The sequence below is a fragment of the Gossypium hirsutum genome, chromosome A12 (assembly GCF_007990345.1).
Source record: "Gossypium hirsutum isolate 1008001.06 chromosome A12, Gossypium_hirsutum_v2.1, whole genome shotgun sequence".
Taxonomy (NCBI): Eukaryota; Viridiplantae; Streptophyta; class Magnoliopsida; order Malvales; family Malvaceae; genus Gossypium; species Gossypium hirsutum.
The window spans coordinates 104410291-104529604 of record NC_053435.1 but is presented as its reverse complement, the minus strand read 5'-3'; the positions used below and the strand labels follow the sequence as shown (position 1 = coordinate 104529604).

Here is a 119314-nt window from a genome sequence, read left to right as displayed (position 1 = left end):
AGTGTTGAATCGCTCCTGAAGTTTAAGTCCATTTTTCCATCCCCATATTATTTATTTAGCAAACTATTCACTTAAACCAAGCCATTCAAATACTTTCTACCTTTGTTTCTTTTAGCTTAACCTAGCTCATCCAAATAGACACTTTTGAACCGCATTCCATTAACATTCAGCCTTCTAAGCCATTTTAAACAGATCGATAATTTGTGAACGACCCTTTTCGTAGACGATCAAGCAAACTACGTGAACTCGACTCAATCACCCTAGCTGGATCACATCATTTGGTATCAGAGCTTGTAAAACGAGAAGCGCCGACTTCGTATCAAGTTCGAAATAGGTTCGTAAAAAAATCAAAATTAAAAAAAAAATTGAATTCAAGTTTTCATATTGTAATGAGCAAGTATTAGTAAAGTGAAAAAAAATATTATGAAATTAAAAAAAAAAGAAAAAAAATGAAGTATTGAAAATCTTGTTATATTCTTTCATTTGAATCCTGATCATCTAGTTGTTGTCCTACTATCAAATTACCCCCCCAACGCCACACTTAACCTAAAATTTTCTTTGTTCAGCTACCCTACACTCATTACATTACAACCCTTGTAAACCCTTTGAAACCGACCCCCTAAGCAGTAAATAAGCCAAAGAGACGAAATATGAAACCATGAGAGGGAGTTTGAATGGTAAAAGGCGCGAGTGAGTGAGAACATTTGAGAGGAGAAAAAGCCTTAAAACGAGTGCAAACACGAGCGCGAGTGAGCGTCTAGAATGAATACAGACAAGTAGTAGTTTATCATTATGGATTTTTTTTAAATAATTATTAAATAATTATACAAACTATATATAATTATTAAAAATTATTTAAAAATTATTAATAATTATAAGAATTAATAAAATAGGATTCATCAACTTGATTAACTAAGAATATCAAGTCGAATAAGAAGATATATATATATATATATATGTGTGTGTGTGTGTGTGTGTGTGTGTGTGTGTGTGTGTGTGTGTGTGTGTGTGTGTGTGCATATGAATATATTTGAATTCTTTAAACATGTTATATGTGCAAAAATATAATTTTTATATTTTTTAAAATAATTATTATTTATAATTATTAATGATTTTTAAATACATTTATATATTTTTATAATTATTTAAGAAACCACTCTAGAATGAATGAAGATAAATGGTTACCTAAGTTCATTCGTGCCTAGACAACCATTTGTTGAAGATCATTCTAGATGTTATTTTTGATAATTTCAGTGACTAATTTCATCATTTTTTTTGAATAGAGGAGGTGTAATGACCAGAAATTTACAGGTATCAGAAATCGAGTTTCTGGCTTACTATTTCAGAAAATTGGGTTCGTGAATATTTACTAAAAATATTTACGAATGTTAGTTGAGTGATTAATTGGATTTTGGCTAGGTGAATTAGCTTGAATTAAAGTTAATTTGGTGTAAAGACTAGATTGAATATAGTGTAAAAGTTTAATTACAAACTAAAGAAAAGTGAAGGGACTAAATTAACAAATAACCCATAAAAGAGCATAGTGCCAAATGTATGGAAAATAATATTCCATGTGTATGTATAATATACATATATTATATACCTAGTATTTAAGAATTTAATATAATAATATATTAATATAATATAATATAATAAAAGAAATAAATAAACAAAATAAGAACAGTGAAAGAAACGAAAAAGAGAGGAAGAAAGAAGGAAAGAAAGAAAAAGAAAAGGGAAATTTAGGTTTTGAAGTCTCAAGCTTAATTTGGTAAGGCAATTAAGTCCCTTTCTTTATAATTTTGATGTTTTTGGAGTCCTAAGGACAAATAGTACATGATGTAAGTGGAAATTTTGAAAGTTAGATGATTTTTAGACATGGGTTATGTTGAACAAATTGTTGAATTAGGGATTTAATTGAATAAATTTCAATTTAGAATTAATTAAGGAAGCTATGAGTTTTGTGTTTGAGGGACTAAATTGAAATAAACTTGAAATTAGGGTTTTACCATGGATATCTAATGTTTAAGGTGAATATGATAGGAAATTGAATAGTAATGAAGTATGAATTGAGTGATAAAAGTAAAAGTGTTAATTAGAATTAAATTGAAAATTGAGGTTTGAATTGAATAGAAATTTAATTATTTATTGTGAATTTTTATTGTATTAATAGTATAAATTGTTTAATTTCTGTAGCTAACGTAGTACCGGAGACATCGACAAAGAAAGGAAAAGAGAAAGTTGACGGGGAGTAATCCGAAAAAAATTACGGTTTGTATTTCTATAAACCAAACTTAATAATTATTTTTGCATTCATTATATATATGGTAAGTGGTATAGAGGTAAGTATTGTTATTATTGTATTGAATTGATTTGAGTTGTGAATATCTAAACTAAAATGTATATTGACTGTTATCTGAAAATTTAAGTGAAATGAATACCCTATTAACAGTGTCGGGCTAGGTTGGATATAATTGGCATGCCATAGGATTGGAAGTGTATAGGGATACTTCGACCTTGAGTCGATGAGGCACTAATAGTGTCATACTATTACTTCGACTTTGTGTTGATGAGGCACTTCGTGTGTCGTACTGTTTCTATTACTTTTGTTTAATCCGATGAGGTACTATATACCATACTGCTACTGTTTACTTCGGCAAAGCCGATGAGGCACAATGTGTCGTACTGGTGTGTTGGTTGGATCCGTGTATCCGCCAAAGTCCGAATTATGTTAATAGGGGTAAATTTACTGTACTGAACAACTGAATGACTGTGTTACTCTACTGAAAATTATACTGTTATTGATTGACATATTATTGAACTGAATGTTTCGTTGAGAAAGAACTTTGAATATAAGTAATGATATTAGATTTAAAGTTAATAGCTTAAATGCATTTTGTGTTAATATTTGTTTTAAGTGTTAGTTTATAGAAATACCACTGAGTGAATACTCAGCATACGGTTTGTTTCCGAGCGCAGGTTAGGTACGAAAGCGACTAACAACTCAGCATCCAAGCCAAGCTTGAACTCAAATACTCGGTGACGTATTTTATTTTGAAAAATGGAATGTACCTAGGTTGTCTTTTGGAAGTCATTTTGAATGTGAATGTTAATAGTGTAAGAATGATAATAGTTAATCCATGAATGCAAAGTTTATGTTTATAATATGGTCATTTATATAGTTTAATTTGAAACGATTCAATTAGTACCAAAGTACATTGTCTGGAAGTTTTATGTTAAACACTTACTAATATACTCGAGTTAGACCGTAACATTAATGATTTTAATGTGAAATGGATGTATTTATTCATGTTTTGGATTAAGTGAAAGATTGAATTTTAAGTTGCTTGTTATTAAAGTTTGCAGGGTTGGTAAAATTGGACTATAAGGTTCATTTTGAGTCCACACGGCCTGGCACACGGGCGTGTGATTAGACCGTGTGAGACACACGGCCCTTACACGGGCATGTGAGTAGACCGTGTGTCCCCTGCATCTAAAATTTGACAAACAGAATGCTCAGGTATGGCCAGCACGGGCAGAGACACGGGCGTGCGTCTCAGCTGTGTGAAGCACACAGCCACAGTACACGGGCATATGCCTGGCCGTGTGAAAACTGCACTAGATTCGAATTGAAACTAAATCCACAGGGGCTAAGCATACGGGCGTGTGTCTTGGCCATGTAAAACTATTTTGTTCATGAGCAACAAGTCAGAGAAGTACACGGGTAGAGGACATGGGCGTGTCCTAGCCGTGTGAGTCACACGGGGTGACAACATGTGTAATACCCCGAAAATTTCTATAGTAAGATATTATCCTTGATATAGAAAAACAAGGAAATAAGTGACAAAAAGGGAAGTTTTGAGTTATGACAACGTTGGGAAGTAAATTATGATATCTTGATTCAAGAAAGGACTAAATTGTAAAAGTGTAAAAAGCTTTGTTGCCTAAGAGTAAATACTCAAAACTTGAGGGGTTAAAGTGTAAATATAAAAAATTTGAAGGGCCAATAGTAAATATTTTAAGGGTGGAATGAACTAGAAACTAAGAAAAATAGATGAATTAGGACCAAATTGAATAGGTGAAGAATTATGAGGGACTAAATTGTAATTTTACCAAATTAAAAGATGACTTAAGGATGGAATTTTAAAAGATAATAAAGGGCAAAATGGTCAATTGGAAGAGAGAGAAATCTAGAAAGTAATGATGATGTTGATGATATTTTATAATTATTTAATTAAGATAAATATTATTTTAATATTTTAATGAGATATTTTATTATTAATTTATTTAATATATAAGGAAGGAAAGATGAAGAATTTCTATCATCTTTCCATCCATGCAATTCATGTTAGAAGAAAAGAGAAGAAAGAAAGTTTTATTTTCTTTACAATTTGGTCCTTCCACTAAAAATCCACCATTTTCACTTAAAAATCAAAAGAATTTCCATAACTATTAAGAGAGAAAGATGACAAGGAGACTATGAGGAGCAAGTATATCAAATTAGATTCAAGAAATAGAAGCTGGAGGAGAGAGAAAATCAAGTTAAAGTTTGAAATCAATGAGACAAGGTAAGAACATCAAGATTTCAATATATTTTTAAGTTTAATACTATTGAAAAAGCATGAAAATGATGTTAATGTAGAGTTTTCTTATATAAGGTTTTATGTTCTTGATATGTTAGTGAAGAGAAAGTAATGAGAAATAGTGTAGAGAAAGAAAATAAGGGTGTTATAAACATGGTAAATAAATATCTTGCACTAAAACAGTTTTGGACAGCAGTAGTAGGCTAAATTTGAAAAATCACATAAATTGTGGAAATCGAATTAGAGGATGAAAAAAATATGGCATTAAAGCTTATTGAATCTAGTTTCTTATAGAAGAAATGGTTAAAACAATGGAATTATGAATTATGAGATATAATAAATTTTGTGAGATAAGGTTAGAATGATTTCGGGTTCCCTTGTTCTGACTTTGGAAAATCATCAAAAATTGGAGAAAAATAATTATTAACTTAAATTTATATGTTTAAAATCCTTAATGAGTATATTTGCAAGATAAAAAATCGGGAACATCATCCGAATCTCGTATGAGGAGAAAATTAATTCTTAGTGAATAAGGGTTGGAACTGTCAAACAGCAGAATAATGGTAAATTTAAAGAATAAACTGTACTTATTGGCTAAATCAAAAATTCTGAAAAATTTATGGTAAGAATATATGTGATCCTAGTTTCAAAGAAAATTATAGGATCATAATTTGGAGTTCTGTATCTTAAGATAAAAATAATTTAGTGACTATGACACGGATGGATAGCTTTGAATATACATATAAGTAAATAGTGAAATTATAGATAATGTTACTTATAAGCATGTTATATACATTAAGGATGTGGAATGGAGAGGAGGAGGAGGAAAATATATATAAATATTCAGCTAGTATGGTTAATTTGCATGTTTTAGCTCAAGGACTAAATTGAATAAAAGTAAAACTTTAGAGGGTAATTTTGTAAAAATGTCAAAAATGACCTAATTGAAGGGAATGAATTGTTTTATTGTCTAAATTAATAAATTGAAAAAAATTATTAATTTAAGATCGGGTGAAAATAGAGAAAATGGTAAATTACCAAAATACCCCTAAATCTTGGTATTTTTGCATTTTAGTCAGGTAGGTTCGTGTAACTTGAATGAGCATGTAAATATGTCAATTTAAATAATGTATTGTGTTTTATATGATGTTTGAATTGAATGTATGAAATGTATGGATGTTGAAATGAAAGAAATAACACATGTTCTGAAACTACTTGAAAGGGATAAAATCTATTTAAATATTGGGTTCTGGATGGATATAGGTGATTTCCCAAATGAAAGAGTTCCTGCATGTGTTGCAGAAATAGATAAACTGGACGGTTAATCTGAAAAAAGCCTTCTTAAGAATATAAAGTGGATAGGATTCATTCTTGATTCACTATAATACCTCAAAGTGGATAGGATTTGTTCCTGATTCATTATGGTAATTTGAAGTGAATAAAATTTATTCCTGATTCACTATGGTAACTTAAGGCGAAGGATTTGACCTGAAAAGGGTAATCCTGATTCGCTACGGTTACATGATATATGATTCATTATGGTAACATAAGGTGGATAGGATTTGACCTGAAAAGGGTAATCCTGATTCGCTACGGTTACACGATACATGAATCCTTATGATAACTTAAGGTGGGTAGGATTTGACCTGAAAAGGTAATCCTAATTCACTACAGTTACATGAGATGTGACTCGAGAGAGTGCTTGATGATTAAACGTCCTAAGGGTTATTTTTGAATATGAATTGATGGAATATGGAAATGTATGCTTTGAGTGTACTGTTGAAAAATCCATCGAAACTCCAATGATTCAACGGATAGAATATTTGATATGATACGAGAATTATAATATGAAAATGATGTTACATGAAACATGAAAATGAGTACTAAATGATATAAATTAATTGAAATTATTCTAAAAATTTCAGTAATGCCTCGTATCCTATCCAGTCTCGGGTACGGGTATAGGGTGTTACAACACGGGCGTGTCATAGAGATACACGGGACTGTGGTACTGTTCATTAAAGAAAATTTTATAAGCTTCTGTTTAGATCTCAATTGATTTCTAATATCTTCATTGGGCCCCGAATGTTCGTTTAAGAGTCAATAAGATAAATTACTGAACTTTATAATGATAAATTTTATATGATTTATGATATAAACTGTAGTGACCGGTAATGTTCCATAATCCTATTCCGATGTCGGAAAAGGGTTAGGGGGTGTTACAGTAGGTAAAATACAACCCGACTCTTAATACAAGGACCTTCATGGTACTTTTACTTATTCATACACATCTTTTAATTCCAGATCAATTATATATATAAATAAATCATTATTTAACAGCACATACGAATGAATTTTTTAACAGATGGGTCAATTCGTACATTTTTTTCTAACATACGAGTACTGATTTACCTATTTTTGAGTAGAGGGTAAAATGTAATCCATCTCTTAACACGACGACATGCATGATACTTTTTACCTTCACTTGAGCTTAGGATGAGTTTACATATCTCTCCTATTCTCTTTTAAGGGTGAGCAAAATGAATTAACATAATTGAATCAAAGAAACTGAAATAATTCAATTTAAATGATGAACTTTAGATATCCATCTAAATCGAATAACTCAATTAAACATCATATTCAAATACCTAAGATAAACTAACCCAAAAAATAAAATATTCAAATATAAATTTACACAACCTAATTAAATTACTCAATAAATTATCCAAGTATAAAATTAAATACTCGAATATAAAATAACTTAATCCAATTAAATTGTTTAATTAATTATCCAAATATAAAATTAAATACTCAAATATAGAAAAACTCAATCCAATTTATCATTTTTTTCCTAAACATAAAATGAAATATCCAAATATAAAATAACCTATGCAAATTAAATTAGCGGACTCAAATATAAACATGTTCGAAAAAAAAAACATTTCATTGCTTAAATGGCTTGCAATGATATTTTTTATTTTATAAATAAATGAATCTTAACCCCCAAATAAATTTATTTGACTATTAATATATAAAATTTAAATCGATAAAATTGATCGAATGCGCAAGACTCGTGCTATAATTATATTATTTGTTTATCTTTTATCAAAGGATAAAATAATATTTAGTCATTGAATTTGATCATTTTTCTTAATTTGATCCTTGAAAATTTTGTCCATTTAATTTTAGAATTTGACATCTTTCTTCAATTTAATATTTGAAGTAGGATTTTATTAAGATATAATGATATGTCACTTTAAGATTTTATCATGTCATCACATAAAAATTTGATTTTTTGAAAAATAAGGGATTAAATTGAAAAAAAACGTTAGATTTTAATATTAACGTGAAAAAAACTTTGAAGGGGCAAAGTAAAAAAAAAAAAAGTTACCAAATTGTTGCTTTATCCCTTTACCGAGCCAACCTAAAAAAAATAAAGGCACCTGGACACCTAGTTGTCCTTTGTCACTTGTTGTCAGCTGCACCGAACTATAAATTGACTACAATATCCCTACTCTCTTCAGCGTGGCAGGATTTTATTGGTTGGATGACAGACACAAAAAGGTCAGACCAACATAAATCAGTCGAATTTTACTTAACATAAGTAAAATATAAAACAAAACTATAATTAGACCCTCTAATGGTTGCTGAACATGCGCCACATGTTTGCAATTATGTTAAAATTGGCAGGTTTAGGAAGTTAAAAGAAAATGTTAATTTTCATAAGACGACAAAACAAAAGGTACAACACAATTGAAAAAAAACAAACAACTGGTACGAAACAAATAATAATATTTCTTACCAAAATAAATAATAATTTGATCGATGAGTAATTAAAAAAATTATCTAACAAATATATTTATAAAAAAATATATAACAAAATAAATGAGATTTTATTTAAAATGAAAATGATAAATTATTAAATATTATGATATTTTAAGTTTAAATTTTATTATATACATTTTTTAATAAAAATCCCCTAAAAAGTAATAAATTTTAATTTATAAAGTGAGGTATTTTCTTATTAGTATCCAATTAACCACGAGCTAACTCAGTGGAATGCTTTAAAATAAGAATAAATGCTGAGCTGAGAGCCGGTGACACAACGGTTCAGTCAAATGGTATCAGGAGACAAGCACGTGTGCGTCACGTGGACCTCAACACTCTTCACAAAAAAAAAAAGGGAAAGAAAACAGTAATAGTACAAGGAGAAAATTCCCTAAAAAATTAAGACACCAACTCCCGCAACACTCTTAACGGTCATATTTCACCGACAACACTCCAACGGTCACAAAGACTATTATTCGCCATGGTATTTTTTCTGCTTTGAAATGAATCCCACAAGAAGAAACCCCAAAAAGAAGGAAAAGAAAAAAGAAAAGGGAAAAGCAATGATGGAGACGTGAAGGTGAAAGAGGTAAGTATTTTTACTAGTAAAGTGTGTGTGTGTAGTATAGTATACTACTAGACTATAGTAGTAGCTGTAGTAGAAACAAAGAGTTAAAATGAACAACATGAAGCAAGAACAATAGTAAAAAGGTTTTAAAAAAAGCTCTAGTTGGTTTTCTTGGGTTATGAGCTCCGAGTGATATATGTTTTTCAGTTTTGTTTTCATGCATGTTTAATATGATTTCAAAGCTGGGTTTTTTGAGTTTCAGTTTCAGTTAGCATGGAGTTGTTGTTGTTGTTGTTGCAAACCACAAAAGCTGAGATGGGTGTCAAAGTTTTTCAGGATCTCAAGTCCAGGTTTGAGAATTTATGCATTTTTGTTGTATGCTTTTTACATTGTTGATTGTAGCTGAGTTTTCTGTGGGAATCCGATGATTGTTTTGTGGTAAATGTTTTAGTGTAGTTCTTTAACAAATCTTTGATTCTTTCTGGGGGTGGGAAAATTCTTTTATATTAATTCTTTGTTGCATATAGTAACACATTTCTGTATCTTCTTTATATCGGATTCCTTATTTTTATTTCTTTTGGTTTGTTGAAAAATCACACACTCACTTAGAATTTGTCTCTCTCTAGATTTAGTTTGTCCAAAGTATACATGCAAAGTTTCTTATGAACACATAGGAATTTTATACATAACTCATACATTCCACATAGCTTGAAAACTTATAGAAACAAAAGAGAGATAGGGAAAGAAAATAGAGAAAACAAACTGGGGGTGGGTGAATTGAAATTGAACTGAAAAAGAAAGAAAGTAGGAGGGTTGTAGAGAAATGTTGGCTGGTTGTTCTAGTTCTACATTGGTGTCACCAAGGCATAGATTGAGGAGTGAAGCGTCAGCACAGTTTCAAGCTTGCCATTTCCCGACTTCAATGAGCACACAAAGATTGGACCTGCCATGTAGTTTTTCTCGCAAGGACACTTCAAGGTCGCAGCCTATTAGGCCTGTTGGCCTTTCTGTGGAGAAACCAACTGAATCCAAGACCAGCGGTTGTTCTCTCAAGCAGAATATCAGGCTGCCGCCATTGACTACTACTGCGCATGAAGGGCGGAGAGAGATCAAGGATGAGTTTTGGGAGAAAGGTAAATGTTTGAAGAGGTTTGCTGCTGAGGGTTTCATTGATGAGTCAGTCATTGACAGGAGGGCAAAGAGGAAAAAAGGTAGCTGTCATAATGAGATCTCTGGTGATGTTCATGAAGGCGGTGGTGATAATTTGAGTTTGGGCCAACTTGGTGCTGGTGAGTTTTGGTTTCAACCAAGTTTCGCAGGCCATAATGCTCCTCAACTTCCTTTCTCTCTCACTGCTTCAGGGGATGAAGAAAGGGTGTGTTTTGTGCCTGGTGAAGTGATTTCACCGCCTTTGCCATTGTCTAACAATCCTTGGACCGAGTCAGTAATAACCGAAATCACTGACGTCGGGGAAAAGGATGTCGAGACAATCCATAGGCCAGGAAAGGAAGCTTCAGGATCGAGTACTTCTTCGGAGAGTCATAGTTTGGGACTTCGGTTAAACGAGCAAGCCACAGAACATGAAGTGGGCAATGGTTCAGGGAATCCTTACCCACATGAGGGTAATGGTGTGGGGGTTTATAGGGAGGAGGAGATCAACCATAGGGAGCAACAGGGGTTTGAGCTTATTCACTTACTTACAGCTTGTGTTGAAGCAATTGGATCAAAGAACATTGCTGCCATCAATCATTATATAGCTAAGTTGGGGGATCTAGCATCTCCAAGAGGCAGTGCCATAAGCCGTCTAACTGCTTACTATACTGAAGCTTTGACTCTTCGAGTCACAAGGCTTTGGCCTCACATTTTTCATATCACAACCCCTCGTGAGCTTGATCGGGTTGATGATGATAATGGTACTGCATTGAGGCTCTTGAATCAGGTAAGCCCGATTCCAAAATTCTTTCACTTCACATCAAACGAGATATTGTTGAGAGCCTTCGAAGGGAAAGACAGGGTTCACATCATAGATTTCGACATCAAGCAAGGGCTTCAATGGCCTAGTTTGTTCCAGAGTTTAGCTTCAAGGGCTAATCCACCAAGCCATGTTAGAGTCACCGGAATCGGTGAGTCGAAGCAAGAACTAAATGAAACGGGAGACAGGCTCTCGGGATTTGCCGAGGCATTGAATTTGCCTTTCGAGTTCCATCCAGTTGTGGACAGGTTAGAAGATGTGAGGTTGTGGATGCTCCATGTAAAGGAGAAAGAGACAGTAGCTGTGAATTGTGTGTTTCAACTGCACAAGACACTTTATGATGGAAATGGAGGCGCTCTCAGGGACTTGTTGGGACTTATTCGTAGCACGAACCCTGCAGTGGTTGTCATGGCAGAACAAGAAGCTGAACATAATGTTCTCAGCTTAGAAGCAAGGGTGACCAATTCATTGAGGTACTACTCTGCCATATTTGATTCCATCGATTCAAGCCTTCCCATGGAGAGTCCAGTTAGGATGAAAGTAGAGGAGATGTTTGCAAGGGAAATACGGAACATAATTGCTTGCGAAGGAAGCGATAGGTTCGAAAGGCACGAGAGTTTCGAAAAGTGGAGGAAGCTGATGGAGCAAGGAAGGTTCAGATGCATAGGGATTAGTGAGAGAGAATTGCTCCAGAGCCAAATGCTGTTGAAGATGTACACTTGTGAGAATTACAGTGTGAAAAAGCAAGGGGAAGATTGTGGGGCGCTTACTTTAAGTTGGTTAGATCAGCCACTTTATTCAGTCTCAGCTTGGACACCTATTGATGTTGCAGGCAGCTCATCCTCATTTCCTCAGCCAAAATGATTGTTTTTTCAGATTACTATTTTGATTCCATTACATACAAAAAAGGGTACACAGGCATTCTTTGTAGGTAAAGAAATCTGTCATTATTCTTTCATTCTTTTGTTGCATACAGTAAATTCATACCGATTCATTTGTTTTCAGCACAGATTCTTTTTAGATCAGTCTGTAGTATCGGAGTCAATTAATTTGCTGTTTTATTATTTGATTCTTTATGCATCATAAAATTCTTTTTAGCAGTTTTTTCTATTCATTTGTTGTAATATTTATCAGAAGTATTGTATGAAAAGAAATTATCAGAACTATCAACAATTTATATTTATGTAGCTGGAAATTTGTTTTCAGATTTCAATTGATTTCTCTTCATTCTTGCATTCCCTTTCATTTTTCTCGATTTTCAGTATATAGACTTATTAAAATAAAGTGACCATATTAATTTTTTATTAAAAAATAAATAATAAATAATATTAATTATACTTAAATAAAAGAGCTTAAAAACAAATTTTGGTTCTAATTACATTTAATAAAAGAATTAAACACAGAATATGAAAAAAAAAGGTAATTAAACAAAAAAATAGAATTAAATCTTTCCCATTTCAAAGCTTGAATCTTTCTCCACGAAATACTTACTCCAACGAGGATGATTTTTCCAAACGATGGTCATTTCTTCAATGGGTACTCCTTTAGTCTCAGGCAAAAACTTATAAATAAAAATGCTCATCCCAACCACACATACTGCGAAGAAGATAAAAAGCCCAAACTTTAAATTGCAAAGCATGGTGGTAAAGACTTGAGCAATGCAAAATGTGAATATCATGTTGACGGCCACTGTTATACTCTGAGCAGCTGATCGAATTTCAAGCGGAAATATCTCGCTAGGAACTAACCAACCCAATGGACCCCATGACCACGCAAACCCCGCTATGTATACGCACATTGCTATCACCACTAGCATCGAAAACCATAGTGGAAGTTCACCTGGATTCCCACTGGTTCCAAATTTAGAAGCAATTGAAACGGTAATCACAAGCTGACAGAGCAACATTTGAAGACCACCTTCGAGGAAAAGGGTTCGCCTCCCGTACTTATCGACAGTGGCAATGGAAACAAGTGTTGCACAAAAATTGACAATGCTAGTAATTAATGCGGACATGAGAGAAGCGTTGTTACCAAATCCCATGCTCTTGAACAAGACAGGAGCGTAAAACACGAACACGTTCATGCCGGTTAATTGCTGAAATAAAGGAATTAAAATAGCAAAAATGAGCTGAGGCCTGTACTTCCTGGTTAAAATCTCTTTCCATGGATTTTGAACCAACCTGGCTGCCTCACTGGCTTTAGCCAAATCATTGAACTCTTCCTCCACATTGTCAATACCACGGATCTTTTGGAGTTGAACTTTAGCCTCTTTGAACTTGTCGCGTTCGAGCAATGAGTTGGTTGAGTCAGTGAGGAAAAAACAACCCAAGAAAAAGACCAAACCAGGGACAACGGCTCCACCCAAACTCAACCGCCAACCCCACCCACCTTCGATCTTAGCAGTGAAGTAATTCAACAAATTGGCAACTAAAATACCAATGATGATTGATAATTGAAACATTATGTTCAAAGCCCCTCGATACTTAAAAGGAGCTATCTCAGATAAGTAGATCGGAACAGACTGCAAAAAAAAAAAAAAATATTGAATGCTTGAATTACCATACAACTGCAACTTATAGTGCTATAACTATGGTAAGCACGTACCTGATTAGCAAATCCAATGCCAAAACCAAGCAATACCCGACCTATAATAAGCATGAGTACGTTTTCAGCGAAGCCATTGATAACAGCACCAATGGCGAAAAATAAACCACCGAACATCATCGTCATCCTCCTACCAAGACCTCGGGTTATCCGAGAGGCTGTCATGGATGAAAGAAGAGCAGCCAAATATAAGGAAGATGTAAACAACGTTAGTGTTTGGCTATCAAACTTGCAGTATTGATCATCAGATGGTTTAACGGATATTTCTTTCCTGTAAACTTTTGGAAAGAATTTTTCTAAAAAAAAATCCATTGATGTAACACCACCTACAAATTTACACAAATTTTGCTTTGTTAAAAATTAATACTCCGAGCCATCTTTAATACTAAGAAGAAAAAGAAATTGAAAAACTCATTTTACCTGAAATACCAAGATCATAACCAAAGATCAAACCACCTGAAGCAGCAACAATGCAGGTGAACAAGACTTTGGAAGTAAATTTTCCTGGATAACTTTTCCCCGAAGTTACACCTCCTCCACCAGCCATAATCTCTAATTGAGAAGGCTAAATCAAAGGAAATCTCAAACTACAAAAAATTTTTAAATGTTGATTCTAAAACTTATATAATGTACACTAACCCACCCTAGTTCAACATTTGTTCTGAGTTTATAGTTGAAGAATAACTCTATTATAAATATATTTTTTAAGAATTGCAATTAAAATTTAATTTAACTTCCTCTACACAGATTACAATATATATATATGGATGTTAGATAAATCATTATATAATTATTTAACATATTAAAAAAGAGTTGATAAAAACTTAAAAAGAAAGAATAGTTAATTATTTCAAATTTAATTATCCTCCAATATCTTAAATATATTTGAAAAAATATATAAGTTAAAAAATTAAAATCAAATTAAAAAGTTAATTTTTTGTTTAATATCTCAAATTTATTTGAAATATTTATAAAAAAATATAAATTAAAATAAGATTATTGGTTAAAGGAATTTGATAGTTATAAATATTTGGATCGTAATAATCGATAAAAGACTTATATATGCATAAAATATAAAAAGAATATGATAAATAGGTAAAACACAAATATACTGTGCTTCAACGATTAATGCATGAATGGTTCCTTCTTTTCAAAAAATATTTTCATGTATTTTAATTTAATTTTAAATTAATTATTTTCATGTGCTTTAACGTTAAAAAAATATATGTACCAATTGTATAATTTAACCTAAATTTTTTATTTTAAATGCTGATTTAACGTTGTCACGTCAGTTTAATTACTCATATACCGTTAACGATAATTAATGCTCAATGATTAAAATGTTACAACACGATAACGTAAGTAGCTAAAACGTAACATTTTAAACATAAGTGACTAAAATGTAACATAAGACAAACAAAAATGACTATTTTAACAATTTACCCTATCAACTGCTATATTTAGTTTACCTTGAAAAACTATTTGGGAGATATTTTCTATTTCTAACTTTAGAAAATATTTTTTGTTTTTTAATTTTTTTTAAACTAAAAAAAATCTATATCTATAATATATATACCTATAGTTTCTTTTTTTTTTACTTAATTCACAAATTCACTCTTGAAGTATAGTCATTTTCTCACTTTGATACTTTTTTTTTTGTCCCAATTTAACATCTAAACTGTCATTCCATTATATACTTTGGTCTTATTTTTTAACACCATTAAAAAAATAGGTGGCTAATAAAAACATGGCACATGGCATTTTAATTAAATATATATATCTTTATCATATATTTATATATCAATTTTAAAAAAATTATAAAAATAAAAATAATATATATAAAAATCAAAAAATATATAATAAAAAAGTATAAAAAATAAAAATTTATTAATTCCATATAAAAAATAAAAATTCATTAATTCCATAAAACAATTAAATTTTTTTAACCCAAAAAATCTAAGAAAATTTTTTTGGTGTTCATCTTGTTCTTCATGAAAGAAAAGAGAATAATTAAGTTCTCTTGTATTTTTGTTCGCAATACTCTAAATAAAAATAAACTCAAAATTGTTTACAATCTACTTTAATTAAAATTTGGTTTAATTACATTTATTTTACTTAATTTAAAATTCAAATCATTTTTCTTTTAAAGTTTTAAATCAAAAATCAAACTAAACCCAAAAAATTTTTGAATTTTGAATGTCAATGGCCACTTTCGACCACCATGGCCGCTACTCACCAATAATCATTTAAGTCCAAATTTTATCATTCTTTTATTTTCTCTCCCCTATTTTCATTTTCAACATTTATTTTCAAAAGAACACTAGATTTTTGTAGGTCTACAAATAAATATTGAAATTTAAACACCAAATTTAAGTATTTTTCACCGTCAAATTCTCTTTACATTTTAGTATATTGTTCCACTCTTTATAAGCTTCTCTCACTCTTTATAAGTACGAAATTGGACATTTTATGAAAATACATATATCAAATAATACAGAAATTAATAGTTCATGTACCAAATTGGACTTTTTCAAAGTACAAGTACCATATTAGAATTTTATAAAAATACAGGTACTAAATATGACATTATCCCAAAAGTAATTTAAGTAATTTTTTAATGAAAATATAAAAAGCCACTATTTGGCATTCTCTATTTGGTTGGATTTTTTTTTAACGTCAAATTAACTTTTTTGAGTTTAACTAGAAACTAGAGGTGTGCATGGGTGGCCCTGCCCGAAGGCTCGCCCGAAATGTGGGAGGTTTTGGGCAAAAATATAGGTCCGAAAAATAGGCTTGGGGAAAAAAATAAGGCCCGTTTAAAAACAGGTCGGGCTTCGGGTAAGACATTTTTGGCCAGGGCCCGGCCTGGCCCGGCCCGAATTCACTAAATGAAAAAAAATCTATTTTTTTAGTATTATTTTTTAATTATTTTCTCCCTATTTTGCTACTATTTTACTATTATGTTGCTACTATTTTGTTGTTATTGTTTGGATATTATATAAAACTTATTTTATTGTTAATTTTATTATTATTTTAAAGACATTTACTAATTTTTTTATTATTTTAGAGACATTTGGTTGTTAAATTGCATCTATTTTAGTGTTATTTAAGTATATATATTTTTTAAAATTTATTTTCAATTTGTTGAGAAATATTTATTTTGATGTTTTTAGTATTTTTGATGGTTTATATATATTTTAAAATTATATAAAAAAAATATAAAAATTACTATGGGCGGGCTGGCTTAGGCTCGGGTTTTAATATTTTTATTAGGGCCGGGCTTGGGCAAAAATTTAGGCCCATTTTTTAGGCCGGGCTTGGGCCTAACAAACTGGCCTAAATTTTTAGTTAGGCCTGGCCCGGTCCATGCACACCTCTACTAGAAACCACAATAGAGGGTGTGACAATGTTTTTAAGCATAACGCCATTTTATTAAATAAATTTTAAACGAAAATGTTTTTAAGCACTTATATTCCTTAATAAAATATTTTCTTCCACCCACGTTGTGGATGTGACAAAATATAGTATATACCATATTTAAGCACATTGTTGAGTAGGTGTCATCTTTGATCGGGTCACCAACTCAGTTATGAAATTATAAAAATACCATTTATTTTAAATTATAATTAATATTATTATGATGTCACTTTATCTTTTCATATTTTTATATCATCTTTAAATAAAACAATTACAAAATTAATAATCACGTGTTCAACAGTAATAAAATACAAGTTCGTTACCACTTACACATATATTTATTATTAAATAAATTTAAAAATTATTTTTAGCATATAAATTTTTCTTTCGCCTACATCGTGACTCGTAAATATAACAAAATCTAGTGTTTATTAAATGAAAACAAAAATCTAATATCAAAAATGAAGATAACAAAACATGTTTGGAACTTATTTTATCATAAAAACATAAGAATTAAATTAAAAAAAATTCCTCTATTTATATAGATTTGAACCAAGATTAGAAAAAAATGGTTGAAAAAATAACATTTTTATTGAAAAAATTACATTACCTTTAATTTTTTTTTTAAAAGTAGAAACAAATAACATTAAGCGAAAACAATGAAATCACACAACTCTACTTAGAAAATCACCATCTGATTGTAAAATCTCTTGAACTGAAATTGGGGGATCCTCGAAAAGCTTCAACCCAAACTGATTATCATAAGTACATTTTGTCATTCGATCAGCAGTCATATTCTGAGATCTAGGAATGTGACGGATTATTGTCTTCCAATTCCTCTTAAGGTAAACATTGATCAAACATAATTCAGTTAGGTTACTACTAGCAGCACTACCTGTGAGAACAGACTCTACAAGTAGTGCATTGTTGCGTTCTATCTCTAATTGTCTATAACCTTTCTCCCATGCAATACGTAAACCTTCAAGAATCGCTCCAGCTTCTATGCGAAATACCGTTTCCTTGCTGACTTTCAAGGAGTACCTGCATAACCAATGACCATCTACATCCCTAAAAAGACCTCCAATTGAGGTGTTATCATCGTTCATTGACACTGCACCATTCGAATTCATCTTAATCCATCCATGATCCGGAGGAGACCAACATGTCGCCAATGTCGTAGCAAACGGTTGAATTCCTTGTGAACTCTGCAATAAATAACTCCTTGCCCAAGTAATACCTGTAACCACAAGATCCTGAACACAAGTGTTACTACTAGCAAAAACATAAGAATTGTGATTCTTCCGTAGCAACCACAAATAATAGGAAAAAAAAGAATGCCATTCAAAGTCTTCTTCCTGCCACATTCATGGTATTTCTCAAATTCCACAAGAGATCAATTATTATGTGACACCAAAAAAAAGTTCCCTAAATAGAAACCAGTATAATAGAAAGCCAAATAGATTTTATCAAAAAGTTTAATTATGTTTTATACTTAATTTTAATTAATATACCGAATAGATTTTATAACTTAAATTCAATACTTAATGTTTTTTTATATTTTACTTTCCAACACTTAATTTTTTTAGGACTTTATTTTTTTAATTTATCAAACAACCCTTAAGACATTTTATTTAAAGGGATAAGGAAAAAATTAGCCTTGAACTTGGTGGACCAAAATTAGGAAAAATTATCAAGTTCTAGAAATAATGTGGACAAAAACAATTGAAATTAAAAATGTATTTGATAAGAGTAAATATAAGTACGAAATATAATTGCGTCGTTTGATAAGAGTAAATATTAATTGTTTTAAAGAAATATTTGTTTTTTAATTTTAAACCTATTAATATAAGTTTATATATTATTTTGGATAGTTTTAGTTGAAAGTCAAATATAATAATTTAAATATTTTCTAAGTTAAGTGATAAGTGACTATCTAATTACTTATCTGATTCAATATTTTCTTTTTTGAAAATTTTATATTAAATAAAAAATAAAAATCACTATCAAACACATAATAAATATTAAAAATATAAAAAAAATTAAATTTATTATCCAACACATTTAAAATATAAAATTTTTCATTTTCAATTATTCATCAATCACACCCCAAATTTAAAAAAAAATCAAATTTATATATTAAATCCCCTATTTACTGTACTGGCCCATAACATAAAAATGTATTATTGTAGGCCCACATTATTAGCATTTTGGTGTTATTTTCTCATGTGATTTTCTCTTCTTCTTTTTTAACAAAAAAACCCAATATTTAAGTTGTAAGTTAAACCTTTTGAAATTTGACATTTTTTTAAGAATTTAATAAAATAGAAACATTTAAACTAAATATTTGATCTTCATTTAACAAGAGTCATCTTTGGTTATCATTAAATGACTTTTTTGATGGCCAAGGGTAAATTAAATTCCATATTTCGGTGTAAGTGTAGATTTATTAAATAAAGTGACCATATTAATTTTTTTATTTATTAAAAAGACCGAGTAATAAATTATATTAATGAACACAAAAAAAAAAAACAATTAGAATTGAAAAAAAATAAAACTATAAAAAAACCTTAAAATAGAGTTTAATTCTAATTCTAATTAATACTATAAAGGAGATTAAAAAACAAATTTTGATGCTAATTACATTAAATAAAAAAATTAAACACTGAATTAAATCTTTCCCATTTCACAACTTTGATCTTTCTCGACGAAATACTTACTCCAACGAGGATGATTCTTCCAAACAATGGTCATTTCTTCAATAGGTACTCCTTTCGTCTCAGGCAACAACTTAAAAATAAAAATGCTCATCCCAATCACACATACTGCGAAGAAGATAAAAAGCCCAAACTTTAAATTGCAAAGCATGGTGGTAAAGACTTGAGCAATGCAAAATGTGAATATCATGTTGACGGCCACTGTTATACTCTGAGCAGCTGATCGAATTTCAAGCGGAAATATATCGCTAGGAACTAGCCAACCCAATGGACCCCATGACCACGCAAACCCCGCTATGTATACGCACATTGCTATCACCACTAGCATCGAAAACCATAGTGGAAGTTCACCTGGGTTCCCACTGGTTCCAAATTTAGAAGCAATTGAAACGGTCATCACAAACTGACAGAGCAACATTTGAAGACCACCTTCGAGGAAAAGCGTTCGCCTCCCGAACTTATCGACAGTGGCAATGGAAACAAGTGTTGCAAAAAAATTAACAATGCTAGTGATTAATGCGGACATGAGGGAAGCGTTGTTACCAAATCCCATGCTCTTGAACAAGACAGAAGCGTAAAACACGAACACGTTCATGCCGGTTAATTGCTGAAATAAAGGAATTAACACAGCAAAAATGAGTTGAGGCCTGTACTTCCAGGTTAAAATCTCTCTCCATGGGTTTTGAACCAACTTGGCTGCCTCACTGGCTTTAGCCAAATCATTGAACTCTTCCTCCACATTATCAATACCACGGATCTTTTGGAGTTGAACTTTAGCCTCTTCAAACTTGTCGCGTTCAAGCAATGAATTGGGTGAGTCAGCGAGGAAAAAACATCCAAAGAAAAAGACCAAACCAGGGACAACGGCTCCACCCAAGCTCAACCGCCAACCCCACCCACCTTCGATCTTAGCAGTGAAGTAATTCAACAAATTGGCAATTAAAATACCAATGGTGATTGATAATTGAAACATTATGTTCATATCCCCTCGGTACTTAAAGGGAGCTATCTCAGATAAATAGATCGGAACAGACTGCAAAAAAAAAAAAAATCATTATTGAATGCTTGGATTACCATGCAACTGCAATTTATAGTGCTAAACTATAGTGAGAACGCACCTGATTAGCAAATCCAATGCCGAAGCCAAGCAATACCCGACCTATAATAAGCATGAGAACGTTTTCGGCGAAACCATTGATAACAGCACCAATGGCGAAAAATAAACCACCGAACATCATCGTCATCCTCCTACCAAGACCTCGGGTTATCCGAGAGGCTGTCATGGATGAGAGAAGAGCAGCCAAATATAAGGAAGATGTAAACAACGTTAGTGTTTGACTATCAAACTTGCAATATTGATCATCAGATGGTTTAACAGATATTTCTTTCCTGTAAACTTTTGGAAAGAATTTTTCTAAAAAAGAATCCATTGATGTAACACCACCTGCAAATTTACATAAATTTTACTTTTGTTAAAAATTGATTTCCAAGCCATCTTTAATAATAAGAAGAAAAAGAAATTGAAAAACTCATTTTACCTGAAATACCAAGATCATAACCAAAGATTAAACCACCTGAAGCAGCAACAATACAGGTGACAAAAACTTTCAAAGTAAATTTTCCTGGATAATTTTTCACGGAACCAGAAGTTACACCTTCTCCACCAGCCACTCTCTAATTCACAAGGCTATATCAAAAAAAATCACAAACTAATTTTTTTTTTAAATGTTAATTCTAAAGCTTCCTTTATATAATGTACACTTTTTGCTGAGTTTAAATAATGGTTGAAGAATAACTCTATTATAAATATATTTTTTAAGAATTGCAATTAAAATTTAATTTAACTTCCTAATTAAAATATATATATATAATAAGGATATTAAATAAATCATTATCTAATTAATTAATATATTAAAAAAACAGTGGATAAGAAAGAAAGAATAGTTCGGGGGCTAATTAAAATTTCGGACTGTGTTTTAGAATAAGAATTTTATTAAAATACATTAGTAGCCACTATTTATGTTTTTCTTTTTCGAATTATGAAAAATTATAAAATAGTATTCAAGTATTTAATTTTGTCTTTTTTGATCATCTAATTATCTTATATTTTTTATTGTTTTTTGTTTTACGTTAGCTAGCCGGTGATAAAAAATGACAAAATTTAATAATTGGATGATAATTTTATAACTCTTCATAGTTGATTAATAAAAAAAGAAAATTAAATAGTTAAGTTACTATTTTGAAACTTTTTATAATTTTATGATAAAAAAAATCATAATCAAGTGGCCTCTACCGTAATTTACCTAAATTTTATTAGTGGTAGCTTCAAATATATATTTTAATGGATAATGTGACAGTCATAGCTAAGCTGTTTCCAATAAAACTATTTAATTGAATTTAAGGGTATATACATACTTTTTAAGGAGAAATTATCTCCACACTATAGATTTTAGGATATATTTAAAGAATGAAAACGTGATAATTCTCTTCAGAAAATGTGATAATTTATTAATTTAATTTTTGAATTTAAAAAACATATTGGAAAAAGATTAGTATAACAATGATTCAAGTTAGCCATATATGCTAATTAACTATCTCTATTAATAATTTATTTAAAGAAGAAAAAACATAAAGTATGGCTATGATGATGACTACAACTAAGGTTCTCTCTATCAAGTAGATTAGAGAGGGATGAACACCAACTTAATATCGAGATAATCTATCTTTTTAAAGGTACAAAAATCAACAAAAGAGGTTTTATATAGGTTCATCTGAATGGGTTCATAAAAACCTCAAGTCCAACTTCTTTTTTCCTAAAGGAGTAAAAGATAGTGGTATAAAGTTAAAATGTAAGATTGAGTATTAACTTAATTGATATGAATATTATTATTAATGTAAAAAGACGTAAGTTTAAATATACTGTATCTGAACAATAAAAAGTGGGCTGCTTATTTTTTTTTTTCTTGGTACAGGGATCAACCATGTCTGTACCTGGAAGACAAAGACACTCTGTAGTCTGTGGACTGTCTGTAGTCATATATAAAAAATAGAACTGCATGGAAGCAGACCTTGCTGGCCGAATTTCATCCAAGGGAATTAATGTGTATGAGGGAATCTATCTATCAATACATGTCCTTCCCTTTTTGGGCTGATATATCAAACATGAAATGGGACCTCACTTTTTGTGGAGGAATTTATTTTATTTCGTCTGATACTAAGATTTTTGTCACAAGCTTCAATTTGACAACATATAATTTTTAACCAAATCCAAATATTTCATTAAATGCTAGCTCTTAGGTAAACAGATCAATCAATAAGCAGCCATGTCAGTAGTCTTTTCCATTGATTAATGAAATATCGGATTACAAGTTGTGGTTGGCAAGTCGAAAACTCAATAACCCATTCAATATCTTTCTCCCTTCCTTAGTTTCTCACCAATTTCACCATAACCAACAACTTGGATACAGGATTTTTCAATGTCACATGTAGTTGTTAACAACAACTGGATGCTTAATTCTTTTGATTTATATAATCTTTTTTAAGAGATGGGTTTATTTTTCCTTAATTTGCATTCTCTTAAGTTTTTAACCTATTTTGAATAGGTTTCTCTCTATAATACCGCATGATTATTTTAATTTGTAGACCATATGAGAAATTGCAATTGGTCCAAAAATTTTAAAACCCTTTGGTTACTTCTGCTTTTCAAATTGGAAGATCTATAAGTAGGTACATGTCGGTCAATGAAATTACAAGTACCATAATTTTTGCCAACTTGTTTTCCACTCATCTATTGCGGTTTTTTTTCATAAATAATATAAAAAAATTAATTAAGAACATAGAACCAAATGAAGATAATTTATATAATAATAGGTTGTTATAAACAGTAAAATTAGGTCATGCCATATTGTTAAGCAATATCGATCCCAACAATACATTAATCATCAATAAATTAACAGTATGAGGTGACTCAATTTTACTATTATAAACATATCATTCTCGTAAATAAATAAAAAAACCCATCTACTCCATTACCTTAGACAGTTTACTGACTTTTTTTTTTGGGCGGTAAAGAAAAGAGGTCAGCCAGGCAGTTCACTGACTTCAAGGTAATTACTAACTCAAACCAGGGTTTATCCAATTTCCACATATTGCTATAGTTTACATTGGCAATCAGTCTCAATCTTTCAATTCCTAAAACTCTGTAATCCCAGAGATTTTGAGCTTGAAATCGAAATTTCACCAAATTGGATTGTGGCCTACAAATAAAACAACTAAGTATTTAGGCGTGTGTACTGTGAGTGTGCAGCAAAACGGGGCCAATAAAAGGGGATAGTTCTGGTAAGCAGTTTGCTAATGGGGCATTATCCCGTATGTAGAGAACAGCTATATATTAGGTTTGGGACTAAACAAGGCGTGTGGTTTGGTGTCATCCGTCAAAGACTAGATTAATTAGAGCCTCTTCTTCTTAACGATCAGTTTTGCCACTTCAGGCTCGGACAAGACTAAAACCCTAAAAAAAATCCCCCATTGAAACTCAACTGGCATTGCCGGGTACCACTATTTGCCCCGCGAAGTACCCATGTTTTCGCCTTTTTTTGTTTTTTCTTTAAAGAGCAATGGTGAGACCAGCACTTGAAACAAATCAGCTTTCCATTTTAAATACCATATATATATATAATACTATAAACCTCTAAATAAGATTGCCTTCGTTTTAAAGTCTTTATCATATTTTCACCTTCCTTTGGGTTAATTATATATGATGACTGACCCTAATAATCCCACCGATGACCATCGTTCTCAGCCGCCCATACCATCATCCTTCGACCACCCAAACATCCAAGTCCCACATCCCTTGCTCACTCACACCTGCGAGGACCCGCCTCCCACGTGTGCCAAACTACCTCCTGCTGGCAAATCTCCTATGGCCTCCTCCTCCTCCCCCGGGAAACACCCAATGTATCGTGGAATCCGGTACCGGAGCGGCAAGTGGGTCTCTGAAATCCGTGAACCGCGCAAAACCACGCGTATATGGCTAGGTACGTATCCCACCCCAGAAATGGCTGCAGCTGCCTATGATGTGGCTGCCCTAGCCCTAAAAGGCAGTGAGGCTGTTTTTAACTTCCCGGCCTCTGTTGCTTCTTATCGGCTTCCTGTTTCTACATCATCGGCGGATATACGGAAAGCGGCCTCAGCTGCTGCTTCACTTAAAAAGGATGAAATGAAAAGTGGGATTAATATTGGAACAGATGAGTATCATCAGGCCAAAGATCGAGAAGAAATGAGCAAAGAAGAATATGTGGACGAGGATGCCCTTTTAGACCTGCCTAATTTGCTGGTTGACATGGCGCAGGGAATGCTGGTGTCGCCACCGAGGATACGCTCGACGCCATCCGATGAGTCGCCGGAGAATTCCGATGGAGAAAGCTTGTGGAGCTATTAATTGATCCATATTTTTTGGATTTTTTAAATTCAATAAATTAGGAACTTGAGTTTGACGAAATGAAGTAAGTAGGGCATGGCTGCAGGCATTTGATGCAGCTTTGAGCATAAAACTTGTCTTCCTCTGAAAAAAAAAACTGTTAATTAAAGGACCCCCCCCCCAAAAAAAAAACAAGAAAAAAGGATTTATTCATGAATGTGTGATAGAGTGATTTGCAACACGTAAAATACTTTGGGATTTAAGCCGTTGGTTAGGGTTCCCATATTTCTTTGCTTTCAAGAGCTTTTTGTGATAGATATAGATAAAATGATGTAATATTGGGTTGTTTGTTTCTTTTTCTCTTTGTTTTTGAGATGTTCTCACACTTTCTTACTTATATATATATATAATCAATTTTTTTTCTATCTTTCATACTAATTTTTTAGTATTTATTGATTACATTACATCTTGATTAAATTCAAACTAAAACATTTTACGACTCAACTTAATACCCAATACCCAAGTTATCATACAACTATGCACGTATTAGTTGAATACGCGTGCTAGCTGCCATAAGTTTTCAAATCCAACGATGAAACATTTTAAAGAAAAGAAGAGAGGAAGGAGATGATGTTTCTTTAATCATGTTAGCCACTAGGTATATTGCATAAATTTTGCAACCTTCTTGAATTCGAGAAATTATGAGTCGAATAATCAAGAGAGGGGGGAGGGGTCCTCTTTCTACTGTGTAAATGTCAATATATATATATACACGCACGTGACATAGAGAAATAATTCCATCAAAATTGTAACAAATGAAGAATACAAACTAAAATAAACAGAATTGATGCATTCTGTTAATGTATGATAGTATAAACGAATAATTAATGAATGGCATGATTTTTCATTATTCGATCTATTGTATAGTATATAACTAATTTGTATTTCCATGCAATTTGATTGTTTATATTAAATTTATAATAATTTTATAATAATATTTTTTGTTTAATTTTATAAATGGATTTCTTCCAAAAAAACTTATTAATAAAATTAAACAGATCACAAAATATTTTAAAAATATTTAACTAATTTACAATCCGTTATATTAATGTTATTTAATTTAAAAAATATTTAATATTAAAATAATACAAAAATTCATCATGATTTGAATATTAATATTAATATTTTATAATTTAAATAATATTATTAATTTATACATATTGTTAAATTAATTTGTTTTAATGTTACAATTGTTAATATTCGATTTGTTTTAATTTTATATTTATTTTTACTCTACTTTAATCAACGAATGTAATTAACTTTTATTATATTTGAAAAAAATAAATTTAATTTGATAAATGTTATTAATATATTTTTTTAAAATTATATTTTAAGCTTAACAATTTAATATTTATTAATTTTAATATTATAACATTAAAAGTTAATTCAATTACGTAAAATCTTAAAATAAAGAGATAATTTATTTAAAATAAACTCTATATTTAACATATAAAAAAATTATAAACAAAAAGCATAGAATAACTTTAAAAAAATTAAAAAACAATAACTAGAAGAATAATTTATTCAAATTGTAAATAAGTGTTTCAAATATAAGTGTCGTCTGTCTAAAAAAATGTAACGAAAATGATAATTATTTCCTTTTTTGTAACCTCGTATTATTGTATCAAATATATACTCACAAACAATAAACTAAACCGGCCATGTGATTATTTTGCAAACCAATAAATGAAACCTTAAAAACTATGTCTTGGAAATTCATATTGATAAAATAACTAAGTGTGAACATCTAATTTACTTTTTGATAATTAAGCGGAAGATTCGAAGTGTTGGAATTTGAATCCAAACTCTTATCTCTTATTTTTATTTTAATCTATTCTCTTTCAATCCTACTTTTTGACTTAAGATTATTTATAATTATGTAAGGATGAAAGCACTAAGGAAATAGGTTTTCCTTAATTTATAAAGAAATTAGTGTAAACATTTCATTGAGACGATTATCCATTCTTAATTGGAGAGAGTTGTATTACTTTGTTAACTCCTTTCATAAACTATGTATGATATGACTTCTCTTTCTCAAAGCATGCATCTTTTTATTTTCCTTTTAAGTTTTAAAAACATCAAAGATTCATCACAATCCTTAACAATTAATGTCTTCGTAAATATAATTTAACAAAAACTTTAATTGGCAAAATTTTTGAGCTAGGATTGCTTCTTTTCTTTTCTTTTTTTTTGTAATACAAGTATTTTCTATGATTTGAGATTATTTTTTTCAGATTAAATGTAATTTTAATTTAATTCTTGATGTAATACCTTAACTAGAAATGCAATTCTTGTTGTCAAATATTAAGCGCACATTTTCAAAACATAATTAATATATGCAAGAATGGCAAGATGATTCTAGTCGTTTCGGTATCAATCCATCCCAATTGGGATGCTTATGATGGTGGAGGTCCAACTTGGTATATTAAATTACATTATATATTTATTACATGTATAGATTTAAGGCCTATCTATTAGTACTAATTTGTTGAGGAGAAAACTTTATTGGAAGATGCTTTTGAAGTATTGTTTATCAGATAATTTATTAAATTTCTAATATTGATAGGTATTGTTCCCATGCTGAGATTTTATCTATATCTCTTAAGTTGATTGTTTGAGTCTCTTTGCAAATAGGTTATTTACATAACTAATGTTATGCACTATACTGACATATCTCTCATGAGTTTTGCTAAATATATCTTCATCAATCGAGGCGTTCCCCCATCGGGATTCTTTGTGAAAGAGAGAAATAAAACCCCAACATGAAGACAATACTGACCACTGTTGAAGATTTAATCGACTTCTCGATAGACAGTACTTCATTGATTTCTCTTGACCGAATAGACCCTAAACATAACTATATATGCTATTCATATAGGATATTATTATTTTGTTGTAACCTTTAAAGAGACTATATATATACACTAGATTTTGTCATATCCAAAAAAAAAATATTTATATAAGTGAGGTGATAATAAATTTATGTTTTAATATTATTGAACACATGTTCGATCGTTCGATTCATAATTATAATTTAAATAATGAATATTTTTATAGTTTCATAACTGAGTTGGTGACTTGATTAAGAGCAACACCAATTTAATAAAATATTTAAATATAAATATCAGATGTAATGCGTATTTAGGGATATTAATATTAATTTTTTAAAAATTTAAATTCAGAATGATGGTTGATGCTTTTTTTTTTTAACCCATCGACTACATATATATAGGTTAGGGCCTACAAGACTTTTTTCACCTTTTGAAGGGGGGACAAACATCTCATGGAATATCTAGTGGGGTCGTTTTTAATGGTATGTGGAAGCACTCGCAACAACGTCAAAATTGCATAATTTGTGATTTGCGATCCACATTCAGCAATCTTATTATGGTCTTTGGTTATCTTCCCATTTTGAGTGTTGGGATGAAAATATATCCAAAGTAACCCTTAAAGGAAAATATCGAAGTCGGCCGGGAAAAATCCATACACAGTAACCCCTTTACAACGGCTTTCGATATTATAGTTTTCTTTGTTGGTAACCTTCAAATCTAAATTAGTACAATCTGTGGGGGATATGATTATATCTACGGCCAAATCAGTATCCTGTAGCCCAAATTTATCTTTTTTTTTCGTTTCATTAATTTTCTTGAATCAACGAATTTTGACTATAAATGGCCGACATAGCCACCTTTCTTTGCTTTTCCCTCTCCCTTCACTTTCTCTCCTGGTTGGTAACGTGTCTTTCTCTCTATCTCTATGTTAAACCAGATTTTATTTTATTTTCTTGCATGATTTTTTTTTCTATTTGTTAAGAGGCATCAAGAAATATTGAATCAGACGTCAAAACAAAGCCTAACAAAAACAAAAACGAAATGAAATATTAGAGCCATATTGCATGTAATATAAGGTGATCAATGGCTGAAACAACTGCCGACCTCTCTACAATTTTTAAAGCTTTTTTCTTTTTCCTTGTGTTTTTCTCCCCTTTTGAGGCATGTTAAGTCATAACCATTTTAAATTAACCTGTACTGCTTTAATTATATCTTAGAAATTACTTCATGTCGACAGGGATGCTTTAAAACCCTTTTAATAATTGCCAAGAAAGCTGCACTTCTTGACTTCTTTCTTTACCTAATTAGATTTTAAAAGTTAATTAAACTCTCTCCTTTTTTTTTTTCCTCATGGAGAAATAGTTTGCACTTTATCATCATAATCATAAGCAATATTTAGTTTTAAGCAAGTTTCAAGGTCGGAAAGCTACTCAAATCTTCGTTCTATTGGCAAAGTTGAGACTTTGGAATAACTTTTTTTTCTAGGTTTGAATTCTGTGTAAATTTATTTTAATTTAAATCTTATTACATGTGAGGTTGTTCAAAGTTATTCTAATTTAGGTTATGTTAAATTTGTATTTTATAATACTTTATTCTATGTATAATGATTCAAATCTAGTATTTTTATAATTATCAATAAATATAATTTTACTTATATCTCTTTTTTAAAAAAAGTGAGATGTGAATTCCAAATATATATTTTAAAATTCATAATCAATATTCTTGCGAGAGGTTTTTATGGAGCAGAGACATATCATCATCCTGTATCTACATCTTTTTTCATGTTATTGACACATCATTTTGTTAATTGTTTTAACTTGAACCCTGAAACTCGAACCATGAATAAATTTTTTAACTTGAATCCCAGACATTGAATCTTAAACTTTAAACCTTGAACTATTAACCTTGAACCTTAGATTCTAGACCTCAAATCTTGAACTCTAAATCTTAAACCTTAAACCCTATACCCTAAACCCTTGATCTTAAAAGTTGGGTCCAGGGTACAAGGTTTCAGGTTAAAAAATTATCAAAATGACATGTCAATAACATGGAATACAAAAATGACATTAAATAATTGATAAAGAATACATGATGATATAACATCTCTGTTTCATACTATTCTTTCCCAATATTCTTATTATTGATAGTGAAGCTAGCCTCATTTATTCTTAGTTTTCCATTATATAAATTATTATTTTGTACAAAATTCAACTAGAATATAATTCTAAATGCAAATAAAACTATTAGAAGATTAGACACGACAGTCGACAGCATGAAATTAATATTATCTTAAAATAGTTGGACGGTTGTTTAAAAATAAATTATATCGGAATCAAATTAGCATAGATATGTTCCAGTACTCCAAAAAAAAAAGAAACATATGGATCTATGAAGAGGGGACAAGCATCCAATGTGGTTGACAAAATATAATTTTCTCCTTACTTTTAAGTAAGTTTTTTTATATAAAGAAATTCCTCCCTCCCTTGTTTTTTCTTCTTTATAGGTATAAAGAACTGAAATCTCTTGCTTGGTCTGATGGCCCCCCCTTGCAACATGCAATAGGATGGCCTAAAACTCACGATTAGTGGCCCAGAAAAGATGTGTCTCCCTGATGATCCCCAATCATTGTCCTTTTGGGTTTGTTTTTTTTTTGGGTTAGTTATTATGATTCTTTTTATTATTTAATTTTCTTCTTCTTTACCTTTAATAATTATATATTATCGTTCTTTTGAGTTGATTTCTTAACTTTATTTGATTATTGATTGTTACAGTAAAATGTTTTTGTCTGGAACAAGGATTTATATGTATTAAAATACGAAATCATGCCTACTTATATCAAACACTGCATAATAAAATGAGACACCTTGGCCTTAGTGAATGAAAATGAGGCTTCTAGCTTCAACCTCTTTTATATCTTTGCACCAGGATTGTACACTATCGATGGTATATGTCTGATTTGTGCAACAACCTTATCAAGCTCAAGCTCTAAACTTAGCTCTCTCTCTCTCTCTATATATGTATCATTATCTATATATATCTTACATAAATCACTCTTTAGCATGGTTTATTCTCTTGGGGAAACCCATGAACATGATCTTGTCCAATATTTATCCTACAAAACATTGGAGCACACTATTCATGCAGACTTGAAGAACATAAACCGAGTATAATTGTCTTAACACAATATCTAGTGCAGACGGCTAGTAAACTTGTAGTTAGAATTTAAACCTACCTTGAAATCAAACTCAACCCAATCATATTTGACCATAAACATTTAATGATTTATGCTGGAATTGATTTAAAATACAGTTAGCCCCATCGTCAACAGATATCCATTGTAACAACATTTTTTACTAAAATAGCCAAACTTTTAGTAGAACCGATTTTTTATATTTTATTTTAACTCTGTATAACAACTTTTCATTTATAACAACAACAAACATGGTTATGAAGTATATTCTTTGTTAAATTGGTTCTCTCTAACAATATATTTTCTAAAATTTTTAGTAAAATTATAGTCATTTCATATAAAGAAGCCTATTCGTTATAACTTATTAAATAATAGTAATCTTAATTAAAATATCATTTTAATAAAATTTTAAATTTCACATAAAATATATTAATTATGTTTTATTAGATAAAAATAATGTTCAATAAACTATTAATTTCCCTATAAAATATAATAGTTACAAATTTGAAACATCATATAAACTAATAATTTGATCGATTATTGAATTAATAATTCATGATAAATTAATTAATTTAATTTGACAACTCGTATTGATTAATTGAACTTATTAGATTTATTAACTTCATAATTAATCATGTGAAATAATGTAAAATAAAATATGCATAAAAGTAATAATGCATGCACCTACTGTATATATTTTAATTTTCTTTTTTTGATTCCTACTTTGTTTAGTTGATGAAAACTCACTATATGAAATCTATTATAAATTTATCACAATTATCTCTCTACAGCAACATATTGTTACAGACGTATAACAAACAAAATCTTGATAAGCAAATAAAATTGTTATAAACAAAGTTGATTAAAACCCACCCAAAATTTACTTAAACTCGAAATAATTAAATCCTAAAATTAATCTAAACTAATCAAATCTAAATTCATCCAATCCAAAAACCAACATGAGATTCAAATAGTAATATAAGTATAAATTAGGGTTAGCCCATCTCTCAAGTTTCGTGTTAGCAATAGTCACCATCAGCCCTCATCACCAATAGACAGGCTAAATAGTAAACAATACTTACACTTCCTAAATGAAGATATTAGACTTTGGACGTACATAGTTTAAGGAAAAAGATTGGGGTTGTTGAGCCCAGTAAAATTGAGTCCATTTTGCAACTTTGGACTTACAAATGTGGACTGTAATTTCTTAACGAGTTTGATTTTGATTCTAAAAGAAAAGGGGGTGTGCGGCTAATCGTCATACAACCACATTTAGTACGTCATGGAGAATGGCGTCACCCTTGTGTCCTTGTTCCTTACAGCATAGCTTTTTGTAGTATGGTTGTGTCGCACTTGCTGGGCCAAATCAGATGGCGATTTTGTCATGTGTGTTGCCTTTATTTGATTTGGACTGATAGGAGAGACTGTTCCTGTTTTGCACTAACTTCAGTGGAGAATGGAGATGCGTGTGTGTGGGTTCTATTGCTTCCCATCATTTCATTTTATCCTTTACAGATTATGGTTAATGGATGCACAATAACTAACATCAGCTTATGGCCTTCCATTGCTGGACCAAATATGAGACATCACAACGCTTGGCACCAATGGATTTATGACAGCCATCAATTAATGGAGCCGACTGGATATATATATTGTTTTTCTCTATTTTTGGGTTGATATTAGAATTTTTATTAGAATTTTACGTCTACATCAACCTATATTTATATTGCATATTTACCCAATTTAGGGGGGGAATCTATAAATATTAATAAAAAGAAGTTACGATGAGCTTTGTTGGTTTTTTTAATTAACATAATATAAAAATAATTAAATATGAATATGATATAAGATCTAGTTTAATTATAAAAATGAATTGTTTTCCACAGTAATATTGGGTGTCGTCAAGCTGTCAAGCGGCATCACTTTAAATTAAACCCAATTATATGTCAATTATTATGATGAAGAAAAAAAATTTAAGTGGTGTTACTTGACACATTAGTGGCACCGGTATGAATTTTTTAAAAATAATTATATTTTCAGCATTTAGAAATATAAAAAATATATAGTAAAAATTTATTTATTTTTTGTGGTGTCCTTGATACATTAACAACATCATCAGTTTGATTTTAAAAAATAGGAAAAAATTTTGGGTGACTTCAATGAGATTCTATTCCTCATAAAAAACAAGGAGGACGAATTAGAGGGGAAAGACAGATGAATGCTTTTAGGGAAGCACTTGAAGATTGTGAACTAAATGATTTTGGGTTTGTTGGTCAGTGGTACACTTGGGAAAGAGGTAGATTAGCTGGGAACAATATACGGGAAAGATTGGATAGAGGAGTAGCTAATCAAGAATGGTGGAATCTGTTTAATAATTACTCGGTTCAATATTTACAACATGGGTTATCGGATTATTGTCCAGTGATAGTTGATACGAGAGGGGATGAGAACACACGAACGTTGGATAGCCACAAGCAATTTCGATTTAATGTTGATTGGTTGCTGAGTGAAGAATTAGAAGAGCAAGTCAAGCAAGGGTGGCTGTCTAATGAAGAAGAAACGATGACGAAACTCACAGAACTGGGGACACGTTTAAGTAAATGGGCGAAGAAAGAAAAAGGGGCTAGAGAATACCGATCAAATGTCTTGAACAGTAGAATGATAAGTTTGAGTTCTAAAGAAATCAGTGATGAGGTCTTAGCAGAGATGACGGAGATTAGATTGAAAATGTATTTAGAAACTGATAGAGAGGAGCTTTTCTGGAAACAAAGGGCGAGAGTTGATTGGTTGCATATGGGGATAAGAATACGACTTTCTTTCATAGATGGGCTTCTTATCGGCAGAAAAATAATAGAATTAAAGGGCTTGAAAATGAAGCTGGCAGATGGGTGAATGAGGCTACTGAAATTTCTACTATAGCAACTGATTATTTTAAAAATATGTTTTCCAAAAGTGTAGTCAGTAGCAGTGATGATTTACTTTCAACAATACGTCCTTGTATTACAAAGGAATTCAACGAAAATTTACGGAAGGAATTTCAAGCAGCAGAATTCTAGAAGCATTGAAATCTATTGCCGCTCTTAAAGCTTCAGGGATTGATGGGTTCCCGACAATCTTTTTTCAAAAATATTGGAATATAGTGGGGGAAGAGATTAGGAGGTATTGTTTTCAGGTCTTGAATGGTCAACGGAATATGGAGGAGGTGAATCGGACAAGTATAGTATTGATCCCTAAGGTGATTACACCGAATAATATGAGTTAGTTTCGACCAATTAGTCTTTGCACAGTGATATACAAGATAATTTCAAAAGTGATTGTCAACAGATTTCGTCTTATTTTACATTATTGTATCGATGACAGTCAAGGGGTGTTTGTGCCGGGAAGGCAAATTACAGATAACATATTGGTGGCGTACGAGATTTTTCACTCATTTAAGAAACGAAGAGGGAGATCAAATAAAAGCTTCGCTTTAAAACTCGATATGAGTAAAGCTTACGACAGGGTGGAATGGTGTTTTGTGGAAAAAATGATGCACCGTATGGGCTTTTGTGAAGAATAGATAACGTTAATAATGAGGTGTATTACGAGTGTTAAGTATACGGTGGTGACTAATGGGAAAAATGGAAAAGAATTTCGACCGGCCAGAGTGTAACACCCCTATAACCCGTATCCGTCGCCGGAGTCGATTATGAAGAGTTACCAATCTAAAACACTACATTTGTACATTCACATTTACCTAAGTTCATTAGCAATTTTATGCATAGCCAAATACAATCATAGATCAAAATTCAGACTTATATAGACATTCAAAAGTTGCCATATTCATAGTGCTTATATACTACAACATCTCAAAATCTCATTCACTTAAGTCTATTCTATACATGCCATCCTAGCTCCAAAATATAATAGTACCAAAATGATAGATAATGTGACGAGTTACTGACGATCCCCTCCCGAGCAGGTGACTGGAGTCAACAATCTATAAAATAGAGAAACGTAACAAACGGAGTAAGCTTTCATAAGCTTAGTAAGTTTTAAGCAATGCAAACAAATAAACTCAATTATACTTCGATCATTCAATTTCTCAATAGGCCATTTTCTAGGTATAATGCCATTTGGCCGAATATACGCAGCACATAATGCACATTTAGCATTCTTATTTCAATTAATCTGAATTCATATAACATAAATAAATCAAATACTTTCACATACTTTCACACATTGACCGAATGTATCATGATCATAGATATAGTTATAACATTTATTCACATATGTATCACATTATACACTTATGATCAATTCAAATCAAACTCAAATAAAAGTACATAATACGTACCTGGCCAACTTAACGTATTGAATGTATTCATTTGTCGTTCTAACACGAGGTATCTTAGTCTTAGACTTTTATCAAATCACCGGTATATAGCCTGCTAGGTTTTAATCCCGAATTCATCCACCGGCATATTGCTTGCTAGGCTCAAAGCCCGATATCATTTCATCGGCATTATAGCCTGCTAGGCTCGAAGGCCCGAATAGTATCTCACCGGCATTATAGCCTGCTAAGCTCAAGGGTCCGATTAGTATCTCACCGGCATTATAGCCTATTAGGCTCAAAGGCCCGATTAGTATCATACGATATTCAAATCAACAAGTTTCATATAACACAATCACACCAAATTAGGTACTAGCATCATTCGAATATATCATCCTACATTTTATTCACTTTTATTTCATTTCATCATTCACACTTATCATTTGATAGTTTACACATAACATCTCACTCATATTCATCTAACACTTATCATTTGATCATAAAAGCATATCACATTATACTTCCATATTATATTTGCCATTCGGCCATATACATACATTACAAATAATATTAAATTCTCAAAATATGTCATGTCATTATTGAATATTACTTATGTTTAACAACTTAAAACTTACCTCGAATATTTTCGAACAGTCTCGGATCGGTTATTCAACTACTTTCTCTTTTCCCCTATCCAACCTTGGTTCTTTATACTCTTGAGCTAATTCAAACAAATTTAACTTATTAAAGTCTCATCATGCTAGCTTATGACCGAATATGACAAGAAATTAAATAGGTCATATAGCTACTTTTAGCTCAAATACAAAATGGTCATACACATTTTTAATCACATTAAGCAATTTAATACAATTAATTTAACATTTCTTCATGTACACCTTTATGACCGAATACACATATCAAATAAGTAACTTACCTTAACACATAACCCACATAGCCAAAGTACATATAACCCTAATGACAGAATATGTATATCACCAAAATTCCTATGACTTAACCTTTAACCTTCATAGCCGAATATTCATTATATACCTAGTTCACATACACAAACACAAAACTCATATGGCTTTTTATATTTTCATATACATATCTCAAACATATAGCCAAATAAATAGCTCATCAAATAGATATTTATTCATGTTCCCTTAACACATATTGATCAACTAGTCCATGCATTAACCTTTGGCACATTCAGTCATTAAAGCAATAACCTATTTAACATTCAAGCATTTTATACTAAAATTCCTCCCAAGGCCGAATTCATATACAACCTTTAATACTCATACAAAGTTTATATTTTAAATAATTTATACACACACCATTAACTTAATATCAATTAACTAAGCACTTTAACAATTTTCTTTAACTATACACACATTCGGCAATGACAAAGACAATTTAACAAACCTTAAATTCAACTTATAACAATATATACTCAATATTCAAAGCATTTAACATCACATCATCATAATTTTTACATCATGGCCGAATGATCCTTTTTAAACCATTTATCCTCACAAAGCATAAATTTCACCATTAAACTTACAAGCCAAGTTATCTAAATAAACCATCTATACATAAGTACCAAGCCTCAAACTTAATTTATAACTATCTAAATCATTTAAAACATCCAACACCAAATTTTCTTTGTATTTCATACTATAGCCGAATTCCAATTTCAAGCAATTGAGCCACACATAGTTCAAATTTCAAAATTTAAATTTATAAACTTACAATCACATAGATTTTAACATTATAGTCCATCAAACTTTCATTCATCAATTTCTATCATCAAATACAAAATTTTTGCAATTTCCTATCATGACCGAATGCACAATTAACCAACATTTAACAAATTAATTCATGGGTTTAAAGTAAAACCAAGAGAGGAACTCAAAAACATGAATTTTCAACCAAACTACCATGAACTTACCTTGAATTTATCTCCCCCCAAATGACCGAATATTCAAGAGCTTCACTTCTTCTTTTTAGTTTCTTTAGTTTCGGCTAAGTGATAAGAAAAAAAAAATAAAGCTCCACTTTGTTTTTATCACCACATTTTTATGTTATAAAATAACATATTATTTTATAACATAATTTAAGTTTATAATTTATTATTATTATTAAGCACATGATGTATTAACCAACCCCACTATCGTACACTTACATAAAGTGGTAAAATAGACATGCAAATCCTCTACTTTAGTCATTTACAAAATTAATCACTTGGACATTTAGCTACCACATTTTCAAAGTTTCTCAAACAAGTCCTTTTTAGCTAATTCCACATTCAAATGACAAAATTAAGACACAATACTTTCACACATGCACTTTCACATATAATAAGCATATAATATAACATGTAATTATTTTTGTGACTCGGTTTTGTGGTCACGAAACCACTTCCCGACTAGGGTCAAATTAGGGCTGTCACACAGAGGGTTGAGACAAGGTGATCCGCTCAGTCCGTATTTATTCCTTATTTGTGCTGAAGGTTTTTTACGGATATTGGACAAAGTGAAAAGGGAGGGAAAGATTTCAGGGGCCAGGATAGGAAGAAGAAATATTTCAATAACGTATCTATTTTTTGCTGATGATTGTATGCTGTTCGGAGAGGCATCGACTGATAGTGCTAGCCAAATGAAAGGTATAATCAATGAGTATGAAGTGATTTCAGGGCAAATGGTCAATTTTGACAAATCATTGATTTATTTTAGTGGAAATGTTGAATAGGAAGAACAGGAGCGAGTGGGTAATATTTTGGGAGTGAGAATTTCTAATAATCCGGAAAAGTATTTGAGGTTGCCTACAATGGTGGGCCAAAGGAAAAAAAAGGCATTCATTGAGATTAAAAATCGTTTTAACAAATTGATAAACAGTTGGAGTATTCGGGTTTTATCGGCTGGGGGGAAGGAAGTATTTCTCAAATCTGTTTTACAGGTTATTCCAATTTATGCGATGCAATGATTTAAATTACCAATTTCTTTTTGTCAATATCTTGAGAATATAATGTGTAAATTTTGGTGGTGTAATCCAAAAAAATAATAAAGGGATTCATTGGTGTAAGTGGAGCGATATGTGCGTCCCCAAAACGAAGGGAGGGTTGGGTTTTAAAAATTTATCAAAGTTTAATATGGCCTTGTTAGCAAAACAGGGATGGAAGATTATTATGCAACCTGATAGTTTGTTGGCACGAGTAATGAAAGCGAAGTATTTTCCAAAAGGGGATTTTATGAGTGCAAGAGTTGGTTCTTACCCTTCGTATACCTGGCGAAGCATTTGGGGAGCCAGACGCCTATTAGAAGATGGGATTGGCTGGAGAATCAGGAACGAGCGGAATGTCAATATATGGAATGATGTATGGTTGCCTGAAGTTGGAAATGGTAGAGTTTAATGTCAGCAAATTAATATAAGGTATACTATGGTGTCAGATTTAATAGATAGGGAGGCTGTTACCTGGAAACATGAGGAAATACGATCATTGTTTGGTGAGGACCAAATGCAGAGAATTATTGCAATCCCATTGGTGAACATCGAGCTTCAAGATGCATTGGTTTGGAGGGGGGATAATACAGGGATATATACAGCAAAGACAGGATACAAATGGAGAAATACAATAGAAACACCCAATATACAACAAAACTTTCTATCTAAGTTTTACAGGAGACTTTGGGATATGAAGGTACCAAGCAAGATACGTATACATTTATGGAGAGTGGCTAAGAAGTATATGTCGGTTCTGTTTAATTTGAAAATTAGTAGGTTGGTGAATAACACGATGTGCCGAGTATGTCACGAAGATGAGGAGACAATTAGCCATGTATACAGAGACTGCTCTTTCACTCGCCAAGTTCTTCGGGAGCTAGGATGTGGTAATTCTCCATGCAATACAGAAGCAAATTGGAATATATGGTTAGCGGTGGAATATGAAAACCTTGCGGAAGAGGAGTGCATAAAAAGAACTATATTCTTCTGGGATATTTGGTATAATAGAAACAAAGTGTATCATGAGGGTAGCAGGGCTAATGTGCATGACACAGTGGAATTCATTAATGCATATTATGCAGAAATCAAACACGTGAGTGATGTCACGAAGAGTAGAAATGAGATTAATAATAAAGCATGGCGGCCACCCAACGATAACAGAATAAAAGTTAATTTTGATGCAGCCTTCAAGCAGAATCAAAATAAATCAGTGTCAGGAATTATCGCGAGAAACAAAGAAGGCGAGGTCATGGCAGCGTGCACTTACCCAAGGAGAAATATAGTAGATCCGACCATTACGGAGGCTAGAGCGTGTTTACAGGCAGTCACCATGGCAGAGGACTTGGGTTTTCAAGAGGTTGAGGTAAAGGGGGACGCGTTGACAGTCATTAAGAAACTAACATTGAATTCAGAGGACAAATCAACTATCCGAGGTTACATCCAAGAAATAAAAAGGAAAGCTTGCATATTTAGAAGTATACAATTTAGCCACATACCGAGAGAAGCCAACAGAGTAGCGCATGAGTTAGGAAGAGAAGGATGGAGATTCGAAGATCCACAGTATTGGATGGAAGAGGTACCCAACACAGTGGAGGATCTGGTGAATAGGGACCGAAATCACAATAATGGTAGAAGAGATAATAATAACGAGTCCGGATCTGGAAATGATAGGGTGATTTGATGAGCTCGAATGTTTAGTGGAGGCTAGCGGTCGAAAAGTTATATGCTGAAGAGGATTCAGAGGAAGGGCCTAAGTAACAACTCATGCAGTAAAAACAATGGGTATACAGAAGGAGAGGAGTTTCTGGGTTTAGCATTTCATTTACTTTTTGCTTTAGTTTTAAAGATTTCTTTTCTTTTGATATTATTAAAACGTTCCATTTCTTTATTGCGATCATTTTCCCTAGGCGCCGAATAAGTAGCCCATTAGAATTAGACAGTTGTAATAGAAATTTATTGTTGCATAGGAGGTGTGCTAAAATCCCATCAATAAATAAAACAATTTGATTTTAAAAAAACGATGGTAAAAAGTCACGACTCAGAACTCACTAGAAAAAATAAACTTAGGAAATTAAAATGTTAAAAAAAAAGATTTAATTTGCCGCAACATTTGTAATAAATAATGATATTTTTCAATTGTTTTTTTTGTCATCGTTCTTTTTAAACCATATGTAACACCCCCTAACCCCAAACCGTCGTCGGAATGAGATTATGAGGCATTACCGGACATATCAGACAACTTACGAATAATTTACAATTAATATAACTTTCATAGTATAATATAATAATTAAGTCTCTATCTTGGACTCTCGAAGTTCAAACACGTATTAAAAGTAGAACGGGACTTGTTCGAGTATTCCAATTTTTTTATAAAAAATTTCGGCAGCATTTCTGCTTATTTTTACCTAAACCTCCTGCAAATTCAAACCAAAATCACCAACACCAATGTTTCACATTCATATAACTAATATTTATATCATTAACATAATTTTAACTTAATAACTATCATAGCATCATTCAAAATTTGATTATAAACTTCATTCATTTAACAACTTAATGTTCATGTATCAAAATATCATGTACTTTCCTTACCATTTCATTTAACCATCTAAATCTTATAATTCATCCTTCACTACTCAAAGTAATATACATATTCAAGTGATTAAACAACACCTATGTACATACCACCTTTACCCAAAAGAAAAATATACATCACCAAGTTTGTGTTGGAGTCGGGATTGTTCTGGATGCTGAGCCTGGACACTTGACTTCTACTAACCTGCGCACGGAAACAACCGTACGCTGAGTATGGATATACTCAGTGGTATTACTATAAATCAAGACTATTTAACATTAATAAATTACAAACATCAACCATAAATTTTATAATTATTTAAACTACTTTTATATATAATTATTTTACTTCATAAATCTTAAATTCATAATTCATTTTTCCCATACTAACTCAATTCATAATTTAGTTCATACATTCTTTCTCGTACTTTTCAATAGTGCTAAAACAAATAATCTCTTTTTCAAAATTTCATTTCAATTATTTACCCTATTAACAAAGCTCGGACTATGACAGATACTCGGATTTCCACCCAAACACACCAGAATGTCCAACCCAAACACACCCAGAATATTTTAAATCCTCCATAACACACCAGTAAGGCATTAAGTGCATCTTTGGATAAATCGAAGTATATAATAACAGAAACATCTTCTCGGCCGAACTACAATCTCCTCATCACATCACAAATCCAATGGCATACCATTTGTATCAAATCTAGTCCGACAAGTTAATAGGGTATTATTTTACTTTTTCTAATTTCAATTTCATTTACACAAAATTTTCAATAATCATTCAATTCAAATATCTATTATCTTAATCCATATACAAATTAATTTTCACACAAGTGTATACCATCAACACCATACAATTGTCACCATTTATTTATTTTTCAATCAATACACTTTTCAAATAATCATATACTTACCTCAAGTCTTACTTACCATACATAACAATTAAAATTTCAGCAATCAATAATAATTAAAATTTGAATTATAGTAATACACACCGTAATTCTCCCGTTTTAGTCCTCGATGACTTTCTCCTTTCCTTTCGATGCTGACGTTTCAGTTTTTTGTTGGCTACGAAAATAATAGTAATTTATATTATTATTTACAGCATTAATTATAATAAATAATTAAATTTCTAAACAATTCCTACCTTATTCCCAATTTAATCCTAACTAAACTTAATTATTTTCTTAATCCAATTCACTTTCTTTTTATATTCAAATTTTGTCTAAACTTATATTTAACTATAAAATTTCCAGCATATTTCCCTAATTTCGAAATTTCTTCAATTTAGTCCTTACAACATAAAACTTATAGCCTAGTTTACAATTTAATCCCTTAATCAATTCTAACTTAGAATTCATTCAATTAAATCCCTAATTCCATAATTTATCCAACATGAACCATATTTGGAAACATATGAACTCTTGAACTATCAACTTAATTTCATCAAAATCTTGTTTTAAAGCTTCTAAAACATCAAAATTAACTAAAAAAGACTTAATTGACTTACCAAATTAACTCCAAGCTTTAAATCCTTAGTTTTCTCTTTTATTTTTCTATCCATTTTTCTTTCTCTTTTTCTCCCCTGCTTCCCGTTTTCAATTCTGTTTCTATTCCCTTTTGTTTCTTTATTTCTCTTTTATATTTATTTGTTTTACTTATTTAATTAGCATATATTATAATATATTTATTTTAAATATCTATTTTAACATCATTTACATATTTTACAATTGTACACATATTTAATTCTACATTTGTACCAATAATTTTATTACATTTGTCATTATTTAATTTGTTTCTCAAACAAAAATCTCATAATTTAATAATTTAATTATTTAATTAACAAATATCTTTTTACTTAAATTATAAGTAATTAAGTATTTAGATTACAAATGTACCAATATAATTTTTACACATGTATATTTTTATTACCATACAATTATTTACTATTTAATTTATTTAATAATAATGCTAATAATAATAATCTAATATAAAACCATAATGTTAATTAATAATGTTAATCGAAATAGTGAACAATGGCAAAGATGACAAAAGGTGGCAACACAGAATACCACCCAAAAACCAATAGCAACCAAAAGATACAAGGAGAGCTTTTTTGGGATTTTTGGTAGCAAACTTTGTAACACCCCCTAACCCCAAACCGTCGCCGGGACGAGGTTATGAGGCATTACCGGACATATCAGACAACTTACGAATAATTTACAATTAATATAACTTTCATAGTATAATATAATAATTAAGTCCCTATCTTGGACTCTCGAAGTTCAAACACGTATTAAAAGTAGAACGGGACATCTTCGAGTATTTAAAAATTTTTTTTTATAAAAAAATTTCGGCCGCATTTCTGCTTATTTTTACCTAAACCTCCTGCAAATTCAAACCAAAATCACCAACACCAATGTTTCATATTCATATAACTAATATTTATATCATTAACATAATTTTAACTTAATAACTATCATAGCATCATTCAAAATTGATTATAAACTTCATTCATTTAACAACTTAATGTTCATGTATCAAAATATCATGTACTTTCCTTACCATTTCATTTAACCATCTAAATCTTATAATTCATCCTTCACTACTCAAAGTAATATACATATTCAAGTGACTAAACAACACTTATGTACATGCCACCTTTACCCAAAAGAAAAATATACATCACCAAGTTTGTGTTGGAGTCGGGATTGTTCTGGATGCTGAGCCGGGACACTTGACTTCTACTAACCTATGCACGGAAACAACCGTACGCTGAGTATAGATATACTCAGTGGTATTACTATAAATCAAGACTATTTAACATTAATAAATTACAAACATCAACCATAAATTTTATAATTATTTAAACTACTTTTATATATAATTATTTTACTTCATAAATCTTAAATTCATAATTCATTTTTCTCATATTAACTCAATTCATAATTTAATTCATACATTCTTTCTCGTACTTTTCAATAATGCTAAAACAAATAATCTCATTTTCAAAATTTCATTTCAATTATTTACCCTATTAACAAAGCTCGGACTATGACAGATACGCAGATTTCCCCCCAAACACACCAGAATGTTCAACCCAAACACACCCAGAATATTTTAAATCCTCCATAATACACCAGTAAGGTATTAAGTGCTTCTTCAGATAAATCGAAGTATATAATAACAGAAACATCTTCTCGGCCGAACTACAATCTCCTCATCACATCACAAATCCAATGGCATGCCATTTGTATCAAATCTAGTCCGACAAGTTAATAGGGTATTATTTTACTTTTTCTAATTTCAATTTAATTTACACAAAAATTTTCAATACTCATTCAATTCAAATATCTATTATCTTAATTCATATACAAATTAATTTTCACACAAGTGTATACCATCAACACCATACAATTGTCACCATTTATTTACTTTTCAATCAATACACTTTTCAAATAATCACATACTTACCTCAAGTCTTACTTACCATACATAATAATTAAAATTTCAGCAATCAATAATAATTAAAATTTGAGTTATAGTAATACACACCGTAATTCTCCCGTTTTAGTCCTCGATGACTTTCTCCTTTCCTTTCGATGCTGATGTTTCAGGTACTTTGTTGGCTACGAAAATAATAGTAATTTATATTATTATTTACAGCATTAATTATAATAAATAATTAAATTTCTAAACAATTCCTACCTTATTCTCAATTTAATCCGAACTAAACTTAATTATTTTCTTAATCCAATTCACTCTCTTTTTCTATTCAAATTTTGTCTAAACTTATATTTAACTATAAAATTTCCAGCATATTTCCCTAATTTCGAAATTTCTTCAATTTAGTCCCTTCAACATAAAACTTATAGCCTAGTTTACAATTTAATCCCTTAATCAATTCTAACTTAGAATTCATTCAATTAAATCCCTAATTCCATAATTTATCCAACATGAACCATATTTGGAAACATATAAACTCTTGAATTATCAACTTAATTTCATCAAAACTTGTTTTAAAGCTTCTAAAATATCAAAATTAAGAGAAAAGGACTTAATTAAGCTTACCAATTAAACTTGAAGCTTTAAAATCCCAATTTCCCTTTTTATTTTCTTTCCCTATTTTCGTTTTGTTCCCTGCTTCGTTTCTGTTTCTTTTGTTTTGTTTCTTTGTTTCCTTAATTCTTTTTATGCTTTATTATTTTATTAACATAATATAATATTAATATCATATATTAAAATATCTTTTACTTTAATATTAAGTAAATTAATAATTATATAACAAGTGTACATATTTATATTATTACAAATGTCATTATCTAATTTGCTTATCAAATAAAAATCTCATGATTTAATTAATACAATTAATAATTATAAAATATCTTTATACTTAAATTATAAGTAATTAAATATTTAAATTACAATTGTACCAATACAATTCCTACACGTGTATATTTTATTACCATACAATTGTCTTCTTTTTAATTTATTTAATAATAATGCTAATAATAAGAATCTAATATAAAACCATAATGTTAATTAATAATTATAATAATTTAATATAAAACCATAATAATAATATTATAATATATAAAACCTAAAAAAAATCTTTGATTTTATTTCACCAATATGCCGCCTCATTTGTAGTCAATGGCTTAATTGCCATTTTAATCCTTTTTTATTTTCTATTGCTTTATAATTAAACTTTTACCCTTTATTCAATTTAATCCTTTTTATTACTTACTCTAAATTAAGCTAAATTCACCTAATTAGATCCTAATTAGACACACCACTAGGCTCATAAATATTTTTAATAATTATTTTCAAACTTATTTCACTAAGACGGAGGCCCTATAACTCACTTTTCCTGTGCCCGTAAATTTCGGGTTATTACACCATATTAATGTCGTCTATGTGTCATGCTGTACCACAAAAAAATATTTTTTTTACCATGCATTTTTTGTATTAATGTATAAAATTGAAAAGATGATTATTTTAAAAAAGTAATATCGGTGCCACCAAAGTGTCTGGTGACATCACTTAAAAAAATATTTTTTTCTTCATTGTAATAATTGGCATATAATTAGGTTTGATTTAAGGCAGTGTTGTCTGACACATTAGTGAAAACCAAATGCACCATAGAAAAAAATTCATTTTTGTAATAAATATAAATTTTATACTATTTTCATAATTAATTATTATTTTTATTTAAAAAAAAACAGTGTTGTTAAAGTATCCACACATAGTTTTTTCTTGTTCCTTTTTACTTCATATGCCATCCAATAATTTAGACAACATATTAAGTTGGTAAATTCTAATATAAAATGCTAATAATTTTAATGAATTGAATTAAGATTTTAAATTTTTTTAATTTTTAAATATAAAAAAATAATTCTCAAGTTTTGTACAAATACAAGAATTGATTATATATATTAACCTAATTATAATATACAAAGGAAAAATTATAAATGACAGTAAACTTGAAAGTTAGGAAATGCTGATTTTATGTTCACCGTCAACCTTTTTTAATCTTCAATCTTATCGTGGTTTATAATTCTACTTAATTGCATCAAAATTAAATGTGCATGGACTGAAATGCTTAGAGAGATTAAATTGTGACTTGTGAGTGCATTGCAAGGACATATCAGAAAAGTTGGAAATTTTGTGGGATATTTTGGGCTAAAAGCCCCAATCAAGGACTTCATAACTTAAAAAGTAAGGTAGGGATTCAAGTTCACATTTCCTCTTTAAAGCCACGTGACCAACGTGGAACTTGAAGCGAAAAAGAGTTTTTTTTTTTTTGGGCGGAGGAAAAAGGTTTATTAATAGTATTTTTTTTATCATAAATGTTTATAATAATGAAATTATATTTGGTACATGTTTCGATGAAATTTTTAATAGGGTTGCCGTGAAGATAGAGTATAATAAAATATGAAGAAATTAATAAATATACAAAAGAATCGGGTTACGTGATAATTTTTTAATTCTGCATATAAAGAAAGTTAGAAAATTTTATTATTAATATATTAAATATTAACTTTAAATATGAGGATAATGTATTTCAGCACATTCGAACTTATATTCTCTTGTATTGGTAACAATGTCCATGCCAATTGAGGTATGACTCAATCGACAATTCCTATACTTTTTTAATTTAAATGATAACATCATTAAAATTATTTAATTAAATTCGTTGGCACGACATTTTAATAAAAAAAACTCATTTAATAGTTATGCAACAAAAATGATATTGTAATATATTTAAATTTAACAAAAATTTGATAATATTAAAATTTAGACTTACACTTTTTAATTTGAAAAATAAAAAAATTAAATTTCTAAAAATAAAAATTGAGAAACATAATTCAAAATGTGCAAAGTCTACACCAACACAGAGTATATTTTAAACTAATAATTATTATTACTATAAATAAACATAAAAGGAATAATAAACAAAAAAAATATTTTAATATAAAATATAAATGCAGTACCAAAATTTCTTTGAAATTTAATAACTTAAAAATGAAAAAAGAAACATTTTTTATGTACTAAAATTATTTTTCAGTTGCATTATTAAAAAAAAAAGTATCGATACAAGATGTTTATGCATGATGCGAGTGAACTTAAACATTTAAGATCTCAAAAAATTAATGATACATAATAGAAAAATAAAAATTAAATAAGCATGTTAAAATCAAGCTATATAATCAGGATAAGATTAAGAGAATGGAATAGTTTAAATGAATTGAATTTAAAATTTGTCTAATTACCTCTCACTGCCCCCTAATCCCACACCAAGAGAAAATGAAAAACGTGTCGAAGTGCAATTCCCATCAAAACACGTGCTAAACACCTTAGCTTACTGAGTTTATAAATTGTAATCTTAGCTGTAAAAGCCCAAAAAGGCCAAATCAAAAACAAAAACCAAGCCAATACCTGGAGCTTGGATTTGTAGATTAGACCTTTGTTTGTTGTTTTATCTCAGCTCCAATGTGGGACCTTTAGAACTTCATAGCTGGCACTCTTATAATATGCGCGTCCGTGTCTAAATCGCACTCTATCTGCCCCCACGCCCTTTCCCTCCTAAACTATATATACCTTTCTCCAACTCTCTTGCTGCTTGAAAAATCCAAATCCAAATCCAAAAGATTCAACTTCCAAAACCGAACCCAGACACCATAATCTCGAGACCGTTTTGAAAAAGTACTTTACTGCTCCTTTTGCTGCTTAAAAACCCAACACCCATAACTTGTTTTTTACTCAATTCAATGGATATTCCAAGTCAAACGTCTGACGTCCCCTTCTCCAAGTCTAATTCTATGCGTGCTGAAAGGGTGGAGCCATCTTCATCTTCTGAAGGGGGCATTGGTGGCCGGCGAGCTGTTCACTCTGACGAGGAAGTGCTTTTACTAGCGACCAACAGGCCTAAGAAACGAGCAGGGAGGAGAGTATTCAAGGAGACGCGGCATCCGGTTTTTAGAGGTGTTCGAAGGAGGAATAATGATAAATGGGTATGCGAATTGCGGGAGCCTAATAAAAAGACTCGTATTTGGCTTGGAACGTATCCCACCCCTGAAATGGCTGCCCGGGCACATGATGTAGCTGCATTAGCATTCAGAGGCAAGGCTGCTTGCCTTAACTTCGCTGACTCTGTTTGGAGGTTACCCGTGCCTGCTTCCAACGATGCCGCCGATATCAGGAGAGCCGCAGCTGAGGCAGCTGAAGCATTTAGGCCTCCAGTATTCCAGGAACTCTCCGGTAGCGACGTCAGGCAGGGAAGCTTTAAGGCTTCCGATTGTGAAGTTTCGAGCAGTGACGTCAAGTTGGAAAACAAGAAGAAAATGGCAGCCGAAGGTGAAGTTTCGACAGAGAAATTTCACTTCATGGATGAAGAAGAAATGTTCTACGTGCCTAAGTTGCTTGACAGCATGGCTGAAGCGCTTCTACTTTCACCACCAAGGAATCGCGATGAAGTTGACAGTGATATCGATGTGTCTTTATGGAGTTACTCAATCTGAAGTGTACAAACTACAAACTACTGCAAGTGTTTTTTTTTTTTTTCTTTTTGTAATATATGATCTTTTTGTGTAAGGTTTTAGGTAAAGATGTACAACTGGTATGGTATTGTTGAATTTGAAGAGGTCAGAGGGCATGTAAGATATACGACTCGACTACGAGTTCGTTCCCCTGTTTCCAACAAGTCAACAACTAATTATTAAAAACTTTCTTTTTGTCTTCTCTTAAATTATTAAGTCATCCAATCCAAAAGATTATCCTTCGGAACCGGAACAACAAACATGTATGGGCATCTCAATGATTATACATTTGAGTAGTAAACAAATCCTAAAATTCGAGTTTGTAGATAAAAAAATAATATTAGAAATTTTTTTTATTTACTATAAATTTAATTAAAATTTTATATAACTACCCAATACACAATAATTTCAATTTGTATATAGAAAAACATCGTACTTTTTAAGAAAACAAAAAGAAATTAATTTCTTTTCAGTAAAAGTATCATAGATGTTCATGTATTAAGAGTTAGATTACATTTTAACTTCTTCTACTAAAAAATAAGTAAATTAATCATTATACTTTAGCCAATAAAATTTTTATTTACTTCTATTATTAAAAACTAGCATAACTAATAAAATAACCATATAGTTACACATAGCACTGAAAATAGATTAAAATTTTATCGCATAAAAACTAATTAACTTATTTTTTAATAAAAAATAAAATACAATTTAACTCCTACTATTAATATTTCTATTAATATTTTTATTTCTTCCCCGTTAGAGCTTTTTTGGTTAACAATCCGGGTGTATCGATTTATCCAAACTTGAAACTTATAGACCGGAAGCGTGTGAGAAGCGTAAATGGTATCACATCACATGACTCCCATCCCATCGGTTTTTATTTTTTAGCCTCTTATTCTTATCAAGTGTTTTTCCCCCTTTTTTGATGAAATAAGAATATTAAGTCTTAATTAACCATTTTAATGCTCGGTATAATCCAATTAATTCACAAATGTTTTATAGTACTTGAAATGTTTTATAAAGTATGTCGTAATTTCGAAATATTGGAAGGAATCGTATATATAAAATATTACATCTTTTCTTTTAATGGTAGTTACATGGATAATTTGAACTAATCAGGTACAACTATAAAAAATTTATTTAAAATATTTTTATCACGACTATTGAAGTCAATTATTATTATTTATTTCTTAATATATTTATTCAAATCAGCTCAATAATTAATTTTTCGTATTTTATAAATTTATGAAGAGTAATATATTAATCACAATTTTTAAAATTATTATATACTTAAAATAATGATCAAATCTTCAATAACCGATTAAAATAAGAAATATTCTTACTATTTTACTCGACTCTCTTTTTTTTTTTTAAGTAGGAACAAAAAAAGCATATCTGAAAAAAAACTTGTTTATTGTTTCCAAATTGAGGATAGAAGTATATAATGAATATAGAATTATAGGATGGAATGGAATGACGTCGTAGTCGAAGGAAACAAAAGAGGAACAAGTTTCACTTCGACGTTGGGGCTTTTTTTGGTTAATACGCACTGACGTATATCCAAATTGAAAATGAAGAGACTGGAAGCGCGTGAGCAACGTAAATGGTATCACATCACCATCACTCCCAGCCCTAGTTACATGGATAAGTTTATTCAGGAACAGTTTTATTGAAGCCGTCAAAGGCCACTTTTTCAAATTAAAGTAGGAACAAACTAAGTACGGCCCGTGTCAAAACAATTTTAATTTTGCAAAGCAGGGGACGCCACATGTTTGTTAGCGTAGATGCGTGCGGAAGATTAGGCCCAATTGACCCTTTCATATAAGACACTGCGACGACAGGCCCAATTCAATTTGCATCGCAACTTCCCGTGAGTTGGGATTTGAAATTTTATTTGTTCAAGTGAAACTTTAAATTTGACAAATATTCTCACATCAGGACTTCAATTTTTTTATCTAATTTAATTATTGAAAATCTTAAAATTCAACCCTTAACATAGGAACAATGACTAAGTTTAGGACATATCTTGGACAAAAAAAAATTTTAGACCCCAATCTAAAAAAAATTGTCAAGTTCAGACTCCAAATAATGATTTAACCCTTAAATATATATTAATTTGACTTCACTAACTTGAATATATTTTATAGATAATACTTGTTTGTGTTTAACTAAAATAACTGAAATATATTATACAGAGTATTCTCATTTCTGTTTAGGAGTGACAAAAGAAAAACCCTCTAACTTGACAAATTTGAATCCATCTCGACTTTATAAGGGTGATTTTTTTTAGGTAAGCTACATTATTAGTCATTAAATTACGGGTAAGTTCTTATTTTGATCACTTAATTAAAAAAAAAGTTACAACTTGTAACAGCCCATTTTTAGTGAAATTAGAATAGTAGTTTTGAGACCACAGATCCGAGTCAGAAAAAAATTATTTTAAAATTATTGCATGGTCTGCATTATGATAGGAATGTTATATGAAAATTTTGATAAGAAAATTTTACCGATTTCATAATCAATTATAGAAAGGACCAAATTGCATAAAAATATAAAAGTTGAATTCAAGTAGCTAGAAGGATTAAATAGCTATGGAATTCAAAACTTGAGGTCCTTATATGGTAATTAGACCATTAAGAAAAATTAGTAGATATTTATGATGAATCATCCATGGAAAATTAGAAAAAGAAAATGACTAAATTGGAAAGTGGAGAAATTAATGGATGATAAATAAATTAAATAGATATATCATAATATTATTATCATCTTTTTCCCCAAAAATACATGGAAACCCTAGGAAAGAGAAAGCAAGCTTTCTTGGTTTAATTAAGTAAGTAATCTTGTCCCTTTTTTAGTAATTTTTATATTTCCGAGACCGGAATAGTTTAATCTATCTATTTTGGGGATTAATTTGTAAAGATATCAAAGTATAGAAATTTTTCCATAAATTTAAATGCTGAAATTTTGAAATTTATGGTAGAAAATGAAAGGTTGCTGATAGATAAACAACTTTTATAAAGTGAATTTTCATGAAATTATAATTTCGGGATTAAATTGCAAAAATGTAAAATTCATGAATTTTTTTTATTTTTATGAAATATATATGCTGTAAATATTATATGTAAAAATTAGTTAGGCTTGGAATAAGAATTAAATTGCATAAATTTCATTTTACGAGCCTAGGGACGAAATCGTCATTTATGAAAAGTATAGGGGCAAAATGATAATTTTTCCTAGGATGTGAATTAAATTAATTTGAGTATGAAATGGATTAAATTGACATTAAATTCATTTATATAGATCCAGAAAGACCTAATACTAAGTTGGATCGAGGAAAACAAAAAGTTTCAAATTAGTATATTCTCATATAGAACAAGTGTCGAGGTAAGTTCGTGTAACTAAATTGTGTACGTTTATATGATTGAATGAAATGTTGTATATGTGAATTGTATAATTTCCATGTATATGAAATTGATTAAATATCTGATAATGCCCGATAAATGTTAAGTCCCGTTTAAACAAATGAAAATCGATGGATACAAGTTTTCCGTAATGGTTGTTGTCTTGCATATGTTGCAGACATGCCATTGCTCGAAAGAGCATCCCGTATTAGCCCTCTCGAGTTTCCTATATAAGGTTTTTGAGAGCTTCCCGTTATAGCTCTTCAGAGCATCCCAATAAGTTGTGATCCTACATGTGTTGTGGACACATCTTAGCTCTTATGAGCATCCTGATTATAGGCTCTTCATGAGCTTCCCCTTAAATTGGCTCTTTGTGAGCTTCTCGACAGTGCTCACTTGAACTTCTCGATATATGGCTATCCGAAGCTTCCCCTTAAGTGGCTCTTATTGAGCTTCCTAATAGGCTATTCGTGAGCTTCCCGATATGGTTCTTTGTGAACTTCCTGATTATGGCTCTTATGAGTTTCCCGTTATATAGCCTAGATAAACTTCCCGATAGGCTCTTTATGAGTTTCCCAAAATGGCTCTATGTGAGCTTCCCGTTATAAGGCTCGAGAGTGTGCGTCCAGATTATGTGCTCGAAATAGTACCCTTGTATATAAATTGACGGATCAATGATAAGTACATCTTGTGTGTACTACTTGGGTATTCATTGATATTTCAATGATTCAATAGATAAAACTCTTGATATGAGAAAATATGAAAATTAAATGAATTATATCTTGAATATCCCTAAAATACCTGGAAATGGAAGTATGATGAGCTCATATCTGTTTTCTTGATAATCATATAAAATTTCATGGCTAACTTGTTTGGTGTGAGCATGTGTCTAGGCAATTGTCCATATAGTTTTGGGTGCATGTCTGTATGCTAACTTTAAATGAATATGATTGGTAAGTTAATTTCCTATTATACGAACTTACTAAGCATTTGAAATGCTTACACAGTTTTCTTTTCTTTGTTTTATAGTGCTTGGAAGCTCGTAAAGGTTGGAGTTGGTAGGAGCATCATCACACTATCTTTCAGCTCATTTTGGTATAAATAGTAAATTTATTTTGGTATAATGGCATGTATAAGGTAACTCGGCCAATGTTGACATGTGAATGGTGTTTGTAATCTAGCCATTGGAATGACTAGTAATGGTATGATTTGGTACATAATTATAAAGCTATAATATGTTTAACATATATGTGTGCATGGTATAGTTGAATTGAATTATGGTAAATTAGTTTTCACAAAAAAGTAAGTTTGGAAATACATAAATGTAGTGTTAATATATCATATATAACTGTTGCGTTTGGCTTGGATAAGTTGTATTGAATTGGTTGTTGAAAATGATTAAGTGTTGATGTAGGTGCAAGATAAAAAAGGGTGAGAAATAAGGCTTGGAAAATGGCTTATTTTGTTCACACAGGTAGATACACGGGTGTGTGTCTTGACCGTGTGTGACACATAGCCATGCTCACGGGCGTGTGGTTTGGCCGTGTGTCCCTTGTATCTTAAAAATTTAGAAACAGAATGCTCAGAATTTGTCATACGAGCAGAGACACAGGCGTGTGTCTCAGTCATGTGTGACACACGGCCTAGAACACGGGCGTGTATTTTGGTCGTGTGAAACCTGCACCTAATTTTCAAAAATTAAATTGACCACACAGCCCATCACACGGGCGTGTGGGTAGCTGTGTGACCTAAGTCAGAGAGTTACACGGGTAAGGACACGAGCTGGGACAGGTCAATGTGCCTCACATCGAATGCCCACTCGGCCCCCGAGACACGGGGATGTCATTGGCTGTGTGAACCACACGGCCGGGCCACACGGGCGTGTGTCCCCTACGCCTAAGAAAAATTTTAAGACTTCGCAAAAAATTTATGTGATCTCGGTTTAGTCCTAACTCAATTCTAATATGTATTTTGGGCATCGAGAACCCATATAAGGAACATTATGATTAATTATGATTGATTTTCAGAAATGAATATTAAATAGCATAATTTAATTGTAATTGAATTGTAAACTTCGGTAATACTCCGTAACCCTGTTCCGGCGATGGATACAGGTTAGGGGTATTACACAACTAGGTCACTAAATGTTTTGAAATTGTTTTTTTTACCCACATCATGAATATGCCATAAATCGGTAAAAGTACCATGGAAGCCTTTATACTAAGAGTCGGATCACATTTTGTGACAACCCTAATTTGGCCCTAGTCAGAAAGTGGTTTCAAGATCACAAAATCGAGTCACAAAAATAATTAGATGTTATATTCTATGTTTATTTCATGTGAAAGTGCATGTGTGAAAATTTCATGCTTTGATCTTGCCATTTGTGAGTGAAATTATGAAATAGAACTCATGTGAAAATTTTTGAAAATGCTATAGGCTAATTTGTAGTGGCCAAATAACTTATAGTATGAAATAGGTGGATTTGCATGTCAAATTTCCCACCTTAAAACATAGTGGCTGGCCATGATGGGCATGATAAGCATTTGTGCAATTTTTTTTATTGAAATTATGGCATAAGTATGGCACAAATAATATATGTTATTTTGTGTCATAAAATGTTAGTAATAAAATAACAAAAGGAAGTAAAGGACAAGGTTTTTTGTTCGTCCTTGTTCTTCATAGTCGAAAAGAGGAGAGCAAGAGGGGAAAAGCTCTTGAAAAATTCGGTCACTAGGGGAAGAAAAATCCAAGGTAAGTTCATGGTAGTTTACTTCTATCTTGATGTTCACGAGTTCTTCTTGATTCTACCTTAACTCATGAAGCATATTTTTTATTTTTGGTTGTGTTGTGAACATTTGGTCATGAATTGAAATGAGGGAAATGGTTGTTGTTTCATGTTCTTTTGATGAATAATGGAAGATAGGTGAAGTTGAGCCAAGCAAATGAGGATGCATGTGCCTTAGATGCTAAGGGGGAAAATCGGCTAACATGTTGTGTGTATTATGGCCGAATGTGAACTTGGATAATATTGAGTAATGTTTGTGCTTTAAAATGATGAAATGGAGATTATTCTTAAGTGAAGTTATAGGTATGTGATGATTTATTTGTGATATGCATGTTTAAATAACATGCATGCAAGGTATATATGTGTGAAAGAGTGATTTGGTAATAAATCTGCTTGGGACAGCAGCAGTAACGTGATTTTAGAAAATCGCCATAAATTGTGGGAGATGATTTAGAAGCATAATAAATTATGTAATTAAAGCTTAATGAGTATAGTTTCTTATGAAAGAAACCGTGTAAGCAAAAGAATTACCAATAATGAGATATTAGAAGTGATGTGGGACAGGGTCAGAATGACTTTTAGATCCTCTGTTCTGTTTTTATAAAATCATTATAAATTGCACAAAAAGGGTCATAAGATGAAGTTTATATTCTTAGACTCCTTAATGAGTCTAGTTTCAAAAGAAATAAACGAGAACATATTTTGAATTCTGTACAATGAGAAAATTGATTCATAGTGAGGAGTGGTCAGATTAGTCAGACAGTGAAACAGGGGAAACTTTAAGAAAAATCTGGTATTGATTGCCCGAACCAAAAATTCTGAAAATTTTATGGATAAAGTATATATGAGTCTATTTTCAGGGAAAATTAACGGTACTTGATTTGGAGTTTCGTATCTCCAGTTATAAATGATATAGTGACTATTGCTCAGGAAGACAGCTTGCAGTGAAATTATGATTATGTGGTAAATATTGACAAAAATTTGTTAATGAGTTGCTTATTGATTTCTTATAAGCTTACTATGATCAGTAGGTGTGAAAGTCGAATATATATATTATATATTGAAAGTGATGCTCGAATAGTCAAATAATGACTAGTTTAAAATCTGAATTTAAGCTCAAGAGCATAGAGGGGCAAAATTCGGATAAGGGAAAAGAGAAAGTAATCGAATAGCCGTTGTAATCGTTCGACAACATTCAAGGTAAGTTCTTAAGTGTTTAAGCTTGATTCCTTTTTACATGCCCAAGAGTCAAATTAATATGGAAAATGGAATGTAAATTTTATTTAGTTAATGTACCGAATATGTAATGATTTAAGGCTATAAGCCGATTATGGCTATTATGCTTAAGTTGAATTGGATTTGGAAATTTGATGCACTAAATGAGTGTTACAATGAATAAACTATGCCGTATATGTGCTGGTGAAGATATCACGAGTTGTGATTATTAAATACCTAATGGAAACCATGATGTGTATAAAATTATTATTAGTCCTTTGTGGTAGCCGAATATGGCTTGGCACTAAAGTGATTAAATGTGAACTTCGACGAGGTAAACTACTAAAAGTGTGGTGCTATAAGACTATGGGCTAATACGATACGTGGATTCGTTCCGTAAAGTAAATTATTCAGGTATGCGATATGTACTTATGCATGTTAAATCGATTGGAATTGAATCATGAATGTGAATTGAGAAGCATAGGTAAAAATGCCTATGACATATATGTGAGTAAGGGTAAAACCATCGTAAATTATCGATAAGGATGGGCTATGTGCGGAACCATCTTATAATTGCTAATTTGAAAGGTTGTGTGCGAATTAGTGAGCAATAGGTATATATTAGGTGAATCGTGACCTTTTGGTTCTACTTGAATTAAGTTGTGCAATAAATAATTTATGTATATGACTTATAGTCGAATGGTGAATGGTGAAATGGATATGTGATATTTATGTAAGACTTTTGAACCAAAATGTAAATGATGGTATTCATATGGAGCTTATATTCGAGTGTTGCAAATGACTACTAATGTGATATGTTGAATGAGATGTGTTAATATATGATTAAATATGCATGATATTTGATGTGTATTCGGGCCTAAAGACCCGCAGGCTATATGCTGGAATTATATCTGGGTTAAATCCCACAGGCTTCGTGCTGGTAATATATTCGGGTTAAATTCCGCAGGCTTCGTGCTGTAATAAATCCCGCAGGCTTCGTGCTGGTAATATATCCGGGTTAAATCCCGCAGGCCTAGTGTTGGTATTATATTCGGGCCTTCGTGCCTAGCAGGCTTCGTGCCGATGATGTGTATTCGGGCATTCGTGCCTAGTAGGCTTCGTGCCGATGATGTGTATTCGGGCCTTCGTGCCTAGCAGGCTTCGTGCCAGTGATGCGTATTCGGGTCTTCGTGCCTAGCAGGCGTAATGCCGGTGAAATGATATGTTATGTGAATTCGGTGTTCCTTGTAAGATAAGGGTTTAGCCGAATGTTAAAAATGAAATGATAGTGTATTGTATCATGCTTATATGGCCTAATGGCAAGTATAATCATGTTGGTAAATATGCAATGTGCTTTTATAATCGAATGATAAGTTTGAAATGAATGTGAATGAAATGTTATGCATAAGCTATCAAATGCTAAATGTGAAAATGAGATGAAAGAAAAGTGTTTGAGATGTATAATTATATACGTTCAAATGATGTTAGTACTTAATTGATATGAATATGTTATATGGAACTTGTTGATTTGATTATTCGGGCCTTTGAGCCTAGCAGGCTATAATGCCGATGAAATGATAATTGGGCCTCGAGCCTAGCAGGCGAAATGCCGGTGAGTTGAGAAAAATCTAAGACTAAGGTACCTTGTATTAGATTGACAAATGAATACATTCAATATGTTAAGTGGGCCAGGTACACATTATGTACTCATATGTGAGTTTGATTTGAAGTGAATCATAAGTGTGTAATGTGATACATACGTGAATAAATGTTATAACTATATCTATGATCATGATACACCGGGTCAGGGTGTGAAAGTATGTGAACGTATTTGATTTAATTATGTTATACGAATTCAGATTAAGTGTGATAAGAATGCTGAACGTGCATTATATGTTTGTATGTATTCGGCCAGATGGCAATATACCTAGAATATGGCCTCTTGAGAAATTGAATAATCGAAGTATAATTGCGTTTATTTGTTTGCATCGCTTAAAACTTACTAAGCTTATGAAAGCTTACTCCGTTGTTACATTCCTTTGTTTTATAGATTGTTGGCTCCAGTTACTTGCTCGGGTTGGAATTCGCCGGAGATATTATCACACTGTCGAGCTCACGCTATTGGTGTAAGTAAATCCTAGTATTTCGAGTTTATGACATGTATAGGGTTTTAAATGTTGAGTATGTGATACTATAAGTTAGCCAAAGTTGGTGGCTTGTATTGATAAAGTGTTTTGGCTATGTAAATTGGCTTATGTTGGCTAGTGATGTTTTGGGACTTGTAAGCTCATATATGGGACAAATTACATGTGAAAAGAAAGGTTTTAAATAGATTGAAATTTTTCGGCAGGGTTTTTGTGTGATTGACTGAGTTTAAGTCAGGTAACACCTCGAACCCTTTTCCGGTGAGGGATACGGGCGAGGGGTGTTACACAGTTTGCCCCTTTACTCAAGGAATGGACAATCCTTATACATTAAATCAAATACAAAGCGATCAGATCACATTTTGCCCCTTTACTCAAGGAATGGACAATCCTTATACATTAATCAAATACAAAGCGATATTTCTCTTAAAAATTTCATTCATTTCTACTGTTAAAACTGATTTTTGTACGTCAGCATGTTGCATACGTGACATGCCACGTATAATTATTCGGTTATTCTGTTAATAACGCTAATTTTTAACAATACAAATAGATGAAATTTTTAATAGAAAATACTAATATACTCTTTGAAATTAATGTACATAAATTATTTTAATTTATTTTTGAAATAAAAAAAAGATTAAATATAATTTAATTCTTAGTACACAACCCTTGATGATCCTTTTACTACCATAAATCTAAATATGGGGGACATTAAAAATCTAAAGTTAGGGTAGGTAGAATGGAATGGGTTGCATCGTGACAAAAATGATTACCATGATTTTGATGAAAGGGGGTTTGGAAATTGGAACTGAATCTAATAAAAAATTTTGCTTCAGTTTTACTAAAATCCTCCCGCATTCAGTCATCCTGTCGTTGTTGTTTTAAGTGAAAGAAACAAATTTTAAAGACTTACATGAATAATTTTTTTCTTTAATTGTTAATGGACAAATTTCCTTTTTCGCCAAAATCAAAGGCAGTTCAGCTCATAACACATGGAAATGAGGCGGCAATGTGCATACCTGAAAAAGGAAATGGTGGAATTGGCCGATGGAGTCTCTTTGCTTGTCCCCTACCCTGTTAAGTTCCACATCCCCGATCCAATAAAAAATGGGGGTTCATATTCATAAACCTACATTTATGTTGTTATATCTGTTTTTTCATGATTAGGAAATTAGAAATTAATGCCTTCTTTTTCTTTTTTTTTACTCTTAAGTAGCAAGGTCACTTACAGTTTGTTACTGCTGCAATTAGCTACAAAAAGGGAGAAATTGTACTTTGGGACTCTGGTCTCTTTTTGCAGCTCCCACATGGCATTAGTACGACCGTATGTACTGCTTTTTCTATCATTGTTTTTCTATCATTGTTGAGTTGATTTAAATGATAAGAAATTTATTGTTTAAGTTTTTATTTTATTAAAAAAATTTCCGCAACCAATCCGTATACAACATGTGGAATTATTAATTAAATAAAAATTTAAATTCAATATTAAATTAAATTAATATGTTTCCTTCTCTCTCCTCTACCACGTTTAATCACCTTCATAGTTCACCCCAAAAACCACCTACTGTTGCCTTGCACAGCTCCAGGCCACCACGTCCCTTGCGCCACCAGCATTTAGTCCATGCGCCCCTCCTGTCTTAGGCCCTAGCCGTATGCATCCACTACCCTTTGTTCCAACGTCTGTGCAAGGGAAAATAACACTTGACCACCAAATCACGTCCATACTTCGACTCAATAAAATAATACTGGACCTCAGAATGAATGCATTTAATAAAATAAATGAATAAAATTTAATAGAAGGTATCTTCCAGTGGCCGATTGAAAATTTCAAGGCTTTAAGCTTATCGATAGCAGCAACAACTTTACTCTCCTTTTTTGACACCAGAGTTCAAGCTTTCAGCTTAAGCAGTTAAGCCACTGCTTTGAGATTGAGAGAGGCGCATTTGGATCAATCCAAATTTGAAGGACTCTTCCTTAGCTTCAAAACAAGTGGGCTCGACTCATCCAACGGGTTGTATTGCGCCAGCGGGATCGAGAAAGCATTGACATCGGAGCTCCATTAACAAAATATATAAACTAGAAATGAAATCTTTCAAATTTAAAAGCTCCAACATAAAAGCTGTGATTCTTCTCCAACAAGATAAGGGGTTTTTTTTCATTTCATTGGAATGAAATCAAAAATAGAGACGTGGTGGCCTGTTGGAACTCGGTGGGCAGCTATGGTAGAGAGGGCGGGGGAAGAAGATAATGAAACGTGGGAGAGGAGAGAGAAGAAAACATATTAAAATTTAATTTAATATTATTTAATATTGAATTTAAATTTTTTTATTTAATTAACAATTCCACATGTATATTAAGATGCTTCCTCTCTTTTCTTTTCTTTTATTTGTTTTTAGTTAAAAAAAGATGTTTCCTCTTTAGTTTGCAAGTAGAAAGCCATAATCACTCGGCTCTCACCGTGGGACATGCTTGAAATTAATTGATTACCCTAGCTACTAGGGAATAGAGAACTCATCCCCGCATGCGCCTCAGACAGATATTATTACACCAAATAATTCTGCCTACCTGCTCTGCGGTAATCCTGCTTCTAAGTGGTAATCAACCAATAATAGGTCATTCATAATATAGACTTATTGCAACATAATGGGTTATAGATTAGCATTAACGTCTTCATTATTGAATAAAAATATGGGGCAAAACATTTCTAATTATTTACTATTGATTTTTCTAATATTGTAGACACTCATTATCAGTATTACTGTATTATGATATGTTTAATTACTTTCTTTTAAAAAAAAAGCAATATTACCACAGGTAAAACATTGGCCTTTTAAGCAAGAAAGGTGTGGGCGTGCATGCAGCTGATTCTCTCCTAGAATGCATGGAAGATAACAGCACATCATTTTCAGATTCGTCAAAGGTCAACTACTCGTCTGTCACTCACACCACTCCAAAACAAACCAACACTTCCTTTCATTCTACACAATAAAATTCAAAAACCCAAATATATGAACCATAATAACAACAAAAAACAAGAAGTAGGAGAAGAAGAGGCATCCAAGCTTCTCTAACTCCTAGAGATCTTCACTACCACCTCTCTCTCTCTCTCCTTCCCCCCTATAAATCCCTTTGTCTTCTCTTCTCTTCTTTGTTTCCTTCTTGTGCAAAAAGCTGTTACTCTTTTCTGCTAAAACTTTTATATACTGATGATTCTCAGTCTTATTTTAAATGCTCTCTTATCTCCTTCACGATTCCATCATCATCATGACCACAGCTTCCAGTTGTAACAACTAACTACACACACACTCTCTCTCTCTCTCTCTCTCTCTTTTGAAACCCTGAAATTCTTTTGACCCTGTTTTCTTTTTCTTTTCATAAATATGGCTTTGATCAATTTTCCCACTTATCATATCAAGCTTAGGAAAACGCTTTCACTCGAGAAAAAATCATTGATGCTCAAAGATTACCTGAGAGACGATTTGGGTTCTTGCTCTTCTAGTGGTTTCAAATCGTTTCCACGTCGCCAGTGTTGCACAACCATCAGGTTTCTTCTGGAGGCCGACTTGAAGAAATCTAAACATAATTACTCAAGCGCTACGAAACGGCTTCTTAAAAGAAGTCGTTCGAAGCCGGGTTCGTCGACCACCATTTCAGCTCTGCAAAGAGCTTCAGAATCCGTACTTAAAGCTATCAAGCTGCTGCCTTTTCCGTTCGCCAAGTCATCGCCACCTTCGTCATCGCAAAGCAACAGTTGCAGGAAGCTCTTCAAAAGAGGCTTTTGGAGAAAAAGTACTGACAAAGAAGATCACGGCCATGGTGGTGGTGAGATCAAACGATGGAAATTGTTCAGCGAATTTCTTGAAGAGAAAAATCAACCGTCTTATCAGAATACTATTCCCGGTTACAACACCACCGACACTTGCTCTACTGTTAGGGTGTCTCCGAGCAGGAGCAGTAACAGTTGGGCTGAAAGTGAATTTACAGCTAACAATTTACAGTCTTGGAGTGGTCATCCGGAGAGCTGGACTCAAAACGAAACCGTTTCAAGCAAAACGACTTCACCGGAGGAAAAAAATGTCAGCAATAGAGCAGGCGTAACAGTCGCTGAGGATTCCAAGGTAAATGACAGAGAAAAGCTTCCTTCAATATTTGTTTCCTAACATTAATTAGTCTATCGTCTGCCTGTCTGTTGGTGGCTTCTCTGATTGGTTGTCTCCTTATAATCCATAAATATTTATTTAGTTTGTTAAGGGGATATGATGGGGATTTTCAAGTTTGTTGTGGGGGTCGCAAATTGCATGGATTCCTCACGTGTAGCGAGTGCGTAGTGATTTTTATTTTAATTGGGTAATACTAGGGTACATCTTGTATCAAGGTTTTTATTGTGCACGCGAATGTACTAGGGTACATCATATTATTTTTACATCCTAAAAATTTACCTAGTTGTCATAATTGAGTTGATTTGCATTGGGATTATTATCAGGCGGGCTAAAAAACACAAATTATTTTTGATTAAATAGGTTAGCTGTTGATTGAGTAGTTCGGGAATTTGGTAAGAAAAGAGAATTGACAATTCATTAAAATTATATAAAAGTTCAAATGGTTTGCATGTGGCATGTGGTGGATTGGCATGTCCAAGGATTATTCGGGCCCAGTTGGTTAGGTCTCATTTGTGCATTTCGAGTATTGAGTAAAATTCGGGCCCGATTAAATATGTCTATACTTTTAAATTATCCAAACTAATCTTGCTTTATGACCAAATTAACTGTCCCCCAACCTAACCCATCTAATCTTGAATAAAATTGAGCCATCACAATGAATTGGTAACATCTTTTATGAATAGTACCCAAACTAATCCCCTACAAGTGGAGTTTCAGTTTAGCATTATCTTTCGGAAATATTTTTAGGTTAAAAGTATTTAAGTAAAAGTTAAAATTTTTTTGTTTTTATTTTTGGTTAAAAAAAAGTGTTTTTATAAATTTTTTTTTGTCTTAAAAATATTTTTGAAAAATTTAAAAATATCTTGTTTAGCAATTCTTTTATCTCAAAAATATTTTTTGTCTCAAAAATACTTCCGAGAAACAATGTTAAATTGAGCCTGAACCATGAGAATACATTAGGGTCGGGTTTAAAGGATAGTAATAATTCATTTAGCAAGGATATATCACCCATTTAAATATTTTTGCATATTCATAATTTTATGTTAAATAACAAATATATAGTAAAAAATTTCATTCTGATATCAAATCACTTCATTTGATTTAGTACATAAATATTTGATGCACTCATAGTTTTTTACTTCTATAATCTTAAGTATGTGGGTGAATTGAATTATATGTTTAAATAAAAATGAAGTTAAATAAATTTAGTTTAGTCAATTGATTGTAGTTCAGTTGATACTATTACATTTACAATAATATAAAGAATATAAGTTTGAGTCTGCATTTGAGAGATATGGATAGAAATAGGTATTAAAAGCTTTTGTTATTTTCTCATTTTGGAATGAAATGGAATTAAAGAATAAAGTTGGTTTGATTAATTGCTAGGCTAATACTCACTCAACTGATAATGGAATGAAATGGAACAGGAGGATTGGGCGCCAAACGAAGAAGGAAAGGAACAGTTTAGTCCAGTGTCTGTTCTAGATTGCCCTTTCGATGGCGAAGAAGAAGAAGACAATGGCTCTGCTTTCGAAGATCACTTGGCCCGTGTGGAAGGTACCTTTCCCTTTCTTACATATGAACATAATTTCCTATTAATTAACAATATTTGTGGGTTTGACAACAGTAACCAAACAAAAGCTGATGCAAAAGATCAGAAGGTTCGAGAGGCTGGCTCAGCTAGAGCCTGTGGAGTTGGACAAACGAATCGCAATGGCAGAGCTTGAAGATGAGTTCCCCAATGAATTGTTGGATTACTATTATAATAAACCAGAAACCAACCATCAGAAACTATTTAAGCTATTGAAACCCCAAATCCCATCCAACAGTTTCAGTTCATTGTCAGTGAATGCTAAAAGGGTTGTTATTGAAATGGGGACGGAAGATTTTGGGAAGAATGAGAATTGGATGAAGTTGACCCAAGGAAAGGAAGAGGTTGGATCAGCGGTTGAACTTGCGCTTTTCAGTTCGCTGTTGGATGACTTCTTAATTGATCTCCTTTCACATTAATTTCTTCAATCATTTTATGTTTTGCGACTGGGGGTTTCTATTTTGTACATTATTTTTATGCTCTAATTCTAATCTTAGCTGTTGCTAAAGATTTAGTGTTTCTACTCTAAATTTTTATTTCCATAATGTTTTTAGTTAATCCATGTTGATAATCCTATCAATTGTTATGATTAAAGTGATGATATGGATTTTTTTCTATTAGTTTAGGCATTTAATTCACATGGTTTTTTAATATAATATAGAAGTGTTTATTGGATTGGGTTTGGGTTGGGATATTAACATATTTTATGCTTTTTTCAAGCTCGGCTCAACTCAAATATGACTTTAAAATTTCGGCCGAATTACTCATATTTGTAAAAAATTAGCCCAAGCCCATTTTAGGGCCCACCTATATTATTTTTAATTTTTTTAAAAAAATTATATTATGTTATTTAAGTATTTAAGAATTTTTTATATTTTTTATATAATCATTTTAACATTATTTTAATGTTTACATTAGAGTAGTATTATATATTTAGTATAAGTTTATTTTTTTAATGTGTTCTAAATTACATAATATATAAAAATAATATAATATAAAGTATTATAAACTTAAAAATGGACCAAGCTTGAGGCTTGAATGTTCAAGCCCAAGCCCGGCCCATATTTTAAATGGGTCTAATTTTTTTGCCGAAGCCCATTTTTTAGGCCTAATATTTTGAACAGGCATTCGGGCCTGGGTGAGTAACCTAACGGTTTAATACGATATCTATTTTTACTCATAACCCTCTTAATCTCATAAATTGAAAGAGAAACATGTTCAAATCTATGTCTTCATAATTGTCGTAAAAGTAACAATACCAACTGAGCTGATACTCAACCGTCACATGTAAATTTATTATTGATTGAATATGATTAATTAGATTTCCATGTGACCCTAATTGTATCACCAAATATAATATATTATATATAATCACTGTAATAACAGCTACTAGCTACTAATAGTATTATCAATTTCATGCCTCAACAAATCGATGTTATAAATTTGAATCTACAAATAATATTATTAAAGTAGATGATCAAATTATGCTACATTGAAACTATGAGATTAAATCTCAAATATCAACACGGTGGAGAGACTAGAACAAGAATTAAACCATTTTTCTTACAAATTGCAACGACGTGCATCCGATTTCACTACTGTTTTCCCGGGCAGTGCCAGCTAGAATATAATAATAATAATCTCATTGTCTTGATCATCGTAACGACATAAAATGGTAATAGTTGGTGAAATAATTAAACCACAAGGACAGTCCCTGTCACTGAACCCACAACCTTAATTCGATCTTTGATGAAGACACAGACAATGACCCGAACAAACCCCATGGCTGCGGATCTAATGTAAAATTGGTCAAATATTGTTAGGATTGAATGTCGGTCGACTCTAACATTAAAAACAAGTAAAACGTGAATGCCAGGAAATAGGCTTGAAGCCTGCCAGTATTGAGTGTTTTGTTTTCTTCTGGTCAAAGCCTCATTGGAAGTTTATGGTTCGATAAAATAAATGTATCACTGTCATTTCAATTACTCAATCATCATGTCGATTTAATGTTTTTATGTATTATTTAAAAAGAAAACCCAAATTAAAGATATTAACGGAGAACAAAAAAGAAATACTGGGAAATAGGTTAAGCGAATAATTGTTTGCCAGGTGGCAGAAAAAGTCTATGTTCACTACAGTAATACAACCGGGCCAATTTAAAAAAGTGAACATTAACAGATCTCTTTTCTGAATGACAGCAAAGCAAATCACAGTTACCATGTATAATCTGAGCTGTAAAGCCAAATGCCATGTGATGTCACGTGGCACAAAGGGGTGAAGACCTCTTCGGTCTTTTAGAACAAAAATGAAATTAAAACGTTTAGATTCGGCTTTATAATGTTGTTTTACATAAGGTGTTTTCACATAGATTAAATTTTCTTGGATAAAATGTATTTACATAATATAAATAACCAAACAACCCTTATAAAAATTATGTTTCAAAAAGGACATGACCAAATAATAAAATAAAATTAAAACATCAAAATAAAACATATACATCTAAGTAAATCAAATAGTAGAGATAAATTTATTTTTTAATAAAGTCTAATATATGTTAAATTATTTAATTATGAATATTGAATATAGATAAATTCAATCTTTAAATCTAAAAAATTTAATTCTTTTAAATGGATAAATTTAAATTGTGAGCGTTCAATCGAATCGAATGAAACAATTTTAAGTTAATTGAGTTCACAGGTCCTGTTTTATCATCCCAATTCAATTTGAATTTTTTTCGAATCGAGTAGAGTGAAATGAAATTTGAGTCGAGTCGAATTGAGTAAAATTGTTTATGTTAAATTAAAAAAATTAAACATGTCAAATAGAAATATTGTTAAAATATAACTAATTCCATATTAGAATACATAAATTTGGAACCATGCATATTTGAAAAAAAATTCAAAGCAAAATAATAATAATAAGATACTTGCTATGATAAACTTGAATCGTTAATTAGGCTCCAAATTTATTATTTTAGGAAATTTTTAAAAGCTTAACTTTTTATATATATATTTTAGAATTATTTCTTTTTTTTTTAAATATAAAATTTGAAATTTTTATAAATAACTTGAATTTTGAAAATTATTTTGATTTTTTTATAATTTTTGTTGAGAAATATCAATTTGCTTATTTTCAAAGTTGATAGGGACAAAAAAAGTATTTACACCAATTTGTTATTCGAATTGTGAAATTCAACTCGACTCAAGTTATTCGAGTTCAATCGAATAAATCGAATAACTCAAAATTCGAATTCTTTTTCAATTTTTTCGAATCGAATCGAATTTTACTCATCCCTAACCCTTCAAAACCAATAATAATGATTTTATAATATATTTAATTTTATTCTTTTAAATAATATTATTGAAGATAATATAAAATATAATAGATTAAATTGATTTCAAAATACTATTAAAATTGAATGAATTGTTTACTATAATTATTTTAATTCTAATAAATATTTATTCCCTTTACAAATAAAAAAAATAAACAATAAATATAGTGGTAATAGTTTTAGTTTTTACAAAAATTTTCAGCCCACGGTAATTTTGTTTTCTTACTCTCTTTTTAATTTTATTTTATTTATTTAAAAAAATCTTTATTAAAGAATAAATAAATTTTTGTTATTCATTTTTACTATTAAAATTCAGCATGATTGATTAAATAACCTGATTGACCAAATTTTTATAATAAAAATAAATTAAATTTAAAAAAATATTTATTTTTTGATTTATCATAAATTTATGATTTGTCAACCCGTTTAGTGTGGATAATATGTTGACAGTATTGTCGTTAGATGTGAGATCTAAGTTTCAGCATGTGAAACAAAATCCATATAAGACATAAGACATTCCCTCTCTCTCCATTCCCCACCAATAACAATAACAATATATAAATAAAATAATAAGCTCAACAATTCTTGTTCTTCCCCAACGCGGGTTAGATAACCTTTGGATCAGGGAAAAAAACTAATACATATTAAAAAGGATTTATTTTCTTATTTAAAATTTTAAACGGAATTTAATGTGTCCCTAATGTCACATAAAATAAATCTTTCTCTTCAACCATGTTTTTAAAAAATTCACATTTTTCTCTTTTTTTTTTCCCTTTAATTACACAAATTAATTTGTCAAAATCCACATGATTTGATAGAAAAAACATCGGCTTTTCGAAATTAAAAAAAAATAAAAATACCTCTCTGTTTGTTATTCATCTCTCTCCTCCGACTCCTCTATCGATCTATATCTTTATTATTTTCCTTCTTAAATTGCATTTTTCCTTTTCTGTTTCTTTTTTTTTTGTGTAGTTCTTCTTCGTTGATGGTAAATCGTTTTTGATTTGTTTTCTCAGGTAATGCTTTTCTTTCTTATTTTTCTTGTTAATTTCCTTTTTTTTTAATTTTTTCTAGCTCTGTTTTGTTGCTTAGAAAACAACCAATATAGCACAAGATTAAGAAACAATTGAAACAAAGTAAAATTTATTCTCACCTTTTATTCAGTTTCGCATCATTGCATTTTGTCACCATACAATTTCGAGTTTTTAAGATTTCGTCTTTGTTTTTCTTGAGGTTTCTTGGTAACCAACCAGTAATCATTAGGAATCTCTAGAATTTGCAACCGTTGTAATTTCATTCAATGATTTTAACATTGGCATTAACATGTATATTTTCTTTTCTCAAATAACCGTTAGAAGATTTCTTTTGTTAACTGTTGCATTTTGAAAACTCGCTGTTTCAACTCAGTGATGATAAAGCTGCCTTTAGGTAAATTGATTAACATTTTGTCTTTTAGTCAGCAATAAGTAATAACCAGAAACAAATGATTTCAATGACCAATTCAATTAGGGTGGCTTTTCCGTTCTTGTTTGATACAGTGGTAGTTCAAATATATTCTGTTCTCTTAATACGTAACCGAAATTTCTATTTGATTATGGAAGCTAGTTAATATTTAAATGTCGCTTTAATCTGTCTTGCTTCTAGTTTCAAACTTTTTCTCCAGTTGTCTACTTTATAATGCTAAGAATGCTTAGTTTTATAATTTTTTCTTGCAGCATTCTGTTAATATAATTTACTTCATTTATTTGCAGAGAGATATGGTTGCCTTTGGGAAGAAGTTGAAGGCAAGACAAATTCAGGAATGGCAAGGGTATGTTTGATATATTCTTGTTATTTTTTATGTATTGCTCTTAGACCATTTCCTATGTATTTTTTTGTTCAAAATTTTTCCGTATTATTTTTTGCTATGGTTTCCTATGTTTGATATAATATTTTTGCTCTTAGACAAATTCATTCTGTACTATTTTTTGTTCAAAATTTTTCTGCTGTATTAACACTATGTTTTTTGCTTGTGCAACATGGTGCTAGTTGTTTCGATAGAAAAAAAAGAACACGGTGCTAGTTGTAATTTAATATATCTTATTATGACATCTTTCAATGTGGTTACAACTATCGTTACCTTCTCTGATAGTTGACGGTGCTTGGTTTGCTACTGTCAGTCTTATGTGAGCATGAAATATTTACATGTGGTAGTTTTGCATGTTAACAAACTTGAATGTTTTTAGCAGCGAGGCAAGATCATATGGTCATATTTTAATTCTTCTTCAGGTATTACATAAACTACAAGTTAATGAAGAAGAAAGTCAAACAGTATGCTCATCAAATTGAAGTTGGGACACTAGAACGTCGACATGTTCTCAAAGACTTCTCGAGAATGCTGGATAATCAGGTATGTTGAGAAATGAACTTAAGATTATCCGCATGTACTTATTCATGGAATACAGAGACCAAAAGCTTGAATAGCTGGGTCTCCATTATAAACATACTGGCATTATGTTTTTGGTCCTTTTGAAATTTGTTTTCATTCTCCTTATCCTAAGTTAAGATTTTCTTTAGCGTCACTCCTTTTCCCATTATTATTTTTTCACATTTATGGATTATTAAAGGGGAAAAGAGTAGGAACAAAAGCATGGGGGTAGAATATAAGTACTTTTATTGGAGTTTCTTTAATTTATCCTTTATTCTATCTATTGTGTTTTGCTTGCTTGCTGTGTCGCATTTTAATGCCTCTTTTAGCTGGTAAAAATTTCTTTAAAATGCTCCAATGAAATATGTCATGACTCTGTGGAAGTAGAATGCCCTCATATAAAGATTTAATCTTAAAAGAAAGTTTGCAAATGATTATAAATTAATGTTAGTCTATACTAGATTTAGGCACATTTTACCACTTCAATAACCCTTGTTGTTTAAGAACGTTTTGTTGTTTTCATAGTTGTTTTTTACATTTTACTTGCCCACTCCCTGGTCAATGCGGGTACAGTAAGAGTTCTTGCGCAGCTCACTACTATGAGAGAGCATTATGAAAATGTCTTTTCTCAAGGTTGAATCTGATGTTTTTCATACTTTACAGATTGAGAAGATTGTCCTTTTTCTACTGGAGCAACAAGGCCTACTAGCAAGCAAGTTAGAAAAGCTTAGAGAACAGCATGATGCTCTTGAGCAGCAGCCAGAAATATCCCAAATAACTGAATTAAGAGAAGGTTATAGAGTAGTGGGATACGATCTTTTGAAGCTTCTCTATTTTGTTGAAATGAATGCTATTGGTCTACGAAAGATATTGAAAAAGTTCGATAAACGCTTTCGCTATAGATTCACTGATTACTATGTCAAAAGTCGCGCTAATCATCCTTACTCTCAGCTGCAGCAAGTGTTCAAGCATGTGGTAATGTGTCAAACTCAGATATGCTTTGCCTTTCTTTTAGTGGGTTCTATTTCTATCTTTAATTATGCTTGTAAATGGGGCTTTAATATCCAGGTCTTGCTCATTTCTAGATGAGATTGTGAATACGGAAAAGCAGGGTATGCAAAAGTAGTTCTAGCCAGTACCCGTAAGCTTATTTTCCAGTTGTATGATTTCCAGGGTTTAGGTGCTGTTGTTGGAGCAGTATCTCGTAATCTTCATGAACTTCAGGACTGTCAAGGAAGCTACTTATCAATCTATGATCCGCCTGCCCTTCCTCTCCAGGTTTCTCCTATACATACTTGTGATCATTTTTCATCTGATTTGTTCTGCCAAATTGTTGTATGATAATAAGGATATGGTTATGCTATTTTACTTGGATCATCTGCAGGATCCCGTGGTTGATTCAATAAAAGCGGCTGTGGATAGGTTAACTCACTCAACAAACTTCCTAAACTTTATGGCACAACATGCTCTGATCATGCAAGAAGAGCTACCTGCTCCCGCTGAGGAACAAATTGATGAAGAGAGATACCATTATGTGTCACTCCTCTTGAACTTAGCCAACACATTCCTTTATATGGTCAATACATATATTATTGTCCCTACTGCAGATAACTACTCCATGAGCCTTGGAGCTGCTGCAACAGTTTGTGGTATTGTTATTGGGGCAATGGCTGTTGCACAGGTGTTTTCTTCAGTGTACTTTAGTGCATGGTCTAACAGATCATACTTCAGACCTCTTGTATTTAGCAGTATTGTCCTTTTTGTGGGAAATGCTATGTATGCATTGGCTTATGATCTGAACTCATTAACAATGCTTCTACTCGGTCGGCTTTTTTGTGGGTAAGTGATCTTCTTTTCATTCTTTTCTTACTGTCACAGCTCAGAGTACCTGAGTGATTGAGACAGTATGATCGGTTTTGTTCTTTTGGGTACTTTGCCAATACACCATATGGCTGTTAGTGGCATTGTCATTGTTGAGACATAATGAAAGCTCGCTATAGTCAGTGTTGGCTGAAGTACGGTATAACCTCTTAGTGAATAATGTCTCTATGCTGCCATTCAGAAATTCCTCGTATTGGATCAGTTATTATTTTTATTATATGTATGGCAAACCTGAGCTTATTGGTATTATAAGTAGGGAGAGGATTAGAGATTAAATATGGTTTTAGGACCCAAATTGAACTTACCAATGAATATTATCTTTAAGATAATAGTAGCTATGTTTCTTTTTTACTTTTACCATGTAGCTTTAAAAAATTAATCTTGTCATTGCAGATTTGGTTCTGCTAGAGCTGTTAACCGCCGGTATATCAGTGATTGTGTACCACTAAAAATCCGAATGCAGGCATCTGCTGGATTTGTTAGTGCCAGTGCTTTGGGAATGGCATGCGGTCCTGCTCTTGCTGGCATACTTCAGATAAATTTCAAGATTTACAAATTGACATTTAATGCAATGACTTTGCCAGGATGGGTTATGGCTGTTGCTTGGCTTGTATATCTGATATGGCTGTGGTTCTCATTTAAAGAACCATCTCGCGATGTTGAAGAGAACAATTCTCCTCATGCATCGGATTCTGGTTTGTTTTCTTATATCAATCATCTTTTGGCTTGATAGGGTTATGCTATTATGTTTTATCACCTGATCAAAAGGTGTTTCCATCTGTTTAAATTAAAACCCAATAATTGGTTTTGGAGCTCTACCTTTTAAATTTTTCCACTGAGATTGTTTTATTTGGTAACGTGGCATCTTATGCAATGCATTAAAATTATTGACATGCATGTTTCACCATGTAAATACAGAAACGGCTGAAAAGAATACACTTGAGAAAGGTCTGAAACAACCATTGCTGATTACTTCAGAAGAGCAGCAAGAGGATGATGAAGATGCAGAGGCTGATGGAAGTGAAGAAGTCTCTCAGGAATCTCGTCGACCAGCTACATCAATTGCATCAGCTTATAGACTACTTACACCCTCAGTCAAGGTATATGGTTTAATCAAATGCTGGCTTGAGTTTCAAAAGTTCTACCGATTAATTGAGTGTGCATGTTAAGCCATTTGCAATATGAAAGTAGTAAGCATGCTTAAATGAGGAAAAGTAGACATGTAAGATGTTTACGTTTATCAACTTGTTGTAGTTGTGTATAAGTTTAGCCAAATAAAATGAGCTTAGTTGTTTCGAAATTTTAAGAATAGATCTAATACATAACTACATAGCTTAATTATTTACAATATTTGAATGTTCTCTGACCTGAGTTCTAATAATATCATCAGGTTCAGTTGCTGATATATTTCATGCTCAAGTATGCAATGGAAATTTTACTCTCGGAGTCTAGTGTCGTCACTACATACTACTTCAGCTGGTCGACAAGCACAGTTGCTGTATTTCTTGCATGTCTTGGCTTAACAGTTCTTCCAGTAAACATTGTTGTTGGGAGCTACATTAGCAACATGTTTGAAGACAGGTATTTTTAAAAAGCCTGTGCTCTTTCAATTTATTTATCTAACATAACTTGGTATATTCGTATTTTTGTCGATCTTGAGCTCTAGAATTGCTTGTCTAATATCCATTTTCATTGGTTTATTGTAGGCAAATTTTGTTGGCATCTGAAATTATGGTTTGCGTAGGCATACTGCTAAGCTTCCATGTAATAATACCATACTCCGTACCCCAGTATGTATGTTCAGGGCTCATCATGTTTGTTTCTGCTGAAGTACTTGAAGGTAGGTATTATTTTTGTTGTTTTATATATGACATGGCATGATGTTGGCATATTTGAAATGCTGCTCCGCCATAGCTGTATCTCAAGTTGAAGCAACTTATTTATTAGAACCGAAGATAAGCCATCCTAAACTAGCGTGCCTTCCCTCTTTACATGAAAAATTGGGAACGTCTGTTTAGTTACATTTCACCCTTTTGTTCGAAGGAAACAGTCTGTTCATATTCACACTAGAATACAGCCGAGTGTGTCTTTTGTTGAATGGGGCTTTGTTGTTCAAAATTTTCTTGACCTTTGCAGGTGTCAACTTGTCACTGCTATCTCGGGTTATGTCATCTAGGCTGTCACGTGGAACCTACAATGGGGGACTACTTTCGACAGAAGCTGGGACTATTGCTCGAGTGATTGCAGATGCCACAATAACAATGGCTGGCTTCTTAGGTCAGAGTCAGCTTTTGAATATCACTCTACTTCCTTCACTACTGATATGCGTCATCTCTATTGCTGCTACATGCTTTACCTACAACTCTCTGTATTGATCTACTCTATAACAAGAAGAAGAAAAATCAGTATCTCCTTCACAATTCAATCATGATCCTTTACAGGTTTTACCTGTTCAAAAGTTGTTTTCATCATCATCATCATCATTATTATATCTTATCAATGCTGTGTATTGTGACTCACTCAGGGCATTGATTATCTCTGTAATTGTAGCTTTGATAAAATTTTGGTTCCATTCAATTGAGGGCTCAAATAGAGCCGAAAAGTTCTAGACCTATAGAATGCTTCCACTTCTTTTGCTTATAGTTTATTTTTATCCCGGCACGATAGATGAACTTTACATATAGGTATGTGTACAAAACGAATATGTTCAATTTTTCTTCTAGATTTTTCCAAATGTTTTAATATCATATATCTTCTGTATCCACACCATCTGTTTCTGGAGCATATAAATGATCTCAAATATAGTCTCATTCTTTAATAGTTTATTACTTAAAATAGTGACTTAAAACCTCGAGCACTAGTAACGATGTTGGTGAGATTTGGGTAGAAAGTAGCATGTAGCTATAGCATTATGCGGTTACTTTTAATTAGCTCCCATTTATCTCTAGCTGGGATTTAATTAGTTACGGCTCAAATGGTCATATATATATTTTGTTTGAAAATTCGGTACCACTTTACTGACTACAAATGACTAATCTTAGTAGCAGTGACTAAGCCTACATGAATACCAATTAAAATGCTACCTCATCCTCATGCATTATTCACTTGATGAATAAATTATTGTACAAGCGCTTAGGGCTCCTTCGGTCCATTGCCTCAACTACTATACAAGGCAAGGCTTGGAAGCAAGCTAAGCACTTGTCGGCGACAACTAGGCTCATGAATTCTTCGTATTTTATACATAATCACTACATTTTAAAGTTTCACAATTTCATAAATAAACAAATTAATATTTTATTTATAAATACTTATAGGAAAAAAAGCATTAATAAATCAATTGGTGAAAATTTTAAATTGCACCGATCATATATGAAATATATACACTCAAGTAACTACTTTTCTTGGCCTTAAATCTATTAGGACACTTATATAACAAGCACGCCCAACTGCCCTCTCTACCTACTTGTCCGTACAATGTCTAGGTCCATATATAACAAGAAAATAAATTCTGGTAGACACGGAAGAACTATATCATATATTTTAGGGGAAGGGTTAATTCTACCAAACACCCTCAAATTTTTTTTGAATTTTAAATTAGTCTCAAACTTCAAAACATTTTAATTGAATCTTAAAAGTATTAAGATTTGTTTCTTATTACTTTTGAAAAGTGTTTTTGAAATCATAAACAATACTGAATAAACAACTTTTGAACTTAAATTAAAATTACTTACAAATATTTAAAACTTATATTACATATATTAAAATATTAATAACGAGTTATAATAAATTTTTTTATATTTTTATTAAAAGATCATAATATTAACAAATTTGAATAATACTCAAATGCATAATATTAAAAATAAGATATTTTATTTTTCAAAAACACTTTTGGCAGTAATACTGAACACTTAAATTTAAACTAAACTTTTTAAAAACACTTTTCATAAGTATTTTTTTAGAGCATTTTTCAAAAGCACTTTTCAAAAACAATGAGAAATTAACTCTTAGTTAGTATTGTATCAATTAGATTCTCTCATCAAAGCTTAGCTATTAGCTTCGGCATAATACCAACTCAAATATGACATGAAGCATATTTAAAATACATTGATTAAATTATAAACACATATGTGTATCTATTGCATTGACAGCTTGGTTTCACTTTTTTAACGTGTTATGCCAAAGTTGTCCATGCAATAGGTACAAAATTGTTTACAATTTAATTTACGTGTTTTTTGTTATGTCCAAATTTGCAAGCAAAAACCAAACAATGTCAACTACTTTAAGTACTGGTGAAGAACTAAGCAGAAAAAAATAAACACTTGGTATGTTTACATAGTTCATTTCCCCTATGATTTTATCCATAGAGATAATTCACTATCTTAACATCTCTCACAAGAGAGTACAAGCACTAACGCTTACCAGATTAGCAACCTCACTTTTGCACCTAATATACTCTAAGTTTTTCCCCTGAAAACTTAATAAAAAATAGTGACTCGCTTGATTACTTAGTACTTTGAAAAACAAGTTCTAAATAACAAAATAAGTGCTAAAATTTTCCACACACTTTACCTACACAAGCCTTTCAATATATAAAAGTTTTAGGCTTTTAAGATAAAAGGTAAATTACAATCATTCTTCCCATCAAAATAACAAAAAAATCAGTAAGGATAATATATTCATATGACCAAGATAAGTCTTCAAATTTTCAGGATATGCTACCAAATTACTTGTTCCAATCCAATCTTCTCAAACTGGGGAAGCCAATTTGCTTAATTATGTTCCTATAACGTGTTTAGATATTATAGAAGGATTTGCACATGTCCAAAATATCAGCAAATATCATAGCCCAACGATTTTGTTACAAGAAATTACCTATTTCATATATGGCAAGTTATGAGGTTGAGCAGTACTAGAATCAATGGACACTATTGTGGCATCTTCAAAAATGCCTCAATAGTTTTTTTTTCTGATACAATATTTGGGGTGGGGGATGGGGGTATCATGGTTTGAATCCGTGCCAAACGAGTGTCTAACAAGAACTTTAATTACCTCTCTGCACAAGTCAAGATGTGTACTATTGAATTAAAATTTTAAGTTTTATATATACATTTGAACTATAATCAACAATTTAAAATATATTTTATGTCATATCCGAACTAGCATTTAAGACCAAAATTGATACAATATTGATATTTTGAAGACTCAATTAGAAGGCTTTAAGGTTCATGGACCAATTTGGAATCCGGACAATACTTTGAGAAGATTAGTGAAAAAAACCCTAAAAAAGTAGATTTGAAAATCACCCCTCTTCGACTTTTGTTGAGTATCCGAAGTTTCACTGTCCTAGGCCATAGCCTTCTCTTTTTCCGGGTAAAAAAAATAGTTAAACTTAACTCTGGGTGGATCTCCTGCAAATATGTTTGCTCCATCGAAATCACATATTGTGCATTTTCTTGAACATTTCCTTAAGCTTTTGCCTACAAGATTGGACATTCTTCACCTTGGTTTTGGCTTTTATGACCGATAAACACAATCAAGAATCTTTGTTCCCATAACCTATCTCCGTAGACATTGTTGCTGGATTGCCCTTCAACATTTTTTTCTCTTTGTTTTATGTAGTCTATAAGAGGCAAGACCAGGTTTTGCACTTTGTTGGTATACATGCATAGGAGTATATATATATATCACAAGCATTTGTTAACAATTTGTGTGGTATCATTTTGAGACAATGAGTCTTGGATGGTGGAGACTTGTTTACGCTGCCTTTGCTGGATTTCTCCTCTTTCATGGCTTTTCTACCTCTGAAAACGGTACTATTTATTTGTTATACCTGAAATCTTAACATGAAGTTTATTTTTTAGTATAAAAAACAATTATTTTTATGCAAAAACGTCGTGAGGTCCTAAACTATATATGAATATATCTGCATCCCAACAGCCCCAAACTACTCCTTCATGCACAATGCAACATCAGCACCATTCTTGTCTTATTACGACTACATAGTTGTTGGTGGTGGCACCGCTGGCTGCCCCTTAGCTGCCACATTATCTCACCGTGCCAACGTCTTGCTCCTTGAACGAGGTGGCTCCCCTTATGGTGACCCCAACATCACTAAATTGGTTAATTTCGGTGCTTCCCTCTCCGACCTTTCCCCGTGGTCCCCGTCACAGCGGTTTATCTCCACGGACGGCGTAATTAATTCACGAGCATGCGTCTTGGGCGGCGGAAGCTGTCTGAATGCGGGGTTTTATACACGCGCTTCTCCTGAATATATCAGGTACCAAGTTTGCATCATATGCTCATGATATAATTTTTCATATATATGTGTGTATATGTATATTTGTTATGTTGTTATTTTTAGGCAAGCGGGGTGGGATGGAAGACTAGTGAATCAATCATACGAGTGGGTTGAAAAATTAGTGGCATTTGAGCCACATTTGGGGCATTGGCAATCGGCTGTGAGGAACGGTTTGTTAGAGGTTGGGGTGGTGCCATTCAATGGGTTCACCTTTGACCATATTAATGGGACCAAAGTTGGTGGGACAATATTTGATGAACAAGGGAACAGGCACACAGCTGCTGACTTGTTGGAGTATGCCAACCCTCGAGGTCTCACCGTCCTTTTGTATGCTACTGTGGAAAAAATCTTGTTTAGATTTAGAGGTACATTATCTAATAACACAGCTCAAATGGTCAAATTCTATATTTATCATACTACCAAACCATTATGTCCCATTTCAAATAACAGGGAGAAGAAGCAGACCAGAGGCATATGGTGTGATTTTCAGAGATGGATCAGGGATTGAACATAGAGCATATCTTAAATATGGGTTTAAAAACGAAATCATTATATCTGCGGGAGCATTGGGAAGCCCACAGCTGTTGATGCTGAGTGGAGTAGGACCGGTTGCTCATCTTAGATCTCACAATATCCCAGTGGTGTTAGACCAACCCTTGGTTGGCCAAGGCATGTGTGATAACCCCATGAACGCCGTTTTTGTCCCGTCTCCTATTCCGGTTGAGGTTTCACTTATCGAAGTCGTTGGTATCACACATTTTGGGAGCTACATTGAAGCTGCAAGTGGTGAAACCTTTAGTGCTTCTGTTACTACTACTTCAAGAAACTATGGCATGTTCTCACCTAAGGTATAATAAGTTTTGGATGCTATTCATTTAAGCTTAGAAGATTGAACTTTACCCTACAATTTTACTATGCAGATTGGTCAGCTATCTACGGTGCCACCTAAACAAAGGACCCCAGAAGCCATTGCCAGAGCTGTTGAATACTTGGATAATCTTGACCAGGCAGCTTTACAAGGTGGATTCATCTTGGAAAAAATTATGGGTCCGATCTCAACAGGCCATTTGGAGCTCCAAACCCGTAACCCAGACGATAACCCATCCGTCACCTTCAATTATTTCCAGCATCCACTAGACTTGCAAAGATGTGTTCAAGGGATTCAAACCATAGGGAAAATCGTTGAATCCGAGTCATTCTCTAAATTCAGATATGATTACATGTCTTGGCCAGGACTCGTTAACATGACAGAACATTCCCCAATAAACTTGCTGCCTAGACATTACAACTCCTCAATCCCACTTGAAACGTTCTGCAGAGACACTGTGATGACTATATGGCACTATCATGGTGGCTGCCAAGTTAGCAGGGTTGTTGACCCCGATTATAAGGTACTTGGTGTCGAAGCTCTAAGGGTTATCGACGGTTCCACTTTCAACTCTTCGCCTGGGACTAATCCTCAGGCCACTGTCATGATGCTTGGAAGGTAGTACATAAATTAATCACTAGCAAAATTATTCATTTTATGTTGGGTTTTTTAAAATTGACATTTTAGTTTGATTTGATGATGCAGGTACATGGGTGTGAAGATATTAAGAGAGAGACTAGGCAATTAAGAATCCTCATGATTCGTTATGGTTGATTTTTATTTCTTTTGATCAAGACATGATGGATGGATGGATGTTCTTGACTTGTCATTACGTATTGAGTGGTCCAGAATTTGAAGTCTTTTAAGTTAATACATTTGTCCAAGAGTTGCATTAATGGATGTTTGACATTGAAAAATGTTATGTTTATTTTGTTGTTCAATTGTTTTTGCCTTTCATGATAAATCTGGTTCAGTGATCGAACAATAATTCAAACACATATGAAAAATCAAAATGCTATAAGAAACTAAACAAAATTAAATGCATGCAGTACTAAAAATATTTTTATAATTTTATCTCCATACCTACACAAAGTTATGGGTCAAACACAAAATGACTAAGGTTAAATGTTGGCATTAGTCCTTTTACTTTATGAAAACTGTGAATTTAATCTATGTACTTTAATTTAATTAAATTTGGTCTATATATTTTTCGAATTTTGAAATTTTAGTCTTGGCGTAAACAATAGTATTTAGGTCTATTTGGTTAAATTTAATTACTAGTCATGTGTTATGCGTAGATTTGGTCCATATTCTCGGATTGGATTATTCCAAGTTTCGATACTTTTCAAATTTTGAAAATTCCAGTCTTGATGCAAATAAAAGTCATTAATCCATTAATTAGAGTTTTAGTAAGTACTATGTGTAAATAACAAACTAACATGACATTATACATAAGATAATGTGCTTGCCGCATCAAATTTTAAAAATAACAGAGCTTTAACGTAATTAATTTTGACGGTTATTGTTTGGAGAAGACTGAAATTTTAAAATTTGAAAAAGTATTGAAAAAGTATAGGGACAAATAGTAGAATTCAACCAAAAAAAATTAATGTAAGGAAGACATATACTAGTATGGGTCCAGTTTTTAATAGCACCTAGATAATATTGGGAAAAGCTAGGCATCTTCCCTTCTTTACGCTGGTTTCTCCCTCTTCCTCTATTCAAAAGAATTTTGACAGCATTCATAGGTCAAAATCATGCAAAGCGTAGAATCTGTCAAAGAGGCCCCTTTTTTTTCCATGTAAAAAGAGCCTTTTGCGTAGAAAGCAGGCACCAAAGGAAAAAGATATCCTCAGCATATGCTATATCCTATATGTGCCTTAAACAACTTATCCACCATTGGTGCATGTAGTTTTAAGCCCTACTTGTGCCACAAAATCAATAAATTGATCATCACTAAGTCCTGAACTGGTTGCAGGGCTTCTCTGCATTGGCAGGTAGATGATAACTCCACATCATGTAGTTAACCTGCCAAAGGAGAGTTGCCCTTTAACTGATTCAACTTAATAAATCATCCATGTATATAGCCCCTTTTGCTTGTAGCTCATTCAAAAAGGTAAGATATCTTCATTTTTCTCTGTGGCTTTTGCATCATGTTGCACACATTGTGTTAATTATAGCTTTTTTGCAATAATGCCTTTTTTTGGGTGGTAAGAGAAACTGTATTGTGTCATAGTTGGTAAAACTGTTATGGCTCACAGTATCCTTGATTCTGGTTTTGTTGGAAGTTGGGGCAATCAATGCCCTGGTTTCACATTTGTTACAGTAGGGCCTGACATAATTAGTCAGCTTCTTACATATGAACTCTTAACTTTCTATCTTGGAAAAATGGAGTGTGAATATATTTGAACTCTAAGCACATTATTTGAACCCAGCTGTAAATCTTCCCTAACAAAGTGGTGCAAATTATTGAGAATTCACCCAAGATGTTGGGCACGGAGTCACAAGTTATCTAATAATCAACCAGTCCATTACTACTGTTCTACAAAGGATATCTTCTGACCACATCGTAATTATTACCGTCCATCATAACCAATCTTGGTATAGTTTTCACATTGTTATTACAATTTCTTTTTGCTTAAACTACATCCTGTCTTTTTGCATGGCCTAAATTTCAATACCGCCAAGGATTTATTTTCTTTCAACCCTGTTACCAGAAATAGTAATATTCACGAGGATTTTTATTTAAATTCATCCACACTATTCAATCAAACAACATTTACCGAGTAAGATTATCAATCTCATAACATGTAGTTCATTATAAAATCATTGAGTAAAACAAATGATTTATGTAAGTGCGTTGCATTGAGGAATATCTACTAAGCTATTATAATTTGATTGGAATATTTTGATCAAAATTGTTTCAACTTATAATTGATGAATTTATGAGAATTTTTAGCACTCGTAATTGAAGATAATTCAAGAAAGAATCAAGCGAAGCAAAAATATAATCAAAACCTTTATTGCGATAGGAGATTTTATTAGAGGAACTAATTTGTAGTATAAAATTGTATAATTAAGTTCGTGTGTTTATCATACTATATTTTCAGCACGTTTGGTTCGCAAAAATCGAATAGAGTAAGCATTGAATAGCTATGCAATGAGAATAGAATAAAAATGTTATAAGTATTACGTAGTTTGGTTCACTGAATGGGCTAGATGTATGGGAATATGCAAGGAATAAGTATAAAAATATATTAATATAGTTTAACTAAATAAATGGAGAAATTATTTTATGAATCCTTCCCACCACATCATCCATGGTTTCTTCCAATAATTTAATGACATTTCATCAATTTTTTCCATGTCATTAACACATAATTTTGGTAATTTTTTTAACTAGAATCTCGAAGCAAAATTTTAAACCCCAAACCTAAAATCTTGAATCTTAAACGCTAAACTCAAACCTCGAATTCAAACTCTAAAACCCAAATCTAAACTTGAATCCAAACTTGAACCTTGGACCTTGAATTTCCTAAACCCCAAACTCGAACTTGGAGTCCTAAGTTTGAGAGTCAAGGTTTAGGGTTTAAGATTTGGGTTTTGGGTTCGGAGTTTTAAGTTCGAGATTCTGTGTTCAAAATATAAAAAAATACCAAAATTATGTGTCAATGACATGAAAAAAATTGTTGAAATATCATTAAATAATTAGAAAGAGACCATGAATTATTTGGTGGGGAGGGTCCATAAAATTATATATAAGTTACCTTAAAAATTTATATTCCAATAATTCATTCCTCTTAAATTAATGCAACGTTACCCCTACTAAATTATGTTTCCTAAAACTAAGGGTTTGCGTTTTAATTTTGGTAAAAGTCTATTGAGAGTACTTGTAATACCGTATAAAGTTCATTTTAATCCCTCGGCTTAAAGTTGTTTCTGGTTAGTCTTTATATATTAAAAATTTATTCAAATCATGACACTTTTATAATTTATTGTTAAGTTACTAATAATTTTCCAAAATTATATTAAGCCGAAAAATACATAATTTTTTTGGAATGGTTGGGGTTTTATGGGTTTGGTCGGATTATGGAAAAATCAGTAGGATATAATATAATTTTGTTCAAATTATCAATAATTTAACAATAAATTATAGTTATGTTATGATTTGAATTTTTTTTAACATACAAGGACTAACTTAAAGCAACTTTTAGTAGAGGGACTAAAATAAACTTTATATAATAGTATAGGATTCCCGGTAGATTTTGACCTTTAAATTTTGTTGCTCGCATCGGATAAATTTATATGCGTTGTTGTTCCAAAATCATCCTATATTTGCTATAGTTAGGAAGCATAATGCTTTTGGAAGGCGTTCGGCACACAATCTCAAATTTCAAATACAAAAACAGAAAAACAACGACTTAGCCAAAGAGTCTTTGTTGATGTAGTTATTGAAAATTGACGATAGCTCCCTGCATGGTGGGGGCAAGCACCTGCTTTTGAACTTGACTTCTCCGACATGCCTAATGTAACACTCCGGGCCGGGTGGAAAAACATACCATCATATAAGGGAGTGAATCATAAGAAATTAATAATATTTACACAATTAAGGCAATTAATAAGCTGTCAACGTTAAGCTACATTTGATTTTGGAAATGGTCGAATTTTTATTCTGATTTGAAAACCTTCACTTGTTTGTAACACTTCAATATTTTTTTTACATTCAATATTATATGAATAATCATGTTGCTTGGACTTTTTTTTTATAGTATTCGTGTTTTAAAAATAGATATAAAGATATGATTTCTAGAAATTATTAAAAAAATTAAAAGAAAAAAATTATACTTATATTATATATATATCCGAAACTTATACTCGAAATTGAGTAATTTACGAGAATGGACTATGACATTAAGGATTTCCTTTTCTAACATGTTTTGATTCATTTGATGTGTGTACATAAAAGAAATTTCTTCGAAAAGGGATCACTTCCTTAAGTTGCACAATTTGATCAATTAAATGTAATGAAGAAGCTTAGTTCATTATTCATTAGACAATACAAAGTTGTCGGTTTAGTCTTATAATTCAGTCTCACTTCTTCCCTTCTTTTGATTTCTTTTCACTTTTACTTCGTAAGGAAGTACTTCATGTTTGAGATTAACAAAGAAAATGGATTTAATCAAAAACAATTGTGCATTAATTAGCAACACATTGGATCATGCATGTCTTTTATAAACTAAGTTGAAGTACATGAATTGAGTATGCTTCTTGCTGAATGTTGATGGGGGTTTCCATTGGACAAACCTTTCCAATTCTCATAATACAAGACAATGCAATCACCATGGATAAGAGACGCCGCAAAAGCCTGCTGTTCCGGTTGTTGTCCGAATCCATTTCCAGGACTGCCCGAGTCTCATTCTGCAACGTCGGAGACTCCGATCACCGCTGCGAAGGCATTTCGATACAAGTTTGAGGTAAGCACGGTTGCTACTCTCTACCCAAATTTCAACTTCACCAACCATGAATCCCTTCCTTCATTTGAGGAAACTTTTTCCTATTTCAACAAAGTGTACTGTTGCGCGGAAGCGTGTGAAAGAGTAAAATTATTGTACTGAAAAATCACACTAAGTTCAATTCCCAGGAAAGAGAGGTGGATCACGAGGATCGCTTACATACCAGATCTTTCCTAGCCAGAATATCCCTCTATCGTAATTTAATAGCACAATAAATCACTACAATGACACTTGCAAAATTTGCAAAACAAAAATAAAGAACACTAGAATTTTAACGAGGTTCAGCAAATTTTGCCTACGTCCTCGGGCACTACCAAATATATTTCACTCCAAAAATACAAGTGAAAGTTTACAAATAGGGAGAGAGAACAATTGCCTTAAGTAGAGAATGGCAAGTGTGGGATGAAGAAAGTAAGAAATGGTTAGGCCTATTTATAGTTGAGGTTCAAGGATCAACTTGCAATGTCCCTATACAATTAGGGACCAAAATTGCAATTATCCCATGCCAACTTTTAACCCAACTTGCCAACCAATTTTACTTTCTACTTTCGGTGCCCACCCTTTTTGACTTTTCAAACAATGGGTGGGTTCCAATAATCTCCACCTTGAAGATTTGATTAGGATAATCTTATCTTCACACAATTCTTTCTGCCTTTGACAACAATACTTGATAGTGCCTTCTTCAACTGTTAAACTTGCAGGATATTAATCAAGTTCAAACAATGTTCGAACTTGGTTGCTGTTACCACCTTAGTCATCATATCTGCGGGATTATTTGCAGTCTTGATCTTCTGAAGACAAATTTTCCCCTCTTCAATAATTTCCCGCACAAAATGGAATCGTACGTCGATATGTTTTGTACGTGCATGATAGACTTGATTCTTTGCTAAATGAATAGCACTTTGACTATCACAATACACGTTAATATGCTCCTGAACCAACCCCAAGGTTTTAGCCATACCTTGTAACCAAATAGCCTCCTTTACAGCCTCTGTTACAGCCATGTACTCGGCTTCTGTGGTTGACAATGCAACTGTAGACTGTAGTGTAGACTTCCAACTTATTGGTCCTCCAGCAAGTGTAAACACATAACCGGTGGTTGATCTTCGCTTGTCCAAATCACCGGCATAGTCAGAATCAACGTACCCAATAACACCTTTACCAAGTGTATTATCCTGCTTGAACAGTAATCCAACATCCACGGTCTTCTGAATATACCGTAGAATCCATTTCACAGCTTGCCAATGTCCTTTTCCAGGATTATGCATATACCTGCTCACTATACTAACTGCCTGTGAAATGTCGGGTCTTGTACACACCATTGCATACATCAAGCTACCCACTGCATTAGAATACGGAACTTGCAACATGTATTCTCGTTCTGTATTCGTCGAAGGAGATAGTTGTGCAGAAAGCTTGAAATGAGAAGCCAACGGGGTACTTACAGGTTTGGTCTGCTCGTTCATGCCAAACTGCTGTAGTACTTTCTTCAAATACTGCTTCTGAGACAAGCTAACTCTGCCATGAGCTCTATCTCTACATATTTCCATGCCAAGAATCTTCTTAGCTTCACCTAGATCTTTCATCTCAAACTCGAGATTGAGTTGAGTCTTCAATCTCTCAATCTCAACTTTGCTCTTAGATGCTATTAGCATATCATCAACATATAAGAGCAAGTATATGAAAGTTCCTTCTTGTAGCTTCTGAAAATATACGCAATGATCAAATTTACTTCTTGTGTACCTTTGCCCTTTCATGAACTGATCAAATCGCTTGTACCACTGCCTCGGAGATTGTTTCAATCCATAAAGCGACTTTGTCAGTTTGCAAACCCAATTTTCTTTATCAGCAACATTGAATCCATCAGGCTGAGTCATATAGATTTCCTCTTCCAAATCACCGTGTAAAAATGCTGTCTTCACATCAAGCTGAACTAGTTCAAGATCGTATTGCGCAACCAAGGCTAGCAAAATTCGAATAGACGAATGCTTCACAACTGGAGAAAACACTTCATTGTAGTCTATTCCTTCTTTCTGAGCGTAACCCTTTGCTACCAATCTAGCCTTGTATCGAATTTCATTTTTACCAGGAAATCCTTCCTTCTTTACATATACCCATTTGCATCCAATTGCCTTCTTTCCCTTGGGCAGTCTCACCAACTCCCAAGTCCTATTTTTATGAAGAGACTGCATTTCTTCATTCATAGCTTGCTTCCACTTTACACCATCAGAGTTACTTATTGCTTCTGTGTAAGTGGAAGGAACATCATCATCTGCAATTGGAAGTGCATAGGCCACCATATCGTCAAAGCGAGCAGGCTTACGAATCTCTCTTCTTGGCCTCCTATATGCAATTGAATCTTGTTGCTGTAGAAGTTCTTGGGTCGAAACTTCTTCATCATTTGTTCTTTCAATATTAGCTGGATCATCATTAACCTTTTCAAACTCCACCTGCTGCAAAGTACTACTGGTTTTGTCATCCTTTTGTGAATCCTCGTTCTTCATCATGGTTGATTCATCAAAAGTTACATCTCTACTGAAAACAATCTTCCTTGTATCAGGACACCAGAGACGGTATCCTTTTACACCACTAGTTATACCCATGAATAATGCTTTCTTTGCTCTTGGGTCTAACTTAGATTCTTTTACATGATAATATGCAGTGGAACCAAAAACATGTAAAGAATCATAATCAGTAGCAGGTTTACCAGTCCACATCTCCATAGGAGTTTTTCCATTTATTGCAGCTGATGGCAATCGGTTAATTAGATGGCACGCATATGTAACTGCCTCAGCCCAAAATTCCTTGCCCAATCCAGCATTGGACAACATACATCGAACTTTCTCCAGTATAGTCCGATTCATGCGTTCTGCCACCCCATTCTGCTGTGGTGTATCTCGAACAGTGAAGTGTCGCACAATGCCCTCATCTTGACATACTTGTAGAAATGGATCATTTTTGTACTCAGTACCATTATCTGATCGAAGTCGTTTGACCTTTCGACCTGTCTGAGTCTCCACCATCTTCTTCCACTTCAGAAATGCATCCAAAACTTCATTTTTTCTTTTCATTAGATACACCCATACTTTTCTTGAATAATCATCAAGAAAAGTGACAAAATAGTGCACACCTCCCAAAGAAGCCACTTTGGTAGGTCCCCACACATCACTGTGAACATAGTCCAGAATTCCTTTCGTATTGTGAATTGCTGAACCAAATTTTACCCTCGTCTGCTTGCCCAGAACACAATGTTCACAGAATTCCAATTTGCAAGAATTTGCACCTTTCAACAAGCCTTGCTTCGCCAAAGTCTGCAAAGCTTTTTCACCAGCATGTCCCAATCGCCTATGCCATAACCTGGTAGCCTCTGAATCTACATCTTTCACAGAAGCTGTTGATGTTGATCCAATAACTGTACTTCCATTTAAATAGTACAAGTTATTTCTTCTAGTGCCTTTCATCACCGTCAATACCCCAGCTACTACCTTTAGTAATCCATCTCTCAAAGTGATTGTGAGCCCTTTAGATTCTAGGGCCCCTAATGAGATGAGATTTTCTTCAAGCTGGGTACATAGCGAACATCTGTCAGAACTTGGATTGAGCCGTCATGGTTCTTCAATTTGATTGTACCTACACCCATTGTCTTACAGGCACTATCATTGCCCATAAAAACAACTCCACCTTCTAGTTCTTCAAGACTAGAAAACCAGTCCTTATTAGGACACATATGGTAAGTACATCCCGAATCCAATATCCACTCATCCGTTTGACATGCCATTGCCATGCCAACCAAGCTAAAGTCTGACTCCTCATCATGCTCCGCTACACATGCATTAGAAATAGACTTGCCCTTTTGTAACTTAGGACAATTCTTTTTCCAATGCCCTTTCTCACGACAAAAGGCACATTCATCTTTGGCGGGTCTCCCTTTGGACTTACCCCTTCTACCAGGTTTGCTGCTGTGTGAACGACCTCTTACTGTTAAGACTTCTGCAGTTGTATCTCTGTGATCTCTTTTATCTTTCTTTCGAGTCTCAGATCTATACAACGCACTACAGACTGCATCAAATGTGATTGAATCTTTCCCATGAAGCAATGTGGTGGTAAGATGATCATATTCATCAGGAAGGGAATTCAACAACAATAATGCCTTGTCTTCATCTTCAAATTTCTCATCCAAATTTAGCAAGTCTGCTAAAATTTTATTGAATGAGTTCACATGGTCATTCATCGACATACCGGGTGCATACGTGAACCGAAAAAGTTTCTTTTTCATATAAAGCCTATTTTCAAGACTTTTCGTTAGAAACTTTTCTTCTAATGTATCCCACAGCTTCTTCGCTGATGTCTCCCTCATGACGGAGTACTTTTGCTCTTTGGCCAAACATAGGCGAATTGTACCACACGCCTGTCTATTGATCTTGGCCCACTCCTTGTCATCCATCTTGTCAGGTTTTTCTTCAAGGCTATATCCAGCTCTTGCTGACATAAGACATCCAGGATCTCACACTGCCACATACCAAAATTATTGGTACCGTCAAATTTCTCTACTTCAAATTTTGCATTTGTCACAGTAGTCCTTGCTGATGACGATGCTGCTGCCATTTTTCTCCTCAATCCCAACTACTGTATACGTGAACAGTACCGTATACGTAAATAGTACCGTATACGTGAATAGTACCGTATACGTGAATAGTGCCGTATACGTGAATAGTACCGTAAACGGTCGTATTCCCCAAGTACGAACCTGGCTCTGGTACCAATTGTTGCGCGGAAGCGTGTGAAAGAGTAAAATTATTGTACTGAAAAATCACACTAAGTTCAATTCCCAGGAAAGAGAGGTGGATCACGAGGATCGCTTACATACCAGATCTTTCCTAGCCAGAATATCCCTCTATCGTAATTTAATAGCACAATAAATCACTACAATGACACTTGCAAAATTTGCAAAACAAAAATAAAGAACACTAGAATTTTAACGAGGTTCAGCAAATTTTGCCTACGTCCTCGGGCACTACCAAATATATTTCACTCCAAAAATACAAGTGAAAGTTTACAAATAGGGAGAGAGAACAATTGCCTTAAGTAGAGAATGGCAAGTGTGGGATGAAGAAAGTAAGAAATGGTTAGGCCTATTTATAGTTGAGGTTCAAGGATCAACTTGCAATGTCCCTATACAATTAGGGACCAAAATTGCAATTATCCCATGCCAACTTTTAACCCAACTTGCCAACCAATTTTACTTTCTACTTTCGGTGCCCACCCTTTTTGACTTTTCAAACAATGGGTGGGTTCCAATATGTACCCTCAATATTCCCAAACGGATGAAGCTGACAAAATCCGAGCTCATGAATACTATCATCTTTCCATCACCAACCATGTCTACCTTGATTACATTGGCCATGGCCTTTTCTCTTATTCTCAGCTTGAAAATCAATGTTCAGGATCTCCTGTTAATTCATCATCTTTAGAGTCCCCATTTTTGATGTTTCCTACAAATCAGTAAGCTTGAAATCTCAGCTATTGTATTGTGGTGAAGAGTCGGAATTTCAGTCCAATATGAGGAAAAGGATCATGGCTTTCATGAATATCTCAGAAGCTGATTACAACTTTATTTTCACTGCAAATCAATCAGCTGCTTTCAAGCTTGTTGCAGAGTCTTATCCATTTCAGTATAGTCGAAACCTTGTAACGGTTTATGACCATCAAAGTGAGGCCGTGGAAGTGATGATTGAGAGGTCTAAGAAGAGAGGAGCAAATGCCATCTCGGCTAGTTTCTCATGGCCTAATCTGGAAATACAGAAGGATAAACTGAGGAAGAAGATAAGCAAGCGCAAGAAGAAAGGACTTTTCGTTTTCCCACTTCAATCAAGGGTTACAGGGTCGAGATATTCATATACGTGGATGAGCCTGGCAAGGGAGAATGGGTGGCATCTGTTGCTTGATGCATCTGCATTGGGAGCTAAAGACATGGACACCTTGGGGCTTTCTCTCTTTAGCCCCGACTTCCTGGTTTGCTCATTTTACAAGGTTTTTGGTGAGAACCCATCTGGATTCTGTTGCTTGTTTGTCAAGAAATCCAGTACTTCAGTTCTGAAAGATTCAAACACAAGTGTGGGAATAGTGGATCTTGTACCTGTATCATGGCCAGCTCGAATCCCCGAAAAACCAGCTATAGTTTCTAGCATTGAAACAAAAAAGAAAGTGGATGAATTTCCTCCTATTCAAGGTTCATTCTCAGGCCCCTTATCTATCCAACACAAGAACGATGAAGATGAAGCCAGTCATGAAGTACAGAAACCTGAAGGAAAAGGAACCAAATCAAAGAAAAAGACTGTATCATTTTCTGAAATTGAAGAAGTGATAGAAGCATCCTTTGAACCTGGTAGCACCAGCAATACCCTTGAGAACAAAAACCCAAATTTCGAATGCAGAAGCTTGGATCATGCAGATTCATTAGGGTTGGTACTAATCAAGAGCAGGACAAGGAACCTGGTCAACTGGTTGGTGAATGCACTGACGAGTCTTCAACACCCACATTCAGAAACCGGCGTCCCTGCTGTCAGAATCTATGGACCCCAAGTAAGCTTTGACCGAGGACCCGCCGTGGCATTCAATGTATTCGATTGGAAAGGAGAAAGGATCGATCCTACAATGGTGCAAAAGCTGGCTGATAGAAACAACATTGCTTTGAGCATCGGAACTTTGCACCACATTTGGTTCTCGGATAAGCATGAAGAGGAGAAGGAGAAGAAGGCATTGGAGACAGTATTGTCGAGCAATAGGAGAGATAATTTGGGTTGTGGAATAACAGTGGTCACTGCTGCATTGGGATTCTTGACAAATTTTGAAGACGTGTATAGGGTATGGGCATTTGTTTCCAGGTTCTTGGATGCGGATTTTTTGGAGAAAGAGAGATGGAGATATAAAGCTATTAATCAGAAGACAGTTGAAATCGTTTAGACTCTCAATCAATCATCAGTTTAATGAAATCTTATCCAACAAAATTGTAATCAGCCTAATGTTGAAATTCAACAATCTAAGGGTTTCCATTTATAGATTGCAACAAGTAGATTAAAGACAGATTTTAGCTTTCCAAGGCTACCTAATAGACAGACCCTTATTTTTAAGGGTTCAATTTGTCGAGTCGGCTTGGATCTTATTAACTTTGGAACTCATCTTTGCATTCATGATCCATTGATGTCATTAAAGCCCACTTCTTATCATCCCATTTAAAAAGTCATAGAGGCCCAAAGCAATATATAACGTTTGACTAAAATCAAGCTATAGTGAAAAAACGTTTAACTTAAGCCCATTGCTTCCAAAGAAAAAATGCTAGCAAGAACACAAACAACACTAACATAAGCTACGTTAAAATAATAGATTTCAGCCACCAAATTAGACCTCCACAAGCCGGTGCATTCCGTCTGTCGACGATGACCACGTTCTTTTTAGTGTAACCAGCGAAACCTTAGTAAGTACCATCGAAAAACGAATCTGCCACTGATTCAAAAAAAAATAGTTATAATCAATTAAAAAAACTTTTATTTTCTCCGAAATCTTGTGTTTAACTTTTTTTTTACTTGCATTCAAGCCTAAGTAGTTGAATTAGTTGGTTTTCAATAAAATAATTCAAAATGTGATTGATATTTTTGTTCAAGAATTTTGGGCGAAGCTTGTCAAAGGAAGTGCCAAAAATGAGAGTGATGCACTAAGCCCTAACATAGGGAAGTAATAAATCAAAATACAAGTCAAAGCATAGGCTTTAAAGTCACGCACTCAATTTGTTTACCACCTACCGCTTACTTAATATTTTTCCTAATCTTTTAAAACTATTAATTAATTGAATTGTTGTGGAATTGGGGAAGTATTATTCAATTTCAAGTGGGCAGAATTCAAGACTGCTTTAGTCCAAATGTTTGGGCTTGAAAATTTTTGGATAATTAATATTTTTATTTTATAATTGATAAAATTGACAACTATCTGTATCTTGATTCGCCATAGTTGAAAAATGAAAATAATCATTAACTAATTAAGTTAAGATTCATCAAAATTTAATATTAATCAGAGATATATATACAAGAGTTTAAGTGAGTTAATCACAATTATCTAAATAATTATTTACAAATTTTACAACAACATGAAAAAGTCAAAATTCATTAGACATGGGCTTATAGTTGGATAAGATTACCCATTATTGAGGTTATTTTAGACAGTTCATTAATCACCTTACATGAAATTAATTAAAATACTGTACCAAAAAATCAATTAACAGATGTGCGCCTGCTATCTTACCAAACTAAATTAGGCTTACTTCACAAATTAACCACCACATGCATTAAAAAAATTTAGATTTATTTCTATATGGAATTTTATTGGGATTTCCTATATGTAGATTCCCCAGATTCACGCATTATAAGCCTTTTGAAAAATCAACGTGAAGAATAAAAGTAAATTGTTGGTCAATAAGACTTGGCTTGCCTATTCCCCAGCCCGCTTAATGTTTTTATTTTTTAAATGGTTATTGCATATTTTTTAAAATATGTTTCATCTTAATAAGTAATATTATTAACATTGGTAGAACATAAAAAAAAAAAAGGGTTTACATTCTGCACTTCTATAAACACATATAATGATTGATTTTTGCCAACCTTCGTATTTTTTTCGATCAAATGCGCTTATATTTCTATTCTGGTTAGACTTAATCATGAGTCGAGTGAAGGTTTGTTCAAAAAGTGAAAACGAATGGATTTGGACAATAAAATAGTCTCTGGTAAGTTCTTTTGCCCGGGCTCGATTCGACTCGACTCAAAATTGGAAAAAAAAATGTTGTTGTTTCTACTGTTTTGATGTCATTTTACTATTATATTACTAGTATTTTGTTGTTATTGTTTGGATATTGTATAACTCTTGTTTTATTGTTAATTTTGCTACTATTTTAAAGGCATTTGCTCTCTAAGTTGTACTTATCTTAGTGTTATTTAAGCATAAATATTAAATATTTTTTAAAATTTATTTTCAACCTTTATTTTAATATTTTTAGTGTATTTTATGTATTATATTTTTTAAAATTTATTTTTATATAATAATATAAAAAAAATATGGACAAGTCGAACTTAAATTTAATTATTTTTATTGATAACGAGCCTAAATTTATATTGAGACCTAAAGTTGACCCGGCCCATGAAATAGGTTAGAATCTTTAAAAACAAACTTAAAAGTGATAAAAATACGGAAGAATTTGTAGGACTTAAAGAAAACAAATTCAAAAAAATTCTCAAGACACATGGCCCATGCTCCGAAGGTTAAGTTGGATAGTGACAATTGATATCCATTCTAATAAAAATACACGCATACGTATGTTGTGCTGTAAGTTTAAATATTTGAAAATATATCTAAAATTAAGAATAATAAAATTTTGAAAAACTTATAAACATTTCTAAGATATATTCTTATGTAGTCCGATCATGACATCTTCAATGAACTAAACCAAACTAAGAGGAAAGTAACCAAAACAAGAATAACTCATCAAAATCTTAGCTGCCAGAATAATAAAAACAAAATTATTCTCATTTGGATCGTCATGTAGTTGGACAATTATTCTACATTTCTTTTTAGGTATATATTATTCATGCTTCCAAGTTTGGACTTCATAAGCATCTTACCAGTCAAGTTAGCCGTCTTTTGTTTTTTTTTTTTCCGTCAAAATCATCATCCTCTTTTTATAAAAGAATATATTTTTTTAAGTAATTGTATTTTATGAAAAATAATACATGAATAAAAATGGGTGAGTGGATTTTTAAGTGGAAAATAGATTTTTTTAAAAATAAAAATGTATAATTTTTGAAATTAGATAACCACTTATTTACAATTGACAATACACAAATAATTTAATTTTACGTTTATTAACATAATTATATATTTTTTTTACTTTTCTTTAATTAAAATGATATTATTTGACTTGTAGATTATCAATTATCATATAATACATTAATTACAAAGTTTTTTAAATTTCCTGAGTGAAATTTAAAAAATCATATTTATCTTTTTTAATATTAATTAAAAATGCTTAACGATTTTCTAATCAGATTATAAAATTTTAAAAAACATTTTTTTTTCTTTCTTAAATTAATACCTGAACATTTTTCACCCTGATATGATAAAAGCTAAATATTAAAAAAATAATCACGTGCAGCGTGAAACGGAGGTCACATGCTGACATGCTTGACCCGATGTTTCAACTACCCCAACTGGGTCCCACTTTATTACACTTCAACACACAAAAAAGAAATTAAGTTCAAAACGCTCCAAAATAGAGAACAACCCTTTCGGTTCGATAGCTTAAAGACTGATTTTTTATTTTTTATTTTAAATCCTATTGGAATCGAAGTTTGCATCTAATCGGATCGAAGATTTTTAATCACAAAACATGGTAAAAGCATGATGGGTTAAGTTAAAGTCTGATAAGAATTTCATCAAGTATTTTTTAAAATTATTCGAATTTAATCTAAACTTAATCCTACATGTAAGCATAAATAATATCAATTATATTCGGATATATTTTAATTATTAATTTATTTAATTTTATAATTATTTTTTTTATAAATATTTTGACATATTATTTGTGACGGTAATTTTTAAGAGTACTTGTATTTCAAAAAAATAACATCTGATAATAAAATAGTCGACATTAATAAGTCAATTTGGACTTTGGGTTGCACTTCTTTTTTCTAGCTTGAGTTTTGACCAATCAACGTGATTTTTATTTCTTGCTATATACATATTTTTATAATAATTAGTAATATTATGCCTAACGACTTAATGCTCTAATAACCAAAAAAAAAAAATATGCTGTCAATTTTGGATGGCAATAAAAACCTATTAATTTATCCTGAATTAATTATCAGGAATTATATGCAAATCCATCAAAATCCACGTAGGATAATCTCATCAACTATTAATATAAAGTTCAAATTAAATTGTACCCGTCTAATAGTATCTATATTATTTGATGAGTTAAAGTGTTAATCTGTTAAAACTTTAAAAATGATATATTCAAAATGGTTATCAGTTGCAGCTTATGAAACATTGGAGTCTTCTTAAGAGACTTGATTAAAAATGATTTTGGAGTCCTCGGAAGGACTGTACCTAATAGGGCATTGGAGCTTTAAGATACTTTGTAGGGAATTACGTTGAGACCCTCAAAAGGTTTATACTTGAAAGAGTATTGAAATCTTAAGAGGTTTCATTGAAATTGTACAGAATAATTGTTTATACGGTTCAGACTTAGCTTAAGTGGGCAAAGTCTTTCTCTTAAACTGCAACCTCACATTTTTTAGAGAACCAATTCACTAAGATTAATTTTGTACAGAGAAACAATAATTTAAACCTAACCCCTTTCCCCTTTTAAGTTGTTGTTTCACCTTTGTACATTTAAATTTGATTTTCTCAACTTACCATAACTATCAACTAGTAAGTTTATTCAAGTTAGTTAATGATGACACACTCTAAAAATAAAAAGTGTTCCTAACACATAAACAAAAATTTCAAATTCTCAAACTCTTTCTAAATTTCTACTTAAGTCTATGTGATATTCACGTTTAAATAATCAACTTTAGATAATCAACAAATTCTCTTATATTAAATTCGAATACTTATCATATCTTTTAATTTAAATAGTCATTTTATCTGTCTAATTTTATTTTTTATTGAGATCAAAGTCATAAAAAAAAACAATCCTGTATCATCCGCATAGTTTTCAAACCAAGATGAGCTCTCTTGTTGTTACCTTATTATCACATGAAAAATCACAATCATGAGTATCTATTTCCAATTAGAAAGAAGATTAAATAGGAAAAAATGGTCAAAATTCATCAACTAAAAATTAATGTTTGTGCCATAATATTATGGTTATTAATGTTGGTACAAGTCCAACAATGACATCGGTACAAATAAAATGATTCAACGTTTTTGTCGTGAAATTACTGATATCAATCAATCAATCTTTCAGTTAGATTTATAACTTGAATTTGGACAATTTATGCAATGGTTTGGTTGCTGTCTAGTAGACTTTCCCCGATATTATAATTGCAGATTATTTAAGCAACGATGGCTGCTATTTTAAACACTCAAAATGCAAAATTTTATTTAAAGCTTGATTAAAAAACTTTTGTAGCATATCAAAGTTGAAAGTTGAATACATGAAAAACCACTAATGTCACTATTTTCTTTTTCGAAATAAATGACCCAAAAAATAAATGGCTTTATTTTTCATTTCATCGCCTTTGAAATTTGAAAGATATTTTTTTGAATTATATTATTGTTTTAAATATATTAAAAATGTATAAAATTAGACTCTAATTTTAAATTTCATATAAAATATTCTTATAAATATAAATAATTTTAACGAATATTTAATATATAAAAAAACAAATATTTACGAACAAATCTCAAATTTGAATATTACATTATATGAATTTTATATGTGAATTTTCTCGGAATATTTTTTTATTTAATTAATTGAATATATATTAATCCTAGTTATACTTGAAAAGAGCATTGTTTACATGGAACATATAGGGAGAAAAAAAGGAATAAGAGGGAGCTGCGGAGATTCCAATGGGAGAAATTAAAGAACTGTCCATGGAATAGGATGTCAGACTTATTAAATTTGAATATTTAATAAATGAATTGATTAAATAATTTATGTTGATTTATTAAATAAATGAGTTTAAATGAAGTTATGATCGATTCACGAATAAGTTTAGTTATATACTTGTTTATTTAAAGATAATATTTTTTATAAAAAAAATATTTAAATAATATTTTCCATATTTTTATATTTAAATCTAGTTTATTTGTCTTTTTTGTTTGGTTTACTGTTTGTGGATAGACCTGTTTATGGGTCGGATTACTCATCCAGACCCGAATGTCTGTTCGAAATTTGAAAGAGTTTGGATAAAAATATTAGACCTAAAAAATGAGTTTGGGCAAAAAAATTAGGTTCATTTAAAATATGGGCTGAGCTCAGACTTGAACATTCAAAGCCCGTCCCGACTCGTTTTTAAGTTTGTAATACTTTATATTATGTTGTTTTTATATATTATGTAATTTAGAACACATTAAAAAAATAAAACTTATACTAAATATATAATACTAATCTAATGTAAACATTAAAATAATGTTAAGATGACTATATAAAAAATTTCAATAAAAATATATAAAATTATTAAATACTAAAATAATATAATATAAATATTTTTTTAAAAGACTAAAACATAATATGGGTGAGCCTAAAATAGGTTAGGCTTAGTCTTTTATCAGTATGAACGAGTTTAGGTAAAATTTTAGGCTCATATTTTGGGTCGAGTTGGGCTTGAGCGAGTGTAAAATATGTTAATGTCATGCTTAGACTCGACTGAAACCGACTCGACCCGATCCATGAGCACCTCTATTTGTGAACATGTTAATTTAATATTTATGAACAATAATTAAACATGTCCGTAAACATTAAATAAATGGAACATGAACATGCCAAATAATAAACAAATGAACTAAACAAGAATAAATCATTTTTTCGTTTGAACTCGATTCATTTACACCCTATTAACGAATAAATGATTCATATTATAAATGATATGTTGTATTTAAAATAGATATATTTAATATTTACAATTAAACGAAAGATTAAGAAAAAAAAAATTCATATATAAATTATCAAATCTAATCATCAACTCCATAAAAATTTGAGACTTAAATCATTATAGAATACTTAAATTTATTGAATTAAACTATGATAAATTAAATTAATAATTAAATCAAATTTAAATTATATTTAAATAAAAATTTACCCTATAATTTATTATTTTTATATAAATAATCATTTTTTAATAATTTTATTATATGTTCTGATCGTATATATTTTTTAACATAATGTCTAGAACTATTTATAGTCATTTTCAAACCATAGATAAAAGGACAATGTACTTTAATACATTTGAATCCATATCCTTTTACATTAACAACAATATCTACACCAATCAAGCCGATAAAATATTTTTAAATACTTTTTATCCATTCCTTTGGATCTTTGACTTCTATTTTCTATATTTGCAATTTATAAAGATCTTTCTCCTACATTAATGAGTATCTTATAGAATTCAATTTATAAATAATTAAAATTTAAAAATAATAATTTTTTACTCACAAACGAAATTAAAAAAAAATTGTGATCCATTTTTATTTTTGAGATTTAGTTATGAATTTTTTTTATATATAGTAAATTAACAAAATATGATTATAATCAAGACTGATTCTATAAAAATTTTCATCTATATCGAAATTTAATAATTTTTGCAAATGTTCGCCGTATTTATTAAATAATCGAAACCCAAAGTTTTATACCATTTTCGACACTGACACGAGGGCGAAAACCGTAAATAAGTGAAAAGAAGAGGGCGGAAACAGAAACTAGAGTTTCCAACTATACACGTGAGACGAACTCATGAAGTCTGCATTTGCGTATATATAGTGGAACGACACCCACATCGGATTCACAGTTCCTCACCAACGTTGCTCTCAGCTGAGTTTCGGGGAAACAAAAAGGAAGCATCATTTTCTTAATCCAAGAAAAAATATCCCTTTTCGTTTTAATCTTTGTTGTAGCTAATCCATCATCGTTCGCGTGAGAGAAAAATGGCTAAGAATGTGGGAATTATTGCTATGGATATTTACTTCCCTCCTACCTTTGTTCAACAGGTGAGAAAATGGGGTTTCTGGGATTTTTTTGGGTTTCTGGGTTTTGGTTTCGTGGTTGATACAAGTGAGAAAATGGGTAAAAGGTGGATTCCTTGGGTTATTTTTGCTTGCAGTTTTCTTTCCTTCCCCCCCTCTTGTTTTGGTCTTTTTTACGATTTTTAATTTTCTGTTTGCAAAGTTTATTCCAGTGTTCTTTTTATGTGATTTGAGTTGATGGGGTCATCTAAATCACGGTGTTTTGGGAACTCTATATACAGTTCAAAGTGTACATGTCGGCTACCTCACTGTTTGATGTGAATTCTTGTTCATTAGCTTTGGCTTTTTCTTTACCTGGATCGCAGATGGATAATAATTAATAGTTTCTTGTATTTCACTCTTCTCTCTTATATGTTATGTCTGCATGATTGTCCTGAGTCTAAATACTTGTCTTAATTGATATTTTGGAGTTACTTCTAATTTTCTTTCAATACCAGTAGAATTATGGCCTTTTTGTTTTCTATGTTTATTTATAAAATTTTCGGGAAAATAGTGATGTTTCTTTTTTTTTCCTTTCCTCTTGGAAACCTTTTATTGCAGAATTAATAAATTAATAACATGAACAATCTCTTTATTGTTGTTGTTCTATAATAAATTAATGTAATAAATGGATCTTATGGATCCTGTCAATTACATTAGCATCGCTTGTTTAGTTATTCCTTTCTTTGTCCTACATAAACAGGAAGCCTTGGAGGCTCATGATGGCGTGAGCAAAGGAAAATACACCATTGGACTTGGGCAAGATTGTTTGGCCTTCTGTACTGAGGTCGAAGATGTTATCTCAATGAGGTTATTGATCCTACATTCTATACCTATTCTTCTTAATATGTGTTGTATGGTTATTTTGCGTTTTTCTAACTCGGGATCTTCGATATGCAGTTTGACAGTTGTTACTTCACTCCTTGAGAAGTATAAGATTGACCCTAAACAAATTGGCCGTCTTGAAGTTGGCAGCGAGACTGTGATAGACAAGAGCAAGTCCATTAAGACTTTCCTAATGCAAATTTTTGAGGTAATATTCCCGATCATCATGACATTATTACATTAGATAGTTGCCCCTTTCTTCATCCTAGATGGATAAAAGAACTAATCAAAACGTATGCTTTGAAACATCATCAAATTGCTTGAAATATTAATTGAAAATTATAGCTTCTGGCACTTATTTGGGATCATTTTTTCAAAAGCTTTAACATTACTATATGGTAGCCATCTTAGTCAAAGATCTCATCCTATCTTAGTGGATGGAGCTATAGGCATATCAGTGAGAAGTGCATATAATTTCATATTGAATAACTTGAAAGTTCATGATTAAATCTCTATCTAGTTCTTAAGACAACTTTGTTGCAGTTTATGATTAAATGTCTGTTCTTCACTTAATGCTCTTTTCTCATGTTAAACAAACAGAAATGTGGAAACACTGACATTGAAGGGGTCGATTCAACTAATGCATGTTATGGAGGGACTGCAGCTCTGTTCAACTGTGTCAATTGGGTGGAAAGTAGTTCATGGGATGGACGATATGGCATTGTTGTTTGTACTGACAGCGCGGTATGCTCATTTCCTGTACTGTTACTTTTAAAAAGCAAACTTTCCCTTTCTTTTTAAATGCCACTCTGTGCATGGTTTTAGTTTTGGACTAAAGGGGATCATAACATGCTTCTTTGTTCACACGATCATTGCACACTTCAGGAAGCCAAGCACACATTATGTTTCTCTTGAGTTTGTACATTTATATAGGCAAGATATGTAGCTTTCAAGTCATTTGAGTACAGTTAAGTAAAACCTGAGATCTTTTGTTTTTCAGGTCTATGCTGAAGGACCAGCCCGGCCAACTGGAGGAGCAGCTGCAATTGCTATGCTAATAGGGCCTGATGCTCCTATTGCATTTGAAAGCAAATTTAGGGGGAGTCACATGTCCCATGCCTACGACTTTTACAAGCCCAACCTTGCTAGTGAATATCCGGTAAAGACATTTAAATTTGTTTATAGGAACCATTTACTCGGCATACCAATCACCTATATTGAAATTTTTGTTCATTATGAGTTCCTGTTTAGATAATGGTTCTATCTATTGACATGCATGTGTAGGTTGTTGATGGAAAACTCTCTCAAACGTGCTATCTCATGGCTCTTGATACTTGCTATAAATACTTCTGTCACAAGTAAGTCACTGTAGAAGTACTTGAAGTATTTTCTTTTTTTCCTTTATGAATGTGGAATATGTACTAGTTATTATCTGCTAATGCCTCTATATTTGGTTGGCAGGTACGAGAAACTAGAGAGCAAGCAATTTTCCCTTTCCGATGCTGACTACTTTGTATTTCATTCTCCATATAATAAGGTAGCTAGTTTGACCAGTTATTGATAAATCGATAGAAACATCTTTCAAATAATTGTGGGAATTTTGGAATTTATTTTAAAATTTTCCATTTGCATTGCTGCAGCTTGTGCAAAAAAGCTTTGCTCGTTTGGTGTTCAATGACTTTGTGAGGAATGCCAGGTTTTTCTTTTTCTTTAATGCTCTGAGATTTTATTGATTGATCCATCTCTGTATTATTATTTACTCGGTTTGAGTAATTTTGTAGTTCTGTTGATGACATTGCTAAAGAAAAATTGGCTCCATTTTCAACTTTGACCGGTGATGAAAGCTACCAAAGCAGGGATCTTGAGAAGGTCTATTTTTAACTTCCTTTTTGGGTACTTGTGGTATCTAGGGTTAGATTCTAGTTAGCGATCAGTGAAAATTAGAAGTCTGATACTCTACCAACAAATTTGTGGTATAGTTGATACATGATTGTAATCCGTAAATGAAAATGTCATATAGATTCTTAATTAGTTTGCTTCATAAACGGTAGACTTCTTGCTGATGCCACTTACTTTCATGCATTTGCAGGCATCCCAACAAGTTTCAAAGCCCCTTTATGATGCCAAGGTGCAACCAACCACCTTGATACCAAAGCAAGTTGGCAACATGTACACAGCATCTCTGTACGCTGCGTTTGCATCTCTTCTTCACAACAAAAACAGTGAACTGGTAATTGTTTTATTTCTTTTTTCCAAATATGAAAATCAGTTCTCTGCCCCTATTTCCACACATCTGATATATATATATAACAACATGCAGGCAGGAACGCGGGTAATATTATTCTCATACGGAAGTGGACTGACTGCCACAATGTTTTCATTGCGACTCCATGAAGGTCAACATCCTTTTAGCCTATCGAACATTGCGACGGTGATGAATGTTGCTGGAAAATTGAAGGCTAGGCATGAGGTAATTCTTGCACTTCCATTTTAGGCCTGATGTACTCAACTGAAAGGACAATTTTCTTCATTCTCGTATTAATTGTCACCGAAAAGATTGTAACAGAGGTGATTCTGTGCAGTTTGCCCCTGAGAAGTTCGTCGAGACTATGCACCTCATGGAGCATAGGTATGGAGCTAAAGACTTTGTGACTAGCAAAGACTCTAGCCTGTTGTCTCCCGGAACATACTACCTCACCGAAGTGGATTCTAAGTACCGGAGATTCTACGCAAAGAAGGACGGGAACTGTACTGGTAATGAGAATGGTTCTGTTGTCAATGGTCACTGAAGAACAACGGATTTACCAAGAACTGGGTTCCCATTTGTAAGTTGAAAACGACATAGTTCCAAGTAGCAGCAAATCCCTTTTTCAACCCTATTTTCATTTTTCAATCTTGTTTGTAATAAGTTCATTGTAAGCCCAGTTTTACCTATGTTGAAACAAATAGTTGGCAATATATTGGTGAATTTACTTGAGATATATATTTTATTTTTAGCTTAGCTTGTTGATGCATCGAAAGAAGCTTTAAAGGCTAATTATTGTGTAGTGGTACGGAGACCACCATAGATACGTGGCATCAACCAATGAATCAAATTTGTTAACCCACAAAGATAAAGCCCTTTTTCAGACATTTCTGACACCACTCACAAGTTTATTGGTTGACAGTAGTGGCCACCTGTCCCATCACCTTGGTCACCCAGACCAATGGGACCCAATGCAATCACCGCCGTTGGATTTCTCTTCCAACCAAAAACAAATATCAGAAACATAAAACCAAACCGAGTAGATGAAAAGTCCAACAAATATAAATAACTTTTTTAGGTTCAACTATGCTTTTAGTCCCTTTTCTCTTTGAACAATTAGAATTTAGTCTCACAATTGAAAACAAATAAAAAGAATTATGTTTGTGACATTTTTAAAATAAAAGACTTATGACGTGAAAACCATGTAAAGAGAAAGAGCTTTCTCTATGGTAGTGCTAAAAACCTTACTGTTCGTGATTCACAATAAAAAAAATCTCGTAACTCCAAAATCAACATTTTTATTTGCTTGTTTAGTCTTTCGTACTAGTAATATTAATTAAAATAATATTTTTTTTCATTTTAAAAATGACACATTATCCAATTTAATAAAAGTTCTTTAAAAGTGTTATAAACTTAACTTCAATAATTAAACAGTAAAAGTAAGGGAACTATTTAATTCTGACTTTAAAAGTAAAGGGACTAAATTTTGAATTGTGAAATGTATAAAGATTAAGATCATAATTAAACCTTTCTATTATCCCTACACTTGTAATCATTTTCCACTTGTCTTTCTTTTCCATCATTTATGAGTTTAACCCTTTATAAATTACAATCCTCCGACCCCTAACTTTCTCCAAGCAACAAAGTCTCCCCTTGATTCACTGACCAAAAGGGTAATACAATTCGGATCCAGGAAATGGATCCTTCTGAAGACGCAGGCACATCTGATCTTAGCACCAGTACCGGAGGACCTAACAACGCCACGCCCACCGCCGCTAACAGTGTCAAGAACGATGAGAATTGTGAAAACTCAGCGTTAATGGTTATGCCATTGAAAGAAGAGCCAATAGAACCCGACCCGGACCGGAAAACCCATCCTCCGCGGCCTATTCGGGTAGTCCCAGTTAGCAGGCAGATGTCAATGCAAATCCCTATCCCCACGCCTGTTACCACCGCTAAACGCTCCTACAACAAGGACCGTCACACGAAGGTTGAAGGCCGCGGTCGAAGAATCCGAATACCCGCCACTTGTGCCGCCAGGATCTTCCAGCTGACTCGCGAACTCGGCCATAAATCAGATGGGGAAACCGTCAGATGGCTCCTCGAACACGCTGAACATGCTATTATTGAAGCTACCGGTACCGGCACTGTGCCTGCTATCGCTGTATCAGTCGGTGGTACCCTCAAGATTCCCACAACCTCAGCCACTAACACTTCCAATAATAATAGTCAAATAGATGACAGAACGAAGAAAAGAAAGCGCCCGGCGAGCAGCGAGTTCTGCGATGTAAATGATGGAATTCCGATCGCAGTTGCACAACAACAGCAGCAGCAGAGGTTAGTGACGCAATATTCAGGGCTAGCTCCGGTTGCTCAGCAAGCTCTGGTGCCAGTGTGGGCTGTCGGAAATACTGGAATGATGGTACCGGCTAATGCGTTTTGGATGATCCCACAGTCCACGCCCACGGCTTCCGGTGATTGGCTTACTAATCAGCGGCCACCGCCACAGTTATGGCTTTCTCGCCAGCTTTGACATCGGCTTGTAACATAGCCGCAAGGCCCACATCTTCATTCGTTGCGACAACGACTGAAACTCAAGCTGTGGTGTGCGACGGTGTATCAACTCTGGCTGTGAGTACAAGCAGTACGCCAGTAGGAGCGACGGAGGCAAAGAAGTCTACAATGGCGCCAAGCGTGAGTTCGGGTGGTAACGGTGGCGGTGGCACTGGGGGAAAGGCTCAAATGCTTAGGGATTTTTCATTGGAGATTTATGATAAACAAGAGTTGCAGTTGATGGGTCGTTCATGGAATCATCATCAACAGCAGATAAAAGCTGCTTCTAAGCAATAAAATCCGTAGAGTTTAGTTTTCAGATTCTGGTACATTATATAATATATTCCAATGGAATAAATAATTACAATGCGAACAAAAGCGGAAAACAGTTCTGTAATCTGTGTGTTCTCAAAGTGATGGTGTTATTGTAAGAATTTGTTCATCTTGCAAGTTGCAAAATGCAAAGTATATAGTTCCTCCTCCATCATAGCACCATATCTTCACACTTATCCATGTTTTAGTGCGAAATTTGGTTTAGTTTAAATTCTGCTATTGTATAATTGTAACCACGATTATAACTTCTTAACTTACATATTAACCATTGCTCCACTTCTTCTATTCTGCCCCTGGTTGTGGATTTAGTTCTTTTACATCTATACTTTTTAAATTATTCATTTTAGTTCCTAAACTATTTAATTTTTAATTTTTTAGACTTAACCTGAATAGCGGTTAAATTCGATTGGTTAATTTATGCTATTAGTCTTATAGTATATGTAAGGTTGTAGATTTACTTTTTAAATTTCTAAATTTTAGTCCTAACAAAAACAACAACGATTAAAATTCATTAATCAGCTTTTTTATGAGTAGGATGTAGAAATAGTTATTATTTGGTCATTATTAAAATTTTAAAATTTGAAGAATATAAAAATTAAAATGACCAAATTAAAATAGATAAATTAAATAGATTTAATAACAAAAAGTTAATCTTAAAACATATCAAAACTTCAAAGTTTTGATAATAACCACGTGGTTGGGATCGAAAATGGAAATAAATCACGATTAATTATTGACATTTTTGGAGAGTAAGAATTAATTATTACTATTTACTACACATATCCTAATTATGAAAAAAAGAAACAAGTTCATTATCAAAAATTAGAAATGTTGCATACAAATTGTTACAGAGAATATTGTTGTTTATCAATAAATTATTAATTATAATGATAAAATATGTTATATTTAAAAAATTTTAAATTTAAATCTTAAACATAATATTATTAAAAAATAAATACGAATCCTAAACATGATCCATTATTACGACATGCGTAATATATATATATAAGACCGCAAATTTGAAGGTATCAACTAGTGTATTACACGTGTCAGTAGGGGTCGTGGGGCAAGTTCCCGTTGGAGTGGTAGGCGGAGTTGGTCTGGACACTGGTACTTGTGGTGGGTCCGCTTCATATCCATACCCGGAAACAATGCAGTCCACGCGCCGTACATCATCACCTCCTTTCCTCCCTTACACGCGCTGAAAAGGATAATGTAGGCTTTCAAACATAACCCGTGCAAAGGGGGGGGGGTGTGGGTCTACTACGTGTTACCCGTGGATTTGGGGTGCGCATGCACCATGGGACCATGGGTCCCTACTTTTTACTTCCATTTTTTATTTGTGGAATCCAAATTGCACTCCAAATTTTGGGTGGTTCAATTTCACTTCACTCTACTCTCTAGGCATTGGGTGGGGCAGGCAGCCTCACCGCTTTCACCCTTACTTTTCGGGTGGATGAACCCATGGTCTTTATCATGGACGGTTTACATTGGTCCAAAGTGGTCCATATTTTTTAGGGGCGGGGACATGGTGGTCCACCTCTACAAAAAAAAATATATAAAAGATGATCAAACAATGTACCCATGAATCCTGGCCGTCTATTGTTGGCTTTCTTTGGTGGGCCAATGCATGACAACATGAACCTTGTTGGCTAGTTTGAGTTTCCATCAAATACAAAAATATGCATCTTTTTCTGCACCCCATTTGACAATTGCAAGCTTAATAGAGAGCCTCTTGAGTTCATCAAACTATAGAGACTTCACTATTTTCTTTTTCTTTACACTATAAAAGTGCAAAGCTCTTTTTGCCTTTTGCCTTCTAAGAAAGAAAGCACTTTTTTTTTCTGGGGTGATTTTATATTTTATAATACTATAAAAGTGCATTATCAACTTATAATTTTTAAAAATATTTCTAATCCATATTATAGATTTTTTTATACAATATTTTATTTATATATTATGATTGATTTTTTTAAATATTTTAATTATATTTATAGCATATACATGTTGAATATCATTAATTACTTTTTAACTTAAAAGATATAAAGTAAAAAGAATTACTCAGATTAATATAATTAAAAACGTTTATCAACTTTTTCAGCCCATTCATTGAATTTAAAACAACTTTGATCTACCGTGAAATTTGTATAAAATGGTTCTGAAAATTTGGTCATTACAAAAGTGGGCCCACTTTTTTTGTTTTTATGGGCTCCATCTACATCAGAAATGGTCCTTAAATAGTTGGGCTGTCTGGCTCGCTCCAACTGTGGAGCCACGATTTTATTTTATTTTATTTTAAATGTCGTAATACAATATGGGAAAAAAATGAATTTTTTTACTGATCATTGAGGTGCAATTATTTTTTATTATTAAATTTTCAAATAATGAGAAATATGATGAATCACGTGGGTCTTACGTGAATAAATATAGGTTAAACCGGTGTTTTGTTATCATAAATTATTATTTTAAACATAGTTTTAGTCAGTATTGAGAAAATTTTATAAATTGGAAGTTTTAGTTGGTATTGTTGTCCGTGTAGGAAAATGTGAGTTTGAGTACGTTGAAATATATTATTCTCTTATTTGAAGGTTTGGAAGATGTGAAGAGAATATTTTACTTATTTTTATAATTTATGAAACCTATTTCGAAGTAAATAAACTAATATGCTTTAGAGAATATAGTACATAAACTTCTATGGCATTTTTTCTCCACCAACCATAAGGTGGTTGATGGTAAAGTTTAGTAAAATATATAATTAATCTTGATTTTTACATGTTAGATATTTGTTCAATTGCATCCAAACGAAATCAAAACAAGTTGTAAAAACATAAATGGACACGATCATTTTTCTGCGTTGTTGGTAAATTTCCTACAATTGTGAAGCATTGCATAGAGAATAATTCATTATATAATGATAAAGTACATATCAAAGTGCAACATTACACCTATATTATAAAGTAAATTAATGAACTCGATTCAACTTACTTATAACTTATAACTTCAAAACAAATCCAAATCTTAATAGAAGAAATTAGTTGCTATCACTCTTGTACACTTAACCTAAACAAACCATCTAATATACAGGTACAAAATGTTTGTTAAAAGTAATATCAATATCAATCTTTAATTTTGGTAAAATACTTTAATAAAGTGTATATTTGTTAGAGATCTTTAGTCAATCAAATATTTTATTTAAAGAAAATTCGATTATCTTGAAAAGTTATATCCAACTTTTATTTGGCTTGATTCTTGCATGCAATATTAAAAAATTTCAAATAAATTTAATTAATGTATGAAATGTATTCATATGTAATCATATGATGTCTAAAATATTAGGTTGGTATAAAATTTGATAAATTAAAGGAAACATTCGAAATCTTAATCCAGTTTTGAGTGGAAGCTGCATAGATATTCCCAAAAAGAAAAAGACCAACGGAAAACGTTGGAGAGAAATTTCTGCATATTGTAGTCATAGGTAGAAATTTGACAAGAAGACAATGAAAATTTTAATCATTTAAATATTTTTAAAAAAAAGGGATTAAAATCATAGTATTTTATTTTATCTAAAAGTTAATTTTAAGATACATTTTGATTAAGGTTTAATTAAGTTAGTCATTGCAGTGAAAGTTTAGTGTAAAAGAAGAAGAAAGGTAAAACATTTTTGCTTGTTAGCTATTTTGTTTTGTATTCTTCTGCTTTAATTATTTATTTTGGGTCAAATTATCAAGTGAAATTTTAATATATTTCAAGTTTTTATATTTTTTTCCATTTAAAATTTAAAATTTAAAATTTTTATTTTTGTTTTTCCTTCTGTATTTTAAATTTAAGATAAATCACACCATTAGTCATTCAACTATGGTACGCTTTCGTTTTGGTCACTTAATTAAAAAAAATATTACAATTTGGTCATTGAACTATTCGAAAATTTTTATTCACGTCACTAAATTATTTTAAAGTTTTCATTTTGATTCATATATTCATGATGTCTAGAATTGTTTAATGACAAAAAAAAAAACTAAATTGTAGAATATAAGGGGAGAAAACAGTTTTCGATTGGTGCAAGCAGTGTGGATGGAAAAAGCCATATAGTGCTGATTTTAATAACCCGGTGATCTAAATGGAAACTTTTGAATAGTTCAATGTCCAAATTATAATTGTTTTAGTTAAGTGACTAAAATGAAAACTTATCTATAGTTTAGTAACTAATAGTGTATTTTATCCTAAATTTAAAATTCAAGTCCAATTGCCACAACCGTCACTAATGTGACTAGGAGTGAGCAAAATCCGATTCGATTCAAAAAACTCGATAAAAAATTCAAATTTTGAATTAAATAGTTCGAGTTATTTGAGTTAATCAAGTTATTCGAATCAACTCGAATAAAAAATTAAGTTTTTTGGTTTAACTCAAATATGAATTACACAATTCGGGTTATCCGAAAATCCGAATAAGAAAAGATAAAACTACGTAGTTTTGATAAATGTTTACTTTATTAAAAGTTAAAATTCAAAATAATTAAGTTAAAAGGTAAAATTACGTCGTTTTGATAAATGTTTACTCATTAAGTTAAAAGACTAAATCATTATATTATTCATGTAGTTAAATAATCTTGTACTTCATCTACTAGTTAAATAATCGGTCCATCTAAACACAACATTAAGTATAAATAATAGGATTCGTTAACTCGACTCGATTTGACTCGAAATTTTTTGACTCGATTCGAAAAATTTCAAATTGAGTTCGGTTGTTAAAATAGAATTTGTCAACTCGACTAACTAAAAAAATTTTGACTCGATTTGACTCGACTCGATCGAATACTCACCCCTAGGTGTGACACTTTAAAATTAAAAAAAAAAAACACACTTGGTAATAATGTGACAAAAAACTAACATTACAAATGCTAATGTGGATTTCTCTTAAAACATCAATTTGAACTTATTATGATAAAACTTTATTTTTTGTTAGAATGGTGTTTTTAAGGAAAACAAATTGACACTAGTGTAGTAATTTAAATGGCTAATAATATTAATTATTTAGATTAAGTAATAACATTATAGAAGTAAAGGGATCAAATTAAGTTAAATTAAAATTTATGGCTTAAAACAACATAATATAAACCAAATTTGAAATCTGATCATTGTCTTGTAATGCAAAAGACAAAAAAAAGACGAGAAACGTAAAAGATGTATTGGTTTTCAGTACCTTTAAAGCATTCAAATTATATATAACCATGTAATATTTTAATAGAAAAGTTAATAATATTAACTATTTGAATTAACTGACATCAGAATTATATTAGAAAATAAAATATAAATATTAAATTTCAGAATTCAGAATTAAAATTGAAATTTAATAATTTTCTTTTTATGTATGGTAGGTATATAGATAGTTTGATGAAATCTTTGGAATCCCTTTAATATGTAGAAGAGTCTCTTGTTCTAAACGAAAAAAGAAAGTAGAAGATGTCTTTGGAAAAAGAAAATTGGACACGTGTTACCTCTACAAACCTTGGATATTCTTCCTACTTTTAGTGTATTCATATTTTAACGCAATTGCTTTTTCTTTGGACGATGTCGATAGAAAAACACGAATCCAATTCGAAAACATGGGCAATTCAGCACTAGGAGGCTTGTTATAAAATTATAATAAAATATATTATAATTTGACTTAAAATCTAATTCACTTCGATGACTTAGAATTCGATCTGAAAAAATCTTTTTATGCATTTTTTTAAAGATTCTCAAAGGTTGTTGTTTAGACGATATTTTTGATCTATTTCTTCATCAAAATATTCATTCCTCTTTGTACATTTTCATTGATATTATATATCAACAAGGCAAAAGATGAAAGGTTACACAAGTGAGATAATGGCAAGCTAATTTTAATGTTTTATGAGAAGAAAATCTGGGACTTTGTTGGTTTGGAGCCCAGATTGAAGGAGATGTAGTCATTTGGGCTTCTTCATACACCCGAACATATAGATGGCTACTGCAGCTGTTTCTTAACATAGAACGTTATATCTTTATAACAATATAATCGGGTCAACGAAGCCCGTCTAGCTCAGTCGGTAGAGCGCAAGGCTCTTAACCTTGTGGTCGTGGGTTAAGAAACAGCTATAGATTCTCAAAGGTTGTTGTTTAGACTTTTTTTTTTTAAATACCGTACTAGGTACTGGCTACCTGCCTTGTTCGTAGCGACGTCGTTTTGAACACATAAGAAACTAAATTTGTTGTCTTTTTTCACTCACTCAAGTCTGACCAGTCCAGGCAACAGCTTCTGAAAACCCTAATCCCCCCGAAAATAAAATCCCTCAAAGAGTCGAATCCAAAGAACAAAGAAAAGGAATTCACAGTTTGAATAAGATGCCGAACCTTGAATGTCGTATGTACGAAGCGAAGTACCCTGAGGTGGACATGGCGGTGATGATACAAGTGAAGAACATCGCCGACATGGGTGCCTACGTTTCGCTCCTTGAATACAACAACATCGAAGGCATGATCTTGTTCTCGGAGCTTTCCCGCCGCCGTATTCGTAGCGTCAGCAGTCTGATCAAGGTGGGCCGAACCGAGCCTGTGATGGTCCTTCGTGTCGATAAGGAAAAGGGTTACATTGATTTGAGTAAGAGGAGAGTTAGCGAGGAAGATATTCAGGCTTGTGAAGAAAGGTATAATAAGAGTAAGCTTGTTCACTCCATTATGCGACACGTGGCGGAGACTTTGGGTATCGATTTGGAGGTAATTTGTTTATGTTTCTTTTTACATTTTGATGTTTAGGGACTATGTTGATTGCTGTTTACTCCAGTTTAATGTGCATGATCCCGTTTTTAGCCATTCTAGCTACTCAGTCGGCAGCCCTATTATAAACGCGATAAACATGAGAAAACCCAAGCCGTGAATTCCCATTGAGCTTTGCTTTTACTGGACAAGCAATTAGTGATAGTTTTGTTGTCAGATTCAAGAATAACATTCTGCCATTTTTGTGTTTTTACTAGAAGGGAACCTAACCGGACAGCATAAGACTCAATTGCTGTATGTGGTTCATGGGACTTAATTTTCTAAATTTTGATAAAAATAAATATTTTTAGCCATGCTTTATGGGTAGTGAATTGGAAGTAAATTTAAGGATTTTTATCTCTTTTCGATGAGTTTTTGCTGTTAAATTTTGGTTCTGTGGATTTGATGTTTATTGACAATTAGGGGATGCTTTCCAATTGTTTTGTGATTTAATGTTTATGAGGAGAATTGTTTTTTGTTACTGAAATGCATAATCAGAAATCAAATTGGATGATTTAGAAAATTTTGGACAAGCTAATAGGAACAACCTTTAATAATAAGGTGAAGATTACTATGCAAAGTCGAGTGAAATGAGGAAATAAGTATACAATTCCTTGATGGTAATGAGGCCTTAGCAGTGTTGGCAAAGACTGATGCTCTGGGACTTTGATGTCTCAGGTTCGACTCTCAACTTACGAAAATCATGGGTGGGTTGTATCCAAATTTATTTTGTCTTAAATCCACCATGTGTGGATCTTCTCTGGAGTTATTCTAGTTTGGCTCCGGATATATTCCAGTTATTAGTCTTATTGTGCACTATAATGCTTGATTCTGATTATAGTTGATTCGGATATGTATTGTTTACAATTATTATTACTTGTAAACTTCAAAATAGAAAGGTACATGGTTACTTGATCAAATTATCTACATGTGTAGTCAGTGTTGGAAGTGATTTCTGTCAGCAGCATGCAACTGACTAGTGCTAATTACTTGTGACAGGAGCTGTACATTAAAATTGGTTGGCCTCTATACGGGAAATATGGCCATGCTTTTGAGGTATGAATATCTGCTTTCTTTTGAATTGCTATTTTATTTAGACATAATGTTATCTTGGCCTTAAGTTTTATGTCTGCAGGCATTCAAAATAATTGTGACTGATCCTGATTCAGTCTTGAACACCCTCACCTGTGAAGTCAAGAAGCCTGGCCCAGATGGACAGGAGGTAAAGTTTTTATTTGTGAGTTGCAAGTATCATTATTTCTTCTTCTGGTTTTAGTCTCTAACCAAATCTTTCATTAGGTAACTGAAGTGGTTCCTGCTGTTACTGAGGAAGTCAAAGATGCTTTGGTAAAAAACATTAGGAGAAGAATGACTCCACAACCTTTGAAGATTCGGGCTGACATTGAAATGAAATGTTTCCAGTTTGATGGTGTTCTTCACATTAAGGTCTTATTCGCTGAAACTCTCTCTCTGTCTCTCTCACTCTGCTTTGTTCGTTGCTAAGAGAGGTTATTTTCTGAATTTGCAGGAGGCCATGCGCAAAGCTGAGGCTGCTGGGAATGATGATTGCCCTGTTAAAATCAAGCTTGTTGCTCCTCCACTTTATGTTCTTACCACTCAAACCCTTGACAAGGTCAGCTTAATATCTTTTTTCGTCCATCAGCAGTGAATTATTTTCCCAAACTGGTCGCTGCAGTTCAGATCCACAGCTTTAAGTTCTGAAAGCTTTTGCATGAATATAGTATGCTTTATGGTATTTTCCTGTTGGTTCCCGTCCAAGCTTTTCAGTTGTCCATGCCAAATTCATCTGTTGACATTGATTGCATACATGTCTGTTTAGCCCTTTCTTTTCTCTCTCTGAAATTATGTAAATTCTTTATTGTGCTGTTCAGGAGCAAGGTATAGCTATTCTCAATAAAGCAATTACAGCTTGCACCAAAGCAATAGAGTATCACAAGGGAAAACTTGTTGTCAAGGAACAGCCTAGAGCAGTGAGTGTACATCTTATTTCAGATTTGTTATTTAATTCAGTGTTAATGTTCTGACTATTGGAGATTCTCATCATGGATTCATTCTTGTCATTACTATTGAAATTGTCTGGATTCATTCTTGTAATCTTTCTCTGGAGTGTCTCACATGTTGGATTGATTTAGGTGAGCGAACGAGATGATAAATTGCTTGCTGAGCACATGGCTAAATTGCGTAATGACAACGAAGAGGTAAGTGGTGACGAAGATAGTGAAGAAGAGGAAGACACAGGCATGGGAGAAGTTGATGTTGAAAATGCAGGTCACGGAATAATGGAATGACGCTACTGCATTTATGAACATGATGGTCACCAATTCTTTTTTACAACTTGATTTTCTTTTTGCCCCATTTCCCAGGCAGTTCAAAACCTAAAAAGTGTTGTTATTTTGTTTTTTTCTAATATTCGATTTAATGGAGAGTATACAGCTGTATTGGCCTATTCAAAATCTTGGAAGGTGGTCTTGTTCAATTCTTTAGATTCATTTGAGTTGCTTGATTTGCAAGAGAATGCATTTTTTTGCAGGAAAAACTTTGGTTTTGAGTCGCTTAATATAATTCTCACAATCCCAAGATCTCTCAAAATAAGAAATAAAAGAAGAGATTCTGACAGGGAAAACTTTGTTAGAAAACCTGAATCTATTACAACCACTTCAGCTTGGCTGTATTTTTGTTTTTCATTAGCATGTTTATAAAATTTATTGTGCCTATCTTTTCCTCTTGGACTTTAAGGAGGTTGTGGATTGATAATTGGTATGCCAGTTTCGTTTCCTTTGGTTGATGAACCAGTTGTTGATTTGCTTTAGCTGCAATCCCGTCTCCTCCACGAGTTTTGCTTTGTCATCTTCCTGTATATTATCACACATACAGAGCCATGGTAAAACTTCAAGTCCAAGGACATGCAACTTAAATAACATGAAACCCAGGAGCTATATGTAGTCAGTTCCTTACAGTGGGGTATGGCCACTTAGAGTGTTGCTGCCACCAGTTTTTGAGCACCGAAGTTGTGTCACCCGGCAATTTCCCAGCCCTTCTTTTGCGTAAAATTTCCTCCCTCACATCTTCAATCTTTGATTTGTAACCCTGTAATCCACATTTTATATACGTTTGTCATTGTTTAATTTGATCTGGTGATCAAACTTAGAACATGGCAGTAACAGAGACATGGTTTAATATTTACAATTTTATCATCACCTGTTTTAGTTCAATCTTAAGCTCTTTACGAACTCTTTCCATCAAAGTTCTTTCGGATTCAGTAGGAAGAAGTGGACCAAAACCCATTAAATCATTTGCTTCAACACCAGAATTATCCAAAGGAAAGTCCATTTGCAGTTCATCCTCATCATCCGACATTGTTGCACCCGTACTTTCACCCAAGGTTACTCCTGAAAATTATGTAAATTAAAATATGGATATCAGGAAAAAAAGAAAAGAAAAGAAAAGAAAAAACTTAATTACCAATCAACTTAGTTTAAAGTTTGAACTACATGCTTGCAGTTAGATTACTATATTGTTCCAATGGATATTGTTATTGTTATTATTTGGATAGGTGACGTTCTCGAAGCTCCCCCAAATCTAAATTGGTTTCTTTATGATTTGTTCCACCCGTAATCACCATGGGAATGGAAACCTATCTCAATCGTGTGGGACTGACGCAATCACCACCGAACGAGATTGGTGCATGTCGTGTGGGAAATTTTTTAATGAAAATTTATCGTAGGAAAAAAGAACCAACCCTGGAATACAAATATTCCAATGCATCCTTTAAATGGCGGTTTCTGCATAACCAACCTCTCTTTCCATATATATATCCCTCCTAATGTCCTACATGGCTATTGGCTAATCTACCAACCATTTTAAAACAACTAGATAATCAAACTTCAAACAAGATTAGATACTTAATTAAGATTGGAACGGTATGTATCTATGGTTATCGATGACTTATTTAGTATTGTGAGAGGGAGACAAGAAGGGGGACAAACCAGTGAGAGCATGTAAGTTATTTTCGATTTCACGGCAAGCCATGACAGCTTCAACGGCATCGACTCTCACATGTTGTTGAAGCTCTTCTTTGAACCTACACAGCATTATCAAATATTGTGCCTACAACAACCAAGTAAGAAGAAGAAGAAAAAAAACCTTAAACAACAACACACGTTCCTACATTAGCTGAGAAAATTTTATCTTAAAAAAGAAAAGAAAAGAAGAATTATATAATGAACTGACCAAGAAGTTGTCGAGGTCTTGTCTGTGATGGGGTGAAAGGGAGTGGCCATGTTGGGGATGCTGTGAAGCATAGGACCTAAGAACATTATGACACTGTGCTAACTGTGCATCGATCAAAGGCAACTGTTCGATTGTGGTAGCAACACGGAGACAAGAGACGTGAGCAGTTAAAAGCTGGTCGTAGAGCGGATGTGTGGCTATCTCAGCCTTCAACTGACGGTGGTTCTGGTCGAGGGGAACAGACAATTCACGGCTGCTTAGCCCTCCAATTGCAGCTGTCGTCGTCCCACCAAAATTCGCCATCATGCCTAACTCTGGTTCTTGCATTTCACGGAATTTATGTTCTTTCATTATTGTTTAAATAAGGGACAGTCCACCAAAACTGGTTGGAGGTAGATTGGATAACAATAGCCTTTTGGGTTACGTGAGAAATAGTAATTATTTAAATTTATTGTTAATTTTTTATATAATAATAAAAATATGCTACATCAAATATATATTCTAATTTGGTGTTCCCAAATTCCAACTGGTGATGATGGGCCCATTTTTAGCACAAATATCAGCAATGGGTCCTAACCGTTAACAGCATTAAAACAGAAACAATGGTCGGGAGTTAATTTGAAGCAATAAAAACATGAGGAAAACTCTATATAATATGGAAAATATAATTTATGGTTTGCTTGGGTTCGGTTGGCTTCCCCTATGGTTTTTGGTGGGAAATGTTTGCGTTGGAAGCAAGAAAAGTGTATATATATATTCATTATAAATATACAGAAGAGTATAAGATTATAGAGACTAAAATATAAAAGAAAATAGTGGAAAGAGATTGAAGGTTAATGACTTAATTCCCAAGAAAGTTGGAGAGGGGAAAAAAGGTGCGCCATCGACGTTGTGGTGGTAGGAAAGACGAAAGTAGAAGTGGAGTCACCGTCACAGCTGTAGGATTGCAACACCGTTAAGGGATCACTTTTCTTTTTCTTTTTCTAATTATTATTATTAGAATATTCTAGTTTCGAATATTTGTTTGTATATAATACTATATGTAATTATTTAATAGGTAAATTACACTTAAAAGTCGATAAATTATTAGTAGAATTAATACGATGTTCGTCAGAATTTCATCAAACTCTTCAGTCTTTTAAATGTCTTTGTAAAAAACATTTCTTCAAGCTCTTCAATTTGTTCAGAGCTTTTTGTAATTATTTAATATTATCACTTAATTATTTTATTTCAATTAGTGATAATAATTTTTTTATTTATCTCAATTAAATTTAAATTAATTTGAGAAAAATAATTATGACATAAATATGATGTCGTTTTTTTATTTCATGCTAACTTCGGCTTCACTCATTATAATTTTGACTTGACACGTGACATTTTGTAATTGGTCTGAGAATTTCTTCATCTATAATGTATATGCTTATTATTTATAAAAAAGAAGAAGATAAATATCAAATTTATACATCAACTCTCATGATTGACCTAGAGACTAAGAGCTATTCACCCGCAGAACTTACTCGGATTCAAACCACATTGGATCAAAGTTTAATAATGATTTTGATATTTATAAGAAAAAAAAAAGGAAGTTTGGGATTTAAGTTTGTAATTACATTGTTTATGAAAAGGTCATTTTACTACACAAGTCTAGAGCATGAGTTGGGCAAGTTTACAATGAAACCAAATATAAAGCCTACAAGTTCCAGAGAAAACGAATAGAGTCCATAAAACATGAGTTGCCAATGCCATTTCCAGCTTTAATTCGGTAGTTTTTATTCATTTTGTTTTTGCAGCCCATTGCCAATTAGGGGAACTACTACTCGGTCCATGTTCCGCCTGATTGCCGGTACAAAACCTTGGGAGGCAAAGGAAACTATAAAAACAATATTGTTTAAATTACTTTTGTTCACTAAACTTTAATTTATTATATTTCGATCATTAATATTATCAACTTGTAGCATTTTGATTATTATGTTTTTACCTTACATTAATGGTGTTACAAAAATCTAACGTGACTATGATTCGTTAAATGCTAATACGGCTTTAATGTCAGTATTACATTTCTATCTTTATTCATCGTTAGAACAGACTAATAAAGAACCCAAATCCTCTTAATTTGTCAAAACCGAAATGGGTTGTGCTCCTCCCTTCCTTTACTTTTTTTCTTCTTTTGGATTTTATCTTTGATTGTAGAGTGCAGATTCGTTGTTGGTGGCTAATTTTATAGGTAATGGTGATGGATGGAAGGTTTCGAGAGTTAACAGATGGTATGGGTTTCGGAGTTTAGATTATAGGTAGTGTAAGGATGGTGAATTTTACTGAATATAGCTCATATTTAATCTTTTAATTTGATTTAAACTTCTTTAATCTCTCTCGTTAATAATCCCTCTTATTTTCTATTGACTACTCTAAACTGTAGCTAAACACTTTTTTAATGCTTTTTAGTGTATATTATTGCAAAACCTTCTAAGAAACATCTTGGCATTTTTTTTAACATTTTTTTCAACAATTGCATGATGTGTAAGGAGACTTATGTTGGTCAATGGGTTTTTTTTTTTAGCAATAAAGATATTGGCATTTCATCATAAGTTACAAAACTTTGTTGGTGGATTCCCCATATATTCCTTGCTCCTTCACTAGTTAAAACTAATCAAAATTTGGAGGTCTAGTGAAGATCCAAGGCTTTGAAGGTCGGTTAAAGAAAGAAGATAGAGGAAGAAAGGAAAAGAATAGGAAAAAAAAAAGGTTAATTTTTTTAAACTAGTTTTAAATAACGTGGTGCTGACATGAAAGCTATGTCAACATTTAACGGGCCACATGACATTTTCGTAATACTACTAT

At 32.2% G+C, this 119314-nt stretch overlaps 13 protein-coding genes and 1 pseudogene across 14 annotated transcripts; 11 read left to right on the top strand and 3 right to left on the bottom strand.

The window, feature by feature from the left end:
- The first annotated feature begins 8843 nt into the window (after positions 1 to 8843).
- LOC107936431 (scarecrow-like protein 28) lies at positions 8844 to 12163 on the top strand. The gene is made up of 2 exons (XM_016869160.2): positions 8844 to 9000; positions 9242 to 12163. The coding sequence occupies exon 2, from the start codon at positions 9803 to 9805 to the stop codon at positions 11813 to 11815; it is 2013 nt and encodes a 670-aa protein (XP_016724649.1). The 5' UTR covers positions 8844 to 9000; positions 9242 to 9802; the 3' UTR covers positions 11816 to 12163.
- A 111-nt stretch (positions 12164 to 12274) lies between these two features.
- Positions 12275 to 14257, bottom strand: LOC107936400 (sugar transport protein 1). Of its 2 annotated transcripts, none has more exons than XM_016869124.2 (3): positions 13976 to 14257; positions 13556 to 13881; positions 12275 to 13472 (listed from the first exon to the last, which is right to left on the bottom strand). In XM_016869124.2, exons 1-3 carry the CDS (start codon positions 14100 to 14102, stop codon positions 12393 to 12395), a joined length of 1533 nt encoding a protein of 510 aa, XP_016724613.2. In that variant the 5' UTR covers positions 14103 to 14257; the 3' UTR covers positions 12275 to 12392. The 2 variants fall into 2 exon arrangements, with proteins under 2 accessions (XP_016724613.2, XP_040939464.1); XM_041083530.1 differs by having other exon boundaries at positions 13556 to 13713.
- Positions 14258 to 19558: 5301 nt separating this feature from the next.
- LOC107936404 (sugar carrier protein C) lies at positions 19559 to 21418 on the bottom strand. Its single transcript, XM_016869127.2, has 3 exons — positions 21225 to 21418; positions 20805 to 21130; positions 19559 to 20719 (listed from the first exon to the last, which is right to left on the bottom strand). The coding sequence occupies exons 2-3, from the start codon at positions 21114 to 21116 to the stop codon at positions 19640 to 19642; spliced, it is 1392 nt and encodes a 463-aa protein (XP_016724616.1). The 5' UTR covers positions 21117 to 21130; positions 21225 to 21418; the 3' UTR covers positions 19559 to 19639.
- A 2177-nt stretch (positions 21419 to 23595) lies between these two features.
- On the top strand, positions 23596 to 25519 carry LOC107936406 (ethylene-responsive transcription factor ERF027). The gene has a single exon (XM_016869129.2). The coding sequence runs from the start codon at positions 24443 to 24445 to the stop codon at positions 25124 to 25126; it is 684 nt and encodes a 227-aa protein (XP_016724618.1). The 5' UTR covers positions 23596 to 24442; the 3' UTR covers positions 25127 to 25519.
- Positions 25520 to 33400: 7881 nt separating this feature from the next.
- On the top strand, positions 33401 to 34078 carry LOC107936402 (uncharacterized). The gene has a single exon (XM_016869125.1). The coding sequence runs from the start codon at positions 33401 to 33403 to the stop codon at positions 34076 to 34078; it is 678 nt and encodes a 225-aa protein (XP_016724614.1).
- A 14123-nt stretch (positions 34079 to 48201) lies between these two features.
- LOC107936392 (dehydration-responsive element-binding protein 1E) lies at positions 48202 to 49321 on the top strand. The gene has a single exon (XM_016869117.2). The coding sequence runs from the start codon at positions 48359 to 48361 to the stop codon at positions 49106 to 49108; it is 750 nt and encodes a 249-aa protein (XP_016724606.1). The 5' UTR covers positions 48202 to 48358; the 3' UTR covers positions 49109 to 49321.
- A 12215-nt stretch (positions 49322 to 61536) lies between these two features.
- On the top strand, positions 61537 to 64986 carry LOC107936388 (uncharacterized). The gene is made up of 3 exons (XM_016869111.2): positions 61537 to 62795; positions 64265 to 64394; positions 64465 to 64986. The coding sequence occupies exons 1-3, from the start codon at positions 62058 to 62060 to the stop codon at positions 64845 to 64847; spliced, it is 1251 nt and encodes a 416-aa protein (XP_016724600.1). The 5' UTR covers positions 61537 to 62057; the 3' UTR covers positions 64848 to 64986.
- Positions 64987 to 68433: 3447 nt separating this feature from the next.
- Positions 68434 to 74791, top strand: LOC107936381 (SPX domain-containing membrane protein At4g22990). The gene is made up of 11 exons (XM_016869101.2): positions 68434 to 68775; positions 69511 to 69569; positions 70028 to 70148; positions 70830 to 71141; positions 71340 to 71444; positions 71551 to 72005; positions 72441 to 72742; positions 72966 to 73147; positions 73438 to 73628; positions 73754 to 73887; positions 74184 to 74791. The coding sequence occupies exons 2-11, from the start codon at positions 69517 to 69519 to the stop codon at positions 74420 to 74422; spliced, it is 2094 nt and encodes a 697-aa protein (XP_016724590.1). The 5' UTR covers positions 68434 to 68775; positions 69511 to 69516; the 3' UTR covers positions 74423 to 74791.
- A 2662-nt stretch (positions 74792 to 77453) lies between these two features.
- LOC107936394 (protein HOTHEAD) lies at positions 77454 to 80141 on the top strand. Its single transcript, XM_016869120.2, has 6 exons — positions 77454 to 77857; positions 77985 to 78324; positions 78409 to 78710; positions 78796 to 79193; positions 79266 to 79831; positions 79919 to 80141. Exons 1-6 carry the CDS (start codon positions 77776 to 77778, stop codon positions 79959 to 79961), a joined length of 1731 nt encoding a protein of 576 aa, XP_016724609.1. The 5' UTR covers positions 77454 to 77775; the 3' UTR covers positions 79962 to 80141.
- A 4057-nt stretch (positions 80142 to 84198) lies between these two features.
- Positions 84199 to 91836, top strand: LOC107936395 (uncharacterized; annotated as a pseudogene).
- Positions 91837 to 99024: 7188 nt separating this feature from the next.
- Positions 99025 to 103300, top strand: LOC107936427 (hydroxymethylglutaryl-CoA synthase). Its single transcript, XM_016869157.2, has 12 exons — positions 99025 to 99483; positions 100202 to 100308; positions 100399 to 100531; positions 100924 to 101067; positions 101324 to 101482; positions 101608 to 101681; positions 101785 to 101860; positions 101964 to 102019; positions 102105 to 102192; positions 102413 to 102553; positions 102644 to 102793; positions 102906 to 103300. Exons 1-12 carry the CDS (start codon positions 99421 to 99423, stop codon positions 103110 to 103112), a joined length of 1398 nt encoding a protein of 465 aa, XP_016724646.1. The 5' UTR covers positions 99025 to 99420; the 3' UTR covers positions 103113 to 103300.
- Positions 103301 to 104166: 866 nt separating this feature from the next.
- LOC107936432 (transcription factor TCP19) lies at positions 104167 to 105603 on the top strand. Its single transcript, XM_016869161.2, is given in 2 exon segments — positions 104167 to 105081; positions 105084 to 105603. Coding segments are annotated over 2 exon segments (1152 nt in total). The 5' UTR covers positions 104167 to 104264; the 3' UTR covers positions 105419 to 105603.
- A 5857-nt stretch (positions 105604 to 111460) lies between these two features.
- On the top strand, positions 111461 to 114692 carry LOC107936421 (eukaryotic translation initiation factor 2 subunit alpha homolog). The gene is made up of 7 exons (XM_016869149.2): positions 111461 to 112186; positions 113225 to 113281; positions 113361 to 113447; positions 113525 to 113671; positions 113754 to 113858; positions 114118 to 114216; positions 114379 to 114692. The coding sequence occupies exons 1-7, from the start codon at positions 111815 to 111817 to the stop codon at positions 114532 to 114534; spliced, it is 1023 nt and encodes a 340-aa protein (XP_016724638.1). The 5' UTR covers positions 111461 to 111814; the 3' UTR covers positions 114535 to 114692.
- On the bottom strand, positions 114597 to 116842 carry LOC107936422 (homeobox protein HD1). The gene is made up of 5 exons (XM_016869150.2): positions 116477 to 116842; positions 116233 to 116353; positions 115445 to 115635; positions 115202 to 115333; positions 114597 to 115098 (listed from the first exon to the last, which is right to left on the bottom strand). The coding sequence occupies exons 1-5, from the start codon at positions 116825 to 116827 to the stop codon at positions 114958 to 114960; spliced, it is 936 nt and encodes a 311-aa protein (XP_016724639.1). The 5' UTR covers positions 116828 to 116842; the 3' UTR covers positions 114597 to 114957.
- Positions 116843 to 119314: the final 2472 nt, after the last annotated feature.

Excerpts from the sequence above, each read along its gene's own strand:
- LOC107936381 (XM_016869101.2), top strand. The coding sequence starts at position 69,517 with ATGGTTGCCTTTGGGAAGAAGTTGAAGGCAAGACAAATTCAGGAATGG. Across the intron at positions 71,445-71,550 it reads CGCCTGCCCTTCCTCTCCAG|GATCCCGTGGTTGATTCAAT; the intron begins GTTTCTCCTATA and ends GATCATCTGCAG. Across the intron at positions 73,629-73,753 it reads AGCAACATGTTTGAAGACAG|GCAAATTTTGTTGGCATCTG; the intron begins GTATTTTTAAAA and ends GGTTTATTGTAG.
- LOC107936388 (XM_016869111.2), top strand. The coding sequence starts at position 62,058 with ATGGCTTTGATCAATTTTCCCACTTATCATATCAAGCTTAGGAAAACG. Across the intron at positions 62,796-64,264 it reads CAGTCGCTGAGGATTCCAAG|GAGGATTGGGCGCCAAACGA; the intron begins GTAAATGACAGA and ends GAAATGGAACAG. Across the intron at positions 64,395-64,464 it reads TCACTTGGCCCGTGTGGAAG|TAACCAAACAAAAGCTGATG; the intron begins GTACCTTTCCCT and ends GTTTGACAACAG.
- LOC107936400 (XM_016869124.2), bottom strand. The coding sequence starts at position 14,102 with ATGGCTGGTGGAGGAGGTGTAACTTCGGGGAAAAGTTATCCAGGAAAA. Across the intron at positions 13,882-13,975 it reads TTATGATCTTGGTATTTCAG|GTGGTGTTACATCAATGGAT; the intron begins GTAAAATGAGTT and ends GTAAATTTGTAG. Across the intron at positions 13,473-13,555 it reads GCATTGGATTTGCTAATCAG|TCTGTTCCGATCTACTTATC; the intron begins GTACGTGCTTAC and ends TTTTTTTTGCAG.
- LOC107936422 (XM_016869150.2), bottom strand. The coding sequence starts at position 116,827 with ATGAAAGAACATAAATTCCGTGAAATGCAAGAACCAGAGTTAGGCATG. Across the intron at positions 115,636-116,232 it reads TAACTTACATGCTCTCACTG|GAGTAACCTTGGGTGAAAGT; the intron begins GTTTGTCCCCCT and ends CATAATTTTCAG. Across the intron at positions 115,334-115,444 it reads TTAAGATTGAACTAAAACAG|GGTTACAAATCAAAGATTGA; the intron begins GTGATGATAAAA and ends TGTGGATTACAG.
- LOC107936406 (XM_016869129.2), top strand. The coding sequence starts at position 24,443 with ATGATGACTGACCCTAATAATCCCACCGATGACCATCGTTCTCAGCCG.
- LOC107936392 (XM_016869117.2), top strand. The coding sequence starts at position 48,359 with ATGGATATTCCAAGTCAAACGTCTGACGTCCCCTTCTCCAAGTCTAAT.
- LOC107936421 (XM_016869149.2), top strand. The coding sequence starts at position 111,815 with ATGCCGAACCTTGAATGTCGTATGTACGAAGCGAAGTACCCTGAGGTG. Across the intron at positions 113,282-113,360 it reads AATATGGCCATGCTTTTGAG|GCATTCAAAATAATTGTGAC; the intron begins GTATGAATATCT and ends TTATGTCTGCAG. Across the intron at positions 113,448-113,524 it reads CTGGCCCAGATGGACAGGAG|GTAACTGAAGTGGTTCCTGC; the intron begins GTAAAGTTTTTA and ends ATCTTTCATTAG.
- LOC107936404 (XM_016869127.2), bottom strand. The coding sequence starts at position 21,116 with ATGGATTCTTTTTTAGAAAAATTCTTTCCAAAAGTTTACAGGAAAGAA. Across the intron at positions 20,720-20,804 it reads GCATTGGATTTGCTAATCAG|TCTGTTCCGATCTATTTATC; the intron begins GTGCGTTCTCAC and ends TTTTTTTTGCAG.
- LOC107936394 (XM_016869120.2), top strand. The coding sequence starts at position 77,776 with ATGAGTCTTGGATGGTGGAGACTTGTTTACGCTGCCTTTGCTGGATTT. Across the intron at positions 78,711-78,795 it reads AATCTTGTTTAGATTTAGAG|GGAGAAGAAGCAGACCAGAG; the intron begins GTACATTATCTA and ends TTCAAATAACAG. Across the intron at positions 79,832-79,918 it reads ACTGTCATGATGCTTGGAAG|GTACATGGGTGTGAAGATAT; the intron begins GTAGTACATAAA and ends TTGATGATGCAG.
- LOC107936427 (XM_016869157.2), top strand. The coding sequence starts at position 99,421 with ATGGCTAAGAATGTGGGAATTATTGCTATGGATATTTACTTCCCTCCT. Across the intron at positions 100,532-100,923 it reads TCCTAATGCAAATTTTTGAG|AAATGTGGAAACACTGACAT; the intron begins GTAATATTCCCG and ends TTAAACAAACAG. Across the intron at positions 102,193-102,412 it reads AAAGCAGGGATCTTGAGAAG|GCATCCCAACAAGTTTCAAA; the intron begins GTCTATTTTTAA and ends ATGCATTTGCAG.
- LOC107936431 (XM_016869160.2), top strand. The coding sequence starts at position 9,803 with ATGTTGGCTGGTTGTTCTAGTTCTACATTGGTGTCACCAAGGCATAGA.
- LOC107936402 (XM_016869125.1), top strand. The coding sequence starts at position 33,401 with ATGAATGCTTTTAGGGAAGCACTTGAAGATTGTGAACTAAATGATTTT.